Source organism: Podarcis erhardii (assembly GCF_964252035.2).
Source record: "Podarcis erhardii genome assembly, chromosome: 10".
NCBI lineage: Eukaryota > Metazoa > Chordata > Lepidosauria > Squamata > Lacertidae > Podarcis > Podarcis erhardii.
The window spans coordinates 30,049,045-30,191,571 of record NC_138500.1 but is presented as its reverse complement, the minus strand read 5'-3'; the positions used below and the strand labels follow the sequence as shown (position 1 = coordinate 30,191,571).

General features: G+C 44.8%; 5 protein-coding genes and 1 long non-coding RNA gene across 11 annotated transcripts; 3 read left to right on the top strand and 3 right to left on the bottom strand.

The window, feature by feature from the left end:
- Positions 1 to 5,569: 5,569 nt before the first annotated feature.
- Positions 5,570 to 8,507, bottom strand: MAFF (MAF bZIP transcription factor F; the record flags this gene model as incomplete). Its single annotated transcript, XM_081877735.1, has 2 exons — positions 8,354 to 8,507; positions 5,570 to 5,983 (listed from the first exon to the last, which is right to left on the bottom strand). Exons 1-2 carry the CDS (start codon positions 8,387 to 8,389, stop codon positions 5,570 to 5,572), a joined length of 450 nt encoding a protein of 149 aa, XP_081733861.1. The 5' UTR covers positions 8,390 to 8,507.
- A 25,217-nt stretch (positions 8,508 to 33,724) lies between these two features.
- Positions 33,725 to 61,352, top strand: PLA2G6 (phospholipase A2 group VI). 3 transcript variants are annotated; one of them, XM_081879357.1, is made up of 17 exons: positions 33,726 to 33,992; positions 38,280 to 38,525; positions 41,538 to 41,753; positions 42,934 to 43,117; positions 44,133 to 44,320; positions 45,307 to 45,403; positions 47,693 to 47,875; positions 48,107 to 48,215; positions 48,691 to 48,828; positions 49,590 to 49,680; positions 50,454 to 50,617; positions 51,680 to 51,830; positions 53,132 to 53,268; positions 54,520 to 54,674; positions 55,015 to 55,182; positions 55,928 to 56,001; positions 59,821 to 61,352. In XM_081879357.1, the coding sequence occupies exons 2-17, from the start codon at positions 38,317 to 38,319 to the stop codon at positions 59,963 to 59,965; spliced, it is 2,409 nt and encodes an 802-aa protein (XP_081735483.1). In that variant the 5' UTR covers positions 33,726 to 33,992; positions 38,280 to 38,316; the 3' UTR covers positions 59,966 to 61,352. The 3 variants fall into 3 exon arrangements, with proteins under 3 accessions (XP_081735484.1, XP_081735483.1, XP_081735482.1); XM_081879356.1 differs by having other exon boundaries at positions 33,726 to 34,020; XM_081879358.1 differs by lacking the exon at positions 48,691 to 48,828 and having other exon boundaries at positions 33,725 to 34,020.
- Positions 60,916 to 62,728, bottom strand: LOC309351593. Its single transcript, XR_014160920.1, has 2 exons — positions 61,855 to 62,728; positions 60,916 to 61,801 (listed from the first exon to the last, which is right to left on the bottom strand). It is a non-coding gene; the product is annotated as an uncharacterized lncRNA (long non-coding RNA).
- A 658-nt stretch (positions 62,729 to 63,386) lies between these two features.
- BAIAP2L2 (BAR/IMD domain containing adaptor protein 2 like 2) lies at positions 63,387 to 82,009 on the top strand. 2 transcript variants are annotated; one of them, XM_081879363.1, is made up of 14 exons: positions 63,387 to 63,557; positions 64,851 to 64,926; positions 65,903 to 65,989; positions 67,760 to 67,821; positions 69,047 to 69,118; positions 69,851 to 69,967; positions 71,250 to 71,396; positions 72,381 to 72,530; positions 73,462 to 73,600; positions 74,321 to 74,561; positions 74,992 to 75,063; positions 75,590 to 75,773; positions 78,960 to 79,000; positions 81,323 to 82,009. In XM_081879363.1, the coding sequence occupies exons 1-14, from the start codon at positions 63,519 to 63,521 to the stop codon at positions 81,396 to 81,398; spliced, it is 1,503 nt and encodes a 500-aa protein (XP_081735489.1). In that variant the 5' UTR covers positions 63,387 to 63,518; the 3' UTR covers positions 81,399 to 82,009. The 2 variants fall into 2 exon arrangements, with proteins under 2 accessions (XP_081735489.1, XP_081735490.1); XM_081879364.1 differs by having other exon boundaries at positions 63,541 to 63,557; positions 64,851 to 64,957.
- Positions 82,010 to 89,123: 7,114 nt separating this feature from the next.
- SLC16A8 (solute carrier family 16 member 8) lies at positions 89,124 to 98,536 on the top strand. The gene is made up of 5 exons (XM_081879362.1): positions 89,124 to 89,635; positions 93,415 to 93,689; positions 94,300 to 94,443; positions 95,177 to 96,046; positions 97,607 to 98,536. Exons 2-5 carry the CDS (start codon positions 93,461 to 93,463, stop codon positions 97,990 to 97,992), a joined length of 1,629 nt encoding a protein of 542 aa, XP_081735488.1. The 5' UTR covers positions 89,124 to 89,635; positions 93,415 to 93,460; the 3' UTR covers positions 97,993 to 98,536.
- Positions 98,537 to 107,378: 8,842 nt separating this feature from the next.
- PICK1 (protein interacting with PRKCA 1) lies at positions 107,379 to 119,110 on the bottom strand. Of its 3 annotated transcripts, none has more exons than XM_081878685.1 (13): positions 118,872 to 119,110; positions 117,910 to 117,999; positions 117,244 to 117,355; positions 116,252 to 116,380; positions 116,071 to 116,137; positions 115,770 to 115,859; positions 114,872 to 114,925; positions 114,131 to 114,193; positions 113,144 to 113,277; positions 112,179 to 112,271; positions 111,025 to 111,075; positions 110,414 to 110,558; positions 107,379 to 109,124 (listed from the first exon to the last, which is right to left on the bottom strand). In XM_081878685.1, the coding sequence occupies exons 2-13, from the start codon at positions 117,948 to 117,950 to the stop codon at positions 108,871 to 108,873; spliced, it is 1,233 nt and encodes a 410-aa protein (XP_081734811.1). In that variant the 5' UTR covers positions 117,951 to 117,999; positions 118,872 to 119,110; the 3' UTR covers positions 107,379 to 108,870. The 3 variants fall into 3 exon arrangements, with proteins under 3 accessions (XP_081734811.1, XP_081734810.1, XP_081734812.1); XM_081878684.1 differs by having other exon boundaries at positions 117,910 to 118,003; positions 118,872 to 119,109; XM_081878686.1 differs by having other exon boundaries at positions 117,910 to 118,003; positions 118,937 to 119,108.
- Between the last annotated feature and the right edge of the window lie 23,417 nt (positions 119,111 to 142,527).

Below are 142,527 nucleotides of genomic sequence, written 5' to 3'. Positions count from 1 at the left end.
GGGATTCTTTCACATGCTTGCTTCAGCTGCCCTGCTTGGTATTTTACTCTCATTTTAAAAGAGTTTTTCTCTGGCCTTTTACAGGCAAATGTCCCTGTTGTGATTGTAGGATTCCTCATGTGTGTGGAAATGGCAGTTGCCATTAGCATTGCTTGTATGACCCTAAAGGGTGTGTTGGGGATGATGGGAGAAGCTGCTACTGTATTTCCCCCCCTCCAGGGTTAAAGAACTTCGGTTGGTGTATACAAGCAGTCTACTCTCTGTTAAAACAACCTGCACTCTGTGTCAGTGAAACTAGATTTGTACACCAGGGAAGGATTCCAAAGTCTTCATGTTCAGAAAACATACACACTGGAGAGAGGCGCTGATAAGTGGAAATGCTCTAGCTGAAGTGGCTTGTGAGATTTTTAAAGTGTTATAGCCTGATCCAAACAGGTGCAATATGCAATAATTTAAAGTATGTGCTAAAGGGGTCATGTGCCTGCTTCCCCACCAATTCAGCTCAGAGCTCTTGTTTTTAATCAGGTGACTGCAAGGCTTCCCAAAGTTGGCTTGGTGCATGTTGTGCCACCTGATGAAGCAGTTGTATAATTGCTTCACTGCACAAATCGATTTAAGAAGTGCTTTCTACAGAGTCAAACCATTTGTCCATCTAGCTAACTCTTATCTACAACACTGTGATTGCTGGTGGCTCTCCACGGCTTTGGATGCAAGTTTTTTCCAGCCCTGCCTGCGATGGAACATGCAAAGCATATACCCTTCCTCTGAGCCACCCCACTCCCCCAATTTTTGCAACAATGAACAATGGAAGGCTAATAAAGAATATGCAGTAATAAGACACATAAGAAACTGTGAATCAAGCTTAGGGTGATATCACACTAACTCATACTCTGAGCAGACCAATTGAAACCTGAGTGTGTTTTAAATTCATCGTGATGTGTATGCTTCTTGCAGCAACCTATAATCTATAAAAGTTGGAGTACCAAGGGAGTGCTAAGCCAGTTGTTTAGTACTCCGCTGTAGAAGAGTTAAGCATGAGCGTAAATAATTCCCGGTGCAATTGAAGGGTCTTCAGCACAGTTCAGCCAGACCCAAAGTCGTCTAACAACTTACGCTTACATTTGCAGTTCCTTTGCATCCTTGACATTGCCAAATTCTGGCTAAAGGAGCCTTCAATCCATACTTTTCAGCAGGCTAATGTGTCTTGGTTTTGTTGAAGCATTGCTAGCTTGATCTCCCCCCCCCCCCATGTGCAGTTGTAAATCTGTTGCAGTGACTCGTGCTTCCCCAGTAGCAGCTGACCTGCATCTTGCACATGGGAATTCCAGGCAACATATTTGCTGTTACCATTGACATGAAGAAAGTGGTTGTAAGGGTGCCACCGACACCAAATGGGTTATTTGCCCGTGATGTGAGTAGCAATGAGTGGCACCAGTCCCAGCTCCCATCCCCATTTCATTTTGTGCTCCTCTTACCCAATCCCCATCGTGGTATAGAGGGGGAGCACTTTCCTTCTACTCTACCTCTCTAGTGCAGGAATGTTCAGAACATCAGTGAGCTGGAAGATGGGGAACCTGAGGTCTTCCAGCTGTTGGACTTGAATCATTCCTTCTATGCTGGCTGGGGTTGATGAGTGATGGAGTCTAGCAATTATAGGTTCCCTATCACTGACCTCACTTTTAATTCTTTTTAGCTGTATGAGGTCATCTGTGCGTTCTCATGTATACAATTTCCCTTTAAACTGGTGTGAAATGCATCCACATTATTGTCTTTCAAGGGTGTGTGTTACTGTCACTCAAAGATTGAAATTACTTTGGAGTTCATATTTTTCAGTGGTGCAGAAGATCCCGAAAACTGCCTCCTATAGCTACAGCCTGGCACCTCTGCCTGCTGTGAAGAGTTTTTTGAGAAAAATATAAACCTCTTGTTTTTAGCTTCTCCGTTTTGAAAAAAAAAAAATCTGGCTTTATTTGTAAAGTCTACAAAATACAGAGGAGTCTGGCAGGACACTTACTGTAAGTCAGAAAATAAATAAGTACTTTTCTTGCTCTATAGAAGATAAAATGTGATTTGCATATATAAAATATAAAGTACGGCTCTGTACCAACATCCTGGCCGTGCCACAAGGCGGAATGGCATAAAGGACGTGAAAAATAACTTATATTCGTGCAATAAATAAATCACAGGTAGGAACAAAGGGAAACAGGGGTAGGGGAAATGCTAAATAGGGAACCCCCATAAGCATCATCACAGGGTGGAGGGGGAAGATGGACGGACGGATAGACAGACAACACTGGTTTGGAAGCTGATTCCATCATGGAGGGGGATGTGATGTCACTGTAAGCTGCAGGATGGGTGAACCCAACCATATGTCTAAAGAAATCAAAGGGTCAATTGTTTGCCATATAAATAAGTCACTGTGGTACATGCCTGGAAGTGACTGCCCACAAATACTCACTGGTTCCTATATTAGCACATATATTTAAGGGTGGAAGGTACCTTCAAGACTCATCTAATCTAACCCTCCATGCCCTTTCATGGCTACCTGAACTCAAGCCAACCCTGACTTGTTTCCTTGCCCAACATCTTAACATTATCAACGAGGTGGTGAACCTAGCATTCCAGGGCTGATGAGATTGTAGGTGGTGTAAGTTTCCTTTTTCCCCTCTTATGCTCCCAGCTTGGGCCAAAATTCTAGCCCGATTATAAAGTTGATGGTGATGGACCAAAACCGATTTCCCCCGGTGGATTAGAGGTGAGTATTATGCTTTAATCGGGTGCTGGTTCCTGCATGCACCATTAGCATATCTCTGTGCCACATTTGGCCCATGAATTCCATCCCAAACCTGGTTTAAAGGGAACAGCAGCTTTAATGAAGCCTGGCATATATATGTTTAAACCCACTTAGCATCACATTTAAACTGAGCCTCTGCTGGGCTTCTTATGGCACCACTGCTCATTCCCAGTGGAAGAGCAGTAATCTAGAGCAGTGGCGTAGCGTGGGGGGTGCAGGGGGGGCCGGCCGCACCGGGCGCAACATCTGGGGGTTAGGGTTAGGGGGCGCAAATCCACGGGTTAGGGGGCGCAAATCCACGGGTTAGGGGGTGCAAATTACTTGCCTTGCCCCGGGTGCTGACAACCCACGCTACGCCACTGATCTAGAGGGAATTTAAACTTCAGAGGAGGAAAAACTCACTCAAATGCTGACTGGTCAGCAATGCATAACTTTCACTAATCAGTGTTATTTACAGTGCCACCTTATGTGTGTCCATTCAGAAGGAAGTCCTACCGAGTTTGGTGGGGCTTATTCCCAGGTGAATTGGGCATCTAGTATCAGGCTAACCAATGTCATGCCCTCCAAATAAACCTTGGAATCAAACTCCCATCAACCCCCAGGATTGCACCCTTAAAAGGATGCTGGGATAAATATTGTGAGCTCTTAATTCCTCCGAGCAAAGCTCAGCTTCCCCTTCACCTCAGTTTCTCCAACCAACTTTTATCATTAGGGCAGAAATTGCTTTTGGCGAGGAGCTCTCAGTTTTCGTTTGTGTAGCCAGGATTGCTTTAAGCTATTTTAAACTGCCCTGTGTGCAAATTAATCTTTCAATATACATTTGCTGGCTTGCGCAGGGCTGAGGAAATTGTGTTTCTTCTGCGCCCTCCCCTCCCCGCACCAGTTGCAGTGCCCCCTCCCCTCTTCCATACAACTGAACAGAGCAAAGAGAAGGGGGATGCAGGCCAGAGAACACTCATTCCTGTTTGATGAGTGTTCCTACGTGCAGTTTATTCTCCTTCCTCCACCAGAGTGAATGGACTCCCCCCACTTGTTTACAGAGAGCACAAAGGGGTTCAGAGGGTTTTCTTTTAGCCTAGGTTAGGGAAGTGGAACTGACGCCTCTCTGGCTGTTCGGCTGCTTCTCCCACCAACTTCAGCCAACATGAGCAAAGAGCAAGGATAATGGGAGTTGCAACCCAACAAGAGATGAAGGCCCACAGGTTCCCCATCCCTGCTGCAGAATCTGCAGAATCCTCCTGACTTGGGGGCTGGGCCAGTCCTCTGCATACTTAAATTCTCCTGAAAGTAGATGCTTTTCAATTTTTGTAATGATGATGTTGAATTATTTCCTGATGCTCTGGGCCTAGTTTTTTCCACGACACAGGGAAGATGGAGAGTAAATATGGAAATTTCTCTCCTCGCAATACCTCATCTGCCATTTATTTTCAAACAGGTTGATTTAGACACACTTTGCAGATCATGCTGGGGTTTCTTTCTGACTGCCTCCTCTTTGTCCCCAAATTATCATACCCGTCACTCAGCAGGAATACTGCAAAATTGGGTAACAGGCCACCACAGTGATGCCTCTGCAAACTATTCACACTAGAACCAAATGGCTTTCCCAGGATTTCAGTCATAATCCTGTTTCCCCTTCCCCATCTCAACTATTTCACGTGCTTTACCCTTCATTCTCCTGCCTCGCCCCATCACTCCCCTCCTCACTTTCTCCTAGCTTGCTCTTCCTCTCCTTAGGACGTTGCTTCCACTCTACGTCAGAGATCTTGCAATCTCAGCCCAAGAGCACCGTTACAACGTAGTGTCCCATGAACTAGCGTCACGCACACCTGCACAGCTGGAGACAGTAGATGCCTTTTCAAATCACTGCGGTGCGCTGTATTCTAGCATGCTATGCTAGAGTGGGATACCAGCAACTGACCTAGTCTTCTCGGCGTGTACCTCAGTGACCCCTTCCTCAGATCGTTCGTACGACCGTACAGCAATAATTTCCTTCCTTGTCCCTTGCTGCAATTAGTTCCCTCTTTATTGTCATTGAGCCTGCCCACTTACCAAAGGCCCAGGTCTAATTAGGGCTGCTCTTGCTACAGCCGGTTCAAACCACACCCACAAATTGAAGAGATCTGAGCCAAAGGGTGCATGGCTGTGAGATACAATGAAGAGGAAAGGCAGAGTGACAACACAGACAAACACAGGGCCAGGATGAGAAAGGTGAGCTGACAAGGGTTCCAGAACCTTGTTTCATCCTGGATGGTTCCTGCAGCGGCAGCTCTCACCGACAACATGGCAGCTTCTACCTAGTTTGCCCTCTCACAGGAAGGTTATTTCCCTTTTGTAACCCTTGCGGCCGAAAGGTTCTCCGAGCCTGTGTTCCCAGCTTGTAGCAGGGAAGCCCTCTCTAGGCCCACCCCATTGCATCAGCTGGGGGCAAGGGTACGCAGAAAGGCAAGAGGAGAGAAACCTGGCAAACATAAAACGGGGGAGGGGGAGAGAGGAAAAAGGGGATAACTGGCCACTGCATTTCAATCCACGGATAAACATCAACAGTTAATTACGCAAGTCGGGCACCACCTTCCCACCCTCTCCTCATGAAGGTTAAGGGACAGAGGAGGAAGTTCAGCATTCAGCCGTTTCGTCTTCAAGTTGATTCTGTCTCCTTTGGATGGCAGAAGAAAAGTGGAAGAAGGGGGAGGGGCCAGTGCAGCTACAGCCATTCTAGGTGAGAGCTGGGCAGAGGCATGGCAACAGGACTCAGTTCGCGACACGGGCTTACGGACACTAGGAGTATGTGGCCTGGTTGGAGCCAGATTTGACGATGGTGATGACGCTGGCAGTGGCCACCTTGCCAGTAGTGCCGTGTGCGGTGACCGTGCGGGCGAAGCCCTGCAGTGCCTCGTATTTGCCGCGCAAGGCGTCGAGCTCAAGGCGCATGGCGGCGTTCTCCCTCGCTAGCTTATCCACCTCCCTCTCCAGCTCCGTCTTCTGCTTCTGCAGCTCCTCCTTCTGACACACCCGCTTGACCCGGCAGCTGGCCGCGTAGCCACGGTTCTTCAGCGTGCGCCGGCGCTGCTTCAGCCGCGCTACCTCCTCTTTGGACAGACCCCGCAGGTGGTGGTTCAGTTCTCGCACCGACAAACCCATTAGTTCTTCGTCGGAAAGGTGTGGCGTGTTCTCGCCCATTTCCCGTTTGATCTGTCAATGAGCAGAAGGAGCAGGTGAGTATCGAGCATCAGATAAGCTCAGGAAAAGGGGACGTGAGGTGAGGGAGAGCAGCTCAGAAAGGCAAGAAGCCAAGGAGGAAGCTGAGCAGGTCTGGTAACGTTCTGCACCAAGGAAACCCAAGTGCTCTGACAGTCGTGATGCACATTATAAAATGCATACATTATGTTTATTTGGGGATGTCAAACCTGTGGCCCTCCAGATGTTGTTGGACTACAGCTCCCATCAGCACCAGGCAGAATGGCCAATGGTCAGGGATGATGGGAGGTGTCATTTTTAACTACCAGACCTCGACAGGACCACAGGTTCCACAGCTCTGTGGTAATTACACATACAGTGGTAACTCAGGTTAAGAACTTAATTCATTCTGGAGGTCCGTTCTTATCTGAAACTGTTCTTAACCTGAGGTACCACTTTAGCTAATGGGGCCTCCTGCTGCTGCCACACAATTTCTATTCTCATCCTGAAGCAAAGTTCTTAACCTGAGGTACTATTTCTGGGTTAGCAGTGTCTGTAACCTGAAGCATCTGTAACCTGATGCGTCTGTAACCCGAGGTATCACTGTACTTCCAACAGATATTCAAGAGTGCTCACAAATTATCTCTAAAATATGGGTGTGTTTTTATAATAAATTAAAAGTACTGAACTTGGTCTGGATCTGACCCTGCACATCTATGCTTTAGTTCCATCAAAGTCCATAGGACTTACAAGTGACTCGTGACTAATTTATCCCATTGCTTTCAGCAGGACTAGTCAATGAGATTGAAAGTGTGACTAACTTAGTCTGGATTCAACTCAGTGACTTTGAAATGATTAGCATAACAAATCAGTAACTGGTGCAACGGGTGTAGCATAGGCTTTCTATAATCTGATATCCAGCACACTTTGAGGTGTGAGACAATTAAAACAGGAACGTCACCTTGTAGAGTGCCCCCCACTCCCTGGCTGCCTTAACCTACAAGCTTCAGTTCCGCACCCCTTGAAACCACACGAAACCTCAAGGCAATTACAGTGAACCAAAAAAAGATTTATAGTAGTGTTGTTTTGAATAGAGAAGTGGTGTACCAAAACAAGAAGCAGTAAAACTCAGGCCACTGATGGCTAGCATTAGGAAGGGACACCTGGACAAGATAAGGAATCAGGTGTCTCTATTTTCAATACCTGCTCAGCCTCAAGGCCTCTTGACAAATAACACCAATTGCTCAACACTGCTTTATTATTATTGTTTCATTTCCTCAAACATCACGGGTGTGCTCACCTACCACACACCCCTACAGGCTGTTTCGCGAGAAATCTCTCAGGAAACCGGCTTGCTCAGCTTCCCCTTCCATTATAGTCCCAGCAAGTGGGAAAACAAGTGTTATAATTTCCAGTTAAGACATTCCTTTTCCTTCCTGTTCCTAAGCTAACTTCTTGTACAACTTGGGTCAAGTTGTGTGCAAGGGGAAGCCCTTTAACTCTATATATGGGGCTGGGGTGGGGAAGGCCCTGGCACGGTTTAAGGAACATGGGGCCAAGGTGTCACATCAGACCGATGTTACCAAGAAAGAAAATATGGAGGGACTCCGATACAACAGGCAAGGTGAGCACATGCAGCACAAACTGCATGTAAAAGGCAGATGCAGCACAAACTGGTTGTAAAAGGCAGATCATGTTGAACAAAACAAAATGTAGTGCGATCACACCCTCAGAGGAAAAGTACCAGAGGAAGAGCACAGAATATCCTTCCCCTTTCGGCTCCACCCAGACTGGAATCTTTTGCAGACACTGTCTGCTGCCACTTTCCAAAACATATTTTTGCCCACCATGAGGATTAGAAACTCACGTTTCTCAAAAAGCTTAAGGAAGTCCAGATTCTCAGGATCCTCCTGTGTCTGTTTGCTGGTGGGAGGGGAGAAAGTCTAATTCCACACACTAACTTCTGCACGTATATTTACTGGCTCCGAACATTCGGGGAGTAGGACAGGAAAAAGTGGGCAATAATAGAGGGAGGAAGCAGAGTTGTGAAATAAGAAATGGAGGGCCCAGAGAAAAGAGGGAAAGTGGAAGGCAGGGGAGAGTAAAGGAGGAGGTGGGGGAAAGCTACAGAAAATACACAGCAGAAATGCTGGGCAAAGGTGCTTTTGCATATTTCTGAATTGTTCCAAATGGGGCCAGTTTTTCCATTTAAACATATGGACAGTTGCTCACCTGCATAATGACCAGTCTCCCACACTGGCCCACAGTTATGGGATGGATCACCCTCTCTCACCCTCCCATCCAGGCCTGACTTTGCCCTGATCTAGAGATCTATGAAAACAAGGGCTGGGAGAAGCTTGTTCTTCCGTGCAGAGTGACTCTTACCTTTAGGGCTTTGCTCGACAAGCTGTCAGATGACATTTTACGTTGTGCTCCCACCGATCCCCGGGAAAATGAGTCTGTAATTGAGCAGAACAGAAAAATAAAATAAAAATAAGCCTGTGATCTCTATCCACCTCTGCATTTTGTGCTCTCTGGTGGGTGGAGAGAGGCAACATCTGCCACACAAACGTACCCCTTCCTTTTTGCCCTGCTTGGGTCTCCCAACCCCATCCTCCACTAGCCGTCGTGCCAAATGGACAGGCACAGAACAGACACTTGGATTCTTCCCTAAGAAAACCTTCCTTGTGGGTGGGTGGAAGGATTCTTCTAATGTTCCACAATTCTTTGGTCCAGTAGAGCAAAGGAGAGATACCAGATTGCTGACCCAGTGCCAAAATGAGTCATGCTTGTTGGTGCTGGGGTGTGTGTGTGTGTGTGTGCGTTTAAAAAATCTGTCCTGATTTTCTGATGTTGTCACACACTAGCCCACCTACCTACCCAAAAAGCTAGACACACACACACACACACACACACACACACACACACACAGCAATAGCGTCTCTACACTGGGCATGTCCTGCAGCTACCGGAAACTGCACAAGGGCAAACATTTCCTGAGAGGGAGGAAACAGAACGGTGGGGAGCCAGCTGGCGGGTGTGTCTCTGACATGCCACAGTGCCTAGAAAGCCACCAGGGAGAGAGAATCGACACAATATCTTTTTACGTGCACAGCAGAGGTATTCAGGCCGCTTGGCGGCTGGTGCCTAATAAGCAAGAATTCCCACATCCCCCAAGTGCAGATGCATACAGATCTGCTCTCCTTAGGGGACCAGGCATTAAGCAGTTCTGCCTGCAGTCAGGTATCTGCATTTTTGGGACCAGCTGTTTCACTAGGCAAAAGGACTATCTCAGTTATATCCACTGGCAGAAGCCTTTGCGTTGACACCGGTAGCCTGAAGAATTTCTTGTTAAAAGATTCTGCAGCAAAAAGGGCAGTTGGCACCCTTCACCAGCTACCATGACAACCCTGGCAAGGCCCCGCTGCTGCTGTCTGTCCTGGACCCTATTATTATTTTTTTTTATTATTATTATTATTATTATTATTATTATTATTATTATTATTATCATCATCATCATCATCATCATCATCATCTGACCCAGAACAAAAACACCTGTTAATATTTTATTGGTTCTTGTTTCCCCTTAACAAGACAATCAACCAAGAGAAACAATAAAAGCATAATAGCAATTTGTACTGCATTATCATACAATTAAAAGTTAATGCCACCAGATCAAAACTAAAAGGGAGTTTGGTGGGTGAGGAACAGGCTGCAGTGGTACAGACCCCAAATGCTGGAGTGTTTATTCCTCTTTGCACCACTTGCTGAGCGTGGCTTTCGCATACCCTGCAAGAGCAGATAAGTCTTCCAACCACTGGGCAATCAGGGGAGGAAATGCAATTCCCTCCCAGCACTGCAACACTAGCCTTTTGGCCACCGACAGGACGTGCAAAGTCCAACTACACTGCCCTTCTGTCAAGGCGCACAATGTTGGAATATAACTGAGTGTAGCATGGGCAACTGAGAATTTTAGGGATTTTCCCAGGTCCAAGTTTATACTGACAACAACTTCCATCCAAATCAGCGCCACTATAGGGCATGGCCAGATCATACGTTTCAGCACTGCCCCGAGGTTACACAGCACCAGCAGCTATCTGTGGGTACAAGGTGTCTGTTCAAAGCATCTGTGGGGCTACAGGTTTCCCATTCTCAATGCAGAAGACTGGAAAGCTATCCCCATCAGGCATGTGAGCCCAAACCTTGCTATGTACAAATGCTGGACTGGGGAAGCCAGAGTTCATAATCTTTGCTTAGCCGTCACTCACCTAGGGCCAGTTACTATTTTAGCCTAGCCTACCTCACAGGAAACCATGCCCATGACCCTGAACTTTTTTTTGAAGAGGAGAGAATAAAAGCATTTTTAAAAAGGTGCTAGAAATCAGCAAGGACTTCATTTAAGAGCAGGCTATTTTCTTTTTTAACTGTCATGCATTTTGAGCCTTTGGGGAAAGGGACAATTAGTTCCAAACAGGCACCACAAAAAAATTCCCATTTATACTACTGCTCCAGAAGCCTATGAAAACCAAGCAATTTCCAACATGCTGGCTGAGTACTGTTGATTCCCTTCTAAAGGGAAGGGGACTCCAGAAACAGACCAATGAAGCCTGGATTTATTCTAAGCGCATAATTTGGGTGCTTGTGTGGAAAGAGAAAAGCACAGAGTAAGATCCGCCTTGCCTCTGTTTCTAAAACTTGATGGGAGCTCTACTTCCTTGATCCCAAAGAAAGGGCAAACTCAGTCAGGTCAAATTTAGTCATGTCAGCTTCAGCACCTGAGGTCAGCAATTTATTTTTGCAGGATTTTTATACACATTCCCTCACAGAAGCATCAAAGCCCCAGGAATGAAACCTGAGGCAGAAGTTCAGGCGGGGCGTTCTTTCAAATCCACAGTAATTTTCCTAAGAGTCATGTTCACCACACAAAACAGACACACACACACACAAGGTTAGGGCCCAAATGTATTTGTGGAAGATCCCTGGCCAGAGAAACGGCCAGATGTATATTCCCCTTAGAATGAGAGGAGGAGGTAGAGGAGGGAAAAAGTTACTCAAGTCTGTTTGTTTTGCTCATACTGAGACATGCCTAGACAGGAGACTGGGGACAGATGCAACGGCGATGGGCACAGGCCCAGCAGCTAGAGAAACAACAGGTTCCCAAGTCTTGGAGAACAAACAGGACTGCCTGTTTGAGGATGACAGAAGTGGCCCACAATGCCAGCTTGGATTGGGGCACTGCTAACCTGCCCCTCCAGAACCAGGCCAGAGTTTCTTCTAGGAATAGAAACCTAGCCACACATGCACTCAGCAGCTTCAGCTCAGTGAGCAGAAAATACACTCATTTTGTTTGGCTTCTGTTGCCGCAGCTTAGTCAGTCACCATTTTCAACCCTCAGGGCAGCCGTGTTTCCATGGGAGGACAAACAGTACCTGTCTGTACAGTCAAATGACATTCAAGATGGGAGGCAGAGGGGAACCATGAGCTAATACATTTCCTGCCTGTATAACCAGCACACAGCAGGCACGAAGCTATCCAGGTATAACTAAATAGGCCCGATTGTGCTACTGGTTCAAAAAAGCATATCGAAAAAGAAGTGACTCTATAAAGACCTTCTTGGGCAATCATTTCATCTAACCATTGTACATTGTAACTCATTTGTTGCTGGAGTCCCAGGCACCTTTCCCCCTTTTCTGGAAGGTGCTTGTGCCCCGTGACACAACTCCCTTGCTAATGTCATACTTTAAATATTTTTCATCCTTAACGCTTTAGGGGCTGGACATTCCCCTTCTTGTGCCAGTCAGCTGCATGCACACTGAAGAATATTCTTCCTTCCTATGAGTCCCAGGCATTCTGAAAGCCTCTTACTTAATTTCCTTTGTTAAATACAGCTATCCTCTCCAGTACATATACATACATCCCACATACATTACGAATCTTGGTTTGTTTTAACTATGGGATGGGGTTAGGTGTGAAACCAGCACCCTTCCCTAACTAGGGTTCGTTTCAATCTCACCCCAGACACTTGCCAAACTACAAAGGAGGCTGGTTTGTTTGTTTGTGGGGAAACTTGTGGCTTAACACTACATGCAAACCAGGCCACAACACACCTTAAAAGAAAACAAAAACAAGACTATGGATCTGCACCACTCAGTAGAAACCTGTAGAGGCAAAACATCACACTAAGATGCAGCAAGCTTGTTTTCTCCTGCTCCAGAGTGTAGGACCCAAACCAATGAATTCAAGTTACAAGGAAGGAGATTCCAAGTAAACATCAGAAAGAACTTTCTGATGGTAAGAGCTGTTCAACCGTGGAACGGACTCCCTCAGAAGGTGGTGGACTCTCCTTCATTGGAGGTCTTTAAGGAGAGGCTGGATGGCTTTCTGTCATGGATTCCATAGCTGAGATTCCTGTATTGTAGGAGGCTCGACTAGATCAGGGTTTCCAGGTGTTTTTTTCGGACTACAATTCCCATCATCCCTGAGCACTGGTCCTGCTGGCTAGGGATGATGAGAGTTGTAGTCCAACAACAACAAGAGACCCAAGTTTGGGAAACCCTGGACTAGAGTCCCTTTCAACTCTACAATTCCATTTATCTATGATTATATCTTTGTGTTGAAGTAGTTCCACTGGGAGTACAGCTGTAAGAGAAATCAAAAGGCATCTTTACCATGCCTTTCAGCCCAGGGTCTCTCAAAGCTGTTCACAGCAAAAATAAAAGAGTACAGTGGTACCTCGAGTTAAGAACTTAATTTGTTCTGGAGGTCCGTTCTTAACCTGAAACTGTTCTTAACCTGAGGCAACACTTTAGCTAATGGGGCCTCCTGCTGCCGCCGCGCAATTTCTGTTCTCATCCTGAAGCAAAGTTCTTAACCCGAGGTACACTTTCTGGGTTAGTGGAGTCTGTAACCTGAAGCGTCTGTAACCCGAGGTACCACTGTACCAACAACAGAAAATCAGGACTCAATCCTGTTGTTCTGAGAAGAGTGTCCCACAGGCTAAAAGGAAAACCAGGTTTTCCTCTCCACCAATGGAGAAGGAGTTCTGCTGCATCCAAAGCCCTCTCATTCCACCAACACACCCTGAAATGGGGGCTGAAATGTATGTCAGCTATGGAGCTGGGATATTTATTTTCCCTGGAAGGAAGAAAACTGAAGTGGAGGAGGGGAACCTGAAAAAAATTGAATGAAACCCACCCCACTAACAACAGCCCAGCAGGCCATGAGCATAGCCAGGAATTTTGTTGGGGGGCAGGCAGAACGTCAGTTTGGTACCTATTTTTATTTAGGGGGCAGTTGCTCCCCCCCCCTGGCTACACCAATGTAGCAGGCCTTTATATTTGGCAGTTTGCTTTGGATTCTTCCTTCCCAGGACCCATCGGGGCCTCGCTCTATAAAATGAACAAGAAAGGACAGACAGGAAAACCCCACTCCCACTTTAAGCACAGCCCTGCCAAAATAAATCAACTTTTTGCCACTCCACAGAAGGCCAAGCGCCACTAAGCTAAGTGGACCTCTCTCGGGAGGCAATCTATAGCTTAGGTGCATTTTCTTTAATCCTCTGGATTCACTGCTCCGGACTGAGCAATATTAACTGGCAAGCAGGCCACAGAAATAGTTAGCAAGGCACCCCAGGGTTTCCCTCCCACAAAAAAAGTGATCAGGGTGGCCATGTGCCCTACTTTAGGGAGGACAGTGCTTTCTTTCAAAGGCTGCCTGGCCCAAGTCCAGTTTAAACGATAAAGAACACTAGATAGCTCCGTCAGTAGAGCGCGAGACTCTTAATCTCAGGGCCATAGGCTCAAGCCCCATGGGGCAAAAGATTCATTCTTGCAGGGGGCTGGACTAGATGATCCCTGTGGTCCCTTCCAACTCTATGAAGCTATGAAAAGGAGAAAAACAGAGCAAGGACCTTGAAAGTTGCCCCTCAACAGTTGGCAGCACCTGGACTGTAGACTGAGAAGGCACACAGGTCACCTCAGTAACAGTCTTCCCCACTACAGCAAAGTGCATTTTTTAAAATTTCTATTTAAATTACACCACTTATTTCTAAATTTGCCTCTACCCATTTCAATGAACACATGGAAATGTGTGTCAATCACTGTGTTGATTGTCAATGCTGGGGATGAACCACCCCATTTTTGCAAAGCTTTCCCCCTCCGCTACTTAAATGCATGTAATGTATCCCCTCTGAACATCTTGCTGCTTTGGTAAAGGCAAGGGTTAACACTGAAAGCTCAGCAAGAGTTAATAATGAAAACTCAGCCTTCTATTTGCCTCATCCAGGACCTTTCTTACCCTGAAACAGGGAATGTCACTACGGCAAAGTTTGAGAACGCCCATCTGCATGTAAAGTTACTTCTAATATTTCTATTAAGTCGCTTTGAAACCTCATCTTGGCTGGTGCATAAATGGGGTGTAAGCGAATAAATACATAAACCCACCATTTAGGACCTCCATACAGACTGCCCAGGATTGCACCCCACTAGGGTGCTGCTAACACAGTGGTTTTAAAAGGAAACAAACCAACATTTGTCTGTGAATGTAGCCTTAGAATTATGAACAAGCCCCAAAGAAGCATACAGTCAATCTCCTCCCCAACATCCCATCCCATCTGAAACTAAGAACACACTTTTAACAACAATACCATCTTTGCACACAGAGAGGTTGTTTTTTGGTGGCTATCCCACAGGAACTTAACTCCTATAACCCCTCTAGATGAAGAATCTTGCAGAAGTGTTAAAAGTCCTCTTTGGGCTCAACTTGCACAGTTAATTAAGACAGAAGAGGAATGGTATTTTCTTCTTCTTTAGCCAACCTGATTCTTTTTTTTAATCATTATCTGCCCCAAGCCCTTCAGACCGGCTTGGCTATCCATCTAAATAAATAAGAGAGAGAGAGGGAGAGAGGGAGGGAGAGTCCTTTGAGGAGGACTGATAGGTCAGAGACAGCAGGAACGTGGGAGGGAGAAAAGCCGGCTCACTGTGAATCAGCAGAAACAGGTTGCTAAGGCCATCGTGTTGCCCTCTCCACTGTGCAGTCCACCAGTACTGAAGGTTGAAGCGGACTGCTGCAAAGTAGCCAGGCATGCAAGCCCTCCCCTGCCTCCCCCCCTGTTCACAAAGCAGGGCTGACGGACAAGCCACAAGGTAAACCAGGACAGGTAAAGGAAAACAGGAGAAGATGTGGCGTGTCAGGGTTTGCGCAGATGGGAGACGGATGAGATTCCCCAGCCAATGACAGCAGAGGAGTCAAGATGTTCTGGAAGAGGAAGCAGCACAAAACACTCAAAGGACTGCAATACAGAGAGAGCGTCCCTGGCTTTTATTCTGGGCTTATACTCAGAGGTATGGGAGCACTGTACGTGCCAGAGGAAATGGCACGGTAAGCCAACCTTTCCCAATCTGGCGTGTGCCGCCTCCACCCATGATGTTTTGGACGTCGATGCCCATCAGCACAGCCAATGGCCAGGAAATATGGGAGTTGGGAATCCAGCAATATTCGGAAGGTATCACATTGGAGACGCCTTGGGTACAGGAAAGCCAGGTGCTCCAGCGCACGTCAGGTGCAGCCAAGGTATACTTCCAGAATCAACAGGGAACAGAGGACACAAAATGAATCATGTGTTCAGCCTCCCCACCCCACACACTGGGAAGAAAAGAAGGAAGAAAGGAGACTGGAAACGAGAGCTGAAGCAAGGGGTGGTTGGCTAGTGAAGTGTTGAAATCAAACTCTGAATGAGGAAGTCCTCTGTTCACAATCAGTGCTGTGTCCAGATTTTGGACAGCTTGGGCAAAACATCCTCCATGGGCCTTTATCCACCAAAGGGACCACCTGTTCTCCCCTGCCACTGTCACAATCTGCTCACTTGTCAGAAAAAGAGTGGTTGCTGAGGGGGAGGGAAAGACAACACACAATGGGGTGGGGAGTGGATCTTGGGAGCCCCCTATCAGTGCGGACCCTGACACCAGCCTTTGCTTGATCCTCTCCCCTGAACTCTCTAGGTGGCCATAGGTAAGGCAATATCTTTCAAGCTGAAATTCTCAATGCACGTGGACACAGTGGAATTTGCTTCCATGTACATTTGTAAAATTTGCGCTGTCAGGCATGTTCCCCACCTCAATCTGCAGTATGGGGATGACGACACTGATCTACCCTAGAGTTTTCGTGAAAATTAGTGCATGTTCCATACACTGAAGCGCTACACAGATGCTAAGGTTTTTAATTTTTTAAAAAAAAATAGTTCTATAATACTAGAAAGAGTCAGGGCCTTTCTGTACAACTAGGGAATGCCGACCACAACCACATTTCAACCTCTGTGAAATACTCCTGTATTATAGTAGCACCACATTGCATCCAAGTGGGTAAGGATGAGAAGAAGCCTTGCAGCAGAGGAAGCTTCTTGCAGGGGCTGGGATACCCTCACTGCAACCTTCCCACCCCAATTTTAAAGTGTAAATAAATGTGTGCTCCAGCACAAAAGAGAGGGAAGGGTGGAAAAGGAAACGCCATGCTCAGATATCTTTATAATGTAGTTCAATGTGCAGATTATAATGTTGCTTAAAGTTGCAGCTAGTACAAAGTATGGTGGCTTAATAGCTCACTGGGGTGGAATATCAACGTCATGTTACATCACTGCTGAAAGAATTGCACTATCTCTCAATTAGCCACCAAAGTAGGTGCAAGGTGCTGGCACTGATATAAAAAGCCCTATTCAGCTTGAAGTTGGGAACTAGGATGCCTAAAAGACTGTCTACCCCTTACATTCTCAACTGATCATCACTCTGTTTTGCAGTCATCTCGAGGTGCATGCCTGGGAATCATTGGATCTGGACTGTAGAATGCTATCAATTATATTTTATCCACACAATTGGAATGAATTTCTGGAACCGAATTGCTTTTTCTCTGCAGCCTGATTAGAGCAGGAACAATCACCATTAAGAGGAGGTCATAATAGGCCAATATATATGGGACTGTCCTTGGATCGAACAACTTTTCCTAAACTTCTCAAAGCTCTTAACCTAGCTCAAGGTTGTCATCTGAACTAGCCAGATGTTTAACTAAGAATCAATCACAGTCAGTCCATCATTTGAAAAATAAGACTTTAGAGCCATCTTGCCCAAAAATGGCAAACAGATATTCCGTTTTGGCAACTGATACCTTGGTTTAAGGAGCTATTTGGCACCAGGCTTATAGATCTGCATTTCTAACACTGCCTGCTTTACTCAAACCTTTGCAGCTGTTTAAACCTGCATTTTCCCTCTCATTTAACAGAAGTGCAGCTATCCCCACCCCATATATACTGTCTCACCCTTTCATGAACTTGAGAGAATTTATCTTTAAGGAAGTTCACGGAGTGCTGCAGGCCACTGTGTGTGTGACGGAGAGGGGGGCAGTGATTTGTGCCAGACATCACTAATTGCATCATAGGGAATGTCCAACAAGTCTCCATGACTCTTGTGTAACCACATTCCATGAAGCAAGCAGAGTAGGTGGAAGGGGGAGGAGTACTAGGGGGAAGTACTGCTCTCCTCACCTCACTGGGACATAAAGAACAGATGGGTAGACTGCATACAACTAACTAGTAAACAGAATAACAATTAATAAAGCCATTCATTGGAAAGGCTTAGAAGCGCACAACTGCCTGAACGGTTTGTAGCAAGCGAGTGCCCTTGGTGTTATACTTCTCAGGATCAGGAAACTAAAGACAAATAAGAGGTGTATGTTAGGAGAGGGTTGCCATACGTCTGGGAATTCCTGAACATGTCATCTTTTGGCAGTCCTACAATCCAGGGGCAATTTTACACTCTAAAGCAAATGTCCTGGATCTTGGATTTTAAAATTTGTGTGCATGCGGGTGGCTGTGGTTCAGGCTCTGGAAGTTGCCCTAAAAAAACTCAACGTTTTGTGTCCAGATTTTTACCTCTTGAAATATGGCAACCCTGTGTTAGGATATTTAAATAGGTCTATGGGCTTGTGATCATTCTCCTGCCCTCTTTTGGAAGGCAGCTTCTTTCCACTCTTCTTATGTTTGAGGAAGGAGGCTGCAAACAGCTAGGAGAGAAAAGGGATTACTCTGAAAGATAAACATCTGTTTACCTTAACGCCAATTTAGTACAGGCATCAGCAACCCTCTGTGCAATGAAGCACTGTGACTGAAACCCAAGTTAGCTCCATAGAATTCAACTGTTCGCAACAGGGCATTTGCATATTTCTGTGTACTTTTCTCTGTCCCCGAAGAGCATGTTAATTGAACTTGAAAGCAAAAGCGAGATGCAGACAAGGTGGAGAAGAACAGCACAACCCAAAGTGCTGCATTCGACATTTGAGTAGACCCATTAAAAATAATGGACATTATTAACTTAGCGTCACCGATCATAATGGGTCTACTTTGAGATGGGCTGTGTACACGGCAAACATTTAAAGCACATTCCTTAATGTGCTCTAAATGTATGGTGTGTGCACAGCCTAGAATCCCAAGGCTACAATCCTAAACCCATTTATTGGGGAATAAGCCCTACTGAGCACCATGCAACTGAGGAATCGTGCACAGGATCGAACTGCACGGGGACTCACAGAAATGACATCATCTCCGGGTGACTAAGGAATAGCAGCACAAATGCATAATATGATTCAGCAGGAACATGGGTTAGAAGTCAAGACAGTAGAAATGGACGCAGCATGGTGGCCAGATGCAAAAGAGGACAGAGCCCTGTTAGGAACAAAGGAAGCTGCCTTATGCCGAATCAGATGACTGGCCCTTCTAGCGCCCACACAATGATTGACAGCAGCTCACCACGTTTTCAGAAATGGAGTATTCCCCAGCCATACCTGGCGTCACCGTGGATGACCTGGGACCTTTTGTATGCAAAGCAGTTGATCTACCACAGAGCTTTGGCTCTCCCCAGTCCTCTTTTTCCACTTGGCCCCCTAGTGTGCAATACCAACCAGCCACAATACTGATAAGCAACCAATCCTCCTCGAACCACAACTCAAACACCTTCAATAACTGGCATAGGGGCTCCAGACAACTCAGTGGGTGCCGGCAGAGATCAAAATAGAAAATCTCATCCCATTTTGCATCAGGTTCACTGAGCCCACCACCGTCTCTATGTAAACTCTGCAGCGTAAGCTTCAAAGCCTTTCAAACTTGGAGTCCTTATATTTTGCCTGCTGGCACAAATCATTATTATGGCAATAATTTAAGTGAAGCATTCCAAGATGTGCGCTGTCGTAGTCCTGGCATCCAACTTCTAATGAAGCTTACTCACCTCACTAGAGAGTTGCTACTTCAAAACTAGCCGATTCTTCTCAATGCTGTGTATGCTATTTTGAAAGCAGAGGCGGTTTATAATTGCATATGCATAAACATCTGCAGACAGTTGAACTCCGGCATAATAGTATCAAATGCTCAAGATAGTTCCTCGTAGGACACCAAGTTGTGCTTTCTAAGCCAACAAGAAACAGAAGGTTTACATTACCACTTTCCCCACCAAGCAGCAACTTATTGAAACCCCTTCATAACCAATGTTGCTAGACTACAACTCCCATAATCCCTGACCACTGGCTGTGCTGGCGGGGGCTGATGGGAATTGGGGGTACAACAACATCTGCAGGGAGGTGGATTTGCCAGCGCTGCCTTATATACCCAGAATGGCTTTCCCACTGTGTTCTCCAAATCAACGTCCATCAACTTTCAAGAACTACCCGTGTCAGGAACTATGCCAAAGGGAGGCCCAAACATTGCAAACTGTTTTCCAAAGCTTGGATTCACTCAGATCAACACTGCATGAAATCAGTGTGGTAGAAAAGGGACCCGTGTCAATTATCTGTTATTTGTGAGCAGACTCAGTGTACATGGCTCTTTCATAAGTAGTGTGTGCAATGAGACAGGATCCTGCTTCCAATCTAAATGTTGACAAAGGAGGTGGGAGAAAAGGGAGGATGCAAATGGATTAATGTGATCAAGTGCTAATGTGGATCTGTTTGGTATCAACATATATTACAGAATATGATATGTAATGGAACATAATTCCAAAGGGTATTAGCCAGGCACCATCTCTGTCTTTCTGGTGCCTACGGAACACCTTCAACTTTAAACAAGCCTTTCAAGTGGCTTTTTTATCCTAGTCTGCATCTGTATTGGAACTATATTTAACTGTCATTTTACGTGAAATGGTTTGACGTATGGAACTGTTTTTAAACTTTTCTGCTTGCAACTGTTTCGTTTTGTAATTGTATGTTTTATTTCTGCAACCTGCCTTGGGACCTTCTGATAAAGGGTAGGTGAGAAATCAAAGTACAGTGGTACCTCAGGTTAAGTACTTAATTCGTTCCGGAGGTCCGTTCTTAACCTGACATTGTTCTTAACCTGAAGCACCACTTTAGCTAATGGGGTCTCCCGCTGCTGCTGTGCGGCCGGAGCACAATTTCTGTTCTCATCCTGAAGCAAAGTTCTTAACCTGAAGCACTATTTCTGGGTTAGCGGAGTCTGTAACCTGAAGCGTATGTAACCTGAAGCGTATGTAACCCGAGGTACCACTGTAAATAAAAATAGTCTGAGGGCTGGCTCAATCATTACAGCATGAGACTCTTCATTTCAGGGTTATGGGTTCAAGTCTCACATTGGGCAAAAAGATTCCTGCACTAGATTACACTTGTGGTGCCTCCCAACTCTACAATTCTATGATTCTACTGTTGACTTGTTGCCAACATAACCTTAGTTCAATACGATCTAAAGCTGATTTTAGGTCAGAGAGAACCAGGTATCTGATAGGATTCGGATAATTCTGAATTTAGGAGATGAGGGTTACTAGGTCTCTCTGGGTACTATTGCAAGATTGCCCAGAGTCAACAGGGGCTGCTATATAAATTTATGACCTATGGATCAAAAGACCATACATTTTATGGTCCATGAACCAAATTTATATCTAAATCAAAAAATGGACATAGCGATTTGAGGATATTGTGATGTGGTATGGAAAAATCTATAAGAAAGAGTTAATTATTTGCTTGATTTCTATTCTCTGAAAGAAGCCAGCTTAGCTTTAACGATAGCAGCTAAGATCTCTGTCTCTATGTCGGTCTGAACTTTCACTTTCCATTAGGATGGAATCCAGTGTTGCAACAGTCTCATGCCTATAGGGGTGGCTAACCTGTAGTCCTTCATATTTTTTAGACTTCTTCATCCATAATCCCTGGCCATTGGCCATGCTTGCAGGGGATGATGGGCAGGGATGTCCAAAAACATCTGAAAGACCACACAGGTTTCCCGTCTACATATTAGAGGAGGGCTGACACATACTAGCGTATTATCTGTGGCAGGCAGAAGAGAAGAGAAGAGAAAGGAAACTCTGAACCCGAGTGGTATTTAAAGATTAGTTTTCCCACCCTTCTACGCTTCTCCCCTTTTCATATGAAACACAATTTAGTCCGCTTAATTCCATGTCAATTTAAAATTAATGTGAGACAGGACAGAGTAAAATGAAAATGATAAAGACTCACTAGGGTGAATGAAGATCGCAGCAAGGCCCTCAGGCTCAGAGGGAGCCCGGCTACACCCTGGCTTCACAACTCAAATTTGCAGACCAGCAATTTAAATGCTGGCTCAGCTATCCGTCTTGCTTTAGGTGACCTGTTCACCTTTTTGTTATTTGGACACATGAATTTATACTTTTTTACCTTTGTCTATGCAGATTTTTGCAGCCATCATAGGGTACTAGCCACTCATTTATTTTTTACTTTCTTATATTTACACTTCACTTTTCTTATATCATGGAGTCTAAGGCAGCACACAAGTGATTCACAGGAAGTCACTCAACCAGGCACTGATCAGATCCGGACCGACTTGGCTTCAGTCAAATAGCTGCCTCCTATAACTTCAGACAAGACAGCAATAGCCAGCTTGCAAACCCACCCAGAAAGCCTGACTCTGGACATCTGAATCAGGTCACTGACTGCTCTGAAATCTTGTGATGAAGGGTAGTATATGAATCTAAATAATAATAATAATAATAATAATGAGGAGGAGGAGGAGGAGGAGAGTAGTGGGTTCCTGCACCTTTAATAGTCGTGTATTCCTGTCTAGTCCTGTCCTTTATATCTGACAGCTCAAGTTTGAACTCAAGATAGAGAGTCTGCTTCTAAACTGGTCCTTTGACTTGATACCTTTCACATGTCATGAGTCACAGTCATCCCAAACAAAAACCTACTAATGCTAACAGCCTAGTTTTCCTTGGAACAGAGCCTCATTGATTGCAGGTGAAACTGCAACCCATTTACTCACGTTTACTCAGAACCTGCTCCATCAAGTTCAATGGCATTTACTTCCCAGTAGATCTGAATGGGATGGCAACACATGGCAAATCACACCTGCCAAAATCCCTTCTTCTACACAACTATTAAAGGTGCAGGATTCAACACATCAGCTTTTTTCCCCTTCATCTGGCTACCCTATCTAGGAAATGCACTTAGGATCAATGTGCCAGTTTTCTATACCACCTTTCAGCAAAGCCTCCAAGGCAATTTACAATAACACAATAAAATACAAATCTCATGTGATAAAGAGCAGCACCTTTTTAAAAAAATGAAGCAACATTATACACTGCTCCTAAGCAGTGTAGGGTTTAGAAGATAAGCACAAGTCCTTTGAATTGTCCCCTATTCCAGCAACATCTTCCCTTCCTCATTCATGTTATGGGAACCAAAACAATACTTTGGCTTGGGGAGGGGGAACCACAGGTATAGCATCACATGAATGCACGGGAGCCCATGTACAGTTAAAGTATCATCATCAGGATTTGCAGTTAGGCAAATAAACAATGTGTGACAGCTGAACAAGCCCAGACATTCAGATCTATACCACAGCACACGAAAGTTCCCTCAGCAGAGAGAGGGGTGGGGCCAGAGCACATGTTTCATAGGCCAAGAGGTACATTTCCCAACATCTCCAAATAAAAACCTGCAGGTAACAATGACGGCTGCTGCCAGTCAGTGTGTGTGTGTGTGTGTGTGTGTGTGTGTGTGTGTGTAGACAACACTGGTTTAGACCAACCAATAGTTTGGATTGGAATAAGGAAGTTTTGTATCCTCAGTTTATTCTGTCCCAATAGTGGAGGTGGCAAACTTTTGGCCTTCCAGATTTTACTCAATGACAACCCCCATCAGCCTGAGCGAGCACAGCCAAAGGCCAGAGATGATGGGAGGTGTCTTATAGCAACATGGGGGGGGGGGGAGGCAAAGTTTCCCCACACCTGCCCCACAGAGTCTAAAAACAAGTTACACACCACCCTCCTGAATCTATTTCGCCTCTTCCTCCCTGTCAAATGCTTCTCTAGGGAAAGATACCCATCTTTCTGTTTCTCTTTGAAGTGCCGCATATCTTGATGATGCTAAAGATAATATCAGCCAACTCTGACCAATGCTTTCCTTTTTCTAGCTCGCCTGGACTCTTCCCACCTGCGTTTGAGAGAAACCTGCTGCAGTGTAGCTGCATGTGATCTGTGTATGCATGCAGGAGGACACGCTCAGAGGTCACAGTTACTTTTGGCGTGACCAGCGTTGGCTTGGAGGGCTTTCAGAGGGTTGGCCAACCTTGAAAGTGGCTGAGAAAAAGGTTAGCAAAGTCCTGGTGCAGCGCACGTTATCTTCAGAAACAACAAGCACCAGATTTTCTGTGCATAGAAAGCATTACTAAATGTAGGCCTAATGAAAGAATTTCCTAAGCAGAGTAATAACTAGCCTGTGGACCAAGCCATTAGTTGGAGAATTACATTCCTCAGAAGCCATAAACATGCATCAAAGAGTTTATAGCAGGCCAGAGATGGAACCACAGAGTACTTGTCTGTGGCAAAAGTTTCTGTGAAAACCGCAACAGCTAATTGGGCTCCCAAAATATTGTTATTCTTACTTACTCCTGGATATTGATTTTAAAAAAATTATACTATGCAGGCATTCATATACAAACATTAGGCCCTCTTTATAAAAAGCAGAAAATACAGTTTTCCACTTATATGTTAAATATGTGCACTATGTTTATAGGGGGTAACTTTTTATACCCTGGTGGGTGGGGTATAAATAACATTATTATTATTTAAAAGCACCTTACAGACTTAGAAATTCTGACCTGTGAGTCCCTGAACTTGAATGTGCCAAACAATTGACAACTGACTATATGCCTTGAATGATGTTGTTTTCCTGTTTTTATACTAAATGAATCAAAATAAAAATTAGCAGCCAGGGAATTATCATTATTTTTGTTGCCTGCCTGGAGGGAGGTGGTCTGTTTTGTTGTTTACTGTATCATTGCTTAAGAAAACTGAAACAACACATTACAAAGAATCATGGAATTGTAGAGTTGGAAGAGACCCCACGAGTAATCTAACCCAACCCTCTTCAATGCAGGACTCACTTGTTTTTACAGTTTTCTCACATGTGATCGTATCTTTGGAGATCTTTGCCTGTTTTCTCACCCCCTGGATTTAGTAATTTTCCTAACTATGATTGATATCTATTGGGTAACCTTTGCCTTTCAACCTACAGTTTTTTCCTCTTCTTTCAACTGCCCCCCTTTTACCTTCTATTCTCTTTTCTTTCTCTGAAGCGTTTTATCTGTCACCTACATGTACAGCCACCACCCAACTCACTGGAAAAATTGTAGCCATCTCGGCTGGACAGGCTCAGGTAGGTCTTTTCTGCAGCGTGTGGCAAGACTACACAACGGGATACAATATAAAAATAATATTTTTAAGAAAATGCCCAAAGAGAATCAAATTACTAGTGAAATAATATAAAGTGGGTAGTGTCAAATGATAGAGAACTGGTTACTCTCAAGCTCACGCTAGATGCTAGTAGGGTGGCCAGATTCAACAGGGGCCAGTGACTCTTGCTTCTTTCACAGTTGCATAGAAGGCGGAATATCAGTAGGTGTAGCTTGCAAGACAGGTTTCCTGGTGCCCACCTGCCACCTACTCTGGCATTTTTGAGGCACTGGGCGAAAACCACATTATTCTCTTGCAGCCTCTTGGGTTCCAAAATTATTCTTTAAATTGAGGTGGCTGTTTTGCTTCTGCGCTCTCTCTCTCTCCCCACATTGTTTGAGCTTTGTAACAGATGCTCATTTTGTTGCTTTCAAACAACTGGCAATGTTTTATATCATATTTTACAGACCTGCAGCCCTTCAGCAGTTGTTGGAAAAACCTTGATCATCCCTAACCGTTGGTGTGGATAGGAACTGGAGTTATGAGTCCTTTAAAATCTGGAAGGCCACAGGTTTCTCCTTCGTGATCTCTCTCTCTCTATATATATATCTCGGCAGTTTTCGAGGGGGGCGGGATTCCTTCCTGATCCCAAATAGTTAGTCAGGACCCCCCAGGCATAAAGGATACTCACAACCACCCAGCCTTATTCTAGAGAGAACATTCACACAGCACTGCTCCAGACCGGAGTACTCCCGTTTTATTTTTGTCTTTTAAAAATGCTGACCTGGAAACTCTCTTGTGGAAGTTTCCCAAAGCCCCCCTCCGTGTTCCCATTCCTTGACCTCTTGTCACCAGACTCCCAGCCCCCTTCCGGAGGGTCAGGGAAGCTTCTTGGGGAATCCCTCCTCCTCTACGCGTCTCCCCCGGCCCGCCAAAGCCAGTACGCCGTTCTCTGAAAATAATAACTGGCTTTTTTTAACTACGCGGTATGGCGTGGGGGCGTGGGGGGGGAAGAGTAAACAACCTTAAAACAGAAGTCGGACCTACACATAACCAGAGGATTTTCTGGCGGAGACCGCCCTGCCACCCCGAAACCCACCATCAGATCCCAGATCACGTCCGTGCCAGACAGACATCTTTACATGTGACCAAGGCCGCAGCACGTGCATACACATGGTTAATATGAACTATGAGTAACTCCAATGTTATTAAGCGATTTCCTGCCTTTTTGCAGCTGTCTCGGCTCCCTCGCAACTGCGTGGATCGAAGACGGAGACCCAGAAAACGGGGGGAGGGTGAACCCCCATCCTTCTTGGATCGGGCTCCTATCCATACCCCCCACAGACGAAAACAACGCTCGTGGGCAGAAAACGCTGCCTAAAAGAGCCTCGCGAGTGGATAATGGCTCTCGCTCTCGTGTCCTGGAGGAAATCGACACCAGCAGCCACTCCTCGCCACCGAAAATAAAGCCACGAAACGCGGTTTTCCGCCCAGCCGTCAGCCTCGGTGCGCCCGCGGTGTGCGCAAGGCGCCCCGGAGCCCCGGCGAGGAAGGCGCCCGGGCGCCCAGAAGCAGAAAGAGCCCCCCTTCGTCCTCTGACGTCTCTAAGTTTCCCTACTACAGAGTTGCAAACGCGCCGTCCACTTACTTCGCCCGAACGCCCCGAGTCCGCCTTTTGTTCGCTGCCCTTCTCCTTCCCTTCTCGCCTTCCTTGGGGAGCCCCCGCGTTTTTCTCGCCGATTCGGCTCTCCAAATCTCCTTGTTTATTTCTGTAAACGAAGTTGTTGTTTTCCGAGGAGAAGAGCTGAGCTGGGCTCTGCGCTGCGATCTGCTGAGTTGTAATATGAGTTTCCTGGAATTACTCACTCACAGGATTCTTTTCATTCATAAAAACACAGTCATGCGATGACATCATTCTTTCCCCTCCCTCCCCATCTTAGTGAAGGGCACAGGCAGGAGAGAGGTGAAAGGAAGCTGCCATCTTGGTGCTGGGCATTTCGTCTTAAAGGGACCCGCGCCTAAATCTTTTACTGGTGCGAGTGCTCCTTTTCCAGAATTAGCCGTTCAATCGCCATCTGCACCCCGATACAAACAAATGGATTGTTTCTGAGGAAAGAGGGAGCCACTGAAAGTCAGGAGGCAAAAATGCCAGCTTCAGCTGTACAACTATTTTTGTACACCTTATTTTGAAAAAGTTCCTTGTTTCTGAGCACTATAACTCACAACTTCCTAAATTCGCCTTTAACCCAAGGGTGGGGAATCTGCGGCCTCCTGACTTTGTTGGACTCAAGCTGCCACGAGCCTCAGCCAGCATAGCCCATGGTGTATCACATTCCTGCTTTAACAACTTGCGATGGGCTGGAAATCATCAGGTAGCGCACATGATGGGAAAACTTCATTGCATTAATTTCTGCCTGCTCCACAGGCCTGCAAACACATTCCAAGACCACCGCTGTTTCTCTTGTAAATCCTTCATAGCGATGCTCTGCTTGGTCCTGCTCCCTTCCTGTTAAATTTTGCTACAGCTTTCAGTTCGCCAGGTGAGAAAGAACACTCCTCTTCAGTCCTTTCACGTGGACTGTCATTCTGCCCTGCCAAATCCCCAGACATGATTCAGTTCTGTGGGGACTTGGAAGCATTTTTCCGCCGTTTACGCCTGAAGGAGTATTTTCAACACACACAACAACAAGACAAAGCAGAACAAGCAACAACTTCACAACCCACTGCAGAACAACAACCACCCTCCCAACAGAACACTGACCACCAACTACCACCGAAAAAGTGTTACACAAAAAGGGACTCCACATGGACCCCTCCTGATGGACGCAATACCACACTGGACTTGTACATTGACTGCTTCCGCCACAGAATCCAAACAGATGTGACCAGAAAACACCATCGCTTACAACAAAATCTAAACCATGCCGAAAGGAGAGCCATAGATAATCTCAGAAACAACCCAGACATTATAATTAAAGAAGCTGACAAAGGTGGAGCGGTCGTCATCATGAACAAAACTGACTACATTCAGGAGGCTCACAGACAACTTTCCAATACCGCCTTTTACATAAAATTGGACTCAGACCCCACACAAGAATACAAAAAAGAACTGAACAAGATTGTTAAGGAGCTACCCCCACACATCCAAGAACAGATCCTCACAAACACACCAACAGAACCTCGACCAGGAACTTTCTATCTTCTACCTAAAATACACAAACCAGGAAATCCAGGACGCCCCATCATTTCAGGTATTGGCACTATTACAGTGGGTGTCTCCGGTTATATGGACTCTGTTCTGAAACCATATGCCATCAGTGCTCCCAGCTATGTACGTGACACCACAGATTTTCTGAGGAAAATACAATCTTTAAATAATCTTCCCAACAATACTATACTAGCTACTATGGATGTGGAATCTCTGTATACCAACATCCCACACAACGATGGTTTACAAGCTATAAGGAATACCATTTCAGATAAAACCACAGCGGACTTTGCTACCAAACTCTGCCAATTTGTCCTTACCCACAACAACTTCAAATTCGGTGATGACCTGTTCCTTCAGATCAGCGGCACAGCAATGGGCACCCGCATGGCCCCACAGTATGCCAACATCTTCATGGCGGATTTAGAACAACGTTTCCTAAACTCCTACCCACTCAAACCTCTCTTGTACCTGCGATACATTGATGATATTTTTATCATCTGGACACATGGTCAACAGACCCTGGACACCTTCCACCAGAAATTCAATGATTTTCACCCCACCATCAACCTAACAATGAATCAATCTATGCAAGAAATACATTTTTTGGACACTACTATAAAAATACAGGATGGGCGCATAGACACCACCTTATACCGTAAACCAACTGACCGACAAACATATCTACATGCCTCTAGCTACCATCCCAAACATACCAAACAGTCCATTGTATATAGCCAGGCACTACGTTACAGCCGCATCTGCTCCAATTCTACAGACAGAGACTCTCACCTAAGAGATCTACAGCAAACCTTTTTAGAACTAAAATACCCAGCAGATGAAGTTAGACAACAGATCAACAGAGCCAGACTGATACCCAGAGAGAACTTGCTGCAAGACAGACCCAAAAAAGAAAATAACAGAACACCTCTAGTCATCACATACAGCTCCCAAGTTAAAACAGTACAACGCATCATCAGAGATCTACAACCTCTCCTGGACAATGACAGTTCTCTTTCTCAAGCTCTGGGAGGAAGACCTTTCATTGCCTACAGACAGCCACCCAGTCTTAAACAACTCCTAACCCACAATAATACTACAACCAGACCTAACACGGACACTGGCACCAGAGCCTGCAATAAACCCAGATGCCAACTTTGCTGCCACATACACCCGGACAACACCATTACTGGCCCCAACAACATCACACATACCATCTCGGGACTATTTAATTGCTCATCGTCTAACATTGTGTATGCCATAAAATGCCAACAGTGTCCTTCAGCTCTCTATATTGGACAAACAGGCCAGACCTTACGCCAAAGAATAAACGGACATAAATCCGACATCAGGAACCACAAGACAGAAAAACCAGTAGGAGAACACTTCAATCTCCCAGGACATTCTATACAAGATCTCAAAGTAGCTGTTCTATTACAAAGGAATTTCAGAAATAGACTGGAAAGAGAAGCTGCTGAATTGCAACTTATCACCAAACTTAAAACTATGGAGAGACCTGGTTTGAACAAAGACATTGGATTCTTATCTCATTATACATGACAAAGCCATTTTTCACCTTCTCACCCCTTGCTTTTTCCTGTTAGACCTATTGCAGTCGTTAAGAGTCGTCAACAGGCTCATCGCAGCTATCTGCCAATCACCCATTCCCACCACCCTTCTGAGTAATACCCCTCCCCACCTTCTCACTATATAGAAAGGTCCGGTGACTTCTGTTTCAGTGTATCTGAAGAAGTGTGCATGCACACGAAAGCTCATACCTAGAACTAACTCAGTTGGTCTTTAAGGTGCTACTGGAAGGAATTTTTTTATTTTGTTTTGACTCCTCTTCAAGTGAGATAGAGCAGGAAAAGGAGAGAGAGAGAAATACTGTAGTGTCTTGTTATTCACTCACCACACTTCCCCAAGCTATGAGGAGCTCAAGGAGCAGTGCCAAAGTTTCCTTTAGATGAGAGCACACTGGAGACGTACTTGATGTCCGCTTTATTTACAAATATACAAGTAGAACCTATTGGAAGAAAGAAATACAGCTGTCCGACAGCAGGCAGCAAATCTGCTGACCTCTGCATCAGATTCCTAGAGAGAGCAGCTGCCGCAGCCAGCTCCAAAGCTGCCTCCCATGCAAATGCTTGGCTCTGTTCTCTAAATTCAGACTGTAAAAATGGAGAGAGCTGATCTTAGACCCCCTACCCTCTTACAGGTGAATTGCCCATGCCAGAAATCACCTTTACCATTATTTTGTCCTAGTTGCTTTGACCACATCTACACCATATATTTAAACCACATGACACGCCCCACCCCCCAATCACTGTATCCCAAACACTATAGTTTGTTAAGCATGCTCAGAATTGTAGCTCTGTGCCGGGTAAACTTCAGTACTCTGGATTCTCTGGGGAAAACCACATCCGTTAATGTATAGGGTTGGTGAGACCCCTGCCAGAATGACCAGACTCTCCAAACTGACAACAGTATGTTAAATCATACAACTGAATTTAATACAGTCATCCAGCTTATAGACCAACTGTTTATTTTAAAAAGCAGCAGCGGCAAGTTGGAGAATTATGGGAAGGTAAATCTACAGTGGATATGTTTAAGCCACTTTTAAGAGTGCCATTGTAGAGTTTGGAGTTTTTTTTTGTGGGGGGGTGAGAGAGCTCTCCTGGGTTTTGCAAAAGGGTTGTTTCCAGCCCTACTTGGAAATACCAAGGACTTCTGTACTGTATACAACACATGTGCTCTCCCACAGAACTACAGAAATTCCCTCAATGCCATTAGAGTGACCAGATGCAAAAGAGGACAGGGCTACTGCACCTTTGATAGCTTGTTCCACAAAGTCAATGTAAAGGTAAAGGTAAAGGGACCCCTGACCATTAGGTCCAGTCGCGGACAACTCTGGGGTTGCAGCGCTCAACTCGCTTTGCTGGCCAAGGGAGCCGGTGTTCATGTGGCCAGCATGACTAAGCTGCTTCTGGTGAACCAGAGCAGCACACGGAAACACTGTTTACCTTCCCTCCAGAGCGGTACCTATTTATCTACTTGCACTTTGTGCTTTTGAACTGCTAGGTTGGCAGGGAGCTCACCCCGTCGCGGGGATTTGAACTGCCGACCTTCTGATTGGCAAGCCCTAGCACTGTGCAGTAGTTTATTTTTTAAAGGATTTCCAGTATTTATTACTAAAAGATTTATACGAGTCATGCCCTGACATTGTCTCAGAACCCCTTTAACTTCCTAAATATTTCAGTTTCTGATGATAATAAGACTTCAGATCACTGCTTTCATCAGTGTTCTCTTGGGGGAGGAAGAGGATTAAAGTAAGAGTTCATTCTGCTAGTCTCTCACACCCTCACCAAATGACAACCCAGGATTTGGAAGCAGGAATGGAGCAGTGGCTATCTGGGCGGACATCTGGTCTCCTAAACCTGCTTGCACCCGGGTCTGCCTCACCAATGGACAGCCCTTTAAAAAATGCCTGATTTGAAACCAGCCCAACCAGTTCTGTTGACTGATAGCAAGCCAGGTAATTTGTTTTTTTAAAGCATCACTCTTACACAACAGGAACATTCATTTTGAGATATGAATGCATATGCAAGTGAGCATTGGCTTATTTAGTAGATAGGGGAGATCTCAGCTGCAAATCTTGGCTGCAACTTGACAGACCAGCTGCAGCCGGAGGCATGTGCACTAATTAGTTATTGTTATTAATAATACTTAACATAATTATTTAAATGTATAATTGTCTATCAATAAATATTTCCTGGGTGGGCGGCATATATAAAAAAACTGGAGGGCAAGTAATCTTAGTGACTTGACACTAATAAGTAAAGTGAATTAGAATGACATGCCACATTTAATCAAGTGCCAAATATGCATTAAAAAGTCTTACCCCTTTTATAACACTTTAACCAACCCGATTATTTCTATTATTATTAATCAAACTTCTATACAAAACTTCATGCAAAGATCACAGGGCGGTTTACAACATAAAAATACAAAATGAAAACTCAAAATACATACCATTGCAACCACCACCACCAATAACCCCCTCTCACAGCACTTTTAAAAGGCCATAGATTGTTTAATCAGTTATATAGTTACTACATAATACAGATTAGAGCCAAATACACTCTACTGCCACCTGCCTCTTGGTCCTTTTCTGGTCTCTGCTGCTGAAGTGAAAAGTCTCCAGGTAAAGTCAACTAGCGGAAGGTGGGAGAGCAGATAGGTCTCATTCCCTCTCCCCCAGTCTCTCACTAGTGCCTGCAAATGCCTTCTCCTTCTTTCCTGGGCTCGCTGCCAAGAACAGTTTGCACTTGTTCAAAATGTATTGCTTTGGGGAGCCCCCCCCCCTTCGGAGTGAGTACTTTGCTGAGAGGCAGTGACTTCTGGAACTATGACCCCCAACCACCCCATGGACCACAACTAAGTGCACAGCTTGTTCATTGTAAGCTGGTGTGCACCATCCTAGTATAGGTTAATGAAACTTCCAGGTTTTCAGTGGATAAAATACTGAGTAAAAAGGACTTCAGCATTAAAAAAAACCCCACCTTGTTTATTATTATTTTATACTGCTGAAAGACTTTGCTGTTAAGTATGCAGCTTTCAAATTACCTCAGGTTAGCAGAAAGAGCAAAGGGTGCTTAAATGTAAACATCTTTATTTTAAAAGGTTTATTTTTATTATTATTTAAATGTCTATATCACCCTTCTTCTGAACATCACAGGACAGTTTGCAATCTTCTGATTTTCACGGTAGGAGAAAAACTGCAGACATAAATTCACCTGGTCTCTGCATAGCTCAGCAATCGGAAATATGTATGTATGTATGTATGTATGTATGTATAAGACACCATTAACTATTAGCTTACAGTCCAAGTATTTGATAAGAAATCCAGCAGATTCTGTTTACAACAGATGCTACACAAATGGCTCTGGGAAGTTTATAAGCAAGGCATGAAGGCAACAACCCTCCCATCTTATTTCATCTCAGGGATCTAGTCTTCAGCGGTACACTGCCTTTGATGATGGAGGTTCCATTTAGTTTAAGTTTATTTCAATGTGTGGTGAGTTTTGGGGGTTAAATGGATTTCGAGGCCCCACGCCCAACCGTAAGAGTGAACAGGTGCACCTTAGCCAGAGTCGTGTGAATTTAGGGAGGCGAAACTGCATCCTCCTTGCTTTTTTTGGACTCCAAGTCCTCCACACCTAATGGAGGATCTTGTCTCACAATTTTTGTCCGTTGGTTGGCAGAGTTTAATACATTGGTACCTTGGTTTACAACCATAATCCGTTCCGGAGGTCCGGTTGTAAACCAAAACAGGTTGTAACCCAAGGTGTGCCAATGGGGCCTCCCAAAAAAGGGGGGTTGTAATCCCCTCCAAAAGGGGGTTGTAATAAAAAAAAAAGGTCACGCACTTCCAGGTTTGACGTGGTTGTAATCCAAAGCAGTAGCAAACCAAGGTACCACTGTAGGAGAAACAAGGCGTGGTTCCTTCACTGCAAGGCACCCTCCTTGCGCCTCATTATTTAGGCTGAAATGCTAACCCCTGCTACCTGGGAGTAAGCCCCAGTGAAACCAGTAGGACTTGATTCTGAGTAGACTGGGCTAAAATGGTCCTGTTACTATTAAGGGAAGGGGCTGATGCTGGAATTTTCTGTGTGTTTCACATTATGCAACAGGTTCTTATGCCGTCTTCACACTTTGAAGACCAGTATATGATTCTCCCCGCCCTCCGGCTCTTGTTTAAGAAGCCTCCTCCTCCCTTTTTTATTTTCTAATAAGTGAACACGACAGTTAAAACTGTCGCTTTAAAGGCGGGCAAAGGGCAACGGCGAGAGCGTGCGCCACTCTTTGCCCCTTCACAAAGATGGCGGCGGCGTCCCAACCGCGCCATCAGATGCCCGAGGCAAAGATGGCCGCTCCGCCTCCTTAGCGTCGAGACGCAATGGCCGCACGCACGCAACTGCGCCGCCTTCGGATCCTTTGGCTAGCCAAGCAATGAGGTGATCGACTAAGCGGCGGGGAGGAGTCGTTCCGACGGGTTGTGGTTGGCAGAGCGTTGATCACGTGAGACTGTCGGAATTTGTTCGCGGAAGTAGTAGTTGGGGTGAGTACAGTAGTGGCTAATTGAAGAGGTGAGTGAGTCCGAGTCTTAGAGGACAGGGGAAGGGTAGATCCCTCTTCTGCGTGTTTCGTAGTCCTTAAAGTGTGGGTCTCAGTGGCTTAATGAAGGCTCTTGGGTCTAAGATAAGCAAGGGGGTGGGGAAGCTCCCCTTTCTGCTTTATTTTCTGCTGCGATCGCCCATTGCACTTCTTTTCCATATTCCACCTTTAAACCAGAACCCCAAGAACTAGGTGCAAAAGACATAAGTTTTACAATTCGCCTCTGACCACATTCTGAGTCCGGGCATTTGCTTCCAGTGCCAGAACTGAACTGAGCTCACAGTCGTTTCACACAAAAGCCCACTCATGATTATAACTCTCATCATTTCAGTTTAGGTAGAAAAAGTCGTTGCTGCTGTTAAACAATCGAGCAGCCATTCAACAGGTGAGGTTTTCCTGGCCTTCATAAACAGTTGTATCTTAGTGGAAGTCTGCATGCCCAGCAGCTGCTAAAGGCAAAGGAATCCTGCCAGAAAAATAAGGTGATATCCCCCCATGTGCTGTGGGTAATTGAGTGGAAGATGTAAGGCTTAAAGCCTTCCATATTTTTGAAGTGTTAAGAGTTGTGATCAGATAGCTACTTGATGTGACCAAAAAGCTTGAACTTGTAACCAACCTTTTTATATCTGTTAGTTGAACTTCACATTCACTTTAGAAATATGCACACTTTCTTCATCAGGCAGAACCTATGCAATGCTGCATTTCATCTTGGAATATCATGCAAGAGATGTCATGTACAGTTTCTTTAAAAAGTTAAGTACAGGAAATGTGTGATAGTACAGCTCTGATGGGTTTCAAAAGATTATGTTCTGCTTCTGCTGGAAAATTGGTTTGTTGCACAGTGGAAGACAGATTCACATATGCAAGAGTTGGAAACTATGTTAAGATCTCCAGACTTTGAGCACAGTGTAAGGTCCACAGGAAAATGTGATTTCAGGGGCTCTGAATTGCCATAGTGAAAACATGAACATGGTTCAGTACTGTAAAGAAAAGTGTAAGAGTCGGGCAAATGGAAATGTCAGAGACATTAAAACGGCACCTTTTCTGAAAGTTGGTGGAAGGAAGTAACAAAACGGAAGTTATGTACTTTAAAATTCCAAAGTTTGCCAAATTTTTTTTCTTTGTTGGTTTTTAATATGATTGAATTGGCTTTCTGTTCCTTTCCTCCTTCTATATGTACGGTATTTATATTGTGAATATAAATACATTATATTGCTTCTCTTGCTTGCCTTTTCTATCTCCTGGAGGTGAAACCATGAAAAAGGAAAGACTGAATGCAAAAATGTTAGATTGCTTATTCTCGTTATCTGTTTGTCAGCCCACCTCTCGGTCAATGTTAAGGGGCAAGTTTTGTAGGAATACAACAGCTGTTTGTGTACATGTCAGTTTAAACATACTATCTACTTTGGGTGAACCCTAGCTATTATTTTAAATAAAGACTTCATATCTCAATAGCTCTAACCCTTCATCTTCAGTTCTTTTTCTTGGTCACTCTAACATGCAGTGGTGTGGGACAAAATCTTAATGAGCATAAACTTACTTGCCATTTTCCTCAAAAAGTGAATTGGAGAAAGTACAAACCAAGCATACAAAAATGAATAACTGGAACACTGCTTAGACTTAATAATCAAGCAATATATAAATGCCTTAAATAAATAAAATCTTCAGTTGTTAGTGGAAAGAATATAAATGTGTCTCCTTACAGATCATCCTAGGTGGAGTGTTAATAAAGTAGCCTCCAATATGTTGAAGATATATCATGAATGTGTTGCCTTTCCCTTACATCAGGAATTTATGAAACATGTGGCCTTCTAGATATAGTTGAACTCTAAATCCCATGAGCCCCAGCCAGCAGTGCCAATGGTCAGAGGTGATTGGAATTGTAGTTCAACAGTATCAGGAGGGCCACAGGTTCTGCATCCTGGCAGTAGGGAATATGATATTCCTCTGTCATGTGATGAGAGAAAATGCCAGCTGCTGAACTACACAGAATTTCAATTGTGCTTAGCACAATAAGCAGGATAAATACACTGTGCACAAACTAGTTTTATAAGAGAGGTATAGGAACTAGCTGGAGGATTTCTTCTTGGTGGAGTGCTAATTGAGCTATAATGATTCTAGACTTGTAGCTAGGATTTCCAAATTGCAAGCCAAGTACTATTGTACTAAATCAGGAACGGAGTACTTGTGGCCCTTAAGATGTTATTGGGCTCCCATCGTCCCAACCACTGGCCGTATGGGGTGCCTCTAGTATTTTCTTGCCCACTACTCTACATGTCTTGGGTTCTCCACCCTGCTCACAAAAGTAGGCACCAATTTGCATAAACCTTGTATATGCTTTGTGTCGTATTCAAATTTATATCCTGTTTTGTTGATCGGGTGGAGGACTCAAAAATAAATCTGTGGCTGCACACCAAGTAATAAGATATTTGACCAGCTGAATGTCAGCAGGTTTAACCTGATGAATTTCTGCTTGCCATGCAGTTGTTGAAAGACAAGAGCACCCTGCTTAATGCCAACCCTAAACCGTGCAAATAATTCTAGTTTCATGAGATGTAAACTTTTCTGTTACAGTAGGTCTTTCATTCAAGATTCAGTTAAAAAGCAACCAGTGTTTTTAAACAGCATTTTTTTGTGGTTTTTAAAAATTATACCTCTTAATAATTAGAGCAGTGTTATTAGCCTAGGTCAAACAGACAGCCATTCTTTCTTAATTTTTAGGGTTTGTATCTTTCACACAAATATACCCATTTAAGTGTTCACAGCAACAGCCCAAGAATGCACCTATTTTCCTTCATGGGAAAGCAATTAATCACCCCCTCCATCACATTGCTGCTACATTAGCTTAACAGTCCCTCCTGTATTTCTCTAAAAACAAAACAAAAACACACCAAGAAACTGTGTAACAACAATGGACTACAAGCCATAGCAAAGTTGTTGTATGCTACTTTCTCTCAGCCCCTCAGTATTAGTACAGCAACACTGGGATACTTTGTAGGCCCGATATAATTGATGCTTTCTCAGTCACACAGAGATGCCCGTCCACCCACTGGCAATATGAAAATACTAATTATGGATTTTATTTGCATTTTTCTTGGGGAAATGTTTACATACAGAAGAAACAAGAATTTTAAATGCATGAAACTGAACCTGAGTTAGAAAGGGCACAAACTCCTTGCCTTTGCTTCTGCTTAGTCACAGCTGTGCTAAAACTCTGGATTTTTTTTCACTGGGCAATAATCACTTCCATACCAGGAAAGATGTAAAAACAGTTTCAGAATAAGTCAAGAAATCCCCTCAGAACTAACAAAGCAGCTCTTCTCTATTGTCTAAATTTAGAATAAAACTTGTCTGTGACTCAGACATCGTCCTCTTACTCCACTGTTTTGAGAAGGGATCTACTGGGTCCTGTTGAAGATGTTTTGGGGTCTTCTCCTTGGGTTTCTATGAGTAACCCCATCAAGAGTGAGCAGCCTCCTATCTATCCAGTCTAGGGAACCACCCACTAACAGTGCTTCAGACTTATATGGATTGAGCTTCAGTTTCTTGGCTCTCATCCAGTTTATTACCGAGGCAAGACAGTGGTCCAGCACATTCACTGACACACGGCAGTGTCATCAACATATTGCTGACAGTGTAATCGAAAGCTCTGGATGACCCCCACTCAGCAGTTTCATGTAGATGTTAAACAGCATGGGGGATAAAATCAAACCCTGAGGAACCCCACATTGAAGGCTCCACAGTGCTAAAGAGCACTCCCCAAATGACTATCCAAGTAGGACCAGAACCACCACAAAGCAGGTCCACTCACCCCTAACTCAGACAGCTGGTCAATGGTATCAAAAGCCACTGAGAGATTAAGGAGACATAACAAGGAAACATTTTTCCTGTCTCTCTCCTGACAGAGGTGCTCCTAATCTAATTTAATGGGATGAGTTGCATTTTTGAATTTAGGGATGGGAATGTTATCAGGCAATGGAATAGATTTGCAGCTCTTTCAAATTTATTATTTTAATCACGTATTTTTGCTGTTTTTTTAAGAATAAAAACATTTTTATCATACTTGGCTATCTATAGATCTGTAGATATCTTTATTTTAAAAGGTAGCGTAGAAGTCTACTCAATATTAAAAACGTTTTTTAAAAACCAGGAAAATGATTATGCTGAGGAGAAGATTCATTCAGTGGATGATGATGGCATTATCTGAATTTGAACTTTGATCTTTCCACAGCCTTGAACGAAGAAAGCTTGCACTACTTTTTAAAGACATGCAGTTCTTTGGTCGGCTCATGAACACTTTAAACAATGTCACCGGCTTGTTTTCAAACCCTTTCCGGATCAAGGAGGTATCTCTGGCGGACTATTCATCTCTGAAACGTGTGAAGTCTGAAGATAGGATAGTGCTGTATGAAAAAAGTTCATCTCACTCTTGGGAGTGCCTTCTTCTTAACCCCAATAATGAAAAAGTTGCTTTCCGGTGAGTGGCAGGGAGACCTTGTTTAATTTTAGCTTCAATCTGTTCCTTAGACCTTAAGAAACTCTGATATAAAACCTCTTCCTAGTAGGAGAGGGTGAAATTGAGGGTGGATTGGGAAGAAAGGGGATCAAGGGGACTATGCAGAAATGAGGGAACATTGCTATAATAGCATAGGTTTTCATGGCTACTGTCCACCAGGCACTTGAGAGAGCCAGTGTGGAGTAGTGGTTAAGAGTAGTAGACTCATAATCTGGTGAACCGGGTTCGCGTCTCCGCTCCTCCACATGCATCTGCTGGGTGACCTTGGGCCAGTCATACTTCTTGAAGTCTCTCAGCCTCACTCAACTCACAGAGTGTTTGTTGTGGGGGAGGAAGAAAGGAGAATGTTAGCCACTTTGAGACTCCTTCGGGTAGTGATAAACTGGGATATCAAATCCAAACTCCTCCTCCTCCTCCTCCTCCTCCTCCTCCTCCTCCTCCTCCTCTTCCTCCTCCTCTTCTTCTTCTTCTTCTTCTTCTTCTTCTTCTTGAAGGGTTATAGGTTAGGCAGGTGGGGTGGAGGACAGTGGTGGCTGGTGACTGGTAGGGGGCTGGTAGGGTGGAAGGCAGGGAGACCAGAGCCAACGACAGGCAGAGGCAAGTAATTTCAGTTTGGTCTCCATCATCCTTCCTGCTGAGTTCTGCAAGGGCAACAAGAAGACTAGGGAGGAGAAAGCTGGCAGAGAGACCCACCCCCTGGAGTTGTTGTAAGTAGGAAGGCAAGCAGGCTGGCTGAATTGAAAAGGGACCACGAGGCTCATCTAGTCCAACCTCCTGCAATGCAGGAATCTTTCACCCAATGTGGGGCTTGAACCCACAACCCTGAGATTAACAGGCTTCTTCTCTACCGACTGAACTATCCCTCAGGTGTGTTTTGGTTCTTCTCTTTAAACCTTATGGAGAGGGTATAAAATTGTCCTGTTCCATTAGGACTTTTGACTGCTAAGTTTGAGTGAAGTCAAAAATTTTGCAGCAGCAGCAAAACATTAAGAGTTCTTGCTGATTGACTGGGGTTGTGGGTGTTTATGGTCTTGCATATTCTAAATTGTTTTAATCTTTGTTGCGAGCCCCACCGCAAGCCAGAGAAGCAGGCTCTAATCTTTCTAAGTAAATTCCTTTTGTTTTTTTTTGTTTTTTTTATAAATTTTTATTGAATTTTCAAATTTTTTTAACAAACAAACAAACATATAAAGACAAAACAAAACATACATAATTTCATAACCTTACTTTCATAACCTTCTTTCATTGACTTCCCCGCACCCTCCCTCCCACATTCCAATTTCATTGATTATCTCAGCAAGTTATTTCCTCTCATCCCTTAAATATTTCTTGTCTTTTCTTAAAATTTATCACCTATGCTTGACCCATTAACTTATCCAATTTTACACAATAAATCATTTCTCTAAGGACGGCCTAAGTTTTTTCCCATAAATTCCTCCCTTCCCATATTACACCTAAAATCATAATATAGCAATTCTAAATCTCAGATTTCAGTTATTCTACTCTCCCCTCCCTCCCTGCCCCGGTTCTGTCCCTTCCCAAACCAATGTCCCAATAAATTGGCTGCTTTAGCCCGGGTTTCTCACATCGGAGGCTCTTAAGCCCCAGTTAGTCTCTCTCCACCAGTTTTGTTGATAGTCCATTTTGTTGGCCCTCTCTTTTTGAGGAGGTTCTGTCACCAGCCCCTCATATTTTTCTCCTTCCAAATCAGTCAGTATCAGTTTCTGCTCAGGACCACTCAATCTCTCATACTCCAGCCGAATGAAGAAGTCCCAATCGAACTTGTTTGCTCTTATATAGTCCAGTATTCCAGTTATTTCAGGGACTTCTTCCTTTCTCTTTCTCTCCTTTTGCAGATTTGCGGTCCACTTGTCATTTTCTTTATATCCTTTGTTCCCAAAAGTTGCCGGCTTTTGGTTGATTTTTTCCACCTGAAATTCCTCTCCTTCTTCCTCTTTCTTTTCCCCCAATTCCGAAGTTATCTCATCCTCTGCAGCTGCAGAGTTTTTTTCCACCAGCTTTGTATCATTAGCAGGGTTGCCCAGTTCCAAACCGAAAGTCTCCAGTTGTTTACTCATTGTGGTACTTTGCTCTTGTAAAGTTCCCACGAGAAAAAACATCCTTTCAATCTCTGCCCATAGTTTCTCTTCTGCAGCCATTGCAATATCTTTAGTTCCCTCCAGGGGGATTTCCATCATGATCTTATTCCAACAATCCGTTACTGTTGTTCCCCGCTACTTTGTTATTCCCAGTCACTTTGTTTCTAAAAGTTCAGTTTTAATGTAGCTCTTTTAGTCCAAGAAAGTACTAACAATACGGTTCCAAATCTTTACCACTCGTTTGACAGCTCTTTGACAGCTGTCAAACTCTTTGTTCTTTTTCCTCGGGCTCACACGCAGGGCGCTCCCGGGTCCAAGGGGGGGGGGATTGCCAAGAAAAAAAGTCTTCCGAAAAATCCAATTCATGAGAATGTCTATTTAAACACCAAAGTTTTTCCGCCTTAGTGCTCCTCTCCTTGCTTTGAATCTTTCTGTGGGGGGGGGGGAGTGCGGACTTCCTTTTAACACCCCCCCGATCGTACTCAATTTTAGGTATAAAACTTTTAGTGCCAAAATTTCCTTCTACTCACGGGTTATTTGTTTCAGTCCGAATTTCAGGAAGAAAGATAGCGCTCTCCGGTCATGGCTCGCGGCTTCGCTCCGCCAAGGCAGCGATCGACTCTCAGCGCCACGCCACTCTCCGGTCCACTCCGTAGCCTTTAAAAAGGCTCTTCGCGGGTCGGGGAGGGCGCTTAAGGTGCCCACCGAGTCACCATGTCCGCAGGCTTCAGCGCCTGCGGTTTCTAAGGGTCCCCGTGTCGCCGGCACGGCAAGACCCGTCCTTAGCGGAGCCGATTCCCTCCGGAACTCGGAGGGAATCCGCCATTACCCGTTCGCGCTATCCCGGAAGTCCCTAAGTAAATTCCTTTTGTAGGCTCTTCCAGGTAGACCACGAAGGATTTGCCCTTGAGCACTACGAGCTGTACGCAAAGAAGTTGCGCCCCTTCTATGAGAGTTCCCGCAATCCTTTGCAGCTGGAGGTTTTGCAGCAACTGACAGACTGTTTTCGCAGCCACCCTAGCTGGTCGCTGGCTCATGTAGCGGTAGAGGTTGGGCTCCTGGAGAGCTTCCGTCACAATCACATCCTGAGGTATGAGAGCTTGGGCTCCTTCTAACGGGGAATGACTTATATTGCAAACTTAGTTTAGGGCATTTCAAATGGGAGTCTGGGGGCCATCTTAAAGCCTTTTGCAAATCTCCCCTCCTCTCCTTTTAAGCCCCCAAACTCAGAGGCTTAAAAGGGAACCACGGGGAAACTTGGAAAACTGACTATTGTTCTAACAGGGATGGGGTTTTAACTTGGGTGGGTCCTGTTTTGTTTGGAGGGTGGGGTTGTTTTAAATTGTTTTTAAACGTCAATTTGTATTTTTGTATTTTTTGGCCGGAGTATTGTTTCCCAACGTGGGGTGCACACCCCACAGGGGGGCAATTTTATTTTTAAGAGTGGCAATTTGAGAATGAGTTATTAACAGTTAATGGCCTTTTAGTCTTCCTCCACGTGAATAAATAAGAATTATATGTTGCAGGGGGAAAGGGCATCAGGATTTTAGAGATGCTTAGGTGGGGCATGGCCAAAAAAAGGTTGGGAACCACTGGTTAGGGGCTTTTGTTGGGGAGTGTACTGTTTATTACTGTGTATACATTAGTATTGTTAATTGTTTATTTTATTATGTGCTTTGTGTTTAGATTAAACTTATTGTATATTTTATGCTTCATATATGGTACCTTTGTGTTTTCAACCACCCTGAGACCTATGGATATAGGGCGGTATACAAATTTAAACAACAACAATAACAACAACAAGCTCTGTAGCTCTTCTCCTGCTCCTCTTTTAACTTTCTGAGATTGAGTACTTAAAAGGGGAGCTGGGATAGACTTGCAAAGTGGACAGGTGGGTGTCCCTGCCCATTTGTTAAACTTGGCCCTTGAGGCAGAACCTGGTAAGGATCACGCCTGTGGATCCCGAAAAGTCCCTGCTCTAATGATTGATTTCAGTGGCTCTGGCTTGTCCTATTGGAATTGAACAGGACAGGGGTGGCAGTTCTTCCAGTCACTGATCTTACCCTATATCCTAGATGGTAATCTTTCCTAGAGCACTGAATACCTGCTATATTGGAAGCGCAGCAGCGGTAGAATTTGGTTTGCTGTTCCACAAAGTAACATTAATGAGCTTTTCGAAGCAAACCGTTTTGGGTGGGTGTATGCGATTCTGGCTGGTTTTGCACTTGGGCCTGGCGGTGTGCCCAGAATGCCTCCATCTTGCATTGCAGCTGCATAAACAGCAATAGCGGTGATAATGAATGCACTCCGGTGCACTTGGCCTGCCAAAAGGGAGACATGGAGTGCCTGCGGGAGCTGGTGGAGCAGTGCCATGCCCGTCTCGATGTCACGGACAAAAATGGAGATACCGTCTTCCACTACTCTGTCCGAGGGAACAACCCTGAGATCATAGAGGTGAGGATGTTAACAGAGAAAGGTAGGTTTCCTGGTAGAAAGAAGAAAATGAAGGGAAAGGTGCAGAAGCAGAGGAAACAGGAACTTACCATGTCTGGAGAAGCTGGAGAGAGACGGTTCCCCATGAGTTTATGAGACTGTTCTTGCAGAACCAGTGTTGTGCAGTGGTTAGAGTGTTAGACTAGGACCTGAGAGGCTGGGGTTTGAATCCCCACTTGGCCATGAAGCTCACTGCGTGACCTTGGACCACTCACTCCCTCTCAGCCTAACCTACCTCACAGGGTTGTGGGGAGGGTTAAAGGAGAAAAGGTAGAGCCATATATGTCACCCTGAGCTCCTTAGGGGGCAAAAGGTGGGATATAAATGCAGTATGTAACCACCTAATGACCACCTAATTGGTGGTCTGTGGACCCAGGGGTCCATGTAAGCCACCCGGGGTTCCATGGAACATACCCATCAACTGTCCTGAACTTCCTGTTTTGGGGTGCTGTGCTCTCATGGGAGAGCACTGCATCCAAAATTGTGTGAGAGCACGGTACACTTTTGGGTGCTGTGCTCTCACTTGGGTCACATGGCTTGTGCAGGAGCGTGGCCCGGAAGACGTCCTGCCTGGTTTTGCTCTGGAGGGTATGGCTGCACCATTCCCATAACAAAAAAAACTACCGGCAAGATAGCAACTTTTTCAAAGTAGAGGATCTGTAGTGTGGGTGTTGAAAAGTGGGGTCCGTAGTACTTAGCTAATTGGGAACCACTGTGATAAATAAATGAAATGAAGAGAATGTTGCTTCCATGCGTAAGGGCAAAACTATGCTTGAGATTCCCAATCTCTTGCTTGCCCCATAGTTCTGGTGTCTGTGTTTGTGTGTAGATGCGCTTGAGGGAAGGGTTAGACAGTGGCCCTTTCCCATTCACCAGTTTTCTTCTATACACAATTTCTGGTCTGGTATTCCTGCTGAGTCATCTTATCCATCCTTCAGAGTCTCCAAACTTGAGTGACATTGTTCAATTGTTGCAGCTCATGGGCAAGAGGTCAACTGCCGCTTTGGACCATGTGAATGATGAAGGAAAGAGCCCTTTGCACCTGGCCTGCCAACTGGGCAAAGAAGATGCTGTTCATGCTCTTTTGAAGGTCAATGCTAAGTGCAGCAACTTGGGAGCACTCGGCTACCCCATCCACATTGCTATGAAACACTCCCAGAAAAGGTGTGTTTGCTTTTTTTATTTGGATAAGAGCGCTAGAAAATAATTTTTGCTAATAACTATATTTTTGCATTAACTGTATTTTTATTTCCCCCACCCCACTTCCTCCCAAAGGAGCCCAAGGTGGTGAGCAAGGAAACAAGGCCAAAATCTGAAACAGATTTAAACATAAACCACCTTTTCTCACAACAAATATTTTCGGAGTTGCTTGAAGAAATGGCAGTGTTCACGCCACACATTTAAAGCACTGTGGGGCCACTTTAAACAGTCACGGCTTCCCCCAAAGAATTCTGGGAGCTGTAGTTTGTGAAGGGTGCTGGGAGTTGTTAGGAGACAGCTGCCCCACCCCTGATTTAACAGTACAATATTAAAAGGATACATGATTGAACCATAAAGGTAAAGGGACCCCTGACCATTAGGTCCAGTCGTGGCCGACTCTGGGGTTGCGGTGCTCATCTCGCTGTATTGGCCGAGGGAGCCGGCATACAGCTTCCGGGTCATGTGGCCAGCATGACTAAGCTGCTTCTGGCGAACCAGAGCAGCGCACAGAAATGCCGTTTACCTTCCCGCCAGAGCGGTACCTATTTATCTACTTGCACTTTGACGTGCTTTTGAACTGCTAGGTTGGCAGGAGCTGGGACCAAGCAACGGGAGCTCACCCCGTCGCGGGGATTTGAACCGCCGACCTTCTGATTGGCAAGTCCTAGGCTCTGTAGTTTAACCCACAGCGCCACCCGCGTCCCCTGATTGAACCATGGAGTGGGCTTAAACCTGGACCGGTTTTCCTTGGAGCCATTGCTGCCTCACCTGCCACTTCCAAGGCCCAAGGCACCATGCTTCCCTCCTCTTTCCCATGTGCACACCTGCAGGCTGCTTAATGGAGCCTTGGAAATGTCCCCTACCTACTGAATATTCAGGTATCCACGCAGTTAGCGGGCAGGTGTTTGTCGTATCCCTTCATTCTTTTCCTTCTTGTTCTTCTGCTCCAGATGTGCTCAGGCCCTTCTTGATAAGGAGATCAGCCAGATTCAGCTGCTAGACCCACGCTATGGAGCGACGCCACTCCACTGGGCCAGAAATGCTGATGTAAGCGGGTAGTCTGCTAGCCGGCCAGACATCTTTGCTTTAAAGAGTCTTGCTCTCCTGGTCATGCTTCCACAAAGAGCTCCTTTCCACCCCTCATCGTTGACCTTTTGATCTGTGTGTAGGCTTGCTGGCTCCTGGGTCTTTAATACCTGCATGGCACTAAGATGCTTGGGAGGGGATGGTGGCGTGGCGTATGTCAGAAATGGGATAAGCTTGTACTTGCTGACTTCTTCCTGATGCTAAAAGCAGCCTTCCCCATCTTGACCTTGTTGGGCTACAACTTCCATCAGCCCCTGCCAGCATGGGTTGATGGGAGTGGTAGTCCAAATAATCTGGAGAGCATCCATTCCATATGGACCTGTTTATCCTCTTCCTGACCTCTCTAGCTGGAGTCCTTCCGCAATGGCGACTGTGGAGAGTAATAGGGGTTCTGTTGCAGCAGACATTCTGTGGAATTGCCTCCCAAGGGAGTCTAACCCTTTTTCATTTTCAGAAGGACAATAAAGATATTAATCAGCAGGGCATTTAGAGGTAGTTAGGGGACCTGGGTGGCATTTTTATTAACTGGTTGCTCTCGCTGCCAGTATTGTCATTATTTTGAGGGCCTTGTTTGAGTTGGTTTTTAGAGTTCCATTTGTAAACTGATTTTTGCTCAATTGCATGACACTCCCCATCTGACTCCCAGTCTCAGGTGATTTACAGTTTTATTTATGTATTCATTAAAATTCTATATTGCCCTTTATCTGAGGATCAGAGGGTGGTTTACAATATAAAAACACAAAAATACGCAACATAATAACAAACAAAAAAGCAGTAACCCCTTAGTTTAAAAGGTCATAGATTGGCTTGAGAACAGCAACCTTAAAATAAAACATGCAAGAATCACAAATATAACACAGAACCAGCTTCCCCAGAGTCCAATGCCAGCAGAAAAAAAAATACTTTCATTGTTTTATGGGACAGAAGAAGAGAAGCAAGGGAGCAAGGATGCTCAAAGTGGATACAGTGGTACCTCGGGTTAAGTACTTAATTCGTTCCGGAGGTCCGTACTTAACCTGAAACTGTTCTTAACCTGAAGCACCACTTTAGCTAATGGGGCCTCCTGCTGCCGCCACGCCGCCGAAGCACGATTTCTGTTCTTATCCTGAAGCAAATTCTTAACCTGAAGCACTATTTCTAGGTTAGCGGAGTCTGTAACCTGAAGCGTATGTAACCTGAGGTACCACTGTATCACAGGCTGTAGGACTGAAATGGATTTAGCTTAATTTTTCCCTCAAATAAACGTAACAGTTAGAGTGAATATTTTGGTGTGCCTGAAATCTAAAATATTTATCTCCATACAAGCACTGTAGTGCTTTTATCAGCACAGAGAGAAGTCATCTGATTTCTTTAGCCTTGTGTAGCTTAGGGTATCCAAAATATTAAGTTCTCTACAGGGCTGTACTGTGGGAGTTTGCAAACATAAACAGCTTCAAAGCTGTTCAAAATAGATTTCTAAGACAAGTCCATGGCTGCAACCTCCCCCCCCCCCAATAATACAGGCTTTCCTGACATAGACAGAAGTTAGGACCTGCAAAATTAAAATACTGGATACATTAAATTATACATAACCTTCCCAGACCCCACTATAAGGAAGCTGGATCTCCTGAAGGACTTTTGTATTAGAAGCCCTTATACAAGGCTGCAGTATCCTATGTTACATAAGAGGCAGAGCAAAAGCAAAACAGAATGTGATGAAGCAGAAAGGCACGTGCCAAAGGGTTCAGTTAAGCGGAAAAACTGTATATTGTTATGGTAACTGAGACATTTACTGTGAATTGGGTGTCCCTCTTTCTGTTGTGTTTGTTGAGTTTGTTGCTCAGAGGGAAGCAGATGGAACCAGCCTTATAAGCGAGCACAATGTGTGAAATCTGTACAATGTCTTTATTGGTGAGATAATGTGTGAGTTGAGGCAGGAGCCTTACATTTATAATTTTTGCGCTTCTATGATCATGGATTCATCTTTAAGAGCAATAATTCTTCTCTTTGGCCTTAAATCTATGGTTTTAAAAATCCTAGGTACCTTCCTTTTTAAATATTTGCTTATGGTTTCAAAAAGAACATAATCAAAAAAGGCACAACCCTATTCAAATACATGCAACGATTTCTCATTTGCATAAAAGTATCTTCCCATATGCCCCAGGTACCTTGTTCGTTTTATCGTTGAAATAAATCCGACCTCACCTGTCCCAGTGAAGAAGCTCTTGTGATCCAAAGTGTGGCTTTGTGCCTTTCCCCCTTGTCTCCTAGATGACCCGGCTCCTCATTGACTACGGCTGCGAAGTGAACGCCCTCAGCAAGACAGGGGAGTCGGCCCTGCACATTGCTGCCCGGCGGGGGCGCTTTGATTGCACCATGGTGCTGCTGACACATGGAGCTATGGCAAATGTGAAAGGGGCAGATGGAAACACCCCACTGCACCTGGCCATGAAGGTAGGCTTCTCATCTGCTGGATGCTTGCTTTTCCAGAACTGAAGGGTGGGGCAGGGGCTGAGAGGAGAAGGGAGAGAAGTGCATAACATCTGCTCATATGCAGTGCATAACATCAGCTCATAGTGTGTTTGCCAAGATGGCCACCAGGTGGGCATTCCAGCTCAGGAAGCTGAGGCTGGAGGGAGCTCTTGGCAACACGTTTCCCTTTACAAGCTCTTTTCCTCCCCGCAGCAAGACCATCTAGAAATGATCAAGGCCCTCATTGTGTTTGGAGCAGATGTGGAAGTCCCCAATGACTTGGGGGAGACACCCGGGTTGTTGGCAGCCAGGATGAGCAAAGGTGAGAGGGGGGACTTGTGGGGAGGGAAAGGGAAGTATGGGAGCTGGGTGGAAGACAATGGTCCAGCACTTCTGCTGCCACAGCTACAGATATAAAGGAGAAGTAGAGCTGTGTGTCATCAGGATATGGCTGGCAACGTACCCCATAATTCTAGATTTGGAGAATCCCATTTGTGACCTTGTGGCCTCTTGCACAGATTTGTTCTGGCCAGTGGAGGGATGGTGAGAATCTCAGGCCTAAGGAGCACAGACAAGGCCCCAGCTGTGGCGTAGGATTCTGAGGACCAGGCCACAATCTCAGCGGGTTGCTTAAACCACACACCCCATCCCCCCTTGAGGCAACCACCTCCAGCCCTGTGTTTTTTTCAAACCAGGTACATGGGATTAGTCTGACTCACAGCAGGCAGCGGTGACCATTTCCTTTATATTAATGGATTTTCCTCTCTAATGCATGTGACGCTCTCACCATATTAAAGGTGCCAATCGGAAGGTGCTCTTAGACCTGCTGAAAATTGTAGGGATTGACCGCTTCCACCCACCTGGCATATCAGTACCAACTACTTCCACTTCCCAGGAAGGACTACAGCCCCCGAGGAGCACTAACCAAAACCTAGGTAACAGGCTAGCTAGCCCTGTGCTTCTCTCTGTGTCTCTGCTTCACTATCACTGTTTTAGGACCACTTTTTCTTCCAATCTGGGAAGGCATTTACATGTCGGAATAAACATGAAACTTGAGCACATGATCGTCTCAGTTGAGGGTTAAACCAAGGTTTCCTGTTGCAGTGCGAATGTGCTGGGGAAACCATGGCCAGTTGCTAATGGCACAGAGCTGGGATTCTTGCTGAAGCTCTATTGCAGGGACAGAGAAGTTGTGGCTTTTCAGATAGTGTTGGCTTCCAGCTCCTCATCAGCTCTTGTTAGCATAGCCAAGGGATGATGGGAGTTAGCTTTGCCATCCCTGTTCTGTGACCACAAATGTATCAGTCATTTCCCTCTCTTTCTCCTTCCTCTTCTTTTTCTGCTTTGCGATGTTTATATGCTAATATTCCAGAAAGGACCAAATGATGATGTAGCTCCTGGTAAGTGTTTAGGGGAAGCAGGAAGGATTGCCATGTTCAATAGAAGACAGGACTCCTGTACCTTTTGATAGGGATGTTTTTAATGATATAATGGTCATGGCAATGGACTTTGTGCTTGCTACGTATCTTCCTTGGATACAGCAATTAAAGGTATGAGAGCCTTGTCTTCTATTGCATAGGGCCATTGGGGTGAGGGAGAACTCAGTTCCTAGACTCTCAGGTTCCTAGTCTGCTGCACCTGCTTCTAAACATCCTGCTGAACAGAATATTTGTCTTTCTTTTCCTTGCCTCCCTAGAATTCCAGGACGTCATCCATGTCTCTACAGCACTTGGTACCTTGCTGAAAAAACCAGATGTGGTCGATCTTGACACCGAGAGGAAAAAAAGGTAAGTGGGTGTCGTTAGTAAAATGGACTTCATCTAGTCTGCAATGCTCTGTCCTGTTGTGAAAACAGATAAGACTCAGAGATAGGAGACCTCGGCCCTGTATGTATACCATCACAGTAAACCACAGTTAATGGTGTACTTTTAGTGTGCTGATCCAGGAGAAACAAACCAGGATACCTGGCTTAGTGTCATATCTTTATCCAAGGACCAGGGTTTCTTCTGCTCCAAACAAATCATTGGTCTGTAACCCAAGAGCAAACATTGGCTACAGACCATGGTTGAATTGGAGCAGAAAAAACCACAATCCTAGGTTCAGCCAGGGTTGTTTCTCCCACATGCCAGAAGGAAGAAGTTGCCCCAATTTGGTGCGTTCATGCAAACTATAATGTGTGAATGAGGTCACTGCATGCCCAGAGAGGAGGGATCCCTACCCTATGTTTTCCCTACCTGCTTGCATCTTATGCAGGGAGAGGAAGCTTTCTGGCCCTCCAAACATTGCTGAACTACCAAGTCCCATCAGCCCTAGCAAGCACGACCAGTTGTCAGGGATGATGGGCCTTGTAGTTCAGCAACATCTGGAGAGCCAGAGGTTCCCCACACCTGATCCTCAGCATACCTTTCGAGAACTACAGTTCTTCCTCACCTAGGGTAGGGAAGATACTTTGATGGTTAGTATGTTGCCCCATGAGGCACCTGAACCTTAGGAGTGAATATGACCTTGGGAACATTAAACTCCTTCTCTTCTCTCTTCCCTCCCCTCTCCCCTTCTCTAGTCAAGACCGCCTTTTGAGTCTGGATGGTGGGGGTGTCCGGGGCCTGGTGCTCATCCAGTTCCTCATCGCTATAGAAAGAGCTGCAGGGCGTCCCATCCGGGATCTCTTTGACTGGGTTGCAGGGACGAGCACGGGGGGAATCCTGGCAGTGTCTGTTATACTAGGTAAGGAAAGAGCGCTCGTGTGGGGCCATAGGTGGAGGAGGAAATCTCCCTACCTGGTGTGGGAAGAGTTCTGGAGTGAAAGAGAAAGGATGAGGGTTGGATGTCTTCCTGGCCTAAAAGACTGTTCCTGCCATCTGTGAGAGAAGTGGCCCTGACTTACTGCGGCTTCCCCAGGCTGGGAGATGCTATTGGACTCCCAACTCCCATCAGCCCCTGCATGGCCAAATGCTAAGAATTATGAGTCAGGCAACATCTGGAGGGCACCAGGTTGGAAAGGACCTGATGGATAATTCAAGAAGCAAGGGGTTTGCTTTTCACAAGAAATGGTTGGAAGTGGGTTTCACATTTCTGTCCAAGCTGCCGCATGGCAAAGCTGACTGTGTGTACTCTGATCCTAATCTACCCAAATGCTTGCTTTAGTCTGGTTTTACAATGCTTGGATTTTTGCAGACTTTGCAAATAGGGGAGGCACATAAACCATACCCTGTTCCTTGGTGATTCTGCCCCTTTCTCTTCCATGTCTTCTCCACTAACCTTTATTCCATTTTTTCTATCACCCTTATTGCTGCTTTTGTATATTGCTGCAAAACATGGGTCTTCGTGTTTCCACAAAAAGTTATTTTCTGGGTTTCCAAGCACTCCAAATGCCCTTCAAACATTATGGAGGAGGAAACAGCACCAGGGCCATCTTACCCATAGGCGCAAGGGGTGCGGGGCACCTGGGCGCCAGGCTTTCAGGGACACAAGGCCGAGAGTCCGGGGCCCGAGAGTTGAGTCCGGGGAAGAGAGCTGTGGCAGGCTCTTCTGCTGTGGGCGGCTCTGTGCTGCGAGTTCGGGGGTCAGCGAGATGCTGAGGCAGCCGGCCAGCTGTGCCCTCCTGTGTGCCTGGGACTAGGCAACCTGGGTGGGGGGTGCCGGGCGGATCTTTGCACCCCAGTGCTGCATATGCTTAAGACAGCCCTGAACAGACCTGTGTGTGTGTGTGTTTGCACACATGCACACACACACACACACACACACACACAGGCCTTGTGGTAACACTAATGCCCTTCTGCCTCTCAGGGAAGCCGATGGAATACATGCGCTGCTTGTACTTCCGTATGAAGGACGAGGTGTTTCGAGGGTCGCGGCCCTATGAGTCAGAACCCCTTGAGGAATTCCTGAAGAAGGAGTTTGGAGAGCATACCAAAATGACGGATGTCAAGCAACCCAAGTAAGCAAAACAGCGGTGACTGGTGCCCTTTGCATCTAGTACGGGGGTGGGGGACGACTGTGGGCAGAACTGGACCCATTGATAGGCCGTTCCAAACCAATGACAGGCCACGCTGACTAATTCTAGTATTGTCCCCGACCCCCCCCCCCTTCTACAAGGATGAAACTAAGAAGGAATCCAACATCCAGGGTGAGTTTTAAGTCAGAAGGCAGGCAGGTGGGGGCTGACTGAGGCCAGACTGAGGTTAGGCAGACAGTACCCCATTAGCCCTAATGGACTAGACCTCCACTGAGCCAAAACCAGAGGGATGCTGGCTTTGCCCTTTATCATGATGGCTTCCTGATCTCCTGTCCTTGGAGGAGGGAGATCATATCTATGACCACCTGTCTGAGGCAGGACCGGAAAGCACGTAACATGGTTTTTAATATTTAAAATTTTATTATGTTTTTATATATGCTGGAAGCCGCTTAGAGTGGCTGGGGCAACCCAGTCAGATGGACGGGGTACAAATAATAAAGTTGTAATTACTCTGCTGAATCTAACCAGGTTTGGGTCACCTCAGTGCCAAGGTGAGAGGATTGCCTGGGGGTGCTGCCTTAAAATCCCATGGAAGAGAGGTGGGATATAAAAATAATATGTGAAGTTGCCATGTGCTGAGTCTGTCTAGCCCAGTACAGTGGTACCTTAGGTTAAGAACTTAATTCATTCCGGAGGTCTGTTATTAACCTGAAACTGTTCTTAACCTGAGGTACCACTTTAGCTAATGGGGCTTCCCACTGCTGGCGTGCCGCTGGTGTGCGATTTCTGTTCTCATTCTGAGGTAAAGTTTTTAACCCAAGGTACTATTTCCGGGTTAGCAGAGTCTGTAACCTGAAGTGTCTGTAACCCGAGGTACCACTGTATTGGCTAGTCTACTGTGGTTGGTAGTTAGGCCCAAAGTCACAAGAATCATAAAGATGGAAGGGCCTTGGAGGTTATTGAGCCCAATCTCCTGTTCAGGCTGCCCCTACAGCATCGCTGACACAGATGGCCAGCTATCTCCAGTGGAGCCTTCACTACCTCCCAAGGAGATGGTTCCATGTCAAACAACTCTTACCACTGGAAATCTCTTCCTTGCGTTCAGCTGGACATTTGCTTCCCTGCCATTTCCACCCACTGGTTCTAGTTCTGTTCTTTGGAGCAACAGATATCCTGAGATCCTTTTACTGGAGATGCCAGGAATTGAACCTGGTACTTTCTGTAGCCTCTTCCCCTTACAACCAAGCTGAAATCTTGTCTTCATTCCTCAAAATCCCTTACAGACTCATGTTGACAGCGACGCTATGCGACCGACAGCCTGCTGAGCTCCACCTGTTCCGGAATTACAACCCTCCAGAAGCAAGAGGCAAATCCCGTTACAAGTCGTCGGGTTTGTTTCAAGCACTGACCAGGCCAGAAGGTAAAAGACTCGCTTGCACAGCACTCTTGTGGAGTCAAGTTGCTTGTTGAAGAAAAGCAAGCCCCTGCTCAAGGATACTTCCTCCTCCTTCCCCGTTTTTTGTGTGTGCGTCTCCAAGCAATACTGGTCATACATGTTATGATGATCTCCATATAGCATTGACCACGTCTTGGGTGAAGTTGGAACAGATCAGTCTCCCTAGCTTGTGTACTTGCACCAAAATAAACCCAGTGCAATTGCGAATGCAACAGTGTACATATTCCTCTCTTCTCAGAGGTTATTTCTGTTCCGAAAAAATAACTTATGGAGCAGGCAATAGTGGCCAGCAGTACTTGGTACCACAGTAGAATATACCATGCAGTGCGGGATAAGTGACCCATCCTCTGCTATTCTTTCTCCAAAGGTTTAGGTGCAGTCTCAGAAATAGGATTGTGTTCCCTCATTTGTCTGGGCTAAAAATCTACAGATGGATTTATCTTGTATTTTTGGAATCCAGTTGTGCATGTTCCAACCAACATAGTCCCTGCCTTCATTTCACTTTGTGCAGGAAAGGTATTTGTGATGTTGGCTGGCACAGTCAGTCCACTCCTACTTTTCATGTTGTAAATGTGTGCAATCACAGTCGTTCATCCTTTTCTCCACTCTGTCCATGAGCTTTTGCCAGCTGTGTTATAGCATCAGAGTTTGTCTCTTACTCCACTTCTGGCCAGTCTGTTTCATGCTTCTGGTTGTTTTCTGGTCCTTATTTGCTGTTGCCGCCTTTAAAAGGTTTCCTAGGTTGTCAGTGTGAAAGTTCTCTGAACTCTTGGTCTTTGCTTAGTCATTTGGATGTGATCCACTGTTTGTCACTTGGGCATTGGAGAATCCACAGCTAATAGGGGTCTTTTGGCTCAGCTCTCCCATCTTTCATATGGGGATAATAATGCAGACATGTTTTAGAGATTGTCCTTGTTATGTGGATTATTGAGAGAATGTATGCACATTAGGCTTTTTGGACCTCTAAAGCAGGCATGGGGAACCTGTGAGCCTCTAGATACTGTTGGACTCACATCAGGCTCAGCAATCACGGCCAGTGGTCAGGGATGATGGGACCTGTATTCTTGCAGCATCTAGAGGGGCACAGACTCCCTGCCCTGCCCTGCAGTACTTTGTGCATTCTTAGTAGCAGCAGATCTTGTCCCAGCAATCAGCTGGATGCACATAGTTTAGTCTGTGGAGGGAAAGACACATCTTTCTTTGTCCCCCCCCCAGATCAGCTGATGTGGCAGGCTGCTCGTTCCAGCGGAGCTGCCCCAACATATTTTCGGCCCTTTGGACGCTTTCTGGATGGAGGTCTGCTGGCCAACAACCCCACCATGGATGCCATGGCTGAGATCAACGAGTGCAACAAAATCTTAATCCAGAATGTAAGCTTAAGTGGCACTCCTCATTGCACTTAAAATTCTGGGGGTTGTGGCCCACTCCTACAGAAGAAGCATTTTCTCCTTTTTCTAAAAGCACCCAGAGCAGCATGCAACATAATCATAGTCAATACAAAGTACAGGTGGGGCAATCAGTTTTTAGCAGCAAATAACACAATGCAGTAAAGAAACAAAAACCCTACAACAGCACCAAGTGTAAAATACATTGCACACTAAAATTGGCAGCAGTAAAACTAGGTGTTAACTCTTTAAAAAGGTGACAAAATACAGCTTTAGAATAGGTTCAGCTTTGCTAACCGATGTTCTTTTCCTCCCATTCTTCCAGGGTGAGGGTCACAAGGTGAAAAAGCTGGGAGTGGTGGTCTCTCTCGGGACTGGGAAGGCACCACAGGTCCCTGTGAGCTCAGTGGATGTCTTCCGCCCCTCAAACCCTTGGGAACTGGCCAAGACTGTCTATGGGGCTAAAGAACTGGGCAAGCTGGTGGTGGACTGCGTGAGTATTAGATGTGGATGGATTAGTGGAATGGAACAACCAGATGTTAGCAGAGAACATCTCCATTTGGTGGGGATGGGAAGGTAGCAATATATTTACCAGCTCAGACTCCCAATACATGTGAAGGAATTGCCTTGTAGGGTTTCAGATGGAGGCATTCACAACCCTGCTTAGAGACGATGGGGACTGGACTGCAAATCAGACATCCTCCCACTGATCTCTGGCCCTTCTCCAGATCCTATTATAAGGGTCTCATTGCTAAGGAAAGTCAATTCATTGATTTGGAGGAGCCCTCCCCACCACAATATTTTCAACAAAATTTTCTGGAGAAGTGTCAAAGCAACATCTGGAGGGTATCATGCTGGCTACCTCTGCTTTAATGTGACATGCAAGCACAACCACTGTAGACTCACAAGGACAAATTTGGCTGAAGTGAATGGACTCCGAGGTTTTCCCTCGTGACCTGATCTGCAAGTTGTTGCCACAATACAGACGTTATAATATTATGAATATTATGAAGGCTCTGAAAAAAGAAGCCAATGCTGTTTCTACTTAGGGAAAACAGTGCATTTTTTTTGTATTCTGCGGCTAAGCTAGAAGCATTGTATTTAGAAGAAACTTCCCCCTCCAAGCCATATTTGTGCAATGCTGGCTTGTTTTGTCTTAGCCTTCTTTTACCTTGTAGTCCTGGGTATTTGAATCGTAGGATGGATCACTTCCTAATTGCGTTGATGTCTCTTTGCAGTGCACTGATCCAGATGGGCCATGTGTGAACCGTGCAAGAGCCTGGTGTGAGATGATAGATGCCCATTATGTCAGGTATAGGACCTGTCTACCTTGATGTTCTGTGCAGGTTGGAAAGAGCACGGCTGGAACCCTCGATTCTCCGGTTCTCAGAGACTCTGCATGGGGTGGGTCCCAGGTTCGATCCCTGGTGTCTCCAGTTAAGGGCTGGGAGAGACCCCGCCCCTTCCCAAACCCTGCAGAGCCACTGCTGGTCATTGTAGACCACATTTAGCTAGGTGGATCAAAGGTTTGACTCAATGTGAAGCAGCATCCCCTGTCATACTAAACCAGGAGATGGTTAGGATTGTGCCTCTGCTAATTATGTAAGCTAACAGCAGAACCTTATTCAGTGGCGGACTTTGGACCCTCAAATTTCAGCAGCACCCTGTGGCATGTTAACCTCCCTCCCCGCCTCTCACACTTTGTTCTACAGCATTGTTTTGGTGCCCCCTGCAGTGCAACCGCACTAGTCACCCTATCCTAGAACTGTCTCTGCTTTACTTCAGTTGTGGGTTACATTTTGCCTTTCCAGAGCAGCAGTCAGCTGAGGGACTGATTTTATGCAGTCCCAGCAAGCAAGCAAGCAAGCAGTCAGACCTCTGGCAAGGATAATCTGTCCCTGCCTTGGGACTTCCGGGTTGGCGCCATCGCCGAATGGCGGACTCCCTCCGAGCTCCGGAGGGAGCCTGCCCGGCAGGGGCTGGGTCCTACCGCGCCGGCGACGCGGGGACCCTCAAAAACCATGGGCGCTGAAACCCATGGACATGGTGACTCGGCTGGCACCTTTTGCGCCCCCCCGACCCGCGAAGGAGCCTTTTTAAAGGCTGCGGAACGGGTGACAGGGGGGGGGTGCTTTGAGTCCTCCGCTTCCCCTGCCGAGCGAAGCCGCATGCCATTCGACGGAGAGCGCTGACTTCTTCTATTGAAAATTTGGACTTAAAAGAATAACCCGTGAGTAATTGGAACCTGGACTAAAAAGGGGAAAAAAATTTTAAAAAATTCGGAGCAAGCGGGGGAAGCGCAAAAAGGAAGTCAGCCCCCCCCCCCCCCGTTGTAGAGGAGTTAAAGTAATGGATTTGACAACTAAGATCGAGTGCAACCCTATTTTGACAAAGTTACTAACTTCGCGATGGAAAATTATAAGACTGAGCTGGAGGGGAAAAGTGGAATTGAACTAAAAAACACCCCCCCCCCCGGAATCCTGGGAGCGATTTGTGAGAGTGCCGGGAGAAGAGAAAGAGAGGTTTTGACAGCTGTCAAAGAGCTGTCAAAGCGGAAGAACAAAAATGAGAACTTTGTTACGAGGACTTTGCCGGTTACATTTGTTATAAATTGGATACAAATTGTTTAAAACAAGGAATAACAAGTTATTTTGACTGGTGGGCGTGATCTGGAAGGGAACTGAGTTATTGCAATCCACCTAGAGGAGCTGAGGGATATTACAAGTATTGTTGGCTTGGAATCTGAATAGAACTTTTTATCTCCTGGGAAACTGCAGAAATGGAACACTATTTTGTCTACAGAGGTCTACACACTAAAGGAGACAATAGATTTATCTATTGAAGAATGGAAGGGACTTGGCATAATGTTTTGTTCCTGAATAACAGAGCCTCTGCAGAGGAATTAGAAGCTTTTGGAATTAGAACATTTGTGCAGGAGAGCAGGAAAAAAAAAAAAAAAGGAGGAGAGAGATCAACAAGAACAACAAGAACAACAAGAAATGGATAAAGTTGGAAGTGGGAACATTTGGGACATCCAGATTTGAAAGGTCTAAAGAAATAAAATTGGAGTTTTTACTCCTAAATATAAAAATCTGGATGGAAGAAATGGGCCTTTTTGAGATAGACTCCTTCCAAGATTGGACATTCCAAATTAAAGATGACTGGTAAAGGACTATGGTCTAGATAGATGTGGGAGCTCCAGGAAGACATCAGACGTTGATGAACATTGGGAACGCAACCGGGAAAGGGGGGAGGGAAATTTGGAATCCAAAGGGCGTAAAATTATATTTGATTATTTTAATTATATTTTATAATTTTATCCTAATTAATTATATTTGATTATTTTAATCTGTATTGTGTATCAAAGGGGGGAACGCGTGGAAGGGAACAGGTCGATTTTAGGGGATGGGAAAATATTTTTAAAACTGGGCTAATGATAATAAGTTCAAAATCTGGGATAAGAACTTGCTGAATTTATTTGTAAGAATTGGAATACAAGAGGGGGAGGGGAGGGGAAGTCCTGGAAATATGTTATTGAAAATAAGATTTTAAATTCGGATGTTTTGTTTTTGTTGTTGTTGTTGTTGTAATTGGAAATTTCTATTAAATATTATTTAAAAATAAAATAAAATCTGTCCCTGCCTTGATAGCCCTCTGAGAGCAGTTGCCCAGTTCATGTAATACAGTGGTAACTCAGGTTACATACGCTACAGGTTACAGACTCCGCTAACCCAGAAATAGTGCTTCAGGTTAATAACTTTGCTTCAGGATGAGAACAGAAACCGTGCTCCAGTGGCGCAGTGGCAGCAGGAGGCCCCATTAGCTAAAGTGGTGCTTCAGGTTAAGAACAGTTTCAGGTTAAGTACGGACCTCCAGAATGAATTGAGTACTTAACAGGAGGTACCACTGTATTCTTATGTAGGGTATAACTGTGTTGACAGTGAAACAGGGCTGCACTTTCAGCCCCCCTCCCAGTATCTGGTCTCTTTCCTATAACAGCCACACGTTGCACACTGTTCTCTGCAGCAAAATTCTTAAAACAGAAGCTCCTGCTTATATGTAGGGGGTTTGTGCAGTTGGGACACCTGTGCAACACAGGTGAGTCCTTTCCTCACAGCCCTTTTGTGAGGCAGGTTTAGGCCGAGTGAAAGTGCTCTGGGTTGCATTATGTGGAGGTGCTGTCAAGGAGTGAACTTGGAAGCAGGCAGAAAGACTTTGGGGCAGAAGCAGAGTGAGGGCCTCACGAGTGCAACCATGCTTTTGAAGTAATGTGCGTTGCCATCTGAAGAACAGGAAGGAGAAGGAATGTAAAACCATTAAGGCCAGAGTTTAAAATTACCTAACCATGCCAAAGACAGGTGGTCGGTGTTAACTGAGAAGATAAGTCTGGAGAGAAGGGGGAGGGTTTGGGTGAGTCAAGAGCTTAGTCCTTAACTGTGGGGAATGGCTCAGGCTGAAGAACTGGGGCAGGCTTGACGCATTTACGGGGAAAGCTAAAACTCCACTGGCCCCTTCCATCACCTGATGAAGCTACTAAGTCAGCCTGGGCATGTCAAGTAGGAGGCTGCGCTACCTCTTCCTGGCAGCACCCATGTGACTGCATCTTGCAAAATGCCATGGAGTTAGAGATGTCCAAAGAGTTTGCCTGCCAGAGCCCCTGATTTGAGATTGTCGGTGCCTTGCACCCGTTGCACTTCGGGGATCTCTAACTGAATCTCTACTGCACCATAGCACTCTCTTGAGTTACAGTGGTACCTCGGGTTAAGTACTTAATTCATTCTGGAGGTCTGTTCTCAACCTGAAACTGTTCTTAACCTGAAGCACCACTTTAGCTAATGGGGCCTCCTGCTGCCACCGAGCCGCCGGAGCACGATTTCTGTTCTCATTCTGAAGCAAAGTTCTTAACCCGAGGTACTATTTCTGGGTTAGCGGAGTCTGTAACCTGAATCATCTATAACCTGAAGCGTATGTAACCTGAGGTACCACTGTATTGGGTTTTCTGTCTTGTTTTCCATTGCCTCTGCCTTCTATCTCGGAGACTTGCCTTTTCGTCTCCAGTTGCCAGGCATAGGCCAAACTCTTGCTCTCGTTCCCATCTTGCAACACCCTAACTCATTCTTGGCACCTGCAGGTTCAACCCTCCTTTGGAGCTGGATGTGATGCTGGATGAGGTGAGCGACGTGATCCTGGTGAACCTTCTCTGGGAAACTCAGATGTACATTTTCAAAAACCGGGCAGAATTTCAACAGCTGGTAGATATGCTGCTGGTTCCATGATGCTTTGCAGCTCTGCCATGCCTCCCTGCCACAGCGACCCTGGATTCTCAGCAAGGAGTGGTAGATTCCGCTGGCCTGTGGCTTGCCCCTTCTATTCATGGCAAGAAACCGACTGGAAGAATTGGAGGGCTGCACCCACCGAAACGTCTTTCAGCTTGCCCAGTTCAAGTACTTGCTGTGGCTGCTCTTTCCGGCATACCTGATTCCAGTACACCAGCTGCCGTTATAACTGGAAGGGGCTCACTACGTTTTACTTGGCTTGTGTGTGGTAACATGGGATCTAACTGACCAGAGTTGAACTATCTCTGCTACTTCTGGGCATATTGGACCAGATGCAATGTCTGACATGCTGGGTTTGACTAACGTGCCTTTCTGTCCAAAATTACACATGAGCAGTTAAAACAAATTGAATTGCTTGTTTCTCTCCCCCATGCCCTTTCCTGGTTGTGTTTTTGCTTCCTTCTTCCTGGTTCCTCCTCGCTTGATCTGAGTGGCCGACAGATGAGAGCAGGAAGGATGGGCTGGGTTTGACAAATTATTTCAGACAGTATTTGCCCACCAGCAGAGGTGTGGAAGGCTTCTTCTTCCCGCTTATGAAGAACTTCCTTAACCAGAATAAACAGCGTAGAGGGGGTCAAAAATTAAACCGAGTTAGCGAGGAGACCTTTAGTTGTCAGATCCAATGGCCAGCCACACATTCCAGTGTCTGTTTTTTCCTGTTCTCCTATAGATTTGTTTCCTTACTAGATTCATCCCCCCCTATCAGTGCTGCTGCCTCCCCCCCAAAAAAGTGCTGCTAACAATAACCTATTGGCTCAGTTTGCATGTCACAATAAACCGTGGTTAATGGTCTGCCTTCCACTTTGTTCTTCCCTTCTAGCGACTGGGAGCAGCAAACCACAATCCTTGGCTTAGCAGTGCATCCAAACCTGGAATGATTTGTTTGTGTCGCTCAAGCAATTTGTGGTTGGTAAATGCAGAGCAAAGCTTGGCTTGACATCCTACTCTGTTTGGAGTGAAATGAACCACAGTCCCTGAACCCAGGGATCGTGGTTTGCTGCTCCCACTGGCTAGAGGGGAAGAACAAAGTGCAAGGAACCTTCTGCGCTGTAGGGATAAGCTGTTACATATGGTTTCCCATAATGTGCAAACACTGCCACTATTCTTGCATTTTGACTAGTTTAACAGACTGTACTAGAACTACAGAAAAAATGTCCCGGAGAATGTGAAATCTAATTGGTGTTTCTCCCGCCCCTCTGCCCCATTTTTTTGTAAATCACTCTTAGTTTGTATAAATATAACTCTGAACTATAGTGATGTTAATAGACCCTGATGTCTTCATGAAACTGACACAGTGTTAAATAAAAGGAAATGTGTGATGTGAAAACTGACTTGTGCTTGAACTTAATACAGCTTGAAGGGCTGTAGCTTGGTGGCAGAGGGTTTGCTTTGGATGCAGAAGTTCCAGGTTTGATCCCCAGCCTCTCTAGGTGCGACTGGGAGAGACCTCTTGCCTGAAATCCCAGAGAGCTGCTGCCAGACAGTGTAGACAGAACTGAGCTAGATGGGCCAATGGTCTGACTTGTATAATGCAGCTTCCTCTGTTTCTATGTTCCAAGTGTGAGACTCTCTTCTCTGCAAAGGAGCAAGCAGTTGTCATGAACGGTGCAAGCTCCTTTATGAAAGACCACGAGAACGGCATTGCCGGTTCAGTCCCGTGCTCCAACTGAAGTCCGCACCCAAAACCGTAATTGAGACAGTTGCCCCCTCTGTGCTCTCAGTAGCTGGCAGCACCCACAGCTTTCTCTCTCTCTCTCTCTCTCTCTCTCTCTCTCTCTCTCTCTCTCTCTCTCTTTTCTTAATGCAAAATAGAATTACGGTCCTTGTACAGAAGATTACTTTACATGTAACTGTCCAATAGCAAGCCTGCAGCTCGCCAGTTTATAGCAACCGCCTATAGACTGTTTGGGTGAACGGCATGTGAGTATTCAGGAGGAAATGGGCTAAGGTGATGGAGCTGCCGGTGGGAGGTGCTTCTAAATGACTTGGAATGGAGGACTGAGATGAAAGCAAAATCTGATCTTGAATCTCATCTAGGTCAACTTTTTCCAAACTGGAGTCATATTTTCATATGGAGATTTCAGCAATGTGATTCTGCCATTTGCTGTTGACACTCAGAATCACTTCCAGTGTTTGACCCCTTGGATTAAATACAAGATCCAGTATATGCATACATGATCCTTAAGCAAATCTGTTTATACAAACCACCACCACCACTTGCTTTAGAGCAGGAGTGGAGAACTAGAAACATTTCAGATGTTGCTGGACTACAATGCCCATCATTCCTGCCCACTGGCCAAGGCTGATAGGAGTCCAATGACAGTGGGCTACAGATTTCCCCCATCCCTCCTTTACAGCGCAGTGACCAAGGGCTGGGATATAATGAGGCCGAGGTCCAACACAAACTTGTATGCACTTAAGCTCATTGGCTCATATTTGACTTTGCTTTGGTGTTTTTCTTCCATGCTAGCACCCTTGGCTCTCCCCCCTTGTGTTACGTGCCTTGTGATGACAAATGTCATGTGTGAATTTGGCCATCATGGATATTGTGGCAGCACCTTCACCAGGGGCTGCTATCATAGGAATTGCTAGCGGACATACCTGTTCATAGCTTGGCTAACTTGTGCATGTTAAAATTGAGTTCTGGCATTAGAACTCCATAAAAAAGTGGAGAAATGTTGCAAGGCAACAAAATCTCACCACTTTTGAAGTTAGCACTTTAACAAGTTGCAGCACTGACATCGTGGGTATCCATGTTGGGGTTCCTCCCTGCATGAACCATAACCCCCAGATTCTCAGCTTGCTTCCTTTTTTAAGGTTAAGTTTCTAGCATCTGTAGACCCTGAAGTATGAGAAAAAATGTACATATACCAATCTTTCCATTTTTAATGGGAAATTAGCCTGCTCCCCGCTTTCAGTATTTTACTCCTTCCTCATGGACACTCCCTCCTAAATATTCCTATGGATACCCATGTCTGTAACATTGGTTCTAGAGCCACATCAAAGAGATTGGAACATCTGTGGACAACAGTGGATGACAAAGTAGGACATTTATGGTATAGCTGATCCCTATGCATTATATATTTCAAGAGACAGGCATGTTGTGGGTGGGTGACAGCCTTATGAAGTTGTTTCGCCCAAGACGACAGCCAACTCGATCATAAAGAGCTATGCAGGGAGCTGTATATTGAAACGGGCAATAAATAATTGAGGGTGAAGTCACATGACCTTCATGGCTATAGCAGGATTCCTCCCTACCTGGTATCTGGTTACACTTAAGGATCAAGTTCTAACATCCTGGCTGGTGAATTATTAAACCCCCACTAGCAGCGTTTTTCTTTTCAAAGTAAGTGTGCCGTCTCTTCTGTGGTGTTGGAGAGGAGGCTTAGGGTGTGTGGAACTGGATTAATACATGTTCCTGAGGACTGCAGACCTTCTTAACATTTCCGATCCTTGGGAGGAACTCTCGGGTCGTTGTTAAACACTTGAGGGCATGGAGCAGTCCTACAGATCTACCATCTCTATCTACAAGGTGAGGCTTGGTTCCTTGCGTGTGTGTTCTGGAACATAAGAACTACTATGGATTGGCTGAAGGAAATGTGAATTAGAAAGACTTTCCTTAATGAGGGGTTGCACAAGAGAGCGATAAAAAGGAACCAAAGATCTGGCACTGGGGAAAAATAAATAGGGAAATTTCCTTGATTCTTAACATCTCTGATCCAGATCTCAGATGGCACACATTCAAGGGATATGGATTTTGAACCCGGAACAGGCAGTCGTTACAATCTGTGGCAGCACAAACCACGTGGCACTTGCACTGAAAGAGGCTCTTAACCTGATCAGGTTTGCAGACAAATTGATAGCTGCTTCACCCTTTATGTAGCATTAATATTCACAGCCATTATACTAGAGTTTCCAAGCAAGCATGGAGTGACTGGAGGTGGGTGCGCTTCCTAAATACTCCTGGCTGTGTCCTAGAGAGCTCTCAAGCCTCAGGCCCCAAGAGTATGTTTCAGAACATGCCACTGCCATTCACTCTGGTGTAGTCATGACAGTCACGACTGCTGCATAATAGGTAAAGTGGCTCTCTTTAAGGTGGAAGAAGCAGAAGCTGATGTCCTGCTTTTTACTGTTTAGCGCAAGGCTCACATGGGACTCCTTCCATAAGGGAATTGGATCCAATTCAAGACAGACTTGGACTTCAGGCTTAAAGATGTAGCACATGAGAGAGGCAGCAGCAGAGGAGATGCCAGGGTGGACAATATTTGAAAAGAAGAAAGTTGCTATCTAGTTGTTCAATGAGGTGGCAATGGACATAACACTTCTATTCTTTGCATTTCAATAATCCTGGGAGGCATTTGCTATTTCTACACTATTTGGCCCAGCTGAGCTGAAACAGTTAGTTGCAGGCGAGAATCTGTTGTTTTATGTTTAGAACAGAGTTCTATCTTACTTGCCTTTCCTCTACATGGAAAAGCCTCCAGTGCTGATCATTTTGGTTGTCTTCCTCTGAATTTTTCATAACTCTACAATAGCCTGTTCCCAAAAGTGGGTGTTTCCAATTTGCTGCCAAGGTTAGGGAAGCCAATGAGGTGCCTTTCTGTTTTTACTGGACTCCAGCTCGCATCAGCCCAGCCAGCATGGCCAAGGATCATGGATGATGGGAGCTGGAGTCCAGCAACAACTGGCAGGCCCCACACTGGCTACCCCTGACATAGGGAGTGTTTCCACCAAAGAGGTTTCCTCAGGTGATTTGAGAGCCATGCTAATATGCTGTTGTATGTGTTTATTTTTTACATCCTTCCTTCACATGGATGGTTCACAGAGCATCCTGGAACAGTTTAACCCAGCTCTGGAGAATCTGGTCTACCTGGGTAACAAGTATGTGCAGGCTTTCCATGGTGAGTGGCGATGTTAACTGACTGTCTGCAGGTGAGAAGTGAATATCTGTATCCACCGTGTTGGCCCATCAGCCCTGTGGAGATGTTTGATGTACACCTGGGGCTATGGCGAAACTAAGATTGTGGCTGTTGACTTTGCCTCCTCAGCATGCCCAAGGAGCACATGTAGAGAAGAACACCTGCACAATGATACTTGTGTACAGTAGTAGTAGTAGTAGTAGTAGTAGTAGTAATAATAATAATAAAAAATAATTTATTTGTACCCCGCCCACCTGGCTGGATTTCCCCAGCCACTTTGGGCGACTTCCTATAAAGATTAAAAATACATTAAAATGTCACACAGAAAAAACTTCCTTGATGTCTTCAGATGTCTTCTAAATGTCAGGTAATTGTTTATCTCTTTGAGGTCTGATGGGAGGGCGTTCCACAGGGCCCTCTGCCTGGTTTCCTGTAGCTTTGCTTCTCACAATGAGGGAACCGCCAGAAGGCCCTCGGCGCTGGACCTCAGTGTCCGGGCAGAACAATGGGGGAGGAGATGCTCCTTCAGGTATACTGGGTATATTCCTTCAGGTACACAGTAGACATGAATTGCATATGTAGTACACATGTAACATACCAAGCACACAACTGATGCCATTGTATATACAGTAATCTCCAGTGCTTGACCTATGGTGTCCTTGAGGGAGGAGTCAGCAAGTCTAATCAGTAGCCCATCCTTCTATGCCAGCTTTCCCAACAGCAACTGGAGGACACCCAGTCTGGCAAGGCTTTCACAGGGGGTTCTGGGTGCTGCTGTCAAGTCTTCTGAAGATGGTGGAAGGAAGTGAGGAGGGGTGGGCCAGGGAGGGTGGCAGCAAATGGAAGAGAGCAGAAATGGAGAGCAAAGGGGAGGAACTGTGAAGGAGGAGCAAAAAAGTTGAGGAGTTGCAGGCAGGGAGAGGAAGCCTCCTAATTCTCCTCTTTGAAATTTCTGCAGCGTTATCCGAGGCTGCCGATGTCTATTTTACAGCAATCCAAAAGATCGGGGAGCAAGCCCTGCAGAGCTCTACTTCGCAAATATTGGGTAAGATTCCTGCTGCTGCACTCTTCTCTTCTGAAGGTCCAAGTTCCCTTAAGTGGTGGGAGCAGGAGTTGCCCCCACATATTTTCCTGGCAGCATTCCTGTGTTTGTTAAGAGGGGAGGGGGTGTTACTGGGTTGTCGTTTTTATTGTGATGATATATATTGTGGTTTTATATTTTGATTTTGTTCTGTGAACCACCCTGAGACCTCCGGGTTTAGGGCGGTATATAAATTCAATCAATCAATAAAAAATAAGAGCTGCAGAATGTTATCGAGTCTAGAGATGAAACTGGCCTGTTGTTTTCCTATAATTTTATAAGACTGAATGCAAGAAGAGCCCTGCTGGATCAGGCCCAATTGCCCATCTAGTCCATCATCCCTGTTCTTATGGTGGCCAACCAGATCAAGCAGGACTCAAGGGCCACAGTGCCCACCCCACCCCCAATGGGATTTCCAGCAACTCATATTCAAAGGCTTACTGCCTCCCGCAGTGGAGGCATTAGAGGCAGAGTTTGGGTTTGCATGTCACATTAAAACATAGTTTAAAAGAAACGATGGTTTAACAGGAGTGTGCAGTGTGCACTGAAAAATTCTCGCTCTGTTCCTGCTACTTTCATGCTGCTGGGAATCCAGCCAGAGCCTAGTTTGTTGTGTCACCTGAACCTTGGTTATCACTTGTGATTTGTTTACAGAGAAACAAACCACAAGCCTGGGTCTGGACATCGCAGCAAGCCAGACTCTGGCTTGTTTCCCGGTAGCAGACCAGGAGAGGAGAGAAAACGTTTTGGCATTCTTCACCACGAAGCTCCATGTTCATGTGAAACCTTAGTTCATTTTTCACTTTTGCTTGAGGCAGAAATAGGAAGAGAACTGTTTATAATAAATGCATTCTTTGAGTGAATGCTGGACTTCTGTTCTTTTTTGTTTTATAGTAAACAAAAAACAAATGAAACATCAAGCTAAAAGTAATTATAAAAACAGTAATAAGAACAAGAAAAATAACATTGCGATATAAATATAAATAATATAAATATAAATGCTTTACGCTTCATAGAAAGCTTAAAAAAGAATTCATAGTGCAAAATATATTCCATAGTGGAATACAAGGTTCATATTTAAACCAAACATGTGAAATAATAATGAATGGGCTTATATTCAAATGATATGTGAGAAATGTAAGATGCTTTTTTAGAGTCTTGTGTGAAAATATCCTACAGAGCGTTTCACATTCCACTTCATTTCCTCTTCATCCACTCATGTAGTTCAGAAATTTTTAACCTGGTTTTCAACTAGAAACTCAATTTTTAAGACAGCTAAAAAGAAAATTAGCTCCACCCTCCAGACCTTTGGTTTAACTTCAAACAGTGCCATCTTACACACATTGACTCATAAGTTAGCCTCAACAGGAGTCAAACAGGACTTTCCCTAGATTGCATTCTGAATCGCTTCTCACAGACTTTTCATACAGGTTATCAAAGTAATTATAATAACTGAACTTTTGTTCTAAGATAACACTTTGCATAAGGTCATAAATCACTGGCACTTGGATAATTGGCCATTTATTGTTTTCAGTATATAGTGTGTTTGATAATTTCTGACTTTTAGAGGGCAAAGTTCCTCATCAGTCTTCATCCACCCTTAAATTCATTCTTCCTCATGTCACCCTGTCAGAACAGGATGCTGGACTAAGTGGGACTTTGGCCTGATCCACCAGGGCTTGTCTTTTGTTCAAGAATTTCACAAAGAATTCTCTTTTTATTTCTTCCTCGAAGGTGAAATCTTGATACAGATGTCTGACACCCAAATTAACTTGAACCGCAAGCTGGAAGCAGTCGTGAGTATCTGGGAGGGACATTTGTGCAATAATGGGAGATTGTATAGGGAAATAGCCGAGTCTCATGCTTGTGAGTCTAACATGGTGGTTGGGTTTCATGTGTGTAATAGAAAGGAGAATTTATTTTCCTTTTGCTTTGCTTGCCTATTTTGTTCATGCACAAGGAATAACATTATGTGTGAGTCTGCACAGTACATGTTTGCAACTGCTTGCCACTGTTTTTATTTATATACTTATGCTTAGAAAGATTTGCATATATGCTCATAAAACTCTCTAAGCAGTGTAGAACAAGTAAAAATATAGGTATCTAGAATACATATCTATGGACTTGCTGAAATAAAGCTTTTGGCTGGTGTCTAAAATGATATTGGGTGGCTGTCAACCTAACATCAATAGGCAGGGATGGCCTCTGTAAAGTGGGGCACGTGGTTGTGGCTATCCTAATCTAGCTCTATATTAGAGGCTAGTCTGCAGTCACAGTTCTCCAGGGTTCAGGGATGAATGGATCTGTCAATTTCAGCTTCTCTCAGTTTTCCATCCCTGCCTCTAATCTTTCTTTCAGTTCTTCACATTTCCACATCCGTTTGAGATTTTTAAAAAGTAACCATGAAAATTCACCAGCATTTTAGTGCATTTTCTTCCCTAATATCCACATCTGTATGCAATATCGTCTCATGTCCATATTTTTGCAAAGCATTTCCCCCTAATATAATGCATTTCTCTGTGTTGTTTTTGCTAAGATATGCATTTTTTAATGCATGCTTAACCCCAGTATATGCATTTTTGTACACATTACTTGACTGGAGTTTTGCACTGCAAAATTTAGAGAAGTGTGAATTTTGAAGGATGGCTGTGTTTTGGTTTTTGGGTTGTTTCAGAAAGTGAGAATTAGGCAGAATTGCCTTTATCTTTCAACTGAATCACATTTCTTCCCCATACCTACCTGAACCATACTCTGTCTTCTGAGCTCTGCTAATAATTAGGAACATAGGGATCTGCTCATGTTCAGACTATTTGTCCATTTAGTCCAGTGTTGTCTGCTCTGACTGGCAACATTTCTCCAGGGTCTCAGGCAGAGGAGGGTCTTCCCCATCACTTGTTACTTTGAAACTGGAGGTGCTGGTGATCATCTGCATGCAAACCGCTTTCCCACTTAATGCCCAGTTTTTTGAGCCAGGTGAGTGATGCTGAATTGGTTCCTAACAACTTCCTCTTCTCTGAGCAGGCACAGACCTTCCATGCAGATTTGCTGCAGCACATGGAGAAGAACACTAAGCTGGACGTGCAGTTCATCAATGTGAGTGCCTGTCTCGCCCTTGTCTTCTGCTTTGAGCCATCCCTTTGGCTCCTGAAAGGCCTTGGCCTTGCGCACGGCACTTTAACACAGAATAGCAGAATAATGTGCTGAGAGCTTCCAGGAGACCCCTATCAGAGAGCTATGATTTCCAGAGTGGTTTAACAATAAATTCCTCTTCAGAGATAACTCTGGGAACTGTAGCAATGTGCAGGGAACAGCTCTCAGCACCTTTAATAGATAACAGTCCCCAGGATTCTTTGGGGGAAACCATGACTGTTTTAAGTGGTATCATAGCACATTCAAAGTATGGTATGGCTCAGGAGCAATGAAAACATACTTTGTTGTTGTTAACGTACAGTCAAACCTTGCATCCCAAATGCCTCCATTTTGTAACATTTTGGCTCCTGAACACTGAAAACCTGGAAGTAAACGCTCCGGTTTCCGAACTTTTTTGGGAAGCCGAACGTCCAACGCAGCTTCCGCTTGAGAGCAGGAAGCTCCTGCAACTAATTGGAAGCCGCGTCTCGGTTGTCAAACATTTTGGAAGCCAAATGAGCTTCCAGAACGGATTACGTTTGACAACCGAGGTTTGATTGTATTCAAATTTATTTCAGCAAACTATTGTGCAGGGATTGGGTCTTGGTTCCCCCCTCCTTTTTCTTAGCCAGGAATTCAGGCTTTTGTCTTTAAATGTATATATTTTATAAATCTTTTCAATGTGCCTGCTCATAGGATAGTCGGCAGCGATATGAGAAGGAACACAGACGCAGAACTGCCAACATAGATAAATGCATTTCGGATCTGTGGAGAATGGAGAGAACGCGAGACAAGAATGTTTGGGAGATGAAGGTGTGGAACAATATGGAGGCTGCTTTAAGATGGGTGGCGCCTTGGCACTGCCCAGTCGTTGCTCTTTAGCTGAAAGCCAGGAGTGGAATTGTGATTGGCTTTCCAGACTATTGGGGGGGGTTGTGCTTTTAAAGTGCGTGCACCCCATTATAGTCTGTCCGCACCAGTGGGTGAGACATAGCTGCTTCGGGTGCTGCCATTTGAAGCTCAGCACTCGTAGTGTTAGGGTGTTGGACTGTGGCCTGGGAGACCAGGGTTCAAATCCCCACTCACTTAGGTGACCATGGGCCAGTCACTGCCTCTCAACACAACCTACCGCTCAGAGTTATTGTGAGGACAATTTGGAAAGGGGGAGAGTCATATACACCGCTTTGAGATCCTTGGAGGAAAGGCGGGAAAGCAAAGCAAAAATAAATAAATACATGGCAGCTAGACCGGTGACTGGGAGCGGCCGCTGAAACCATATAACACTGGTCTTGAAAGACCTACACTGGCTCCTAGTACGTTTCTGAGCACAATTCAAAGTGTTGGTGCTGACCTTTAAAGCCCTAAACGGCCTCAGTCCAGTATACCTGAAGGAGCGTCTCCACCTCCATCGTTCTGCCCGGACACTGAGGTCCAGCGTTGAGGGCCTTCTGGCAGTTCCCTTGCTAAGAGAAGCCAAGTTACAGGGAACCAGGCAGAGGGCCTTCTCTGTAGTGGCACCCGCCCTGTGGAACACCCTCCCACCAGATGTCAAAGAGAAAAATAACTATCAAACTTTTAGAAGACATCTGAAGGCAGCCCTGTTTAGGTAATCTTTTAATGTTTAATAGGTTATTGTATTTTAGTGTTCTGTTGGAAGCTGCCCAGAGTGCCTAGGGAAACCCAGCCAGATGGGCGAGGTATAAATAATAAATTATTATTATTATTATGAAGCAAATTGCCTCTGGGTGTGGGGCAAGGAGATGATAAGTTAGTGCCCCTGGGACCCTGGCTTGCCAGTTCACCTACCCAGCAGCTGCCACCTGCTCACCCAGCTCCTGCGGCACTTTCCCACTACTCCTATAACTCACTCTGAGGAAGGGGGTACCTCTTCAGAATAAGGATTTCTGGGTGAGGTGTCCTGAGAGAGTGCTGTGCTGTTACTGCTGTAAAAATGTAAAATTACTAGTTGTTCAACAAAAAAATTAAAGAGAATTTCCAAGGGCTGCAGTGAAGCAGCAGGTGTGAGCACACGCCTGGGCCCCAGAGGGCTCACTCTGAGGAAGGCTGACCTAGATAATTTCTCCCCTCACTCCAGGAGAACATGATGCGCTTGCACACCGAGATGCAAGAATTTGTCACTGAGAGCCAGAAGGCTGCTGAGCTGGAGGAGAAACGCCGCTACCGCTTCCTAGCTGAGAAGCACCAGCTACTCTCCAATAACTTCCTGCAGTTCTACACCAGGGTAAGACGCCTCAGCGTACCCAGATTTGGTGGTGGAGGGGATGGTTTAATTTGGCATTAAAGGAGAAACAAGGAACTCATGGGCGTTGTTGGACTACAGTTCCCATCATCCTTGATCATTGGCCATTCTGGCTGGGGCTGATGGGAATTGCAGTGGAACAACACCCAGAAGGCCGCAGGTTCCTCATTTGTTGTATTAAAGGGAGTCTGGTGAGAAGCCTTCTCTTGGAGGGAACCAAGAGGCTTTCACTATAACAAGAGACCCCAGTGCTTACCGTGAATAGCCACAAATCACCCAGTTAATCATAGAATATTAGAATGTGACAGTGCTGGAGGAACTCTGAGAACCCTGATTTCTGGATTTCAAAGATATCAAGTTTCTAGCCCTTATGGAAGCAGCTAAGACATGGGAAATATATGGCTAACATTATTTTCTTGCTAAAAGCTCAGAAACTGGGGAAGGTAGGGAATCCATTGCCAGATGATGAAACGTTAGTACTCAGCACAGCTCCTGGTTTCTCTTCAGTACTAGTTTCCCTGATTTACAGGCTTGTTTCTCACCAACATTTTATGAGTGCTGACCTTCCTTGTCTCGGGGCTTATTTTGGTTCCTGTAAAAAGAGCTGGGAGAAAGGAGGGGAAGGAATTCTGCAAAGTCAAATAAAATTGCCTACAAATAGCATAACCAGACACTGAATACTGAACAAACAAGTGCCCAGTTTGCATAACTGTATTTATTCCAAATGCATTGTTTGGTTTTGTGCCTGAATCTCTTAAATATAGCGTCAAGTGGCCATTTTTACAACTTTACTTGGCAGGCAGAAATTTGTGGGACCTCTTAGACAAAATTGGTGGTAGTGGTGATTTCTCCTTGCTGCAATCTTTGGGACTGCTGTTTTGAATAAGATGTGGGTCGCACCTCCCGCTTCCCCCTTTGTCATTATACTTCCCAAGGTCTGTTATTGTCTTCTTTCCTCCTGGGAAGGCCTGTGCCATCATTCAGAGCAAGGCACCATTGTGGAAGGAACAGCTGGAAGCCACCCGAAATCCTGCCCCAAGCTCGCTCAGCAGCACAACGCTCAGCCCGGGTCATGCATCTGGCTCTCTGGCTCCTGCTCCTTCCCATCTCGAGATGGTAAGAAGATGGAAGGAACCTTGGGCAGGAAGGGTTTATGAAACGAGGCACACCTGGGGTATAATTACCAAAGTTAGCCATTGGGATACTGTGTGCAGTTCTGGCTGGATTGGGGAACCTCAGGCCTGTGGGCCAAATGTGGCCCTCTGGGCCTCTCCATCCGGCCCTGGAAATTATTCCCAAGCCACACACCCTCCCTAGCCATACCCTTCGCTGGCCTTGTTTCACATCCACCTTGAGTGTTTTTGCCTGGCTGGAATGTTTCCTTGAACTCTATGACTGCGTCTTGCTTTCCCTAGAAGGAGGATGAAGAGGGAGGCGTGTGGGTGCGTGTAGAAACTGTATAAAGGTAAAATGTACACTCATGGCTCCATCAGCTTTGGCCTCTGTCCCATCCACTGCTGGCATCTGACTCAAGATAATGTCACTTCAGACTAAAAAACATTCCCCATCCATTGGGGTTTTTGTTTTTGTTTTTAAAGATGACTTAGGCCCATGCCTACACCTAACCTTTAAAGTACATTTCCCATTCTCAAAGAATCCTAGGAACTGTTAAGCGGGATTGTAACTGTGTGAGGTACAGTTCCCAGGGTCCTTTTTTCCTTTATTTTGGTGCAGAGAGTGTTTTAAAGGTATGATGCATATGCAGCCTAAAAGGGAACATAATACAAAGTTAATTACATTAGGCATGGTGTGGAGAAAATTGGCAGTTTTTATTTTCCCCTTTCATAAAACATGAATTCCCTGTCAGCCACCCAGTTACCGGTAAGTTGATTGGCATTTCAGGGTTTCTAGTGGTTGTGAACTGGGTGTCTGGCCCAGAGTGTGTCACAGGTGATGACAATATGCCTTAAGGATTGCTTCCAAGGATCTTCTCCCCTGGGATTGCTTTCACAAAGTGCCTGCTCTTCCTCTCATTTCCTTGTTGCAGCCCCAGAGGCCTCTGGGTGATTTCAGTTCAGTGATAGCAGGGCGAAGCGCCAGTCCCTTCCCACAGGAGACGGCAGAAATGTTGCCTGCCTCTCAGCCAGAAACAAGGAGGAGAACCCTGCAAAGAACTCCCTCTATTGGTAAGATATTTCAGGGGAGAGGGAAAATCCTGGGTTCAAGAGGAGTCAGGGTGTCCCATCTGATAGTGGATGAAGACTCTCCATTGAGAAACATTTCCCCAAGATGCCTTGGAATTCCTGATATATGGGTAGGCATGATGTGTTTAGGTTCATTGGAGACAGTGGTGAAGCATAGGACTGGACGCTTAAGAACCACTGTAGTGTCAAAATTAAGAGTGTTGGACTAAGACTGGCAAAACCCATGTTCCCAGTCAGCCCCCATTAAGGTGGCCTTGGGCACTGGCCCTTATCTCTCAAACTAACCTACCAACTAACAACCAGTGTGGTTGTGAGAATACAGTGGTTGGAGGAGGAGAGAATCATGTATGCCACAATGATCTCTATGGAGAAAATGTGGCATTACATATATGAGAGACAAATATGGCAATTTATCTAACCCATAGACCAGGGATGAGGAACTTGGGGTCCTCTAGATGTTGTTGGACTCCAGCCCCTTTCAGCCCCAACCATCATGGCCAATGGCTACGGATAACTGCAGCTGTTGTCCAAAAACATCTGGAAGGCCACAGGTTCTCCACCCCTGCCAAAGACAAAGTCCAGGGTTGTTTTGGTTTCTTTTACAGGTGTCATTTGTGGATAAATTCATGTGAACTATATAGTCCACTTTTCTAGCAAAGCTGGGATCCCCCAATAGATCTTGCCTCTCATAATTTCTTGCAGGCTCTGTTTCCACCGGCCAGCGTTCTCGTTCCAGCTCCTTTGGGGAGCAGGCAGCAGGAAGAGCAGAAGCTGGGGGCAAAGAGGGGAGCAGCAACAGCGTGCTGAGAGTCCAAGCCATAGCCCCCCACTCTGCTGGTTCCAACCGGACCCTTTTGCAGTTCAGCATTGGAGATATAGTCACCGTGCTGATACCAGAAGCACAAAATGGCTGGCTGTATGGCAAGCTGGAAGGTACACCCACGTAAGTCTGCTCAGACATGGATCTGTGAGAGTATAATAATAGGTTGAGGAGGTTCTTGGCTTTGAGGGCTTCGGACCACGTATTGAAATTTGTACCATGCTTCTGAATTTATGCACACCACACATGTTTTTCTTTGACTTGGAGCTTATCTAGGGGATCAGTTCAGATCAGTTCAGTTTCTGAGTCTTAAAAACAAAACAAAACATCTAAACTTAGTGCAAGAGATTCAGGTTTTTTGATTGTCACAGCATCTCATCAGTTCAGTCTCATTAAATGCAGAATGAGAGCAGGGCTCCTAGACCTGTAATTAATAGCTGTATCTTCTGTATCCCTTATATTATAGGGAACCTGAGGAGCTAACATTCCAGAATAAAAGGTGTGGCAATAATGGACATAAAAGGTGACTGTTGTCATGTGCTTTTGGTTTCAGGAGTGGCTGGTTTCCTGAAGCTTTCGTGAAGCCACTGCAGGAGGCGAGAGACCCTGAGGAGACCACCCCCAGGTGCTGTGAACTTGAGTTGCCTCCATGGTGATATTCATACGTGCTGTTCTTTGCTCTTGGGCAAAGCCTTCTTGAATGCCCCCCCCCCAAATTAACTCATGGATTACAATAAGTTTAAAAAGGAGCAAATTTATACAGCTGGCATCAAAAGCAAAACAGGTCAGCCAAAGTTGAAAAGACTGGGGAAATGGGAAATACAAGTTTTTGCTCAGCTCTGGAAAGACGTCAGTGGTTGCCCAGTAAGCCTTTCCAGGAAGAACATTGCAAAGTGGCTGAAAAGGCTGCCTCCCTAGTGCTAGTTAGGCATGTCATTTATTTATTTGGAGAATTCCTGTGGAATTCATGGAAAAAATCCTTCGTATGTTATTAGCCTCTGGTGGGAATTTCAGCGTAAATGCTGGTATATGTGGAGACAGGCGGTCCTTCAGGTACTCTGGCTCCAACCAGTCAAGGCCAAAGAAATAAATAAATGTGCCCCCTGCACCCCAACAGCTTTTGCCAGCCTTTCTTTCCCCTTCCTTCTCAGAATGTTTCCTCTGCGGAGCAGTCGCAGCGTAGACGAGCTCCTGGATCGGCCCAGCACCCCATCAGCCAGCAATTACTGGCACAACTCCAGCAGACCTCAGTCTCCAGGTCCTTCTCCTGCTCTGCTGGGGGCAGGCAGCCGCCGGAGCAGCTCAGCCAGCGCCGCAGCCACCTCAGACTCCAAGGTAAGTGCTTATGCCATTTTGGGGGTGTTTGGGGGGTGGGAGAAAGGAACAAAGCAATAGATTTGGATGAATTAGCAATGCACAACAGGGTTGAGGAACTTGTGGCCCTCTAGAGGTTGTTGGGCTCCCATTCCAGTCTAAGGTTACCAGATTTTTTTCAATGAATCTTTAACCAACCAGTTTCCAGGATTCTTTGGGGAGGCCATGTGCAATAGATGTGCTTTAAATGTATAGTATGGATTTGCCTGCAGCGTAACATAAGTGAATGGATGTGCATGGTTTTAAAAAGGTAACTAGTGGCCCAAACAGCAACCACAAAGGGTGTGGAGGGAGAGTTTATTCCTTCTCCTGTTCCTAATGAAAATCATCTCCCCTGAAGCTGCTATTTGCTTCAGACAGGAAGCATCCGTTGGACCAATGCAAACAGGTCATGATTTCATTTGTGGAATTAACATGGCATTTAGAAATCCCCTGCAATTCTCTGTTAGACGTCCTAGATAGACATCTCAGTACTTCTGCAATTCCTCCCTTTACATCTGCTTATTGTCCTCACTCAGGACAGTCCTTCTCTGAGATGTTCTTCTCTTTCAGTTTACAGTAGCCACCCACAACCTCAAAGGATAGCATCCCATGCCACCCTCATCCATAGCCACCTTGGCCCCTTGCTTTGCTACCCAGACAGCGGGAGCATCTCAGTCCCTTCTCTTTCGCTCCCCAGGGTCCCTTCAGTTCACTCCTCTTCTCCATGACATCTCAGCCTGATTTCTGGTGGCTCCGGGGCAGCAGCTCTTTCTGCTAACAGTAGGACGCTGAGTGTTGGACGTGGGCTTGGGTGGGGCCACCTGGCCAACTGATGGAGAAGCCTTCCTTTTCTCTCTTCCTCTGCTGAGCATTATGGAGTGTCTCTTCCAAAGGGGCTGTCTTGGAAGCAAAAGGAAACTAGTGTTGTGGTCTGGCGGATTCTTGGCTTCTAGGAATGGAAAGCACAAGGGGGTTGGGGGGAGTGTTGCTGCTTGCTGTGGATTGAGAGTTTGGCCATGTTCACACGAATAGCTACTTCAATTTAACAAATGCACTTTATGAAATAAAAGATGTCTTTTACACTCCCATGTTCATAATGTTACAAAAGTTGGACTCCACTGGAGCTGTTGACATGAGGAAAGTACATTGGCTCCCACTATGTTTCTGAGCACAATTCAAAGTGTTGGTGCAGATATCTGAAGATAGCCCTGTTTAGGGAAGTTTTTAATGTTTGATCTTTTATTGTGTTTTTAAAATTCTGTTGGGAGCTGCCCAGAGTGGCTGGGGAAACCCAGATGGGTGGGGTATAAATAATATATTATTATTATTATTATTATTATTATTATTATTATTATTATTATTATTATTAACAACTCCCTGGTTAAAGAAGATTAATAACTTACCCTGCACTGTTAAAAGACAAAGACCTGATCTTCCTCTCCTTGGCTGCCAAAGTAGCTCTCAGCAATATTTATTTATTTAATGCTGCTATGACAGGAAGTGCCAAGATGGAACTGGGACCATTTTTTTAAAAAAAATTGAGAATGACCAGAAAACACAATAATGATTGATTACAGAGCTAAAGCTCAGTGGAGTTTGAATGCATAGGGGTGTATCCATTGCTGCCTTTCTGCACCCTGAAAATCTACTCCAGAGAGTTGAGGAAATTTGGGAGGTCGCATGCAATGGAGGAAGAGGAAGAAGTCCACAAATGCTGGACACCTTATGCAGCAGGTCTCGGAAGCACCTCTGTCTTGGAGAGCTGTTGCCAGGTAGAATACACTTATGTTGGGCTATGGCGACAAGTCTCCACCCAGTTTGGCATCTGTGGGCCAACTTGTCATTGAGTCAATAATAATGCATTGGTTGTGGCATTATACTGGACCATCCACACAACGTTGCAGTTGCTCTGTGATTCTTCCCCAGTGTTATTGTATTATGGCCATCTACAGCACGACAAAAGCAGGGCAAAAATTCAAACCTTGGAATGTAAAAAGTTACAGAATTTCAGCAGGAAATGCGCTGATTGGAAAGAAAACAGCATGTTTGCCTGGAAATTTCTGCAGGCATAATCAGTATTGAAAGTGGAGTCATGTATAACTGTCCTGATCATGAATGCACAAGGCTTCTTACCTTTATATATATATATGTGACAGGCAATAGGTATTACAAATAAGTAAACAAAATATGCGTAACAGAGGAACATATACCAATGGAAACCAGTCCAACCTCTGGAATAATCATGCCTGGAGGGCCTAATGCTGTTTCTTTCTGTTCGTGTGAACACAGCCTTGGGTGTGTTGCTGAAGTGTTTAGACATCTAGAGAGCTTGAACAGACGAGAAAGCATTCCCAGGTCACAATCTCCCATGTGTGGAAGATCTGGATTTCGTAAGCTTACCATGTGTAGGAGGGATTTTGACATGACTTCCCTTTTCAGACAAGTTTTCTGTTAGGGCTGCCGTCCGTGCAAGTAAGAAACCCTGGAGAACAGAGCAGCAATAATAAGCCACACTGGACTTGCAGCAGAGGTCCCTTTTGCTCAGATTGGAGGAGGCCATTCTGTGATGAATGAGTCTTTTCATCCGTGTTTCAGTAGGCAAGTCTTTCTCGAGCAGGAGTAGCTAACTTGTGACTGACATTGCTGAACTGTATATCCCATCATTCCCAGACTGCATGGGCAATGGCCAGGGCGATGGGAGCTGGAGTCTAACAATATCTGGAAGTCCAAAGGTTAGCCACAGGCTAACAGGCTGTTCTACAGGCTTCTTCCTCTTCCCCTGGGGGGGTGTAACCTCCAATATAGGAATATATGCAAACTGAGCAAGCAAACACACACCCTCAGTAAATTTCACTGCAACAACTGAACAGTATTTTTTTTTTTTAAAAGCAAAACTATAAACTCTGAACAACCTGGTTTGATATTGAGTGGAATGGATCAGCGAATGTAAATTGGAGGTTGCTTTTTTAAAAAAATTGGGTCGGGTGTGTATTGGATGTGCTCCTGACCTGCTGCCAACCATTAGTGCAGACACCACTTGAACCTATACATGTCTGTGTGTTTCGCATGTCCCTTCCTTTCTCATTTTGTCTCTGTTGAAAATTCATAAGGTATTGTTTCTCTCAGCCTTCACCTTTTTTTCTTTTCTTTTCTTCTTCACTGCAGAAGCCAGCAGGGAGGGAACACCATCCAGAACTGTTTCCCAGGTAAATGTTTGTGTCCTTTTTCTCCTGAACAATACACTCCCTGCATATGTTAAGGCCATTTCTTTTAAGAGATGCTTTTAACTATATTTATTCGGACTATGTGATGATGCCACATCTCACTCACTCATCGGGGCAGGGAGTCGTTTTCAGCTTGAGGGCCACATGGCTTTCTGGGGGCCACATGTTAATGGTGGGTGTGGCCAGTAGACTAGTTTCTACACAAACAACACACCCACACACACCTCTAGCCTAGCCTCCTTCCAGGCAAGTGAGTGGCATTATCAGAGCTCAAGAACACATCCCAGTCATGCAAAACACAGCCAAGGAAGGTAGGCAAGGGCTGTGGTCTGGGGAGAAGAGGTGCAGTTTGGGAAGGGATATGGGCTGGGGAGTCTCAAGGGCCAAATGGAAAGAACTAGAGGGCCACATTCAGTCCTTGGGCCTGAGGTTCCCCACCCCTATTACACACATTCATAGAGTATTATTTTGTCCTCTTAGAGCTACATACCCTCCAACATTTCTCCAATGAAATTAGGGACATCCCATTCCATAATGATAATTTTACTATTTATACCCCACACATCTTACTGGGTTGCTCCAGCCACGCTGGGCACCTTCTAACATATATAAAAACATTTAACATAAAAAAAACCCTTCCCTATACAGGATTGCCTTCAGACAGCTCAAGGGTTGGATAACTCCAATATCCTCCAACATTTCTCCAATGAAAATAGGGACATCCCAAGGAAAAGTGGGACACTGCAGGATCAGATTGGGAACTGGGATGGCTTCTGTAAATGAGGGACGTCCCTGGAAAATAGGGACACTTGGAGGGTCTGGAGTTACAATACCCAACACTTCCCAATGCAGGAGATGTCCAGTTGACCTAATTCAATGGACAGTCCAGTTGACCTAATTCAATGGTGATGTTTGATGATTTATAATGTATATCATGAAAAGATGGACCTCATTCAGAGATTAATAGTCTGAGATGAAGGAGCCTTTTGGCTGCCCAGGCAGCAGAGCCTTCAAGCAAACCCTGATCAAAACAGGAATGATCTAGTTCACCATGTTTCCCCATTTCATCTGAACTAGAAAACTAGCTTTGGAACAAGCCAGGATATTAAAGCACAGTGGTTTGGTACCCTGAATTGTTCCAAAACTGTCTAGTAACAATAGTTTCACTGTTTGGCTAAAATGGAAGCTAAGGTTAATGAGAGACTTCCTGGCTCACACATGGCTTGTGTAAAGGGGCTTGTTCACATCTAACTTATTAAGCCCAGAATATGATGATGATGATTTATTAAATTTGTATACCACCCTTCATCTGTAGATATCAGGCCTGCTCACAATATAGAATTACAATATTAGAAACATAAAACACATAATAAAAATAAGAATAAAGATAACCCAATAATTCTCCTCCCATAACACATTTAAAAGGGCATCAGAAAAGGCCACAGCAGAAAAGGCCTGTTCTCATGTTGCCACCATATGGACCTCTCGTGGAGAACCCTCAGACGATGATTTCAGGGTCTGGGTAGGTTCATATGGAGAGAAGCGGTCCTTGAGATATTGTGGTCCTGAGTGTCCATCAAAACTTGGACACTCTGTGAAATAGCTGTCAACTTACAGATTTGAAAATAAGGGACCAGCAGCCTCGAAAATAAGGGATCAGCAGCCAAAATAAGGGATTTTCCGGGCACAGGTATGTTCGACTTCTGAGCCCCTCCGAGCCAAAGGCATAAAGCCCAGCCAGCAGCCAAATGAAGCCTCAAGCGGTGGTTCCCACAGCGCAGCAACCCAGCAAAGGGGATGCAGCAAGGAAAACCACCGTCACCTCTCCGCTGGGAAGCGCTGAGCAAAGGCGAGTCCCCAGGCAACGCGGCCGATTTGATCGGCACAAGGCATGCAAGCTCCACCCCCCAGTCGTTCTTAGACTCCTTATTGGGTGAGCAACGCAGCCAAGCAACACAGTTGGAGCCTCCCTCCTCCCTGGCCGGCAGGGAGGGAGGGAGAGGAGCTGCTTCCTTTGGAACCCGGGAAATTTAAGGGACATCATCAATAAGGGACAGCAGCGGGACACGGCGCTGGCATAAGGGAGTTTCCCGCTAAATAAGGGACAGTTGACAGCTATGACCATATCTGGTAATATCTGACCATATCTATTAATCTAGTAATTCATCTGACACCAGGCACTTTTCTGAGGACTACAGATTGTATCCAGTGTGTTGGTAGCCTTTATGTTGTAATGGAGTTATGTGGCTGGCTTGAATGTGTTTCCAAAAATTTTATATCCACCTTTCTTTTTCTTCTTCCTAGAGGTACCAATCCTTTCGCTACAGTCAAATTGCGCCCAACGGTGACCAACGACCGATCGGCACCCGTCATCCGGTGAAAGCCAGCTATGGTTTGGGGAGGGTGGGTGGCTTGCACAGAAAGTTGTCCTGGACAACCCTTCTCATCCCTGAGCTCAGGCTGTCATTATCTTGGGGAAGCTGTTTCTCCCCAAGTGGCCAGCCTGAGTGGAGGGCAATTCTTTAGCCTCCTTTTCCATGTCTGCTCATGTTGTAGTGGTCCATAGGTCCCGAGGTCATTTTGTTTTGTTCTTTTAAGGCTCCCCCCCCCCATCTGTGCAAAAGGTGCGTTTCTTTCCCATTTGTAGCGTGCATTTTGCCAGATTGTGCTCTGTGCTACAATTTCCCTGCAAACTTTGTGCAAACGGGTGAGGATGACCGTAAACAGGCTGTCTGGAAGTGACTTTGGACTGGGCAGAGAAACAACTGCTTCAGACTGAAGATCGAGAGACATTACAGCAGAGAGCAGTCATCTGGTGTAGGACATAAGAAGGGCACTCTAGGAAGAGCCCTCAGAACGAGTCTGTGGGAAAGCCTTCAGAAATCTTCTGCTGGATACTTGGTTGATTTCATGCCCACACGGACAGCTCAGGAGATACTGGTCAACATGATATAATCCAAGCTAGTCATGACTGCCGTACAAAACATCTTGTATTAATGTTCAATGGTCAGTCAGTAAATCTATGTGGAAGTCGGTCTTGAGAGACTGTCATGTAAACTTCCTTGCTCAGGTAACTTGCAGAATTGTCTGCTCCTCACCGCTAGTAGATTTAAAAGGCATCCTTGTTTGAAGATGCCTGGATTTCCTCTCCTACACCCATTCATTACAGACCACTGTGCTACCAGTTTTGATAAGCACAACTGGGAATAGTTCTAAAATTGCTGAGGAGAGCTAGCTGCACTGCATTATTTAACACACACCCAATATGTTTCTGTAAGTAGCACTAACAGAAATGGGGTTTTTTTGGGGGGGGGAGAAAGAAAAGAAAGAAAGAATAAAGTAAGAAATAAATAAACATCTCCTTTGGGTTGCGAAGTTCATATTTCAGACACACATCACGGAAAACAAAAGGGAAGAGCAAGTTGCGGTTGTTGGAGATCTTTCCTTTTCACCTTCGCTACTTCACTTTGCAAAGTGGTATTATCTCAAGGCAAATGTATCAATGTTCACAGAACTAAGAGGTTAGGAGGAAATGCAGGATTGTTGCCTTCCTCCCATGCAAGTTGATTTGCCAGTTCTTTATTTCCTTTGCCTCTTGTCTCCTAAATAAGATGCAATGGGATGGTGATTTTGAAGAGGGTGAAACGTGCAGCCAGATTTCCTGCGTGCCCAGCTGCTTCCTCCATCTCACACTTCACTCAGACCCTCAGACACCCTGCCAATCCACAGTACAGTACAGTCATATCTTGCATGAAATTAACTCGCACAATTTCAAACTTGTGTGGTTGAAATAGCTCAAATTAAGAGTCAGAGTTCAGGAAAGCTTGGGGAAAACATGTAAGTTTTAATGGGCAATTTGAAGGTCGTTATTGCCACTGACTCACAAATTACCTGAGGGAGGCCACTGAGAGGGTGGGTGTGCTTTCACCAAAGAGGCCTGCTTTTGTGTTGTCACCAAGAGACAATCTGCTGGTCGTGGAAACATCATCAGGGTAAATCTCAGAAGATCCAAAAGATCAACTTGTTCTACCAAGGAAGGTCATCCCCTAGGTAACTGGGCCCCAAGTTCTTTAGAGCTTTAGATGTCAAGAACAAAACCTTGAACATGGCTCTGTAGCTTATAGGCAGTCAAGTGCAGATCTTTCAACTGTTATTTGAATATGTGTTAAGCTGGGTGTCCCACTAAACACCCAGGCAGCTCCATTTTGCGCAAGCTGCAGTTTCCAAACAAGGTGCAAGGTTAACCCTGCAAACAGCGCCTTATAGTCTTTGCACAAAGAACGGACTCTACTCCAAAAAAGCTTAAGCCATAATAATCTTAAGGGGTGCTGCAAGACTCTGTCGTTTTGTTTTTTGCAACAGGCTAATGTGACATGGCTTCCTGTCTGGAAGCATGACCCATGGGTACTGCAGGGGCTTTCCAGTGGTGATTTCCATGATTGCAGTGAGATATTCTTTAGCCACTGGGCTTTGGGGAGTAACCATCCCCATTCTGGGTCATGGATGGAGAAGAAATTTGATTCGGTTCTCATTCAAAGGCAAACCTTCCTATTTCGCGTTTTCCAAAACAATATGCAAACCGAAACTCAAGCATTCTTTGGAATTCATGTTTCCCCAATTGCTAAAGTTCATGTCCGCAGCCAAATAATGTGTGTATAAAGATGCACATGTTACTGAAGAAAACATACAACAATGCGTTATGTTAGGGGAAATTGCATACAGAAATTTGTATAGGAGGAGAAATTCACACTGAAATGTCGATGAATTTTCATGTGGTCTTTTTAAAGAATAGATTAAAATCGCAGCATGATGTGGAGAACTGAACTTAAGATGAGAAACTGAGAGAAAGTGAAATTGGTTGATTGGCCCACCCCCTAGGCACATGTCTCTCCATGTAAAATGCAGTGTTCGAAACATTCAGGGCATGTTGCACAGAGAAGATTCTCAGTGTTTGAACCATTCTAACAGATAAATTAAGACACCAAGAAATCCACCGAGGCTACTACCAGACTGTTGGTATTTTGCGGGTGAGATTCAGTCACAATATGACAAATACAGGTTACTGAATTAAAGTGGATTTGTTGATCCTGTGCAGTGCATCAAACCCACTTCTAAAAATCCCCAGACTTTTTGCAGTAAGGAAAGTGACGAGGAAATTATTGGAAAAAGTGGAACCACAATCTCTTTAAGCAAAGTCATGTAACCTCCCTGCAAACAAATCAGAATGGATGCTCAATAAACAGTAGACGTCTTCTAACCTCCCCAAAGACTGTATGAATAAATCAGGATGAATGAGCAGTAAACAAATACGGTAAGCTCTGGAAGTGACCCTGGAGCCTCTGAGCTGGACTTTTGCATTTTTGCTAGGGTTGCCATATGCCTGGAATTTCCTGGACATAGCCAGAATACTGCAGTCAGAAGCAGTCTCTGGGCAGAAACCGCTAATAAATGTCTGGGAAAATCCAGACATATGGCAACCTATGCCGGCAATGTCATTTTGGACAATTTTCCTTAAAAATAGCTCCAAAACTTCCTTTTTTTGCAACCTTGCTCAACAACTTTGGGCAAAACTAAAAAAAGCTAAACAACTCATGTTGTCATGTGTTTATTGCTTTTATCACAAGAGGAAAATATACAAATTTTCTGCGAAAGGCAATTGTTTTGCATTGTTGTTGGGTTTGGGGTCATGTTCACACCATACATTTAAATCACACTGCTTTCCCTCCAAAGAATCCTGGGAACCGTAGTTTACCCCCTCAAAGAGCTACAATTCCCACCACTCTTAACAAACCACAGTTCCCAGGATTCATTGAGGAAAGCCATGTCCTTTAAATGTGTGGTGCAGCTGTGACCTTGGGACTGTATTATGCATTTCATTGCCTGTTGCTTCAGAATCTATCTTCTGATAGAAATCTGCTTTTCTAGGACAGCAAACCACCTTATTTAAACATGCTGCCCTGATGACTCTCTTAACATGTAAAATACATTTTAATTATTTTTTTTGTATTTTGTAATAATAAGATCAAATTCTGTCTTGTCAAAATAAACAAGAAATATGCCTGGATATTGTTATGTGGCACCTCACTTCTCTGAGCAGTGAGATGTTCCAGCAATATTTATTTCCCGTTGTTTACATAACAAAGGGATGAGCCCGTCAGACCTGCCCAGCAGGTTTACCTTGGACAAAAACCAGCTGAAGCTCACAGCAATATTTTCCTTCACCCACTCCACTTCCTTGGACTGATACAGCTCCCTTCTGCTTTTACCTGGTGCAGGTACCACCCCCCTTCCCTCACAGGGCAGCTTCAAGGTCTAGCAGAGAGACTCTGTTGCCATGGAAGGCCTGAGCGGAAAAGCTCACCAGATGGTGGCACAGATGAAACTGATCTCAGGACAAAATGTCACCAGGATGAAAAACTGGATCACACGGAAATAATGTTTCTGATGTCTGCATGTTGAAATGATAACATATTCTTGCAGAAAGAGACACTATATTTCTCTTTCTTCCCAATCTGCTAAATAAGCAAAGGATGTTGTGGAGGTGGACTATGCTGAGCTAGATGGACCAATGGTAAGACTCAGTACAGTGGTAACTCAGGTTACATACGCTTCAGGTTACAGACTCCACTAACCCAGAAATAGTACCTCGGGTTAAGAACTTTGCTTCAGGATGAAAACAGAAATCGTGCTTCGGCGGCGCGGCAGCAGTGGGAAGCCCCCATTAACTAAAATGGTGCTTCAGGTTAAGAACAGTTTCAGGTTAAGTACAGACCTCCGGAACGAATTAAGTACTTAACCCGAGGTACCACTGTATAAAGCAGTTTCCTACGTTACCTAAACAAGCAGCCTGGTGCCTTTGACATGCCTTTGGTTGTTCAGTCTAACCGCCACCAGGTGGCAGCAGAATCTAGCAGTCCTTTCCCATTTCTCTCTCAGTTCCTGTAGCTGGTCCTTTGCTAAGGAATGTCTACAAGGCCAGCCCATGATATTTTGCTACTTGAGGTAGAACAACAAATGGTACCTTCTTCCCAGGAGAAGGTGCATGGTGCACATGGCTGGCTAGTGCAACCCTTGCAATGCAGGAAAACCTGCAACCTTGGAGATATCAGCATCTCCTCCTCCTCCTTTGGTGATCACTTGTAGCCGAGTAAGATTGTCTTCCATGAACACTGTTTTAACAGTGAGTCCGTAAGTGACTGTGGAGGCAAATTCTGGATCCACACGTCCTTCCACAGTGGGGACATTGGTTTCCGGGTGGGAGTTGATCACGGTGTGGATTTGCCAAGCGTGCCTTCCTCTTAGCACGTTTCTCCTTTCGTCTTGAGTTCGAGCATCTTCAGATCCCATGACACCTTTGGTAAAGGCTGTTCTCCAACTGGAGCGCCCACAGGCCAGTTCTTCCCAGTTGTTGGTGTTTATACTACATTATTTTACATTCGCCTTGAGAGAGTCTTTAAACTTCTTTTGTTTATCAGCACCACACTCTAACCAACTGAGCTATCCAGTTAGCAAGTCAACAAGCATAACTTCAGGAACTAGGCTTCAACAGGCAAGCTTGATTTTTGGCTGATTTTTTCACACCAGGGTTGAGCAGCCAACTGGTTGATTGCCAGGTGAGGAACAAGTTCGGACTGCCAGCCCTTGCAGGCAGCACTGAAGGCAGTCATCCAATGATACCCTTAGCCTTCATGAATTTGGCTAATCTGCTTTTAAAGTATCCAAGCTATATTTTTCATTGTATGGGTGGAATAATACTAATACTAATACTAATACTAATACTAATACTAATACTAATAATAGGAGAGAACTCCAGAGTTCCTTGAATTTGGCTTGGTAGTAAGTTGGCAGCTAGTGTAATTCTTTCAGGACTGATGCTGTATGACCATAGCTGCAGGGTCTGCACCATCTTCAAAGGCAGCCCCACAAAGAATGCATTGCAGTAATCCATTGGGAAGGTTATGCGCCATGCGTCGGAGCGGCAAGGCTGTCCTTTTCTTGGAACAGCTGCAGCTGGTGAACCGGCCGCTGTTAGATGTGACGTTTACCTTTTCCCTACAGTAAACAGAAACTATGCTGGGTTGGCGCACACCACACCCTCTCTCTTGCCACACAAACCTGCCCTGCCCTCCCCACTTGTGTGGAGTTTGGTTTCTCCTTCAGTGGCGCCAGGTGTAGCGCCTGTCAGTCACCTTTTAAACCTGGTTTAATGAAAATCTCCCCAGTGGTGGTGGCCGGGACTGGGTTCTCTGCTGTAAAAAGGAGTGAGTGAGAATGGAGCTTGTTTTCTTTCCCTCATGGATGCCTGCATCTCAAGGCCTCACGTGGGCCTCTGCACAAGCCCCCCATTGTTGCCTGAGCCCTCGCGGCCGGGAGTGGAAGGGGGAGCAGGGGGAGACCTGCTGTGGCTCCTTTAGCCGATTAGCCTTATTAATAGAAATTAAACCCCGTCTGTGAGCTCTGAAAGCCCCTACACGCTCCCTTCCCTACCTGTGCTCTTACTCCTCCCCCCCCCCCGACAGGAATGTATAGATAGGGAAGCGGGTGAGGAAGGGAAAGAAGTTAAGAAGCTTACGAGGATTAGAAACCAAGGCCTTTCACTTCTGGGACTTGTGAGGGTAGGTCTTAAAACCTACCTGGGCTCATTGGTGACATGAGTGCCAGCTTGGGTTTTTTTTTCCCTACGGTGGCCTAACCTCACCCCCACTGCTTTTGCCCTCAGAAATATTGTGCCAACAGAATCTCTCTACCCTCCCATGGTGCGCTTTTCAGGGCTGCCATTTTCCCACCCCTTGATCTTGTAAAACAACAACAACAACTCTCCCGCAACAGGTTAACAGTTGCATTCCATGCACAATATATTTTGAAGCTGGTGGGACTTACTTCTGAGCAGATTGCAGCATCAAATACATAAATATGAAGACATCTTAACTACTTCTTGCAATACACCAAACAGAAAAGGACAAAATGGGGAAATGAATGTAATGAATGCACACAACTAGTATTTTCAGAGAGGGCTCTCACTCAAAGATACTACAATACTATAGCACCATGGGGCTTGCTGTGGAGATGGGAAAAGAACAGTGACCATTTTCAAAAGACACAGTGATTTTTGCCTATAAAGTGCCTGTAATTTGCGATAGGGAGATTTTTAGAGAGTCAAACACCATGGAATTTTAATGTAGCCATCATAGTAAACATGGACTTTCTGACTATACCTGTCCATTTCTGAATATTCATATAATATAGATACCTTCTTTTGATCTTGACGTTTTCTCTCTCATACACACACCATGAAAGGAACCTTATTTTGGCTGTCCCCTCACCCCCCCTGATATTATGAATGTGAAACATGCAGTAAGGAACTATTCATCAGTTTTTCTCACGAGTTATTGACAGTTAATTGTGACTTCATCCAAATGGGTTTTAATCCATTCTAATCCAAACTCATTAAAATCCATTAAAAAAACAAACCACTATTGACTTTTTGCGGTTTGGAAATGCATTGAAAAGTATGGGATGAACAAATGACTTGCAGGAAGGTGTGTAAACGCCTTACAGGCAAATCAGTTCCAATGGGAGATGAATGCCACTGACGCACAAGTGCTCCACAACTATGGCATAAGCTTTTCGTAAATGAAATCAGGATGAATGTTCAATAAACGAGTCATCCAGAAAAGCACTTAATTAAGCATCTGTAAGGTGCACTGAAATGCAACGTGAAGTCGTTGTTTAAATTGTCTGCAGATGGAGCTGTTGCTTTACTTACCATTGGCATGGTTAGGGAATGCATGGGATAGTTGTCTAGATGTTAGTGCTATGGTGAATCTGACCCTGAACACGACTACTTCTCATAGGACAATGTAGAGGCATGAGGCTCCCTGGGATGTTCATCTTGACCTCTGCATGTTCCCTGCTCTGAGATTGTGCCTTGTCAGTGTCATGCCCTAGGATGGCATCCTGCCAGCATCATTCCTGCAGCTTTATTATGTCCCATAAGGCTGCCCTGGTCTAGGGAGCCAGAACCAATGCCTTCCCCTCCTCAAACCCTGCAGGAAAACCTCAAGAGCAGAGAGGGAGGAAGCTTAAAGACTCTTGCCCTCTCCCAGCTACCTCTCACTTTGGAGAAGCTGGATTACAGGGGGATTGTGGCCCAGGCATGCTGGCTCTGCTCCTTCCCATTGGCTGGGAAAGCCTCTTAAAAGTGGAGAAGTGGTTTCTTTCTGCTAGATCAGCAACCTATGATTCTTTAGCGACTTTAAAACATAAGCAGCTGCTGACCCACATCCATGCGGCACTTTGGTGCTTGAGCTGCAGGCTTCACAGAGCCAAGGGGACTCTGGAGGAGGGCCTGGAAGCAGCTATTGATCACCACAAGAAGACCCCATCTGCACCAGGCTTTCAGGATCTTTGAGAGCTGAGGTTTTTGCTGGCTAGGAAAGAAGGATGCAAGAAATCAGAAGGCTTCTTCCAGGGGTTCTCATTGGATGCCTGTCATGGAGTGAGTTCTGAAAGGTTGTCCCCTCCTTCTTCAAACTAGCCCCTAGGCACCAGGAAGCGCTCCTTGGATCCTTCTCCTTGGAAGTCAAAAAGTGAAAGGGAAGGCACAGCCCACCCAAGGTCTGTATTTTAATATGGAGCATGCTATTTTGTATGTCAGGTGTTAGCATTGTTATATGTGTTGGGAATTAGTGACCCAAGGAGGATGCCCAACAAGTTTCAACTCAGGGTGAACACATTGAGCAAGGGATGCTTTTAAAGACTAAGTTAATTTGCCCTGGATGCTTTCCTTTGTGCTGCTTGTGCATTCAGGTGGAGAGTCTATGCTGTTTTAGGTTTGGGGATCCCAGGAACTGGCCTCCCGGGTCTTGCAACAAAATTTGGAGTTTGTGTTGAGTCCCTTATTTTGCGGAACCTTGTGTCCTGGGTTATGTTGTCTTGGCTTGTTCTAAAAAGAGTGCATATGAGCCATAGTGATTACTGGACCTGAAGGGAAATCTCTGCTCCCCTGGAGTCTGATTATTTTTATGCCAGACTCTGTGTGCGTGTACATGCTCTGTATAGATATGTACATGTAGGCCTCTGGCTAAGACAGAGTGGCCAAAAAAAAGGAGACACATCAACAACAACAAGAAGAAGATGACGAAAGAGGACACCAATCTGCATGAAAAATTGCATGTGCTGATCTATATGTATATATGCATATGTGGAAATAATTACCATAATTTAAGTAGAAATACAAAACGGGGAAGACTGTTACCTGGTGGCTTTTATGCCAGTTCAGTCTGCTGCCCAGGTGTTAGGTGTTGCTTATTTTTATATTCCTGGAGCCTTCAGACTGAGGCAATTTACAAGTAAAATGGAAGCCTGTCTCTGTATCCATGAAGGCTAGCAGAACTGAGAGAAAGGGGGGCAAACAAGCTCCTAAGGCAGGTTTCTATCAGGTCTGGGGAACCTTTGGCCCTCCAGATGTTGTCGGACTCCAACTCCCATCAGCCCCAGCCAGCATGTCAGTGGTGATGGATGATGGGAGTTGGAGTCCAGGAACATCTGGAGGGCCAGAGTTTCCCCACCCTTGGTTTGCATGTTATAGATCCCATGCAAAGGCCATTTTAAATGAGGGCTCATAATACAGTGAGTTATTTGTGTGGAGCAGAAAACTTTGCAGTTCAAGTGCCTTTTTATTGCGCCATTGAAAATTCTGTGTGTGGCAGCTATAATGTATTAACTGCCATGAATATGGTCTACAAAACATCATTGCAAAAGGATCAACCCTGCTGAATCCTTTGCATATAGGCAAAAATGCATAAGTGTTCTCCGGGCTGGCCCAATACATTTGGCTGCCTGAAGCAAAAGACAGGATGGCACCTGTTCCTGTTCCATGTACAAAAGCCAACAAGACTGTCAGCTGAATGTCACTTTGACAATGGCAAATGGGACAGCATCCTCCTGAGGGCAGCAGGCTAGCTTAGAGGGTGCAGGTCATGCCACAAGGCACACACAGTTCTTTCCTGCTCATCAACATTTGCCACCTAAGGTGGCTGCCTCACTCTGCCTCATGGTAGGACTGGCCATGAGCATTACATTGACATCTAGTGCCAAAACCGGGATTGAAAGTCCCAGTCCCAGTGCAGCAGCTTCTATCAGTATTGCTGTGTTGGCTCTCCTCCAGAGACAACTAGGGATGCCAGAGATTACTAGCGAAAAATGGAAACGAGAGCAGAAATTGCCCATGCTTACTTACTATTTGTCCCATGTCCAGAATGGAAATAAATCCCAGGAATATGATCAGCATTGGCTGCTGTTAGTGCTTTTAGTCTGCAGATGTTAGTTTTCCCTGCCCCTCCATTCGCATTGTTTCCTTTGCACTGAAATGAATGGGGTGGAATAACGCAATGCTAATGTAATTACAAAAAATATAATTAATTACATAAATTATGTGAGTTAGGTAATTTCACCGTAGCGGACAGTGAGGTGAATAACGTCGTGATAGGTGGAAGATGAACTGCAATAGAATGGAAGCACAGCTGCACGCGATAAATACAACCCCAGAGATAACACAGCATAAGAGCACTTGCCCAGTGCTGATCCCACAGGTGCTGGTGCAGCCCAGTGCCTAGGAAGGACCTGGAGTTTCCCTGCAATGGGCATAAGCTGTACACACCTTCCTCTTGGGTACAGATAAGGTACCACGGTAGTTACGGTACTGCGAGACATTGTTGGTGTTGCCACAGCCACTGAAGCGCCATAGGATCTGGCAGCATGGCCTCCTGATGCTAATGCTATAATAACCTCCCCATTGCCAGCATGCTCAGTATCACAAAGGTCATGTGTTGTTGCATTGGAAAACTTGCGGAGGGGGTAGCAAACTTACATAGACATTCTTGACCAGCTTAAGGCTTTGAGACACCTCCACTGCCCCCTTCCAATCCCTTGTTTACACCCACACTTTTGTACTCAACCATAGCAATTGCACACAGGCAAATAATCTGTCTGGCATGCACTCATACAATAATTGCTTAATTTGTGCTCTTGGTCACAACTTTTGGCCTATTTGTCTGTGTTTCAGAAGAACGGGCCATTGTTTTCTGCGTTACAGCAGCATGCAGAGCCTTCAGCAAAAGATGGTATTAATGGTTTTTAATCACACCACAGATCATGGTACTTTAACATTTAAAGCTAGACAAAGAGTGGGAGAGGAAATCCAAGGACCAGAGGGGAATAAACAACCCTGAAACTCAAGGGGAAAAGAGAAAGTGTCAGAGCCTAGATATTCTGGCTCCAAGCTGGAGATACGTTGCTATGTCTCCTGACTGTCCAGAGGAAGTAGCTGTGCCAGAAATGCCAGTTCTTTGCTTCTTGCTGCTTCCATGAAAGTATTATAGAATCATAGAATTGTAGAGTTGGAGGGGACCCTGAGGACCATCTAGTGCTACCCCTGCAATGCAGGAATCTCAACTAAAGTATCCATGACAGAGGGCCATCTAACTTCTGCTTAAAAACTTCTAATGAAGGAGAGTCCACCACCTTCTGAGGAAATCCATTCCACTGTTGAACAGCTCTTACTGCCAGAAAGTTCCTTCTGATGTTTAGTCGGAATCTCCTTTCTTGTAAATTGAATCCACTGGATCAAGCCCTACCCTCCAGAGCAGAAGAAAACAGGCTTGAGATATTTGAAGATGGCTATCATATCTCCTCTCAGTTGCCTTTTCTCCCAGGCTAAACATACCCAGCTCCCTCAAAAAAACGAAGAGGTCCTATATGTTATACCACAATTCATTGGTTTTTGGTTGTATTATTGATGTTGAATTGAGATTAAAACCTAAGTGGCTTGAGACCAGATTCCCTGAAAAAGTGACTTCCCCCTTATATACTGACTGAATATTAAGATCTGCTTCAGAAGCCCTGTTCTGAGTGATCCTGCAAATGAAGCCAAGTGGGTAAGGAACAGGAAGAGGCCCCTTTCAGTAGTGGTACCCCAGTTATGGTATAGCCTTCTCAGACAGGTTCAGCTGGTGCCATCTTTATGGATTTTCAGAGAAAGGGGAAGTATCCTTTTACTCTCCCAGGCATTACAAGCAACTTGTTTCACAAACTGGGCCTCTTACATTTGAACTGAATTTTAAATTGTGTTTCAGTTGCATTTTAGTCTTAAGTAATCATCTTTAGTTCCTATTGCTTTACGCTACATTTTGATGCTGCAGTGTTTATTTACTGCAGCTATTGCCTTGTTGAGCAGCACTGTTAGTCCCTTGCATGAGTTTGCCTTCAGACATACTTATTGCCCTACTTCAGATTGAAAGAGGGAGGGGAAGCACATGAACAGAAACGAGGCTGAAGGGAGACAATGGGAGCTGCTTGTCTGTATCTGCATCCTCTGTTCTCTTCTGTTCCTGCAGCACCACTCATCTCGCTCGCTTTCGGGTTCCTCCCCCTGGTTGACCAATGGGGAAGGGCCATGCTGAGGACGGCCACCTGCCAGAAAGAGCAAAGCCTCCAGATGGTGGCTGGGGCTGGATAGTACTGTTTGGTTGCTTTGTCATCACTGGCTTTTCCTATGCCTTTCCAAAGGCAGTGAGCATATATTTCAAGGAGCTGATGCATGACTTCCATGTGGGCTATAGTGACACAGCTTGGATCTCATCTATCATGCTGGCTATGTTGTATGGAACAGGTAAGGATCCCATGACTCTGTCCCGTGAAACACTTCCTTGTCTGTGCTGATAAAATGTACACAGCCATGAAAGCAAAGATCTAGCCAAGGATCTCACTGGTTTATTGTGAGTGGCCTCCTTAACCACCTCTCTTCATTCCCACCGACAGTCTGCCGCTTTTCTGAGCACAATGAGCTTTCACCCAGCTCCCCTCCTGGATTCCTATAACTTCAGCTGCCCTGGTGCCCCAGACCCCTGCAGTCCACAGCATTTCTGGCCCCCAGATCTGGGGGGTGGGAAAGCAAATAACTAATTGAGTAAACTTTCTTGTGTTGCAGTGGTTGAATGCTGGCAAGCATTCTTTGACATTGCTTTGCACATTGCAATGTCAATGGCTGGGGCAGAGAACGGAAGGCTTGCAGACAAATAGCCAGCAGTCAGAAGTTTGAGGTGCGGGGCTACTTTTCTGTTTGCCTATGAAGTATAAGAGTGCCAGAGAACATCTTCCAGACATTCAGGCAGTTCTTCTCCCAAGCGAGAACAGGAAATCACACATCGCTTCACTTTTTCTTCCCCTTTTTATTTAACCCAGGCCTTTCCTCCCTTTCTTGTTTCTTTGATTCTCTGCAGGGCCAGTGAGCAGCATTTTGGTGAACCAGTTCGGGTGCCGGCCTGTGATGCTTGTTGGGGGGCTCCTGGCTTCCTCTGGGATGATTCTAGCCTCCTTCACCACCAACATTATTGAGCTGTACCTGACGGCTGGTGTGCTGACAGGTTAGTGTTGGGCAAGGGGGCTGGGTGGAAAGCAGTGTCACATGGGAATGCATCTGGAAGTGAGAGGTGGCATGAGAAATTGTCAGAGTGGTATGAAAATGCAAAAAGGAGGAAAGAACATGATGCTCGCAGCATTTTCATACACGTGATGCTAAATGCACCTCTTGGGCTCCTTTGGGCTCCTTGTGAGCATTATTGGTGATATCAGCTAGGCTTCTGTGTTTGCTTTGCAAATTCTGTGATTGAGTGGTGCCCAATCAAGAGGTACTGTCTTCATGACATATAACTTCAAATAATAGTCTGAAATAACTCTGAAGTGTTATAAATTGCATGGATGAATTCTATATTCAGGAACTGGCTGTGCAATGGGGACCTCAGTTGATAAACCAGGATCTTGAAACCTATACAGTGGAACCTTGGGTTACGAACGTGATCCGTGCTGGAAGCACGTTCGCAACCCGCACCATTCGCAACCCGCAGTGCCACGTCTGCGCATGTGCAGGTCGAGACCCAGTGCTTCTGCGCATGCGCAAAGCACAATTTAGTGCCTCTTCACATGCATGAGTGCCGAAACCCGGAAGTAACCTGTTCCAGTACTTCCGGGTTCGGCACAGTGCGTAACCCGAAATCACGTAACCTGAAGCGTCTGTAACCCGAGGTACCACTGTACATCTCTTAAAGCCACAATCCTATTTTCTCACCTATTACTCACAAATCCCTTTATACCCCACAGGTTTAGGCATGGCTCTGAACTTTCAGCCTTCTCTGATCATGTTAGGGTCCTACTTTGACAAGCGCAGACCTCTTGCCAATGGGCTCGCTGCGGCCGGGAGTCCCGTCTTCCTTTCAGCCCTCTCTCCACTGGGCCAAGTCTTGCTGGAGAAGTTTGGCTGGCGAGGGGGATTCCTCATCATGGGGGGACTCCTGCTTAACTGCTGCACCTGCGGAGCAGTCATGAGACCCCTGGAGCTGAACAGGAAGAAGAAAGGAGAGGAAGCCCAGGACAAGTATGAAGCCAAGGAAATGCTGCCCATGGGAGGAAGGGCCGAAGAGGCTGTCAGCACCATGGACAGCGCCAAGAAGTCAAATAAAGCCAAGAAGAAGAAGAAGCCCAAGAAAGGGAAGAAGCTGTTGGATTTTTCTATCTTCAAAAACCGGGGTTTCGTCATTTATGCCATTGCCAAGTTCATCATGGTCTTAGGTCTCTTTGTGCCCACCATATTGCTAGTCAACTATGCCAAAGACTCAGGAGTGCCAGATAAAGAGGCCGCTTTCCTCCTGTCCATCATTGGTTTCATAGACATCTTTGCCCGCCCATCCTGCGGGGTGCTTGCTGGGCTGAAGCGGGTGCGGCCCCATGTGACCTACTTGTTCAGCTTCGCTATGCTCTTCAATGGCCTGACAGATATCTTCAGCGCCAGGGCCACCGATTACACGGCTCTTGTCATTTTCTGCATTTTCTTTGGCATCTCCTACGGGATGGTGGGGGCCCTGCAGTTTGAAGTGCTCATGGCCATCATTGGGTCACAGAAGTTCTCCAGCGCCATTGGGCTTGTGCTGCTCATTGAGGCCTTTGCAGTGCTCATTGGACCACCCTCTGCAGGTAAGTCTTGGGCACCTGTTACCTGCACTCATTTCTGCAGAGCTTAATTGCGGGCGGGGCTTCCATGAAAGAGCCCAACCCCAAGACAAAAACTTCATAAAAGTAATAATAAAGAGCAGGGTGCATTTGAACATTTGCAGAAAGCTATCCCATCCCACTGATGAGTCTCAGTATATCTGTGGTTAGGAGCCAGGGTTTGGGGGTTTAGTTTTTATTAAATTTTTAGCTCACTCTTCTTTGAGGGAGTTCATGCCTGATCGTCTCCCATTTTATTTGCACAACAATCCTTTAAGGTAGGTTTGGCTGAAAGAAGGGCTGGCCCAAGACCACCAAGTGGACTTCACAGCTGAGTAGAGATTTGAACTCAGGTTTCCCTGATCCTAGACTGACCCTGTAACCATCACACTGGCTGTCAGGTCAGGGGTGTGTGACTTCTTAGAAGATTTGGCCACGTGAAGGTGCTGCAACACCTTAACCATGTGTTTCTCCTGGAAATTCCAATATTCCTGCTGAAATAGCTTGCAAATACCTTAGGGATTCTGTTCTCTCTTCAGCCAACCTGACCTAACATGGTGGCTTCCTATCATGCCAGAATACTGGTTTATTTCACAGGATAGCACATCTCCAGTTTGCAGGTTGATCCCACTTGACATTTTACTATGCACATGGGCTCTCTGAAGAAGAACAGGCAACTTACTATGGAAAGCACACATTCCTGCCTGCCTGCCCTCCCAGTTTCTATGTGTTTCTTGGCTGGCTTAAATAGGGATGACTGACAGTGTTGGGAGTAAGTGACCCAGCCATCTTATTTTTCTCTAAATCCTTTTTCTTTCTGACTCCACTCCACCTCTTACACACATATGCCTTAAAGTACTATGAAGTCCCCATTGATTCATTTAATATACTACATGGTGGCAAAGCATATTTATTGCCAAGTGTGTTGTTCCAGGGTGGCCCAAGGAGCCTGATCTCTACCTTTGCAACCCTCAGCATCACTCTCCCTTTGTTGCTTTTCTTCCACAAGCACACAGTCCCTCTTCCTGGTAGCCCTATGGGCTACCTAACATCACCATTAACTGAACCCTGAAGCAGCACTGAGAACAGAGTTAAGCACTAGAAACTTGGGAGAGTAAGACTTAGAAGTGAGGGTTGTGAGCTGTGTGCGTACAGGCCAGCCCAGATTCACCTCCAACCCAAGTTGGCTCTCGAGATGTTGTTGGATGGCAGCTTCCATCATCGTGTGCCACTGGGAAGCCACAAGTCAGCTACCCCGCCTTAAAGAAAGAACTTGCTCATCCTCTTCCTTCCATAATTGTATCCTACCATCTCTGCTGCTTCAGTGACCAGGCAGGGGGATGCATGGAACTAAGGAGAGGGGAAAATATACTGACTGTGGGTACCATTTTCTGCCTTGATGTCTACATTTTGTGAGCTTTCAAGCAGCACAGGTTCCAGTTTCTGAGGAAGTGCTTTAATACGGCATCAACATGAAATTGTGGGAGGTTGCTATAATACAGCTATGCTATGCTCTCTCTCTTTGTCTTTTTTTTAAAATCCCAGGACGATTGGTGGATGCGCTCAAGAAATACGAGGTTATCTTCTACCTGGCTGGCTCGGAGGTTGTGTTGTCGTCTCTGTTCCTGGCTGTGGCTTCTTACTGCTGCCTGAGCAGGAAGGAAAAGAAGAACTCTCAGCCAGAGAACCCTCCTGCAGGCGGAGGTGGCAGTGAAACAGAGGAAGCAGAATCAGATGTCCCGGAAGCAGAGGACCACCCTGGAGACAACCACCACCTCTCCCGCAACCTTAACAATGCAGGGAGTGATGCAGCGAACCACATTGCAGAGAACAGGAACGTGGATGGAGCCGGCAGGCCGGAAGGGGAGGGTGTAGCTTTGGTACCGGGGGGCTGCGATGCTGACCAGACAGTGGAAAGAGACAGTTTTTAGCTATGTGGAGCTCAGCTTTGATGAACAAGAGACAATGTTGCTATTGTATGGGGTTTGGTCCAACCTAAGGAGGAGCGTATATGGAAAACTGATGTTTCTGGATGCTGAGATGAGATAGATCGAGTCTCAAGGGTAGTGATATTTATATGTGTAAAGGCACAATGGTACAGTGGTACCTTGGTTTTTGAGTGTCTCAGAAGTCGAACGTTTCAGCTTTCGAATGCTGAAAACCTGGAAGTAAATGCTTCTATTTTTGAATGCTTTTCGGAAGCCGAACATGCCATGTGGTTTCTGCATTGAGTTTTCCGGACATAATTGCTTCCGGAAATGCATGCTTCGGTTTTCAAATGTTTCGGAAGTCAAATGGTTTTCTGGAATGGATTAAGTTCGAAAACCGAGGTTCCACTATACTGTGAACGGAAATTTGAAGGAATACAAGCCATAGGGCTCCCCTGAATGGCTTGCAGAATTATGTAATGCTTTTCAACACAGCTGGAGGTTGTCCCCCATGTACTGGCAAACACTTAAATTAGGAGATTTTAATGATCAGTCTATCTTTGATACCTTTTTCTAAGCTACCTCTACTAATCCAGAGCTCAGCAGAGGAGGCCATCACATTGTAATCCTTACCCTTGGACATGGTTTTCTCAGTTTTGTCAAAGGTGTAGAGCATATTAGGAACATATTAGGAACATATGCCTTATGCTGAGTCAAACTCTTGGGTCCACCGCAGTCAGTATTGTCTGCACTGACTGGCAGCCGCTCTCCAGGGTTTCAGACCAAGGTCTCTCCCAGTTCTACCTAGAGATGTCAGCTTGCGACCTTCTGCAAGAAGAGCCTTTAACAGTTTCAGTATGTAGAATGGGGAGAGGAGTACCATATAGATCGGAAAGTCATATATCCATTTTGAAAGACTGGCTGTGTGCCAAATCTTCAACGAGAGGGAAGGTATGTAGCTAAGGAGATGCCAGCTATTGGCCACATTTCTGTTGGAAAAAGAAGCTTCCATCAGTCCTAGATGGATGTCAGGTGGCTGCTATGTAGACCAGACTGCGTAACAAGAGAGGGTTTTTCCCTCTGGCCTAAAACAGGGATGGAAGACGGTAGAATGATTATGCTTTCAGGCATGCCAAGTAAATGTTCAGTGCAAACATTTGAGGTAAGTCATGCCATTAGCTCAGCCTTCTAATGTAGCCCTAATGAGAGGAAAATGCCGCCTTCTTTTTTTGGCAAAAATGCACCCTCAGTGTTCTATCCACAACAGGGCTTCTGTCCCTTTGAGGTGTTCTACGGTAGGTAAAAGTTTTTCAGTCTTGCTACAGCAGGAAAAACGGTACCTGTTGGTTGTTGCGCTCTTTCAAAAGGGAAAGAAACCTTGTTATTCTTTTTGCAGTATGGCCAGCCTAGTCCATTGGCCAGGGATTGCCGCAGGCCAGGGTAGCTCTAGCTACTTTTAACTTCAAAGCCTCTGCCCCACTGTGCAACTGTCCTCCTTTTGTGGGAAAGGTTTGTGGCTGGAAAGAGGCCAGACTAAGCAGCACCTATGAACAAAAAAGCCTTTCCTTTTATTGCATGGTATGAGATGGTCACAGGAGTCTGGGCAGGGGTTAAGAAAAAGTGGATGCATCTTCTGAGTCTGCCTTTAATACATAAATCTATCCTTTGTTCTTTACCCAGCAGGGCTGCTTGTAGCCTTTCTATAGCCAGAGGTAGAAATACTAAGCACCCATGAGTAATGCCCTATATTTGTGCTGTTTTGTATGCAAATTCAGAATTTGCTTTACCTTCCATTCTACTGGAAGAATTGCCCTTTGGAAATTGAAAGCTTGTGTGCACACATGCACACACGCATGCACGCACACATGCACACACACACCATAGATCCAATAAAAAACAATTGTCTAACTTAATTCTTGTACTCCACCAAAGATTCAGTCACAGACAAGTCCTTCAGTTTTGGCAGCCCAGTGCTACTAATTTGCATCTCCAAACAACAGCATAATGTGGCACAATCTTTGCCGCTACCACAACATCATAAACATGCCTGATTCCAACTCATTTCCAGACAATCCTGGAAATTCAGCCAGTCCTTTATGCAGCTGAAGTTACCGTATTTTTCGCTCCATAAGACACACTTTTTTCCTCCTAATAAGTAAGGGGAAATGTCTGTGCGTCTTATGGAGCGAATGCGTGGGCCCTAGAGCCAAATTGCCCAGGGGCAAAAAGCAGATCATGCTCTTTTTTTTTTCTTTTTTCTTTTTTTTTTTTAGAAAGAGGGAAGGGGATGTTGAAACAAAGCCACTGAGCAGCTGATTGGCAAGCGACTGAGAGGAAGATAAGGGACTCTAGCGATAAAGGAGGCTGCCTGGGAAAGGGGAGGTAAAAGCACATGGATCCTCAGGATTTTTGCATTGGGTCACCCCAAATTCACCATCAGATCACAGCATGTCCATGGCTATCGCCTGCACACAAAAAAACCACTCATCCACTGTTTCGTGGGGCTGCAATGGTGCAAAAACATGGTTACAAAGCACAGATCCACATGGATTTTCAGGATTTTTGCATTGGGCTACCCCAGACTCACCGTAAAATCACATATCATGTCTGTGGCCATAGCATGAACCATATATCCACTGTTTCATTCAGGATATTTTTTTTTATCCTTTTCCTCCTCTAACAACTAGGTGCGTCTTATGGTCGGGTGCGTCTTATGGAGCAAAAAATACGGTGCTTTGGCTTTGATAAGCATACTGGGCACTGAGTGGGATTCATAACTGTGCTATACCCCTTGCATTACAGCTGTGCCCTCCTGAAAGGACGTCACTTGCAATTTTGCAGCTCCTGGCAACAGGATCTCTTCAGCCAAACTGAGGGCACAAAAAGCAGCAGACTGCAAACTGCAACCCCCAGTGTAAATATTATTTTAACGTGGCAGCATTTCCAGATGGGCTATTTATTTCCTCCAGATTTGGTTGCCATCCGACACCTTTGAGTGCAACTACTCTGTCATTTTTTTAACCACAAAAAGGCAGATAAGAAAAGGAATGGGAAATTGCACCAGAAAGTACAAGATAACAGCAGAATGCTGGCAGTGTCTTATGACCTCTGCACAAACCAGTCCGGATGATACTTCGATACAGGCAGTAACGTATAACTTCTGAGGAAGTTTTGTACGAGCAGTTTTTGTTAGAACTGTTGCTTAATTATGTGGACTGACCATGGGTAATTTCCCCCCCCCCCTTCATATAATGTTTTATTAAGTTTTACAAAGGAAAAAAATTAACAAGCCAACAAAAAAAAAAAAAAAACAGATATCACAAAAGAAGGAGAAAAAAAAACAAAAGAAAAAAAGCACATAAAAAAGCAAACTTAACATAAAAAAAACTCTCTTTCAAATTTATAACCTTCAAAGCCTTATTTCCCTCACTTCCACCCGCCTCCCTTTCTTGTATTCCACTTAAAAATTTAATTCAGCAAGCTCATTCGTTATTCATTTTCATCCTTTGTCCCTCCCTTGTACTCTTATTTATCTTGATCACTAGAACCCCTTCTTTTCATTTTCAATGTCCTCAACATTCATATAATTTACAATGTTTTTGTAGGTAGGCTTTGAACTTCTTCCAATCCTCTTCCACCTGCTCTTCTCCTTGATCTCGGATTCTGCCGGTCATTTCTGCCAATTCCTTTTTTTTTTATAATAATAATTTTTATTCAGTTTTTAAAACACATAATTAAAAAACAAACACATCACAACATACAAACAAACATAAACAAATCAAATCAAACATAAATAAATTCATGATCTTATTTTCTTATAACTTCTTTCAATCGACTTCCCCTTACCTCCCTTTCGCTGCATCCTTATTTTAAAATTTTTTAGCAACCCTTTAGTCAATTTATCCATTTAGTTCCCTTCATTAAATTCCCATAAATTTGTTAATTACAGCTGTAATTCTCTGCTTCTTACCCCTTGACATGTTAACACTCCTCAATTTCACAACAGTTTTTAAGATATATTTTAAATTTCTTCCAGTCTTCTTCCACTGCCTCTTTCCCCTGGTCACGAATTCTGCCGGTCATCTCTGCCAGTCCCATGAAGTCAATCACCTTTGTCTGCCATTCTTCAAGAGTAGGTAGTTCTTGCATCTTCCAATACTTTGCCAGAAGAATTCTTGCTGCAGTAGTAGCATACATAAAGAAAGTCCTATCCTTCTTTGGCACCAATTGGCCAACCATGCCCAGGAGAAAAGCCTCTGGTTTCTTAGTAAATGTCCATTTAAGGACTTTCTTAATTTCATTATAGATCATTTCCCAGAATGCTTTCACCCTCGGGCAGGTCCACCATAGGTGATAAAAGGTACCTTCGTTCTCATTACATTTCCAACATTTATTATTGGGCAAATGGTAAATTTTTGCAAGCTTGACTGGGGTCATGTAGATCATTTTCATTATATTTTCTTTTAAGGCATTACATGCCGTAAACTTAACACCAGTGGTCCACAACTGTTCCCAGTCAGCAAACATAATGTCATGACCGATATCCTGTGCCCATTTAATCATAGCTGATTTCACCGTTTCCTCCTGTGTATTCCATTTAAGCAGCAAATTATACATTCTTGACAGATTCTTAGTATTGGGTTCTAACAGTTCCGTTTCTAACTTTGACCTCTCCTTCTGAAATCATATTTTCCTGTCCTCTTTAAATGTCTCATTTATCTGATAGTAATGCAGCCAATCTCGAACTTTGGACTTTAGTTTTTCGTAACTCTGAAGCTTTACCCTTTCACCTTCATATTCTAAGATTTCACAATATTTTGGCCATCTAGAATCCATATTAAGTTTTTTCACCCCCTTGGCTTCCATTGGTGACAACCACCTGGGAGTTTTAGTTTCCAGTAGATCTTTGTATCTGCTCCAAACATTATATAATGCTTTTCTAACAGTATGATTTTTAAAACCTTTGTACACCATTGCCTTGTTATACCATAAGTATGCATGCCAACCAAAACAATTATCATATCCTTCCAAATCTAAGATGTCTGTGTTCTCAAGAAGTAGCCAGTCTTTCAGCCAGCAGAAAGCTGCTGCTTCGTAGTATAATCTTAAGTCCGGCAGGGCAAATCCCCCTCTATCCTTTGCATCAGTTAAAATCTTAAACTTAATTCTGGGCTTTTTGCCCTGCCAGACAAATTTTGATATATCTTTCTGCCACCTCTTGAAACAATCCATCTTGTCCAGAATTTGTAAGTTCTGAAACAAAAAAAGCATTCTAGGCAATACATTCATCTTAATAGTAGCAATTCGACCTAACAAGGACAATTTCAACCTTGACCATGTTTCTAAATCTTTCTTTACTTCTGACCAACATTTTTCATAATTGTCTTTAAATAAATTCAGATTCTTAGATGTTAAATTTACCCCCAGGTATCATTTCTGCCAATTCCATATAGTCTATTACTTGTATCTGCCAATCTTCCAGAGTGGGTAAATCTTGCGTCTTCCAGTGCTTTGCAATAAGTATTCTAGCTGCTGCTGTGGCATACATAAAAAAAGTTCTGTCCTTCTTTGACACCAATTGGCCGACCATACCCAGGAGAAAGGCCTCTGGTTTCTTCAAGAAAGTGTACTTAAACGCCTTAATCCTTGGGCACGTCCACCAAAGGTGAAAGAATGTACCTTCAGTCTCTTTACATTTCCAACATTTATTATCGGGCAAATGATAGATTTTTGCAAGCTTGACTGGGGTCATGTACCACCTATATATCATTTTCATAATATTTTCTCTTAAGGCATTACATGTCGTAAATTTCATACCGGTGGTCCACAACTGTTCCCAGTCAGCGAACATAATATTGTGACCAACATCTTGTGCCCATTTTATCATAGCAGATTTTACCGTTTCATCCTCAGTATTCCATTTCAACAGCAGTTTATACATTCTCGACAATATCTTAGCATTGGGTTCTAACAGTTCTGTTTCCAACTTTGCCATGGGTAATTTGCCATCTTGTAAATATTATTGACCCAATAGCTTCAGAGCAATCTTGTGTGGAGTCCTTGCTTGCCTCTCACTTTCTTAGATTATGCTTAAAATGTATATAAATAACCAAATCTCATGAACTGTGCAAAACAAAACTAGAATGGAAGGTGCCACAGAAGTCTGCCTGATATTTTTGAAGTATTTTGTACCGGTACCCCCTTCCCAAAATGGCTAAAAACAATCAGGGTGAAGAGAAAATTAGAAAGGGGACCCAGAACAAAACTAGCTGGCGGTCCCTTAACCATCTTGTCACGGTTAACTCAGTTTATGAGGGTTGCATTTTTATTTTTATTTTCCCTTCTTACATTTAGTGGGAACGTTTGTCCTTCAGGGTGCTGCTGCTTGAAAAATGCATCTACTGGTACATGACTGTTACATTAGCATCTGAATTTAAAGCATGTTTGTTACTCTGTGGTAATCATCCCACACAGGTAATTCCTTAACAGAAGTATCTGCAGTCTCAAGGAAGACACCCCCTGTCTTGAGTGATAACCTACTCCAAGAAATGTTGCACAAGCTGTAATTCCATGCCCCCCCCCTTACATAAAGGAACCAATGTTAGCAGTGACCAGCAAACAGCAGCCAAGAGGCTGAAATGAAACGATGCACTTGAGAAGCAAGCAAATTAGGTTAAGGGCTGCTGAGGTCATTAAAGACCTGGATTTCTGGAGGAAAGCTACCTCCTTGGGCATGCCTAAATCACATTTAATCTACTTTGCTCCCAGGTCTCCCAGAGACACCCTCTGCCAAATCCCTTCCTTCCGGTGGCCTCAGCATCCTGACCTCAGGTGCCCCAGGGCAGCACCTTAGAGGAACTGTTACATCACAGAAGGATCAGACACTAAATGCAATGGTCGGCAGACTCAGTATGAGGGAGAGTGTGCCACTGGGCCGTGTTGGCACTCAGAAAAAATATAATGATGAGGTCTCCCTTCCCCCCACCACAAAAAAGTGTTTTGAAGCTAGGAAGAGAGCGACAAGCTTGTTTTTAACAAGCCATGAAGTGCAGCAGATCAAATTATTCCTGCAATAACTAAATAGCACATGGTAGCCTAGGAGACCGAAGCTTTCATCACACGGTGCCTTTACAAGGTTTCTTTTTCCTTTAAGAGCAGGGGTCAGCAAATGTTTTCAGCGGGGGGCCGGTCCACTGTCCCTCAAACCTTGTGGGAGGCCGGACTCTATTTTGAAAAATAAATAAAAATGAACGTATTCCTATGCCCCACAAATAACCCAGAGATGCATTTTAAATAAGCACACATTCTACTCGTGTAAAAACACCAGGCAGGCCCCACAAATAACCCAGAGATGCATTTTCAATAAAAGGACACATTCTATTCATGTCAAAACACACTGGTTCCTGGACTCTCCGTGGGCCAGATTGGGAAGGCGATTGGGCTGGATCCGGCCCCTGGGCCTTAGTTTGCCTACCCCTGTTTAAGAGCGCCTAAGAGAAGCAAGAGCAGCAGCAATGTTGTGCCCATGTGGTCAGTGGCGTAGCGTGGGGGGTGCAGGGGGGGCCGGCCGCACCGGCCGCAACATCTGGGGGTTAGGGTTAGGGGGCGCAAATCCACGGGTTAGGGGGTGCAAATCCACGGGTTAGAGGGTGCAAATTACTTGCCTTGCCCTGGGTGCTGACAACTCACGCTACACCACTGCACCACCACCATAACTGCAAGGGTCAAGAGGATGCTCCCTTACATCCAAGCAAGACATTGGGGATGTCCATTCAGCAATTGTCATGGTTCCTGCTTGGTTGCTTTTGTACATAGCCAGACATGTAGGTTGCATCTTGAAGAAGCCCAGACCTTTCCCTCTGCGACAACTAACACTGACAGGATGTAGCCAATCTACTGCTCTTGCAGACATCCCTGAGAGGAGCTGAGGACCCACACAAGCTGAAGGTTCTTGGATGTGTTGACTGAGTGGCCAGAACAAGTTCTGTGATCAGATTTGACTGCCTTCCGAGCAGGACGAAGCACACCACCACATTCATCAAAAGCCCAATTAAGAACTGGGGGGGGGGGTTAATGTATTTTAGTGGGCAATTTCAGGGCAAAACACCTCTGAAGAATCATGCAGAAATGAAAATAAATCCAAGCAGGTCAGACATTTTCAAAAGCTTGTTAGTTTCTCTAACAACCTAGCACAAGCCCATTACTATCTACAGCTATGATATGGTCATTAGTACCTCCATGAACAAATCTTTATGTCTGGTTTCTCCCAGTCTCCGCTTCCTGGTGCCAAGAGAATGCTGCAGATATGACAGGGCCAGCTATGAGATATGAGTTTGAGGACAGATTAGCCTCTGTGGGCAAGTTCATCATGCACACACATATTCTGTAGAGTTTACAGCTAGACACACTGCTCACAAAGACCAATGTTATGGCCAGAAGTCTCAGCAGTTCTATCCAAAATCTTAGAGAGGTGCAGGCAGTGTGGAACACTACAGCCCCAGCCTTTGCTTACTAGAGCCATCGTCTCATTTCCCAACCTCTCTTTCTTCACACACACATACTCTCTCAGGATTTTCTCCTCAAACATGCTTGAAAATGTTCAGATTCTCAAGATGCCAAACAGTATCAGATCCTTGTGCAGAAAATGTATGGGTGCTCACCATATACAGCACCCGTGTTGGGTTACCTAAGAAATGAGATTTACTCTCTGCTAAGCTCCTTACATGCCATTTCAATTCATTCCTTACACATAGTTTTGCTGCCAGCTGCATATTCAACATGGCAAAAGACATTAGGACCGCTTGTTTCTTACTTGCATCACATTTATGAACTGCTAAGCATTGGTTCCCTTTGAAATAATATATATGTAAGTTTTAAGCATGTTCACTAAGCCAGTGAAAGGTGTTGCACAGCAATCCTTAGGTGAATGCCTGATCTGGAAGGGGATGATCTGAACTTTAAGCCAAGGGACAGTCCTATACAGTGGAACCTAGGTTCCTGAATGACTCCGTTGTCGTACGTTTCGGTTCTTGAATGCCAAAAACCTGGAAGTAAATGCTTCCGTTTTCGAACATTTTTCGGAACCCGGACGTACGATGCAGCTTCCGCTGAGTGCAAGAAGCCCTTGCAACCAATGGGAAGCCGTGCCTTAGTTTTTGAATGTTTTGGAAGCCGAACAGGCTTCGGGAATGGAATTCTGTTTGAGAACCGAGGTACCACCGTATATGGAGAAGTGCAACTGCACTGGTCTCCGTGCCATACTTTCTGACTGCAAAATTGATCAATAGTGTCTGCCCTTCATGTCTCTTCCTGTGACCAGGAACAAAAGGATCAAGGAGAGACAAGCCAAATGGTTAAGAAGCCAGGAGGAAAAAGGTAAGACAACAAAGTTCACATTTTTCTTTATTAGTCACACAGTTCAACACGTAAAAGCGCTCTGAAGAGTACGTTGGACCCACATGGCCAGTCATAGAGAAAGACACAACAGAAACAAAAAACCAAGGGGAAAGCATATATGTCATAAATTTTAAGCTCTTCTGTAGCGTCTCTCCTTGCCAGTTGGCACAATCTACGTAAGAGTTAAGCTGAAACCAACACCCCTTTATTACCAAAAGATCACTCTTGCTAATCAGGACAAAATGCCATTCCATTGCATGAAAAAAATATCAGAATGATACAGGATTGGAATAATTCCTCAGAAAACAAGCAAGCCTTCTCTCCCCGCCCCTCTTCCTTTGATGTTGGGAGATTCATGTGGGCGAGTGAGGGGGGTGCGGACACTGGTCAAGGCGCATAATAGGCTCTCTGTCCTCAGAAGCAGCATTTCCAAAGGAATAAAAGTAAATGTGTAGGTGTAATGAAAGTGCAGTGTAGGAATTGAGAGCTTTAATGCTTAAACTGGCTGTTTGATCTTTAACCTCAGCTAATCTATGGGCCTCATTCCACGGATTATCATGCCCCCACCCCAAGATATGTTTGCTTTTTTCCAAATCTAACACCTTCTTAAATACTATATAAGGCTTAAGTTTTAGAAAACTTCATGCAGCAAAGCACCTATGCAAGATAAAGGCAGGCTGTGAGATCCTTAAAACCAGAGGGGATTGGGAATGTAAACCTGGGTAATCTCCCCCCAGTGTCAAGTCCCATATTGCTGGTCCATACTGACTTGATCCTGATGAGAAGAATGATAGAGACAAAAACTGATTCTCCTGGATGTCCTTCCGAAGCCCTTTATTGATTAGTCTCTCAGAGGCTGATCGTTCTGGCTTCACCCAGCTTCCATTCACCCTGATTCCTTTCTTGTCTAATAAGAGCCATGCCTAGTAGTAGGGAAGGGGCGTGTTGTAAGACCCGCCTACTAACAGCAAGGTAAGTTAAGAGAAAGAAGGAAGGAGACCAAACTTATCCACTTCCATTCTTCCCACACACTGGAAAGTAGGAATGGGGACAAGTTTTTGGACTTAGCTGATGCACAAGGAGGTCAGGCTGACTGCAAGAACCATTTCTGACATTTTAGTTAGTGAAAGGGTGTGTTTGTGTGTGTCCTGCACATTCAGTCACAATCCCTCTGCACAGAGAGCCACCATGGGAAGAGGTTCAAGGGTGTTCTCCCAGGTAGTTTTCTCTTTCCTGCCACTTCCAGGGATGGGAAGTAAGATTTGGGGGAAAGAGAGACAAGGAAGGAGGAAAGGGTTTTCTGAAAGAGGAATTGTGCAAAAGCACTTTCGGCACAAGGCCCACCCCCCTGCCCACATCCAGAACAGAATCTTGATTCCCCAACTGGGCTTATACAGACAAAAAAAGTCAATGTGGACAAGTTGCCTAGAGAAATAGAATTTATCAGTCTCTGAAGGGATTTCCCACTCCATCAAGTCCATGAGCTCAGGCATCATCAATGAGCTTCTCGCCATTCTCTTCCTCCTTCCTGTTGCACTCGCGGCTTCCGCAACCTTCCTCTTCGTCCTCATCTTCTGCACCGTCTGTGAAGACATCCTTCTGGCCATAGCTCAACGTGGTACGTGCCAGGTCCACTTCGATGGGGAAGACGTCGGCATCCCGCAGCACTGCGTAGCAGTCGTCATAGTACTTGGAAAGGGTCGAGACAAAGCGCTGGAGTTGGAAGACAATGTCTTGCACTGCAAGAGAGGACAGATAGATTCCTCACAGTTACTGCAACCCTTGTTTTTAGCAGCCTGGCTTATTAGTTCAAATGCTACTTACTGTTTAAAGCAAAAGGCCTAAACGCCAAAGACTGTGGAACCAAGAGCAAGCCCTTGGAAATAGACTTTTTGGAACTCAGTGGATATGACTTCCTGGTATAATATATGCAGCACTGCAAAGTGAAGGATCCAGAATGGATCAATTCAACCAAGCAGAGTCAGCAATTGCTTATAGACAAAAGGAAGGTGAGCTGACATACATGGGAGAGATCTCAAGGTGCAGGGGTCTCAACAGGAAGCAGCTATTTATTATTTTATTATACCTGACCCTATTGTGTTGCTATGGGATACAACCAGGGCTTTTTTTTCCAGCTGGAACTAAGTTCTGGCACCTCTCAGGGGGCCACCATTGGCAATCTAAGATAACAAGGGAGGCATTCTGCCACCTCTTTTTCTAGAAAAATAAGCACTGGATACAACATTTTGAAAAGGTGCTCCTGTATGCATCTCCCCCCACCCTTCCTCCTAAACAAGGACATAGTGGTTCATGCTGCTCAACACTCCTTAAGCACTAAGGTCACTTTTTCAAAAAAAAGAAAAGTTTTTTTTTTAAAAAAATCACACATCACAGTGTTCTATCCTTGATCTTTCAGCTTCACCTCAGAGAGCTCCCCCAGAACAAAGACATCTCTCTAATTCAACCTCCCTCCACACTGTATGTCTGATGTCCTAATGTCACTCTGAAATATCCCTTTGCTTTTCTAGTTCCAGGAACATTAACGTTCTTATCCCACTACAGCAAAGGCAGGCAAATAAGTTTCTATCTGTCACACACACACACAGAGATCTGGAAAAGTCACAACTAGAGTGAAAGAAAGGTCCAGAATCTGGGTGTGTTTCCTGTGAAGACCAACATTGTTCTTTACATCTTGGCTCAGCTGCTGGCTCATAAAACATCTGGATCTTGGTTTGCCAGTTACCCATCCCTGCACTGGAGCAATGGCACATTTGGCTGAACAGATGGTGTACTTCAAGACGGGGCGGGGAAGAACACAGCCAGCCTCAGGTAAGAAGTAGTAGCATGCTTGATGGCAGGTGAACATTATTGGCTCCAGGCCAGGGGTGGGGAGCCTGCAGCCCTCCAGACATTGTTGGAGTCCATCTCCCATCAGCCCCAGCCAGCATGGCCAATGGTCAGGGATGAAGGGAGTTGTAGACATCAGAGTCTCCACAAACTAGTCTTTGGAAAAGGCAACCCCACTCACCATGTTTCTGGTCCAGCAGCTCCATCTTTTCTAGCACATCCTTCCGCATCTTGGCAAAGCGCGTCCGTGCCTCCTGGCGGCAACGCAAGATTAAACGGTATTCGTAATTCCCAGTACTGACTCGGTAGAGAGGCTCTCCCAGCGCCTGCCCAAAATACGACATCAATGTAGCAACCAACCACAAATCATGCAATGGCTTCATGTATGGCTAAATGCTTCCCTAATATGCCTGGCCAAACTTAAGCTTCTCACTTGATCATGCTACAACCCTGGCTGGCCAACAGCTAAACTTTAAAAGCTATACATCCTGTTAGCTGCTTGCTTGGCAAGGTACAACTGACCACAGCGCTTGAAGTAAGTTCTAATCTTAGTTCATAAACTGACTTCCCCTGAGCCACAATTTAGAGTTGGGGGGAACTGTCATAAATAGTGTCAATCTGTACATCAATGGAAGAGTCAGAAGAGCGCCACTTTGGTGAGCATGAGCATAGTACACTCACCCCTGCATTTAAGTCTGTGGAAGCAGGCAAGCAGGCAATAGGAGCGCCTACGAGCAAAGATGGGACTATGATGGGATGTAACCACTGTGCATGCTAGTGCTCAGTACTTACAATGCAGCTGTATTCCTCATCATCCATCTCCTTCACCTTGAGACAGTAAGACTGAAAGAGAATTAGAAATAAGCAATGTTACAAACTCCTACCATCCATACAGACAGATTGGGATGTGCTTTTAAGTGGGGATGGACAGAAATGTCACTTCTAATTTCTCCAAGTTCCACATTTCTTCCAATGGTGGCTGTGCACACACCATGCATTGAAAGCACACAACGAATCTTACCCCACACAGAACTACAGTTCCCAGTATCCTTAATGAACTACAGTTCTCAGGACACAGAAAGGGGAAACCGGCACATGCTAGTGTAGGAACTTATTCTAGGGAGACCGCAGTCAATAAACAAAAAGAAAAACAGTGAATGGACGCATGTGTCAAAAAGTAACAATGTGCTGCTTCCTCAGTGGTCAGGCTTGGCAATGAGGAGATATCACACACTAAGATCAGAGAGATGTAAACCCTGAAAAAGAAAGGTGGTGGCATTTCACAACATCTCTTCTTCCCCGATTGCCCAAGCCGAGGGAATGAAAAGAAATTAAACAGAAGTAAGATTTGCGCCTGAATATGAGAAAACATGTCCTATTCAAAGCTAGTTCTTATGTCTCAACATTCATGCTGTGATGGAATTGCTGACAGGAAGACATACCCACTGCAGCTGTGGAATGGTACGTATTTGTATGGCGCTACTGGTTTGCACTGGGGCCTTGTCCTATCCCCTTGGGTTCTATTCTTGTCCTATCCCCTTCTAGCTCTTGTTTTTATTTTAAAACAGGAAAATGAGCAGACCTGAAAGAAACAGCACCCTGTCTAGCTTCCAACAGCATGCTGTGAATGCTACTACAATCCGATCGCACAAGCTGCTCCATTTAGGAGCTGTATTCTGGTGATGCCAGTTTCCCTTGGCTTGATATGTCTGACCTGAGAGTGCAAGGCAAAGCTATCGGTAGGTCCCTTGAATGAAATGTCTACTTGTTCTGAATGTTTCTGTGACTTACCATTTTAGGAAGCCTAAGTGAACAAACAGATCCTTCTGTAATTCCTCCTCCTTGTTCACTACTGGCATAACACCCGGGACCCACTATTGTCAGTATTTCAGGCTACACGGACCACTCTCTTGAGCATTCTTAACAACAACTAAAGAACAGCTTACCAAATACTCAAACTTGACATCCAGATACTTCTTGATAGTTAGCCTTGTGTCAGGAATGGCCTTGTTCAGGTAAGTGTTCAGGTCAGTCAGCATCTGTAAGGAAAGGCTGAACGGTGAAAAATGTAGGACCAAACAGAGCAGAAAAGGTTCTTCTGCATGCAACAAGCCTAGTAATCTCAAGAAGTGGATGTGATCTGTGAACATCAACCCTTCCGTCAGCTCTCAGCATAGTTAAAAGGCTGGATGCACAATGGAGCCTCCCTCTCACTTAAGAGGACCTGATGCAACATTTGTGGCACATCTGTTAGCCAATCTGAGGGAGGCTCTGCTCACCACTCCTGTTATTGGTCCGATCCAAAGCCACGTAAAATTAGCACCCTTCTGCCACTTCCACCTACTCCCCTGTCTTAGTTCAAGGCATTCCAGGTCTATGAGCCCCCCTTCCCCCACCACTACCCCATATCTGGCTTCCTCTGTTTTAATGGACCTTGATGTGTCCCTGCCTAGCTGGAAGAGGTGATGTGGAGAGAGCAGACAAGCAGAGCTAGATGAAAAGCCCCACGTAACAGTGAGTAAAGAGCTGTACTACAACTGGCCTAATGCCACCCTTTGTCATCCAACTCTGTTACCCCTTTTATTGAGCCTTATCTGCCTCACCTCACTTTTGCCCTCCAAAGGAAACTGCAAACCATTTATTCTTATTCTTATTTTTAATTGAATTTATATACCGCCCTATACCTGGGGGTCTCAGGGTGGTTCGCAGTGTTACCTTAGTCTCTGTAAAATACACCAGACATTCCCTGGAAGGCGATGAACTCCCCTTCATTGGAGGTTTTTAAGCAGAGGTTGGACGGCCATCTGCCACAAATGCTTTAGCTAAGATTCCTGCATTGAAGGGGGTTGGACTGGACGACCCTTGAGGTCCTTCCAACCCTACAAAATTCTATGATTCTATGTTTCTTTACCGGTTTGATAGTTTTTAGAAGGCGGATTCCAAACTTCTCAATGCTGCGATGGGCATCTGCAAATTTCACAAAGGCTTCGCTTGCAGCTGGTTGAGGCTCCCGTACACCAATGACCGAGAAAACATCACCAAATGCTGGGCAAAAACAGCAAAACATGCAAATGGGGACCATAGTCAAAATAACAGGTGCATTTTCAGGCTTGTTGTTCATCAATCTGGACTATTTCCTCATTTCAGTTCATGATCATTACCGTAGTATAAACACCATGCTTTTACTACTTCAAATATCATCACAGCCCTGCCAGCAAGGTCAGAAGACACTGCCCCACCTACCTACCCTTAATGGAGGCCCATACTGCTCTGAGACTAGACTTGGCTGCAACCCAACAGGTATCCTCCAAGCCCACCATTATCAGTCATTTGCTTCATGGTGTTCCCTGCTCTCCAGAGAAATTGGCAAGGCTTTCCTCCAAGCAGTTTATGAAAACCCCCTGATCTAGTGAGTTGTGGGGGGTAGTCAAGGTCTAGGTGGCGTAGGTTTTGGTGTGGGGTGGGTTTTTTTGCTGGGGGGGGGGTTATAGACAGGGTGGAGAGCAGCACAAGCAGGGGTGGAGCCTCTAGTGGAATGCAAATGTCCACGGGTGACACAAACAATTCAAATCGGTTGAAATAAGATCCTAAGCCCATCTTTTGGAATAGCACATCTATTGATTTGAGCACCTGATACAGTTACATTTTAAACTGCTTTTCTGCAGGCCAATAGCAGGAGAGAAGCTCAAAAGGATTTTTTTTACCTGTCAGCGCACACACTTGAGAGAAGCAAATCCCAAAACACTTTACAAGCTACTGGCACTAAGACCCGTAGTTCTCATAATTGTCTTGGATGACAATTATAGCATTTTCAAGATCTAAGATGAGAGATTTCCTGCCCACAGAAGCATGTGTCATGATTTGGTCACAACCTGAAAGTCTTCTGGTCCATGTTTACCTCTGTGAGTTTGAGAAAGTTCAAAGAAAGCTCTGAGGAGACTCTTTGTGTGTTCCGTCATGCCTAGACAGAGTTAGAGAAAAAAACAAAACATTCACTATGGACATGGGGTGGGGTATCATTACTTTTAAATTCAGGACATTAGCACCACAGCAGGCATTTGCGAAAATAAAATAAAGACCAAGTGTGGTTGGGGGGGAATCTCCACTGACTTCGCCTTCGTACCATGAGAAAAATGTAGCCTATGCTGGTTCTTGTCAGTGAGACTTCCTGCAGGAAAGACTGTGTAGCAAGAGCAGTACTGACCTGGATGTCATTAACTGCTCTGCTCCTGGGTTGGTTTCTGTGTGTGCGCGCACGCAGGGACATGCAAGTGATTCTTGGAAGGATTAACTCTCTGCCCTACCAGCAAGACCAAAACTGTGGTAACATAAGGGTTATTGACCATCTAGGGTGAAATATTTACCTGTCCCCATTGAAAAAAAACCTCTGCAAGCCCTCTTAAAGGTTTAAGTGGTGGAAAAACAGGATATAAATCTAATAAAGAAAATAAATCTTGTCTCTTATCTACTATGCGTATATCAGGGGTAGCCTCCTGGGCTGAAACCTTAATAGCTTATCGGCCATGAGGGTGAGATATGTTTCTCAAAGCATTCAATCCTTCAATAAATGATCAACATAAGCCCCAAGACACAAACCCCTTTCTACGTTTCACAACAAGGAAGGAAAATGTCTATTTACCTTTGTATAGCTCTGCGGTCCTCTCCAGCTCTTCCAGTCTTTTTACTAACCCATCTACCAAAAAGAGAGAGAGAGAGAGGGGGTGGGACCAGGGAAAGGGGTAGGAATCCATTATTACAATGAGAGTTTGATGCCATAAGAGCTGAAATCCTCTAGTTAGGGTTCCCATTGTCAGAGCTTTCACAAACGCGCATTCATGATACAGATTTATGAAACAGGCATCAAGTCACATAGAAACAAATGTGGAAGTGCGGGTGTATATGCTGTGCAGAGAAAGGCAACCCTCTTCATGTCACCTAGAAAAGAGAATGAAGAATGACAAAGCAGTGGAGTCCAGAGAGCAAACTACGAAAAGTTTGAGCAGCGGTGAGGCAAGTGAGAAAGAGGAAGAGAAAAGTTGTCAGACAGACTTTAGAGCAGGAAAAGACTGCCTAGAGCTGAAGGAGAGGGTCCTGAAATCACACATCTTTTCACAAATTCAGGAGAAAGAATACTGTATTTGGATTCTCCAGTTTGTCAAATTTCTGCCAACTTTCACTGTCAGCCTTGTGATATAGCACAACAAAATGTTCAAGTACTTCACACATATTATCTCATTAATCTTTACAGCAATCCTGTAGGTAAGGGGAAGTATTATTACTCCTACACTGCAGATGAGGGGCTAACGCTGAGACAGAGTAGGCTGCCGATGAAGGCGAGATTTGAACCGAGGACTTTCTGGTTCACACCTCATTATTTAGCCCAGCTCTCAATGCCACAAAATTATGAACCAATGCAGAAGGCCACTTTCAGGACAACACACACTTTGTAAGTATGTGAGAATGTGAACATGGTCCTTGGCATCGCTTGGAACAGTCACAGAGGCCAAGTGTGAATGTCCTCCTTGAATGCTGCTTACCGTTACAGAGGATAGCTCGGCTCAGTCCCAGGGCATCTGCTGTCCCTGAACTCATGTTCTCTACCAGGCGGTGCTTCACTTTCTTCAGCACTATATTCCAGGAAAGAAACACACTCTGTGAGCAGAATCATTTCTCTATGCCGATAGCACAGCAATTATACTATTATATCTAGTCATACAGAAGAAGCCCAATGAAGAGGAAATCATAATTGGGCTAATTATAAAAGAAATGCCACAGAAAAGCCAATCCTGTTTATTACATCAGCATTATGAGGGAGACCGAGAGGTCGGCACAACATACCAATATCTAATGTCTTTCCCTGCTTCGGATCAGCCTGGAGTTTGTTGTAATGAATTGTCACTTCTCCCTGGAACAGGAAAAGCCAGAGCTATCGTTCTGCAATTGAGAGGAAGGGAGACGACTTCCACTAAAAAGCAACAATGGACACTTTGCATTCCAGAAACCCCTTCCTACCTCTCACCTTCACCACCTGTATCATTTTGGCCACTTCTACTTTGGTTTTCCCTTTGACTGACTTCCCATTCACACCTGTGATTTCATCACCAGCTGCCAAAGTTCCATCCTGAGCTGCAGGACTGTTATCGAATACCTAAAGAGGAAGAGACAGTGAAGGTGAAAGCAGGAAAAAGGCAAAGATGGGAGTAAGGAACCAGAATGGCAGCACGTCTGTTTTCATGCCCCTTTGCTCATATTATTTATAAAAAGTCTTTAAACCTCAGAGTTTTCACTCATATCAATTTCATGAATGCTGTTGTTGCACACACTATCATGGTCAAATGGGTCCGTTCCCCCCCCCCCCCACTTACAGAAACACCATTATCACAGGAGGGATACCTCTGAATCTGCATTTCTCTATGATGAAAAACTAATATTGGAGACCAATAAAAAACATATTCATGATCCCATCTGCTCACATATTTGTTGGATCATCCAAATTAAACAGCCTAATTTCAAATTAAAAATGGCTGTTCTTCACATTTGTGTAGGTCAAAAATGCAAATTTGTTAGATACTGGGAAAACGTCCTTAGTGTCACTTGTGACACATCCCTTGCAGGTGAAAAATGCTGAATATGTTCATAGCTCTCACTGGACCATGAGATTTCCCCTTAGGATTTCTTTTTTAGGTCACACATGAAATTCAGTAAACTTAATAATATAATTCTTCACAAGTCTATGAAGTATTTTAAAGAGAAAAAGAGCAAATAACAACGGACCAATAGACCAATACAGTTAACTTGCCAAATCTGCCACTCAAGTTGCCCTGTGACAGACAGAAAGGCATTGGGAGACAATGTTCTTGCATTTATGTGTAAGGATGTTGCTGGCAGAAGTCCAATGAAACTGAGAACTACACTACGCTCAAAACTGTGTGGTCCAATCTCACCCTCAGTCCAATCCTAACTGTCCTTCTTTTCTCTAGGATAAAACACTCCTCTCCTAAAAACACCAACCTGAACTATATAGAGGCAGGGACAGTACTGAGCTCCTCCCCCGATGCTGATACCAATCAGATTTTGAGAGTCCTTTTTCAAGACCACTGTCCCAGGCACAGTGGGAATTCCCCTAGAATAAAACAGAGGTACAGAAATTTGTATAAAAGTGGGTGCCACCATCAACATGTCATCTCTGCTTTTGGAATATATTGTAGAATATATTGGGACAGCAACGATCACATAAGAAACATAACACACGGGAAACACAGTAATTATATTATCAGAGAAAGGAAAATCGTATTATGTGTTTACATACATAAGAGTAATAACAATAACTTCTCCTTCTAGTACATGTATTCCTTTCCAGATACAAACCCTCATTCCTGTTCTCTCATAAAATTAAAATCATAGTATCCAACCCAAGTTGGAGATATGTCCTTATGAACTGAATTAAGCCCCCAAACCAAGTCATATACAAATTAGCTCTAAATTCAACCCTCTAAGGATATTCAGGGTTATTTTTTAGGGTGCTCATTCCACTTTTTTCCAACCCAAATTCTGTGGGTGCAGTCCAAAAAGTTGACAGTACTAATGCCTTATCTGAACAGCTCCTTTTTTCCAGGAAAAAACATATATACATACAAACCTACTGAGTAAAAAGAAAAGAAAAAAGAAGACACTTACAGCTTGTCCTCTTCAATATCATAGTCCAAGTCTGAAAACATGATTCCAAATTATTGAGGGCTTCTTGTGAGAGACTCTGACTGCTCCAAACTACCTGGAAAGGAGAGAAAAAAACCACATCACCTAAGAAGTGACTTGCTACCTCTGAAAGCTCTCTGCCTTCAGTTTTAAACTGATTTGCTGCTGCTGTTTTAAAGTGAATTGTGACTTTGTGGCATTATTCTGGTTGTATGTTGTTGTTTGTTCATTTTTGTTGGTTTTAATCCCTGTAAACCCATCCAGATAACTTTGGCTGTAGGGCAGTCTGAAAACGGTATTAAATAAATTAATAAAGTGCTCCAGAGCACACAAATCTCACTGCAGGTAAGTACCATGTCAATGCCACGGCATAAACTATGCTTCCCCATCCCGGTATTCAAAGCAACATCTAAATCTGCTCTGACTGGTTGGCAGTTCCTCCGAAATGCACAGAATGGATGCCATACATTTCATGTTTTATCATTTCATGGCTCCCATATTTTTTAATGCGCAGAATTCTATATTCATGCAGCAGCATGGATACTTTCTGTAGCTCAGGCATGACTGTATTGCTCTACCTTTTGGCCTGGTTCATATACCTAACAGAGAGAGAAGTCTGCTTTCACTAGATAAATTTAGTTTTTACTTATCTAGCATTGCTTGTGTGTGTGTGTGTGTGAAAAGCCTAGAAAATGAATTTTACTTAAACATCACATTCTTCCAAACATCACAATACTACCAACAGTGGTTAACAACAACAACAACCAGCAGCAGCTACATGCCATCGCTATTTTTTCTTCACAACAGCCCTTACGGGGTAGGCTTGGGGGGGGGACCTCGAGGCTCTCCTTCCCACAGGTACCGTCCGAGTTCCCTTTAACAACCCTTATTATTATTAATATTATTGGTGGGGGGAGGGGGGTCGCCCTGCCTTTTCCCCTCACCGGAAGCGCCTGGCTCGAGCTCAGCATCCGCATCCACCTGCTGGCTTTCTCCTCGCCTCCTCTACCTGTCAAGCCCCAGAGGCTCCCCCTGGATTCTCCACGTCACTGCCAAACCTCGCCGGAAGCCTCCGCCCACTTCGCTTGCATAGCCACGCCCCTCTCCTCGAGGTCCAAAGGCTGTCGAAGGAGGTTAGGAGGAAAGAAGGAACCCGAGCCCGCTCGTCTCTCGCGATAACAACACCGCGGATTGGCGTCAGAATGGGAGGGGGGGGAAGCCGTTGGTTGCCGCGGTAACAGAGGCAGAACGCGTCGACGTCGCAGCGAGAAGGGGATGTGGGCGGGGCCTAGCAGCTTCCCGTGGTAGGTGGGCGGGAACGGTGACGTGTGACGGGTCCGCTGCAAAACCGCAGAATTACGGTCTATTAGGCGATTTAATTCTGAGGCATGCATGAGGATCTGAAATTTTTATAACAGTGTTGCTCTGGAATTTTTATTTCTAATGGAGCAGTGCAGCTGTCTACATTTGTTCGCGTGTGTGCGCACGCAAATAGCCATCAATCGGTCGGTCACAACCTTCCTTGAAACTGCCACATTTATTTTGTGGCGCCTTAAAAAAAAAGTGGCACGAGGTCCTTCGGATTATAATCAAATGCAAAGAAATGTGAACCTCATTTGGAATGTGGGATTAAATGTTTTGTTTAATTCTTTGTCTTTCTTTTGCAGTTTTTAAAATGTTAATAAATATTATTTTTAAAAAAAGGAATGTAGGATTAAAAAAAACAAGACCCAAGTGGTTTACTAGAGTGAGTTGAGGCACAAACAGTTGATTTACTCATGCACTGATATGAAATAGTAAATTCACCCAATTTAACTTCCCTGCTGTGTAAGCAAGTAAGTTATATGTAAGTTATGTAAGTTACCTTATATGGCCTAACACAGTGTTGTCACTTAGCGTTCATCCTCCGTGTACCCAGGCTTTCCTTTAGTCTTTCAATCCAAGACTTATCCAGAAGTTGGGGGTCACTGGTTTGAGAACATGAGAGTCTGCCTTCTACCCCAGCATCCTGTTCTCACAGCGTGGCCAGGCCTCCAAGCAGAACCTGAGCACAAGAGCATTAGTCTCCCCTCCTGTTTCCAGCAACTGATATTCAGGAGCATGCCACCTCTGATAGCGGAGGTAGAACATAACCATTGTGGCTAGTAGCCATTGAAACCTGTATCCTCCACGAATTTGTCTAATCCTCTTTTAAAGCTATCCAAGTCGGTGACCATCACTGCCTTCTGTGGGAGTGAGTTCCATAGTTTTAATTTCACTGTCTGAACAAGTACAGTGGTACCCCGGGTTACATACGTTTCAGGTTACATATGCTTCAGGTTACAGACTCCGCTAACCCAGGAATAGTTAAGAACTTTGCTTCAGGATGAGAACAAAAATCGTGCTCCGGTGGCTCGGTGGCAGCAGGAGGCCCCATTAGCTAAAGTGGTGCTTCAGGTTAAGAACAGTTTCAGGTTAAGAACGGACCTCCGGAACGAATTAAGTCCTTAACCTGAGGTACCACTGTACTTTCTTTTATCTGTCCTGAATCTTCCAGCATTCACTTTCATTGGATGGCTACAAGTTCTAGCATTACGCGCGAGAGAAAAACTTATTTCCCTCCATCCATTTTCTCCATGCCATGTATAATTTTATCCACTTTTCCATCATGTCACCTCTTACTCGCCTTTTCTCTAAACCAAAAGCTTGACAGTCAGAATGTTTAATAGTGTTTTTACCTCGGCAGAAGATTCCAAGAACTAAAAGAGGGCTTTGATTTAAAATTTAAAAAAGAAAATCAAGAAGGAAGCCTATTGCTCCATGTGTCATTTTTTCCCAACCACTGTTAAGTGTCTGAAGTACCAAGATTCTTCCGACCTGACTTTTGACACAAAAAAGAGAGTTGCTCTTTTATCTGGAAATTTGTCTGTGTGGATCACAGCTTTGTTAACAATTGCTTCTCTTTCCCTCAGTGCATAAAAGTTTTGTGCGTGCAGTTAAGTGACATGAATGAACACGCAGATCAAAGCGTCTTGAAGGTGAAACCACCCATGTCGGAGGGACAGCGTGACGTGTGTAGCTAAGAGCTGAAGCTGTGTGTGAGAGAGAGGGAGACAAGTGGTTTATTCTTCCAAGTAAACTGGCCTATGGTGAAGGGTCTGTTACAAGCTCGGTCTGTATGAGGGAAGAACCATAGCTCAGTGGGAGGGCATATGCAGAAGAAACCACATTTAATCCCAGGGATCTCCAGTACTAAAGGAGCAGGTGGTGTGATATACCTTTGCTCAAGATTCTGGAGAGCTACTCCCAATCACAGGAGGTGGGCAAATAGTTTAACTTGGTGCAAGGCAACTGTCTGTGTTCTTACGTCAGTAGAATGTTATAGAGAAACAATAAACTTTTTTTTTTTTTTGCTATACACTCAGACTACTAGGAACTGGCAAATCTCTCAGAGTTTCTGTTTCTCTCTGTTTCTCATTTTTCCAACCTTAAAGTTCTTCACACTTTCACATCAGTTTGCATTTTTTAAAAGCTCTTATGAAAAGTCATCAACATTTCAGTGTGAATTTTTCCTAATCTGCACATTTTTTTTGCAAAACAATTCCCCCAATACAATACACAATAACCTAAGACAAGTCTACATCTAGTCCAGCACCCTGTTTTCAAAGTGGCCGACTAGATGTATTTGGGTGTTTCATTTCCCCAATGCTTTTTTAATGCACACTTTACTTAGTATATGCTTCTTTTTTGCACATCACTTGGCTGGAGAACTGCATGGCAAAATTTGAATAAATGTGAATTGTAAAGTTGATTTGCCATCAACAGATCAAATTTCTGCCCCATTCTTAACCCAGACAAGCTTTGAAGGTTCATTCTGACCCTGAGAGAGATGCACATTGCCTTCCGGCACAGGAACAGGGTGTGCAGGTCTCCCATGTTCCCTCTTCCTCCACGACAACATCCCATCCAGAGTATAACCTTCACATCTTGCCAGCAGGGGAGATGCAAAAGGCTTCTGTTTCAGACAATGTTGCTGCGGGGGAACAGGAAGCGCAAGGAACTTGCACATCTTGTTCCTGCACAACAAGGCGGCATCCGCCACTCTCTCAGGGTGAACTGAATGCCATATTTTTATCCGCTTCATTCTGACAGGCTCTCGGTTACTGACTGTTTTGTTAAGGAAAGGGCTTTTAATAATGCTGCGCTGCTCTTACCATCCATTATTTTAATAGATTTGTTTTTGTATCATTTTAATTCCATTATAGTTTAATTGCTTTTTAACTCTTATCTTTTATATGGTGTTAGTTTTCCGTATTTTATCTGTGTTGTTTTAATTTTGTGTAAGCTGCCTTGAGTCCCGGTCCGTGGAAAAGATGTACTAATTAATAATATTGTTTTTTGATTGAGTTGCAGGGGTTTGGGTGCTTTCTTTTTTCAAAGAATACTTTCCATATTAACTCATCCACTGAGAAATCCCTTTGCATCAGCCACAGGTCCCCTTTGTGTTTTAGAGGACTCTGTTGCATGCTGCTACATAAGAGCCCTGCTGGATCAGGCGAAAGCTCCGTCTTGTCCAGCATCGTGTTCTCACAGTGGCCAACCAGATGCCCATGAGAAGCCTGCAAGGCAGACCAGGGGTCAATAGCATTCTCCCCACTTGCGATTCCCGGCAACTGGTACGCAGAGGTTGCTGCCTCCAACAGTAGCGGCAGGACATAGCCACTGACAGACAGCATCAGCCCATGTGAATCTACCATGTGCTCTGGAACACAGTGAGATTCCTGAGATTTGCAAGGGAAGATTGAACAGGGTGGCAACTTGCCCAAGGTTAGTCACAGTCTCAATCCCTGAAACATTTCCAAACAAACCCCCAGATTTCACCGTTTGAAATCTGTGGTGCTGAGGGATATTTGTAATGGCTTGGGGCTGCAATCCTAAAACATGCTGACTAGGGAGTAAGGCTTACTTCTGAGTTGCCATGCACAGGAAGGTTTTGCACTGGAAGGGACTTCTGTAGCTCCCAAAATCTAGTGCTGTAAATAAAAGAAGCAAGCCCTCTTATAATGCTATCAGATACAAATACTTTTATGCATGCTTCACATTCCTCTGCCTGCCAGCGCTGCTCTCTTGATTTTGATGAGGACTTGGAGGCTGATCTAGGGATCCGTTGCTTTCTATCTGTGCATCTGCCCCCTCCAGTTAGATGAATGGGCAAGTTATATGCACAAGAGGCCTACCTGCACATTGACATTTGGGCAGGGCTGTAGATTGGGTAATGTTTCCCGCCTCACCACCTCCTTTACCATGGTACTATAAGGGGCACTATTTTATGTTTTCATTGTAAGATATGTTGCAAGGAAACGTGGGTAGAAAAATGAGAAAACAGACCCATGGTGTGACTTTGGGCCAGTCACTGTCTCTCAGCCTAACCTACCTTTCAGAGTTGTTGTGAAGATAACATGGAGACGAAGGAGAAGTGTGGAGAGCACCTTGAGTTGGAGAAAAGGTGGGATGATGTTGGCAATAGGTGTGAGTATGGTGGCCCTAAAGGGACGCAGGTGGCACTGTGGGTTAAACCACAGAGCCTAGGACTTGCCGATCAGAAGGTCAGCAGTTCGAATCCCCGTGACAGGGTGAGCTCCTGTTGCTTGGTCCCTGCTCCTGCCAACCTAGCAGTTAAAAAGCATGTCAAAGTGCAAATAGATAAATAGGTACCGCTCCGGCAGGAAGGTAAACGGCATTTCCGTGCGCTGCTCTGGTTCGCCAGAAGTAGCTTAGTCATGCTGGCCACATGACCCGGAAGCTGTATGCTGGCTCCCTCAGCCAGTTAAGCGAGATGAGCACCACAAACCCAGAGTCGGTCACAACTGGACCTAATGGTCAGGGGTTCCTTTACCTTTTTATGGTGGCCCTATACTGGAATGCTTCCAGAAAGGTGAAATTATAATAAACCCTGAGGACAGACAAAGTTGCAGATGATGGTTCTTTTGCCCTCCAAACCCTTCTCCGCAAAGGAATCTTGTCTACAGAGTTAGCAGAACCGGCCCTCAAGTTCTTTCCCTGGGTGCTTTTTGAAATTCATTTGTAGCACAATTGCACCACCTTGTGGCTTCACCTGTGTATGCCAGTTGGTATCTAAGCTTGAGTGTCATTTGCATATTTGATTACAAGACGGAAAATCTGAAATGTAAACCGCACTTCATAGTGCATTATATTGTGCATAATAGGATTATTAGTTTGAAATAACATGATTCTTCTGTGCGTGATTCTGTCTGGCTTTCCAACACACTGGTTTCATTGATGAAATGTTAATGGCAGATAGAATCATAGAAATGTAGAGTTGGAATGCACCTCGAGGGTCATCTAGTCCAACCCCTTGCAGTGCCACCCAACCTCTGATTACAAACTTCCAAGGAAGGTGAGTTCACCACCTCCTGAGGGAATCCGTTCCACTGTTGGACAGCAATTACTGTCAGAAAGTTCTTCCTGATGTTTAGTCGGAATCTCCTTTCTTGTAACCTGAAGCCATTGGTTCGGATCCTACCCTGCAGAGCAGGAGAAAACAAGGTTGCTCCATCTTCCATGTGTCAGCCCTTCAGATATTTGAAGACGGCTATTGTATCTCCTCTCAGTCTCCTCTTTTCCAGGCTAAACATACCCAACTCCCTCAACCATTCCTCATAAGGCTTGGTTTCCAGACCCTTGATCATCTACTCTTTTATTCAGGAGCTACTGATAACACTGGCTGCTTCCACATGACCTGTTTACTGAGCATTTGTTTGCAGGGAGGCTAGACAACAACAGCTCTTCATTGACCATTCATCCCAATGTGTTTGCAGAGAGGCGAGATGCTGCTTCAGGAAAGCAAGTCTCAGCCAACACTTTCCGGTGCATCATCCTGTCACAACCAACCACAATCTTGGAGACACAGGTTTGTTGCACAAGACCACCAAATCAGCTATCATTCCACAACATGGATTTGCTAGTATGTGACTGAATCCCACCCCAAGATAGATACAATCTGGAAGTGTATCTCTGCTTATCCAGGCTTTCCATCAGGAGGATGGGAGACCAGACTTGGAATCTGCACTGGGCTATGCCCCCAGAAGCCCTGAGGGGATTTGTCAGGGGTGCCGTGGGTCAAAGTGCCCCTTGACAAGATTTGTGGGTTGGCAAAGCTGATGGGTGAGAAGCAAGGCCATCGTTTGCTCTCATTACTCATGGGGGTCTCGCCTACCCTCTCCATCAATGCATCACATTTTCACCTTTGGAATGTAAAAAGATTCTTGTTAAGAGTAGTTGTAATTCACAATGACACCCTCTTTTTTCTTACTAATGGGGGGGGGATGTGTCTGACGAAAAATGAAGTGGTTTAGTCAAAGATTCCCCACCAGAAGTAGAGACCCCTGCACTGAGCTAGCCCCTTCCCACTTCCCAACTCTATTTCTGGCTGAAAATGTTGAGTTTAAGTGGGATGACCCCGTGACCTGGCTGCCCCCAGGGGTCACTGATGAAAGCAGATGGAAGCTTCACAGTCAGGTCCCTTGTGTGTGAGCCTTTTGTTCCAGAAGCTCGGGTGCTCAGGGCTTGGGGACAGTGCTCAATTGTTTTGAGGCATTGCTCTACCCATCATAGATTTCCCTCGGCGGCCCCACACCCACTGGTCCTGCGTAGGAAGGAGGCAACTTTTTTTATTTCTTTTACCCTTGGTTAGAAGGAAACTCTCTCTTCTCTGTGTAATTTCAAAACCCTTTGTCAAAGTATGGTGCGGGGTGGGAGCTAGCCAACCCCACAAGAAAGTGCCCAGAAGCCAACTCCTCTCCATCTTTCTATTCAAGATGGTTGCCATTTTGTACACCCTTCTAGGCTCCCTAATGAGAATGCCTCACATGGCTTCCCTCCATCTAACTCCCAAGAAGTTGAGAGGAGAAAATATGAGAACCTGCCTTTTACTGAAGTCGTGCCATCCAGCCAGCATGGCCAATGGAAGCTGGAATCCAACAACATCTGGAGACACCACATAAGCTACTCTTTGCTCTCCTGATGCTGTTGGACCCCAGCTGCCTTCATCCTTGATCATTGGCCATACTGGGCTTGATGGCGACTGGAGTCCAACAAAATCTGGAGACCACCATGTTGGCTACCGGTGATCATCACTGACTGGCAGCAGCTCTCCAGAGTTTTAGGTAAAAAGGTCAAGGTCAAGGACCCCTGGACAGTTATGTCCAGTCAAAGGCGACTATGGGGTTGCGGCACTCATCTCGCTTTCAGGCCGAGGGAGTTTGTCCACAGACAGCTTTCTGAGTCATGTGGCCAGCATGGCTAAACCGCTTCTGGTGCAACAGAACACCATGACAGAAACCAGAGTGCATGGAAACGCTGTTTATCTTCCCGTTGCAGTGGTTCCTATTTATCTACTTGCACTGGGGTGCTTTTGAACTGCTAGGTTGGCAGGTGCTGGGGCAGAGCAACAGGAGCTCACCCCGTCGTGGGGATTCGAACCACCGAACTTCTGATCAGCAAGCTCAAGAGGCTCAGTGGTTTAGACCACAGCGTCATCCACATCCCCCTTCTCCAGAGTTTTAGCTAGCATTGGCTCTCCAAGATTTCAGATGGGGTTCTTTCCCACCCCTACCTGCAGATGTTGGAGGATTGAACCTGGGACCTTCTACGCGCAAAGCAACTGCTCTACCACTGAGTTATGGCTCTTCTCCAGGCAAAGTTCTCTTTGTTTCTTCAGTGAGTTCCGAAGGGGTAAAATGCCTAGGAATACCTGTGCCTTTGTGGTGAAGGTGGAGGAGGCTAGGTACACTCTGGAAGGCGTGGGAAGGATAAGTGCAGACCACTCAGAACCTAAAAGCAAATAGCCAAATAGGCTTAAAATAATTTAATGGTTTACAGGCACATACTGACTCCTTTTTATTGTGAAAAAGTGGCATATATAGAAACATGATGATGCTGGAGAGGGTTAATGACCTTCCTGAAAGTAGTCAGAACTTGCCTTAAGAAGACTTTTGGGCTGTAGATTGTTTTATTGTATTCTATGTAAAGACCTGAATTGCCGTGGTTGGAGTTTCCTTGTTGTGCTTTTTATTTTAAAACCACTATATTTGCTTTTATAATTGCTCTTTTAAATTGCTTTGCTTTTATTTGTTTTATTTTTATTTTTGTACTGTCTGTATTGAAAAATAAAAAGTACAAAATTACAAGTGCACAGAGTAAGATAAGACACAAAAAGAAGAAACAAGAAACAGTAGCCATGTAGAAAACAAAACAGAAAAAGATATTATGTACATTACCAAAAAAGGGGGGGAAATTGTTATTGTAGTTAACCAGACCTTTTAAAATTATTTTTATTTTGTTATTAGCTATTTTCAGATTGTTTGGGTAAGGAAAGTTGGGGTAAATAGCAAGTTGGACTCTCTTTTTTTCAGGTGTTCGCCAATCAAAAGTGCCTTTGTGGTTATGGGACAGGACAGAGAAGGTGGGAGCAGACTATCAATTCAATAAAATAATCCCTGCACAACTTTTCCCCTGTGTATCTCCACAGTAGAAGAGATAAATGCAAGGAAGGGGCCTAGAATTTTCCCAAGGAGACAGCTCCCTTCCCCCTCAGTGGTTGTAGTCTTCTGTCAAAGGAAAGATGGAAGGCAGCATTAACCCCACATTTCCTTAACCCTAATTTTCCCTAATTTTCATTTCCAAGAATGGAGATTCTGTGGCCCTCCCAAAGTTGCTGGACTACAACTCCCATCAGCCCCAGCCAGCAATCAGGGATGATGGGAGCTATAGTCCAGAAACATATGGAGGGCAACAGGTTAGCCACCTTAGATTTAAAGTATGGCTTGTTCAAACAAACCCATATGAAGCCACAGTTTAATCACCCGGGCTTGTTCACAAACCATAGTTAAACTAATTACAGTTCCTCAAGTTCAGACTTGTTGAAGAATTCTGGTTAATGCAAAAGCAGATGCTTCTGATCTTGTTGCGGCCATGCCAAAGAAGAAAATGGCAGGGGACGTTATCAGCTGGAGTATATAATATACTGCTGCTTGTGTACAGTATATAATGCTAAACCATAGCTTAGTATTACGTCTGATATGGGCCACTGCAGATCTACGGTATCTATCTGTTAGTGCTGTACTGAATGCTACTCTTCCATTCTTTTTAACCATTCTCTGTCAATTAAATTAACCAAAGAGAGAGAAAATTCCAATGAAATTCTCATGGGTGACGTGTGATTTGTCTGTGCAATGTGCTTACCTTGTTTTCAGTGTGACCAAGGAGTGGTCCTCAGCGTTTTTTCTTGCGTTCGACGTACCATATCTCTGGTGCTCTGTATCCTGCAGCTTTCCAGGATGCCCATACTTGATGAAATTTCAATGACATCCTTAACTGGCTTTCCTGTAAGCATGGGAGGCTGTGGAGGCTGCTTACTGCTGGCCTGACACCTGTTTGTTGCCACTTGGGGGGGGGAAGGTAAGTCATTTTGCTTTTAAAGAAACCAGTGTAGATTTTTTTTTATGTAAAATGAAGAACATTAAAAAATAGATCAGTGAGCACATCAATCTCAGGCACTCCTTGACTTCCCACCCTTAAATTTAAGCCCAGGGAAGATGTCCTCCCATAAGCTTTTTCATATCAAGAAGCAGGGCAGGTAGGGAGGCTGCAGAATGCTGGGGGAATTGAGTAATGGGGAGAAAAATGCACACCCCCTCTTCAGCCACCACACAAATATTTGGTAAATTTAAACCTGCACCCACCATAATTACAAAGAAATAATAAAGTGTTCAGTGTATGGGGGATAAAAGCAGGGGTCTGTTTTGCAAGGGAAGAAAACTTTTGAGAAGTTGGAGGGCAACCAGAGATGGGCAAATTTGTCAATTTCAGTTTCTCTCAGTTTCTTATTTTTTTCAAATTTTAAGTTGAGGTCTCCATATTACCACATGAGTTTGCCATTAAAAAAAAGTCATGAAAATTGTCAGCATATTTGAGTGAATTTCTTCTACTATACAAATCTTTATATGCACTATTGCCTAATGGGCACATTTGTGCAAAGCCATTTCCCTTAATATAATGCACCTTTATATGTTATTTTCACTAATATAAGCACTGAATATGCACACTCTAGTATATGCATTTTTGCACAAACTTCTAGGCTGGAGAACGGTGCTGCAAAATTCAGAGAAGTGAAGATGTTCACGTATTGTCTTGGAAAGTCTGAGTGAGGTAAGTTCATTTCCAGTGTGAACTGAATAGAATTCCTTCCTCCAATCCCTAAGCACAAACTAATGTCCATTCTGTAGAGTCGGGACTAAGGAAAATATACATCAGGGATGGGCAACCTGTAGACTCCTACTCCCATCAGCCCCAGCCAGCATGGTTAATCCTCAAGGATGATGGGAATTGTGGTCCAGGAGCATATGGAAGGCTGCAGCTTCTCTACTCTGATATAGGAGCCTTGACTGAACCATCACATCCTGGAGTCCTGGGAAAGCCTGCCAGAGGGCATTAGGACTACTAAGAACTTGCAGTGGGCGGTTCCTCAAAAGTCAGGTAGCTGAAAGAACAAGGCCATGACAGCATGCTTTGTGGATCTGGTCGTGCGGGAGGCCTGTAGTCTCTCTGTTGGAAGCCTTTCACTTCCTCTTATGCTTAGAGCTCTTTGTTTCTTCCAGGGCTCTCCATCTTCATTAAATGGAAACAGTGTAAACCAAGTCTCCTGCCCCCACATCCTCCTGCAGCGGGGGTGTCACTGCACCGAGGATATGGATATAAAGAGCAAAGGGTCAGAGCTTAATTGCTGTATTGTGCTCCGAGCTGAATGATGGGAGCACATTGTCCGGAGGTCACCTAATCGTCACTGCACCACTCGGGGAGAGGGCTGTGGGGAAATGCATCCCCTGAACGTAGCCCAGTTAGGGAGAAGGGGAAAGAGGAGAGACTTCAGAGGATTCAGCCTTTGATGTGGTTATAATTCCTAGCTGCCTCAGATGTTCCTCGTAGTGGCACATGGCACATAAGACCCAGGCTCCATATGCACTGTGCATTCTGCCACTTTAAATTGCCATGCCCCCCCTAAAGAATCCAGGGTAGTGTAGTTTATAAAGGTTGCAGAGAGTAGATGCCTCCCCCCCCCCATGGAGCTACAATTCCCAGAGTTCTCTGGAAAAAGAGCACAGCTGTCAACTTACAGATTTGAAAATAAGGGACCAGCAGCCTTGAAAATAAGGGACCAGCAGCCAAAATAAGGGACCTGCAGCCTCACCTGTTCCAGGCACTCCAGTCTTCCTGTCCTCCTGCAATCTGGTCAAACTCATGCTGGTAGTTTCGAGAACACTGTCCAACCAACTTTGTAACCAGAGGTTCAACTGAATAGAATCTGAATCACATGCACCACAAGGCCTATGCAGCCTCAACTTAAGATGGCTCCCCGGCCTGGCTTTGCACTGCAAAGTTTGCAGCAGCACGTGCAACAAAATGGCGTCCAGCATTCAAAAAACCCCTCAGCTTGCATTAACTAGCCACACACAAGGCATGCAAGCTCCACCCCCCCAGTCGTTCTTAGACTTCTTATTGGGTGAGCAACACAGCCAAGCAACACAGTTGGAACCACTAAGATACTGGCCTCGAATGCCATAAGTCGGTGCAGCCAGGATACTTGAGGGACTCCCTTCTCCCAGACCAGCCTGCCCACCTGTTCAGATCAAAATGGGAAGTCTTCCTCTGCGGAGGTTGCCTGAGAAAATAAATGCATTCTTCCTGTGTTACTGAACACCTTGCACTTCTGAGGTTTGGAGGATGAGACAAGCTCACAGAAGGCAGGGCTATGCACGGCAACTAGCCACAAGGACTGTGTTCACCTTCACAGTTAAGAGGCACTATGCTTTGAATGCCATTTTCTGGGAATCGCAGGTAGGCAGAGTGCTGTTGTGCTCAGGTTCTGTTTGCGGGCTTCCCACAGGCATCTGGTTGGCCACTGAGAAAGCTGAGAGACATGAGACCGAGCAATGCAGAAGAGCTGAAGGCTGCTATTGAAGCATCCTGGTCTTCCATAACACCTCAGCAGTGCCACAGGCTGATAGCATCCATGCCATGCCACATTGAGGCAGTAATTGATGCAAAAGGGGCCCAAACCAAGTACTGACTACATATGCATGCTTCTACTTCTCAGAGGTCCAATATTGCTCTGTTTGCAATCCTTGTTTTGCTGATTTCATTTAATATTCTAATTTTCTGAGATTGTTAATTTGGGGTTTTCATCAGCTGTATGCCATAAACATCACAATTATAACAAATAAAGGCTTGACATATCTTGCTTTGCATATCATGAGTCTATCTCATATATTAGTTTCACCTTTTAAGTTGAATTACTGAAATAAATGAACTTTTCCACAATATTCTAATTTTTTGAGTTTCACCTGTATGTTTTCAGATGGCTCTGTCTTTAATGACCACTTGCCAGTTTGTGAATATTATTTAAGAAAAATCCAGGCAGACTTTTTGGTCCCCCTCCAGACTGTCACTATGAAGCAGATGGGACTCAATGGCATACCAGCAAATGTAGCGTCGTACCATTGAAGTGGATTAAAGTGTTTTCCAATCATCTTTCATTAACCATATTGCTAAAATGACTGTGACCAGGGACTTTATTTATTTATTATTATACAGAAAGGATGAAATCTAAAAATAGACTCATACCAAGATAGATAGATAGATAGATAGATAGATAGATAGATAGATAGATAGATAGATGATGATAGATAGATAGATGATAGATAGATAGATAGATAGATAGATAGATAGATGATAGATAGATGATAGATAGATAGATGATAGATGATAGATAGATATAGATAGATAGATATAGATAGATATAGATAGATTTAGCTAGCTAGCTAGCTAGCTAGCTAGATGATAAATAGATATAGATTGATAGATTAGATAGATAGATAGATAGATAGATAGACTCATACAAATCCATATATTGCTGAAACGTTTTTTTAAAAAAAATCCAGTATTATTGCTGTATATAGCACTACAGCAACATAATAAACACTGCTTTGTGCTGTTATAGTGATATGCTTCTCTTTCATTTAAAAGAATATAGTTATAAAAGCACCATGGTGATCAAAAGCTTTAAAAATGGGTATCACAGTGAATGCGAGGGTTATACTGAGTGTGTGCTGAGCTTCAGATGGCAACACACACACATTAGTTATGCCATGCCTTGGGAAGGTGTGGATGGAACACAGTTAAATGCACAAACAGAAAAAGCACAATATTCCTCACATGGTGGAAAAATCAATTGTTTTCACTTACAAACAGCTGCAATTGAAATTTGGCTTAAATTTTTTGGTAAGGGGTGTGTGGCCTGGTGAGAGCCCAAGAGCCAGATAGACAGGCCTGGAGGGCTTTATTCAGCCTCCGACCCTCATGTTCCCCATTCCCGGTCTAGAGCTATTATGTGCCCTTGCTATTAGGCTTACATTTTATTTTACCTTTAAAAAAGGATTACTCTTAAGACCGGTGTGTTTTCACGGTTCATTGCACATCTCTAATTTATTTTCCAAAGCAGAAAACATGAGCTTGACTGTCCTTGCCTATTATGTGGTAGCAGGGCCGGATTTAGGTTTGATGAGGTCCTAAGCTACTGAAGGTAATGGGGCCCTTTATATGTCCAGCTGTCCGTTGACGACAACAAATTGTCACTGTTTTTTGTGTTGAATGTATGCTATATGGTAATGTATGGACCTAATAGGTACAGGTGAAACTCAAAAAATTAGAATATTGTGGAAAAGTTCATTTATTTCAGTAATTCAACTTAAAAGGTGAAACTAATATATGAGATAAACGCATGACATGGCTCCCCAAATCAACACAGACTGTGGAAACTTCACATTGGACTTCAAGTATCTGGCATTGTGTGCCTCCCCATTCTTCCTCCAGACTCTGGGTCCTTGGTTTCCAAATGAGATGCAAAAGCTGCTCTCATCAGAAAAGAGATTTGGGGAGCCATGTCATCAGCTGGTGTTGGTCCACTGTGCTTCATTAAGTCCAGGGTCAACGTAGCCGTCTACTAGGAGATTTTGGAGCACTTCATGCTTCCTTCCACAGACGAGCTTTACGGGGATGCTGATTTCATTTTCCAGTAGGACTTTGTCACCTGCCCACACTGCCAAAAGTACCAAAACCTGGTTCAATGGACATGGGATTACTGTGTTTGATTGGCCAGCAAACCCGCCTGACCTGAACCCCATAGAGAATCTATGGGGCATTGCCAAGAGAAAGATGAGAGACGTGAGACCGAGCAATGCAGAAGAGCTGAAGGCTGCTACTGAAGCTTCCTAGTCTTCCATAAACCTCAGCAGTGCCACAGGCTGATAGCATCCATGCCATGCCACATTGAGGCAGTAATTGATGCAAAAGGGGCCCAAACCAAGTTATGAGTACGTGTGCATGCTTCTACTTCTCAGAGGTCCAATATTGTTCTATTTGCAGTCCTTGTTTTGCTGATTTCATTTAATATTCTAATTTTCTGAGATTGTTAATTTGGGGTTTTCATCAGCTGTACGCCATAAACATCACAATTATAACAAATAAAGGCTTGACATATCTCACTTTGTATGTCATGAGTCTATCTCGTATATTAGTTTCACCTTTTAAGTTGAATTACTGAAATAAATGAACTTTTCCACAATATTCTAATTTTTTGAGTTTCACCTGTATCTAAAGCCATTTGCACATAACAGAATATGTATTTTATCAAAGTAATTGTTGAACTTATCTTATATTTTGGAAATGTACGTCCATTTTTTCCCCTTTAAATTTTTTTGGGGCCCCCAAGAGAGTAGGTCCCTAAGCTATATCTTGTTTAGCTTATACGTAATTTCGGCACTGTGTGGTAGACACAGCAAATACTGCTGCTGGATGGATCTCTGCAGGTGCTAACAGGAAGGTTTGGATGTCTGCATTTGTTTGGTAAGGTACCTGAACTTTGCTTTTCCTGGTGGTCTGCAACAAGCCCTCTAAATCTCTCTTCTTATCTCACCCTTTCCAAGGCCTCTCTTGGCACTCTGCTCCCTGTGATTTACCTGCCACCACTTCTGCTCCCTCCCCTCCCACCTGTGCACCTGTCCCTTGACTCCCCCCCCTGTTTCTCCCCTACTGCTCCCACCCCCTTTCCTTTACTCCTCCTGCACCTTGTTCCCCTTCCTGTCCTCCTGCCCCGCCATCTCATTTCCATCCATCCCTGGGTGTTGTTTGCATGAGTCAGTTCTGGAATCATGAGATCACTGTGTTTTTCTGCCTTTCTCTGTCGGTGGGAACATCGCATTACGGAGCGTGGAGAAGTGACCGGGGGCCATTGGGGTGACAGTGACACCCCTTTTCCTCTGCCCTCCCTACCCCTTTCTTGTGGAGTATCAATGGAGGCCTTGTTATCCAAAAGGGGAACGAGAGACGCAGATAAAAAAGGCGGAACATGTGATCTCATGGGCTTTATTTAGCCCCCCATGCCCCGCCTTTCATTATTCATGTACAGTAATCTAAATAAGAATCCACAATCTGCCCTCCTGTTGCTCTGAAAAATTAATTGATGACTCTTTGGAAACCCTTTAAAAACTTTTAGTTAAATATGCAGCCAATAAAGGAATAAAAAGCAGAAATTATTTTACATCCCAGTAAGGTGGGATATTGGGACGCGGGTGCACTGTGGATTAAATCACAGAGCCTAGGACTTGCCGATCAGAAGGTTGGTGGTTCGAATCCCCGCGATGGGGTGAGCTCCCGTTGCTTGGTCCCTGCTCCTGCCAACCTAGCTGTTCGAAAGCACGTCAAAGTCGAGTAGATAAATAGGTACCGCTCCGGCGGGAAGGTAAACGGCGTTTCCGTGCGCTGCTCTGGTTCGCCAGAAGTGGCTTAGTCATGCTGGCCACATGACCCGGAAGCTGTACGCCGGCTCCCTTGGCCAATAAAGCGAGATGAGTGCCACAACCCCAGTGTCAGCCGTGAGTGGACCTAATGGTCAGGGGTCCCTTTACCTTTAAGGTGGGATATTATTATTATTATTATTATTATTATTACTTGTGCTATCCATTAGGCATTTATTTCCTGGCCTGCATAAATACATCACTGTACGTATGTCAGAAAATGCCTAGAGAAATTAGTTGCCTTAAACCCACCACAACCAAGCGTGTAAACCTTTCACAGGTCTCTTGCAGTCCAGAACATACAGACAATTATAATGAAGGAGAGATCCAATTCTAGCCTCTCTGTTTTCTGACCTAAAATGTATTGCGGACTATTGGCCAGAACTGATTTTCTGCAAGTAACATATCATTTCATGTGAGAAACAGTGCTGGCTGGGGTTGATAGAGTTGCAGTTCAAAACCTTGGGAGGATACCAGGTTGCTAGAGGCTGACTTAAGTTTTCTTCTTCCTGGACGTTTTCATCCCATGGAAGGCAAATGGTTTTTACAGAGCTTAGCTGCATGGTAAGTGACTCACCGTCCACAGTTACTGAAGGCAGGCCAACATGCAGAATATAGCCCAGGTAAGTAGCATCTCCAGTGTCTATATAGCAAGGCCATCCACCTGCTTCCCAGCTATTTCTGTTGCTTCCAGCAATGGCAACTCCCCACTGGATGTTCAAAGGTGATTTCCCCATTGTGGTCATCATATTAGGGTGATCAGAACCAAAACAAGAACCTATGGATGCAAAAAGTCAAGGTAGCCCACATAGTTTAACACAAAGCCAATTCCAGGCACTGAGTATATCTTTCCAGTGTTAGTACTACTCAGAGTAGGCTGATTAAAATGAATGGCCAAAACTAAATTAAGTCCATTCATTCCAATGGGTCTGCTCTCAGTAAAACTAGCATTGGACATGACCTCATATATGTTTAGTGTATGGAAGGAAATTTGCATTAAAATGTATAGGCTATCTTGATGTTTTTCAGCCATATTAGGGTTGCCAGCTCTTCAAGGGGAAGATAGGGAAATCTATTCCAGCCTTTTGTTTCTAGTCTAGTTGTCCAAAAAACAAGGGGGAAGGCCATTTTTATCTCGCTTCAGTCATTATTATTTTTTTGCTTAGGTCAACACATTCTGCACTGGACTCCATCAGGGCCTAACTCAAACTGCTTGTCTCCACACCTGTCCCACATCACTGGGCTGCATCCCTGAACATATCTAGGCTCTAGGGTCTGCCCCAGGTCAAATTTCAGCCCCCAAAGCAGCAGCACCAACCAAAACAATCACCCACAACTTACCAGATGCCAATGGTGTGGTTGGAGGTTGCCATTTGGGGCCACCTCAAGGCTGGGTGTTAGACTGAGTATGGCAGAGAAACAGTAGCTCAGATCCCCACTGGGCTGTGAAGCTTCCATAGTCTTTTTCAACTTAACTCATTTCAAAGGGTTGTGTTGTGAAAATGAAATTGGGTTTGGGGTGAGAAGCATGCTTGCTTCTTCTTTGGAAGAAAGGCAGTATATAATGAAAGAGGATGCTATAGAATGAATGCATTTTAAACAACAACAGCTATTATTATTATATGCCTCCCATCAGACTGGGTTACCCCAGCCACTCTGGACAGCTTCCAACAAATTAAAATACAGCAAGGCATCAAACATTAAAAATTTCCCTAAGCAGGGCTGCCTTCAGATGTCTTCTAAAAGTCAGATAGTTGTTTATTTCCTTGACATCTGATGGGAGGGCGTTCCACAGGGTGAGCGCCACTACAGAGAAGGCCCTCTGCCTGGTTCCCTGTAACCTCACTTCTCACAATGAGACAATCACCAGAAGACCCTTGGAGTTGGATCTCAGTGTCCGGGCTGAATGATTTTGTTGATGCTTGTTTTCATTGAGTGAAATGACTTTGAGAAAGATTGACCTGCTCAAGTCTATGACCCTTGTGGCTTAGGAGGAATCTGAACCTGGGTCTTCCATGTACAAGCACAATATTCTCTGTACTACACAACACTGAATATTATTATGCTTCCTTACTCGTTACGGGTGCTGTCCACTTGATTTCCCTAAACAATATGGCATGACATACAATTTGCATGAGATACACATATATAAACCATGGGATGAATCAACCTGTCTCCACCATCGCTGTAGCCTGCTAATGGGACGCTCCCAGTGCAGAAATCCCCGAAGTCCCACTCACATAATCACCAAAGAAATATTTGCCATGACTGCGCTGTGGTCATTTATTTCATTTTATTTTGCCATTCTGGAGTGAGTTGGCAGCCAACGAGGAGAAGAGGCGGGAGTTGGAAGGGGGGGAGGGAGCAAAGGAGACTGGGAAGAGGGAACAAAAGATGGCTTTGTGGTAGAGTGGTGTGGTGTGGGTTGGGGGGGGGGAGAAAGCATCACTAAATGCCCAGAAGCCATGTTTGTAACAAGAGAACTGTTCTTTCTGTTTCTTAAAAAACAACTCAGAGCAAAAAGAGCCTGGCTGAATTAACCCTTCGTGGAGGCAACACGAGGCGTAGGAGGAAGGTGCCGCAATCCTAGACTTTTTCCTCATTTTTGTTATTGACAGAGTTTATTTCCGCATGAGGGGAGGGAGGTATTGGTGCGTCTCGCCAAGACTGATCTCAACATGGATGAAGATGATGGCCTGTTAGAGAAAGTCTTAAATGTACATGAACTCTGAAGCTATTGAGGCACTTCTGCTGTTGTTTTTAAAACCCAGATCACCAAATGTCCCCAGCCAATAGATTATCTGAGGGTTTCATTAGCAGGCCTGGTTGCGGTTGGTCTTCCCACATCAAACATTTAATTGAGTGGTGACTGACAAGTTACAAATTGAGCCTGCAACAAACCTTTCATTACTCATGGTAAATCGTATCAGATCATTACTAATAATAAATGATATATATTTCATGAGCAATCTCAGCTAAAAATAAGAAAAGCGTCCCTCTTTATCCTGGCTCTATGAATTGTTTGAAGAGGAGGGATGAGGAACCAGTGGCTCTCCAGATGTGGCGGGACTACATTGTCCCTAGCTGTTGACCATTCCAGCTTGGGCTGATGAGAACTGAAGTCTAACAACATCTGGGGGGGGGGCATGGGCTCCCCAGCCCTGCTGTAAAGCCTTTTCCTCCTCTTTAAAAAGTTCATTCTGTAATGATGATGATGATGATGATGATGATGATGATTATTCTTATTCTTATTCTTATTCTTATTCTTATTTATTTATACCCCGCCCATCTGGCTGCGTTTCCCCAGCCACTCTGGGCGGCTCCCAATCAAGTGTTAAAAACAGTACAGTGTTAAACATTAAAAACTTCCCTGAACAGATGTCTTTTCAAGATAGGACAGCTGCTTATTTCCTTCACATCTGAAGGGAGGGTGTTCCACAGGGTGGGCGCCACTACTGAGAAGGCCCTCTGCCTGGTTCTCTGTAACCTTACTTCTCGCAATGAGGGAACCGCCAGAAGGCCCTCGGCGCTGGATCTCACTGTCCGGGCTGAACGATGGGGGTGGAGACGCTCCTTCAGGTATACAGGACCGAGGCCATTTAGGGCTTTAAAGGTCAGCACCAACACTTTGAATTGTGCTTGGAAACGTACTGGGAGCCAATGCAGATCTCTCAGAACTGGTGTTATGTGGAGTCAGTGTTGAAACTACTGATCTAGACTTCCGGGTTAGCGCCTCCGGTAATGGCGGAATTCCTCTGATCGGGAGGAATTTGCTTCGTAGGAATCCGGGTCTGGCCGCCACGGCGAAGGCGGAGACCCACTAGAAATCACAGGTGGGTGAAGCCTGTGAACACGGGATTCGGCTGGCACCTTTTGCGCCTCCCCTACTCGCGGGGAAACCCGGTTTCGGGGATCCGGAGCGACGTGGGGTGAGCGGCACGGTGCTTCGAATTGACTGCTTCTTCCACAGAGTGAAGCCACATAGCTGTTGCGGGAGAGCGCTGACTTTTTCCTGTGGACAATTTGATCTTAAAGCAACTACCCGTGAGTAGAGCGGAGAATTGGATTTTTAATCATCTTAATTTGGTGCCGAAAGGGGGAGGTCTAAAACAGGAAGTCCACCTTCCCCTTTTGTAAATAGATTGAAGCAATGAGGATGCAAGCTGAAGTCTCGGAAAGCCTATTGTAAAGGACTAAATTTCCATCAGTAAAAAATACTAAACCCCCCTTGGTGGCAGGAGAAGAGGGGGGAAAGTTTTGGACTGAGTATACCTGCAGGAGAGAGCGAACAGAGTTAATATACCACCGCTCCGATCCTGGAAACGGGCTGCCAACAGGACTGACCGGGATTAGAATGTTCACTGACAGTTAGTTAAATAAGAGGAATACATTGTTTCCATGGTCTCTGTCTGCGTTTAAAAAGGAGTAAAAGTAACAGAAAATTGAAACTAACTTTATTGTTTGAATTGAGTTTAAAAGGACTAATACAAATAGAAACTGTTTCCCTCTAGAGGAACTGTTTCCCTCTAGAGGAAGCTTTTGAAACTGTCACAAGAGTTGAGCTGGGGGAATTTCCAGCTGCAAGATAAAAACCTGTGAGATTCTGGGGACCTTGAATCGGTTAAGAATGTTGACAGAAGAGGTCTTAGTGGTTGTATTATGTAAGATAAGTGACTCACTGGAACAGCTCCACAAAAAGGTGGATGTGGTAACTACCAAAATTGACAATTTGGGACAAAAAGTGAACACCAATATAGAAACTATTCAGAAATTGACACAGGAATCTACTTTGACATGGCAAACTGCAGAGAAGGCTAGGGAGAAAGTTATTGCCGTTGAACCTAAAGTAACACAATTGGAGAGAGAGAGAGTCCCAGCCTTACAGATGCAATTTGATGACCAAAAGTTGATGCCTGCTATGATTGAATTTAAAGAAAATCAGATTTCGAGGATCAGAGCCCTGCCTGAACTGGAGAAAGAAAGTTTGATAGATTTCCTTACACAGGAATTTGATGACTTTTGGGACCGGGACTTGGGTCAAGAAGAGATTAAAACTGTGAGGGCTCTCGGACTTGGAAGAGGAGGGAAAAAAGAGAAGAACAAAATAAGAGACTGTTGGAAATACCAGAGGAACTTAGAAGAACAACAGTCAAGAGTGGAAATTTTGAAAGACGTCCTGAAATACCTTTCGGATCTTAGATTTAACTACGGAGATTTGGTTGCCCTGTCGAGAAGGAATAAAATCATCTTTAGGTGGGAGTTTCCCCGAGATCTACTCTTTAGCCTCAAAGGAAGGAAAAAGAAAATAAGATCAGTGGAAGACAAAGTAAAGTTCATGTATAAATATGAAGAAGACTCGCAGAAGGGACTTGGAAAAGAGTTAAGAGCATCGGACAGAAGATCACCAGGTTGATGGACTATAGGGAACTGGCGAATATGACTGGCAGAATCCGGGACCAGGGAGAAGAGTCGGTGGAAGAAGATTGGAAAAAGTTTAAAGACTATTTATAAAAATGTAAAATTAATGAGTGTTAGAAAAATGTTGGAAAGGAGCTATATGGCTTTAGTAGAAATGTTATAAGGAATTAAGTACAAATAGATTATTAGAGTATTAAAGGGATGATAAAGTTAAAATATGTTAAGACAATTATATATTAAAGGGAAAAATAAGGTTAGAAAATGTTAAGATAAATTACAGGACAGAAAACAGAGGAAGATGGAAAGGAATTGCTGAAACAGTTAATTAAAGTGGAATACAAAAAGGGAGGTGTGAGGAGGTCATTGAAACAAGTAAATGAAAGTTAAGATACTGAACTTATTAGATGTGTTTTAAATTGTGTTTGTTTGGTTTTGTTAATTTAATGTTTGGGGGTTGGTGTTGTGTGGTGTTTTTGTTTTTGTATTGTATTGTATTGTATTGTTTAATTCTTTGTCTTTCTTTTGCAGTCTTTAAAATGTTAATAAATATTATTTTTTTAAAAAAAACAACAGAACTGGTGTTATGTGGTCGCGGCGGCCACTCCCAGTCACCAGTCTAGCTGCCGCATTCTGGATTAATTGCAGTTTCCAGGTCACCTTCAAAGGTAGCCCCATGTAGAGCGTGTTGCAGTAGTCCAAGCAGAGCATGCACCACTCTGGTGAGACAGTCCGCGGGCAGGTAGGGTCTTAGCCTGCGTACCAGGTGGAGCTGGTAGACAGCTGCCCTGGACACAGAATTAACCTGCCCCTCCATGGATAGCTGTGAGTCCAAAATGACTCCCAGGCTGCGCACCTGGTCCTTCAGGGGCACAGTTACCCCATTCAGGACCAGGGAATCCCCCACCCCCGCCCACCCCTTGTCCCCCACAAACAGTACTTCTGTCTTGTCAGGATTTAACCTCAATCTGTCAGCTGCCATCCATCCTCCAACCGCCTCTAGGAATTCTGTAGGGAATTCTGTATTTCCTCCTCCCCCAATTCACAGCAATAGCTCTGTTACTCATGCCAAGGAAGTGTTATCTATTCTGTCTACGCTGGGTTAACCCAGGTGACTACAGTCATCTGGAAGGCAGTGGGAGCAGAGAAGCACTGGGGAAAGAGGAGGGGCCCCCAGATTTTGGAAGGCCAATGAGCAGGATGTCCTTAACAGGTCCCCCACACTGAGCAGGCTCCTCCCCTTGCTTGTGTTACCACTCCTCATTCATTCTTATTCTTATGGGCTCATTCTGCCAAGAAGGAGAGGGCAGAGAGTTGGTAGAGCACGAGACTCTTAATCTCAGGGTTGTGGGTTTGAGCCCCATGTTGCATTGCAGGGGGTTGGACTAGATGACCCTGGGGGTCCCCTCCAACTCTACAATTCCATGATCCTTGTCCTCCTTCTTGTCAATCACTTGGAGAGGACAGGTGAGCAGGTAGCATCACAGTGGATGAGGAAGAAGAGCAAGCAGGGAGGGTGCGAATTGATGGCCCACCTCAGTGGGCCCCATGCTGAGAGGCTGCACTCTTTTGTGGGAGCCAGGTGACTTGTGCAAGAGCACGCCCCCCAAAATGGGCGTCTTTTGGGGTTGTGCTCTTGTGGGAGCCAAAATGGGACACACCTGGGATCCAGTCAGAAGCTGGCATGGCTTCTGTAATTCCGCAATGTCCTGCTCAAATTGGGAAAGTTGAGGGGTTTGCTATGCAAGGGATCTCCAAAGCTTGCAAAGGGTTGCGCATGGCCCTTTGCAAGCCCAGACAATCAGTTTTACAGGTGGAAACCTCCCTTTCAATCCAACCATAGCTTTACCTGTCTAGTAGCTGACATCAATATGATATATGTAAGGCAACTGGGCGTGGCTTAGCCCACATGGCTTTGTAGGCCAAATGGGGCAGCTTGCTGCGCCTAATTTGGGGTAGAGGTTCCCCACTCCTCTTCCACCCATACTAACTTGCTAATGCACCTGAGCTGTTAAATATAGTAATATTGTTGTTAACCAACCCTGTCCCTCTGTTTATTAGAAATGGCCAATACTGAAACCATGTAATAGGGTTTCCATTCCATACAGAAGTGAAGCTAATCTGAACTGTCTTTCGTTCTGTGGCCTTTTGATAATACCCAGGGTTTTTTTTAACAGAGTGGAATTCAGACATAAAAAAAAGGTAAAGGACCCCTGATAGTTAAGTCCAGTCACGAACAACTTTGGGGTTGTGGCACTCATCTTACTTTACTGGC

Excerpts from the sequence above, each read along its gene's own strand:
- PLA2G6 (XM_081879357.1), top strand. The coding sequence starts at position 38,317 with ATGCAGTTCTTTGGTCGGCTCATGAACACTTTAAACAATGTCACCGGC. Across the intron at positions 45,404-47,692 it reads ACTGGGCCAGAAATGCTGAT|ATGACCCGGCTCCTCATTGA; the intron begins GTAAGCGGGTAG and ends CTTGTCTCCTAG. Across the intron at positions 53,269-54,519 it reads AGCACTGACCAGGCCAGAAG|ATCAGCTGATGTGGCAGGCT; the intron begins GTAAAAGACTCG and ends TCCCCCCCCCAG.
- BAIAP2L2 (XM_081879363.1), top strand. The coding sequence starts at position 63,519 with ATGGAGCAGTCCTACAGATCTACCATCTCTATCTACAAG. Across the intron at positions 69,119-69,850 it reads TGGACGTGCAGTTCATCAAT|GATAGTCGGCAGCGATATGA; the intron begins GTGAGTGCCTGT and ends GCCTGCTCATAG. Across the intron at positions 75,774-78,959 it reads CAGCCACCTCAGACTCCAAG|AAGCCAGCAGGGAGGGAACA; the intron begins GTAAGTGCTTAT and ends TCTTCACTGCAG.
- PICK1 (XM_081878685.1), bottom strand. The coding sequence starts at position 117,950 with ATGTTTTCAGACTTGGACTATGATATTGAAGAGGACAAGCT. Across the intron at positions 110,559-111,024 it reads ATGAGGAATACAGCTGCATT|GCGCTGGGAGAGCCTCTCTA; the intron begins GTAAGTACTGAG and ends TATTTTGGGCAG. Across the intron at positions 109,125-110,413 it reads GCTGCTGGACCAGAAACATG|TGCAAGACATTGTCTTCCAA; the intron begins GTGAGTGGGGTT and ends CCTCTCTTGCAG.
- SLC16A8 (XM_081879362.1), top strand. The coding sequence starts at position 93,461 with ATGGGGAAGGGCCATGCTGAGGACGGCCACCTGCCAGAAAGAGCAAAG. Across the intron at positions 94,444-95,176 it reads GACGGCTGGTGTGCTGACAG|GTTTAGGCATGGCTCTGAAC; the intron begins GTTAGTGTTGGG and ends TATACCCCACAG. Across the intron at positions 96,047-97,606 it reads CATTGGACCACCCTCTGCAG|GACGATTGGTGGATGCGCTC; the intron begins GTAAGTCTTGGG and ends TTAAAATCCCAG.